General features: G+C 42.1%; 3 protein-coding genes and 1 pseudogene across 4 annotated transcripts; 3 read left to right on the top strand and 1 right to left on the bottom strand.

The window, feature by feature from the left end:
* Positions 1 to 16,666: 16,666 nt before the first annotated feature.
* LOC110525350 (P2X purinoceptor 2-like) lies at positions 16,667 to 22,670 on the bottom strand. Its single transcript, XM_021605385.3, has 12 exons — positions 22,531 to 22,670; positions 21,675 to 21,810; positions 19,913 to 19,984; positions 19,561 to 19,636; positions 19,346 to 19,442; positions 19,132 to 19,212; positions 18,719 to 18,866; positions 18,270 to 18,400; positions 17,874 to 17,964; positions 17,677 to 17,742; positions 17,484 to 17,561; positions 16,667 to 17,238 (listed from the first exon to the last, which is right to left on the bottom strand). Exons 1-12 carry the CDS (start codon positions 22,668 to 22,670, stop codon positions 17,131 to 17,133), a joined length of 1,224 nt encoding a protein of 407 aa, XP_021461060.3. The 3' UTR covers positions 16,667 to 17,130.
* Positions 22,671 to 23,497: 827 nt separating this feature from the next.
* Positions 23,498 to 94,949, top strand: LOC110525348 (pescadillo homolog; annotated as a pseudogene). The gene is made up of 16 exons (XR_016496520.1): positions 23,498 to 23,614; positions 74,070 to 74,100; positions 74,585 to 74,664; positions 74,871 to 75,024; positions 75,129 to 75,238; positions 75,442 to 75,611; positions 76,234 to 76,317; positions 78,698 to 78,814; positions 79,686 to 79,763; positions 79,960 to 80,049; positions 84,505 to 84,626; positions 85,276 to 85,401; positions 86,800 to 86,984; positions 90,700 to 90,821; positions 90,979 to 91,167; positions 93,100 to 94,949. The product of XR_016496520.1 is annotated as a pescadillo homolog (transcript).
* On the top strand, positions 30,105 to 47,409 carry LOC110534944 (uncharacterized). The gene is made up of 12 exons (XM_090239399.1): positions 30,105 to 35,018; positions 35,180 to 35,245; positions 35,365 to 35,499; positions 35,650 to 35,784; positions 35,928 to 35,996; positions 36,114 to 36,211; positions 38,788 to 38,917; positions 39,535 to 39,646; positions 40,241 to 40,296; positions 46,061 to 46,200; positions 46,560 to 46,754; positions 47,202 to 47,409. Exons 1-12 carry the CDS (start codon positions 32,847 to 32,849, stop codon positions 47,407 to 47,409), a joined length of 3,516 nt encoding a protein of 1,171 aa, XP_090095525.1. The 5' UTR covers positions 30,105 to 32,846.
* Positions 94,950 to 98,010: 3,061 nt separating the features above from the next.
* On the top strand, positions 98,011 to 106,130 carry LOC110525349 (galactosylceramide sulfotransferase). The gene is made up of 3 exons (XM_021605383.3): positions 98,011 to 98,500; positions 104,136 to 104,282; positions 104,567 to 106,130. Exons 2-3 carry the CDS (start codon positions 104,155 to 104,157, stop codon positions 105,720 to 105,722), a joined length of 1,284 nt encoding a protein of 427 aa, XP_021461058.2. The 5' UTR covers positions 98,011 to 98,500; positions 104,136 to 104,154; the 3' UTR covers positions 105,723 to 106,130.
* Positions 106,131 to 119,523: the final 13,393 nt, after the last annotated feature.

The following is a 119,523-nucleotide window of genomic DNA, read 5'->3' as shown; positions in this document are numbered from 1 at the left end:
TGTGCAAGTAGCAAGCTTACTTTAATCGTTAGTTTGGGTGCTTATGAGGTCAGAACGCAAGGATCTACCCTAGGTTGCAACCCTACTCCTCGGCCTGAGCGTAAAGTGTGCTGGCTGCATCAGTTGCTATATTTAAAATGGTTCTTGCTATATGGGATCCTTTGGGCATTCCTACCCTATTCAAGTTGTAATTTTAAATGTATATGTTTAGATACGGTTTGGGTAGCGACATCCAATCAGGAGTGTCTTTGGTGGTCTCTGGGTAGAAAAACCTAGCTAGCTCAGCCAGCCATTGGCTAGGCCGTCAGAAGCTGGACAGAAGGCCTCTGCCATTCCACTGCAATTATAGCAGAATTTGAATGGCAGTGGAATGAACCAATCACACTTTGACTTGCAATTGATTGTATTTCTGTGACGTGTCCAGGCCTTCACTACTGAGGTAATTAATTCATAATACAGAATAGTAGGCTGATAAACTGCCAATTCAGTAGGTGGCAGCAATATACTTATACGTATAAAACCTTGAAGAAGAGCGTGCAAGAGAATGGTTACGGTCCAAACACAAGACACACCCTATCCTCTCAGCCCTCAAATGAAGTGGACGCTTCTGATGATGTCTAATGAGTATACACTTGCAGGGCGAGGAAGGAATGATTTTTAAATGGACCACCCTTGGCTGGAAATTCTTCACTCATTCATCCCGCAATGATTGTGTATTAAGCCAGCGGTAGCTTGTGGGTGCTTTATATGTGCTACATTCAATTATGAGGGCATGTCTACTTATGTTAAATATTATTAATATATGCCTGCCGATTAATCGGTATCGGCTTTTTTGGTCCTCCAATAATCGATATCGGTATCAGCGTTGAAAAATCATAATCGGTCGACCTCTAATATCTATCTACATGTACATACTACCTCAATCAGGCCGACTAACCTGTGTCTGTATGTAGCCTCGCTACTTTTATAGCCTCACTACTGTTATTTTTCACTGTCTTTTTACTGTTGTTTTTATTTCTTTACTTACCTATTGTTCACCTAATACCTTTTTTCCACTATTGATGAGAGCCTGTAAGTAAGCATTTCACTTTAAGGTCTACCTACACCTGTTGTATTCGGCGCACGTGACAAACGTTGATTTGATTTTAAATGCTTTTTGGAATAAGCAAACGTATTATTTTGGTGGACATGTTGATCTATCAGGGTGTGTTGGGTGTAAATATGATCAGTCGTGCGATGTTTCGGTATAAATCCAATTTGGCTTTTACTCAAGACATTGTGCTTATTAAGGAAGTTTAGAACGCTTACATTTACAGAAAACCTTCCCCAGGTTACTGTTCACACAAATGCCTCTGTAATTGTTAGGGACAAATTTGTCTCCGTTCTTAAAGATTTGGGTTATGAGTCCTTGATTCCAAATGTCAAGGAAATAACCTACACTCAGGATCAAATTAAACAGTTTTAATATAGCCAATTGAAATTTTGCACTAGTGAGTTTGAGCATCTCATTTAGTATGCTTTTTTAAATTTGAGGGCCTGAAGTTTCTTACAGTGCTCCTGGTCAGTAATTGAGGAGTCCAGTGGATTTTGATTGTCCTTTATAGCTTTTTCCAATCTTTTCAACTCCTCATGATTTTGGCATTATTCTGCATCTGTTTTAAAATGGGTTGTCCATATGTCACCATTTTGTATCGCCAATTCTTCTTGTTTAGATGTTTTATTTTATTTTTTACAAATTTTGCCAGAAGTTGTTTGTGTTTATTGACTCCTCAATTAGTGTCAGCTGCTTGCTGTTGTACTGTGCTGTTGTACTGTGCTGTTGTACTGTGCTGTTGTACTGTGCTGTTGTACTGTGCTGTTGTACTGTGCTTGTTTGGTTCTGAGTGTATGTTTTTATATAGCTTTAAAGTCTCACAGTAATGAAGGCGTAATTCACCATTATTTGGGTCTCTGCGCTTTTGGTTGGATAGTGTTCTAAGCTTTTTCCTTATAATTTTACAATCTGCATCAAACCAGTTGTCATCTGTGGTCTTTAAAAAAATAATAAAAAAATTCACTTTTGCCGCTTGCCTGAATATGTAGTTGATGTTTTTTACTGCTAGATTGATGCCTTCTTTACTGTGAGTGAATGTGCTATCCAGAAAGTTATATGAGTGTTTGGACATTTTGGTTACAGGTTGCTTTCTTGTATTCTTCTGTGCTGTTTTGGGCCCATCTGTATGAATTTCTGATGTTGTACAGCTTACTGGGCTGTGAATGTGTAGTTGTTTCCATGTCTGTTCTTAGGAGGAGCAATGTAATTTGGCTGTGATCAGACGGAGGTGTTAGTGGCTTGACAGTGACTGAGCTGAGAGAGAAAGGATCAATGTCTGTAATCATATAGTCTACTGTGCTGTGGTTTAGAGGTGAGCAATGGGTGAATCTCTCCAAAGAGTCCCCCCGTAACCTACCATTGACAAAGTACAGACCCAGGCTTCAACAGAGCTGAAACAGTTCCCTTCTGTTTTTGTTGATGGAGCTGTCACTGTTGTTTATATGGGGGAGTTAGAAACAGTATGGCCTGTAATAAAGCTGTCCCCTCTTGTGGTCATTAGATCAGGTAGTGTTCCTGTGCACGCATTTGTGTCCCCACAGATGAGCACATTTCTCTGGGCTTATAAATGGCACATCTCTTCCTCAAGGGTGGGGAAGATCTCTGAGTAATATGGGGATTCTGAGGGGGTTGTATATAGTTCAAAGGAACACATATTTTTCTGTCAGTTCAAGTTATTTTTTCAGTTTTAACCAAATGTGATATTTACTCATTTTGAGGGGATCAATTAGATTTCGGGTTTTGTACCAAATGATCAATCATCCAGAGTCTCTGCCTCTATTGACAGAGCTGTATTTCTGTGATTACCTCTCTGTAGCCTGTGGGACAGTAAGTGACAATTTCAGCCTTACACCATGTCTCCTGCAGAATGATGACATCAACATCTTTAAGATTTTTGTTGAACTCCAGTGCTGAACTCTTCAGTCCAAAGGTTGATGAGTTTAGGCCCTGAATGTTCCACATGCTAACTAATAGTGATTTCATGTTGCAAAAAGAAAGAATAACAGTCAGAAATACAGTAACTACTAAGTTGTTAAGATTGAGATAAACAGGATAACAGCCAATTTTTTTCTGTTTCATAGAACAAGTAAACTTTTAGTACAGTGTGTGTGTGTGTGTTTAGTACAGATGTATTGGAGGAGCTGTTTAATCTAACTCAATCCTACAGGGTTCTCCTGTCCTCTGACGACGGTGGTGATGTGGGAGTTGGGGAACCACTCAGAGGCCGTCTCTGCTACTCTGTTGACCAGGCTGCCTATTCTCTTCTGTCTCTCTCTACCTCTGTTTCTGTCTTGCTGTCTCTCTGTCTCTATCTCCCTCCGTCTTTGTAAAATTAGGAGGCAGCAGATTGCACAGAACAAAGTAGCAAGGATTTTTTTAAGGTGGATATTTGGTTATTATGTTGTAGTCATGCACAATGCTCTTGGTTGGTCATCAATCAAAAAGATCATTTTAAAAAACATGCTTATTTTATTTCACAGTGTCCACCATTTAAAACAGTCAAACTCCATTCACAACAATATTCAGTTGGTAAGAGACCAGATATTCAGTCAATACTTGGAATGGATTGTCCACCATTCCTAGCAAAAGAACATTTCGCTTCAGAGCAATAAAGACATTGAGTAATTTATCTGTGCAAACCACAAACCTTTCAATATATGCATTCAAACAGGACTTTAGGACCTTTTAAATATAGTGCATTGGAAGGTTGTGCAGGACTATGGTAGATGAAGGAACCTATCTATCTTTTTAGACTGTTAGAGTATTTATCTGGTCAATATGTTAGCGTATTATGTCTGTTGGTAACAGTGTGTTATATCTGAAAATATGATCCTATTATAAATTGTATTTTAATGTTTAAAGGACTCTTGGAAGATTAGTCCAAATGAGGACTAAAAGAGATCCTAATAAAATCAAATATCTCTCGCAATCTCTGTCAGTCTCTCTCTCCTCTCTTTCACTATTTTCTCTCTTTCTGTTGTCTCTGTCTGGTGTGGTCAATTCAGTTGGACTACCTACCTACCTCGACCGTGGTGTAGGGGGACTTTAACCGCATCCTGCTGCGCACCAAGAAGAGAAGGATAAAGGACGCCATCGATTACGTTGCTCCCCGCCTCATGTACTACTATCCCTCTAGAACGTTGCTGTTTTATAACATATATGCTGGCTATGGAAATATCAAAGCCAATTACTGAACATAAGAAAACAATATTTTTGACTAATAAACAAATATTGCTTATAAATCAGTGATGCGCCTCCCGGGTCGTGCAGTGGTTAAGGGCGCTGTACTGCAGCGCCAGCTGTGCCACCAGAGACCCTGGGTTTGCGCCCAGGCTCTGTTGTAACCGGCCGCGACCCGGAGGTCCGTGCGGCGACGCACAATTGGCCTAGCGTCGTCCGGGTTAGGTAGGGCTTGGCCGGTAGGGATATCCTTGTCTCATCGCGCACCAGCGACTCCTGTGGCGTGCTGGGCACAGTGTGCGCTAACCAAGGTTGCCAGGTGCACGGTGTTTCCTCCGACACATTGGTGCGGCTGGCTTCCGGGTTGGAGCGTTCTGTGTTAAGTTGTGTATCGGGTTGGATGCGGCTTGGGTTGTGTGTCGGACTTTCAACCTTCGTCTCTCCCGAGCCCGTACAGAAGTTGTAGCGATGAGATAAGATAGTAGCTACTAAAAACAATTGGATACCACGAAATTGGGGAGAAAAAGGGGTTAAAATAAATACATGTAAAATAGAAATCAGTGATGCATGGTGGCTGTGTGATGGCAAGCCCTGTGATGGATGCTTGAATTAATAAATAAGGGTTAGAGCTAAATCATCGGCCGCGACCGGGATGTCCGTGGGGTGACGCACAATTGGCCTAGCGTCGTCCGGTAAAGGGAACAAGCACTGACCATAAATTAGTAGGCAAGATTTTGTTTTAATTATTTATTTTTTACTTTATCTGACCAAAACATTCCTCAATCATCTTCCTTGCAGTATTCACTCCTTCTCCCACTGCTGGGAGATCCTTATGTGGATGCATCTGATCAAATTATGGAAGAGTGGAGAGAAAGCTGCCCTCCAGTGTCCTGTATGGAGAGGTACATTCTAGTTCTACTGGACCTGCTTTTAAACAATGTGTGTATGTGTTTCCCATTTCTCATAACCAATGAAAAAGGCTGGGGTAAAAATGACACACCACCTGCATTAACTTTCAGAACGGGACAGCCTAGAAGAAGGGAAATGGGGGTGGAGAGGAAGAGGAGAGCAGTGAGGACGAGGAGGAAGCTGACGATGAGGAGGAGGATGGCGCTGGAGCTGGCGCTGGAGACATGGATGAGGTGGAGGAGCTGATGGAGAGCAGCTGGAACATCATGCAGTGTCTGGCCCAGACTGCCTCCTGTCAGAAATACTTCCTCATGACCGTCTGTTATCATATCATGTGTACAGTGTTTGATCCATAAGGAATTTGGAGGGGGTGCGTGGGCACAGCTCCCTGATTTCCTGCACAAATCCATCCATCCTTTTATCATGTCTCCTCTGTTTCCTCTTAGCCTACATCGCTGCCGTTGACCACGGCATGCGAGTGAAGAAAATAAGTAACGCCCCAGGAACCACACCCATTAAGAGGCGGGGGAGCAGGGCAGGCTTCCCAGCAAGCAGCAGGAGACTCCAGCGCTCTTCCCGGTAAGTAATGAGAGAGCGGTACCACAAAGCCACAAGGTACAGTACCAGTCAAAAGTTTGGACAAACCTACTCATTCAACATTTTTTTTTCTTTTCAAAACTATGAAATAACACATATGGAATCATGTAGTAACCAAAATAGTGTTAAACAAATCTAAATATATTTACAATTTTAGATTCTTCTTCTTTTGCCTTGATGACAGCTTTGCACCTCACAAAGACACTGCCGTTGGAACCAGAAATCTCAACTTTGGTCTCATCAGACCAAAGGACATAGATTTCCACTGGTCAATTGTCCATTGCTCATGTTTCTTGGCCCAAGCAAGTCTCTTCTTCCTATTGGTGTCATTTAGTAGTCGTTTCTTTGCAGCAATTCGACCATGAAAGCCTGATTCACGCAGTCTCCTCTGAACAATTAATGTTGAGATGTCTGTTACTTGAACTCTGTGAATCCCCTCGTGACAAACTCCATTACTGCAGTAATTAAATAATAAAGTTGACTTGTTTTGAAGAAATGTAAAAGTCTCTCCTTTTGATTACAATAATTCCATGACACTCCTCCGACCCCCACAGGTATGATCTCCTTCTCTCAGGAGTATGTGTCAAGCATCCTGACCCAGAACTTCTTCAGCATCACCCAGAAGATCCAGAAGAAGGTGACTGGTAGTGGTGGAAAAGGTACCTAATTGTCATACTTGAGTAAAAGTAAAAATACCTTTAATTTAAAATGACTCAAGTAAAAGAGAGTCACCCAGTAAAATTCTACTTGAGTAAAAGACTAAAAGGATTTCCTTTGAAATATACTTGAATATCAAAAGTAAAAGCATGAATAATTTCAAATTCCTTATATTACGCAAATCAGACGGCACAATTTTCATGTGTTTTTTTTCTTCTTCTATTTGCGGATTGCCAGGGGCACACCAACACTCGGACATCATTTACAAGTGAAGCATTTGTGTTTAGTGAGTCCGTCAAATCAGAGGCAGTGGGGATGACCAGGGTTGTTCTCTTGATAAGTATGTGAATTGGACCATTTTCTGTCCTGCTAAGCATTCAAAATATAATGAGTTTTTACTTTAGTACTTTACGCTACTGGTGACAGGCACCCGGACTGTGACCCAGCCCTCAGAGATGTTCCCAGTCCTTCCCCATAGAGCCATGCACGGGCATGCATTTTAAACCCAACCCATTCCTGTTACATTCAGGCCCTACCCTACCCAGGCCTGATTGCTTCTGCCAAATTTAAAGCCCGGCTCTGCCCGAAATCAAAAATAACTTCCTCGATTAGTAAACCCATTAGCTGCTATTCTCTGTCAGTCACTGACTCCCTGCACCCAGGCAGCTCGCTGTCTCTTTCTTTTGATGTGGTTGAAGCACTTCTGACACCATGTTATGATCTTAGTCAGATATGGCTGTACTGCACAGCAGAGAACGGGCAAATTAGCATGGCTGACGCGTGACCCACATGACTACACAGCTGTGACTCACTGAGGTTGGTGATAACAAGACTACAAGCAAATGGCTCAGCTTCAAAATGTTGGTGATAAATGTAGCCCTAACTTGATGTATAATGTCGGGGCCAGTCGGTGTCTGGTAGCAGAGCTCTACTGCCCGGCTCCCACCTGCCACTCAGAAACCCAGCCCTGGAGTTCATCAAATACGTCTGCCACGTCAGTGACTGGGAACACGAGTCACACCGTAATGTCAAAGTTTTGCAATGAAAATGAGTGTTTGTTATTGGACAAGTTCAGGTAGTCCCGGCCCGTTTGCTTCCGTTATGTGCCTAGTGAATACACCCCAGTGTCATATACACTAGTGTTAGCATTTCAGTTCTGTTTTCTTCTGTTTCATGCCTAATGAATACAACCCTCCCCTATAGGTGCTCTCCCTGGACGCCAACATGGTGAATAAGCTAAAGAGGGACCTGCTGAGCCTGGTGGACGTGTGTGAGTTTTCGGAGGACACCCCTGAAACTCCTACTTCCTGCCCGAGGTCATCTGCCACCACTACAACCTGCTGCGATGTTGACCTTTGCAAGGATCCCTCAGTGGCACAGGTGAGTGAAACGCTACAGCTTACATTTCTACTTATATAATTTCAAGTACCAATTCAGGATAGTAGGCAAAATTAAGAGGTGAAAATAGACAAAATTGTTAGGGTGAGGCACATGGGCTACTAACAGCTTATTACACAACATAAACTTATGTATACTGTAGCTAAGAAAGTAATACTATCTCCCAGGCATATTACATAATTTATGCAGCAGCATACAAGACATTTTTGGACTCTGTACTGTGCTCACTTGAAACAGGAGTGTGACGCAGCGATCCTTCGTCGTGGTCAAATTTTGTCATCAAACTTTTTCATCAAAGTCTGGCATTCTCTGGATTTATGGTGCTTTCAAGACAACTGAGAACTTGAGAAAAAAAAAAAGTTGAATCATGTTGACGTCATGTAGCTTGTTTTTCCCGAGTTCCCAGTTGTCTTGAACTCTCTAAATTCAGATTTTGCAGTTTCGAGTAAACAGTTGTTTTCAGTTGATTCATGATGATGATGACTGCTAAGCTAAGATTTTGAAGTATGATGTTGACGTCAGTTAAATCAAAGCTACTGTAGATATAACGTGATTTGACGTCATTTTATCTGTGACCAATTTGTTTTTTTCTTCTTTTTTTAACCTTTATTTAGCTAGGCAAGTCAGTTAAGAACAAATTCTTATTTTCAATGACGGCCTAGGAACATTGGATTAACTGCCTGTTCAGGGGCAATGACCTTGAGCCTTCTTGGATGGGCACTTCTAATGTCGCTATATGGCAGCACCCAAGGGTCTAGAATTTTCTGTCTACCCTTAGATTTGGCGTGACGTAGTGTCCCCATGAATGACAGAACACTGAGCCAATCACGGCGTAACGCTCCATATTTTTTGCTGGTTCCCCCACCACCACAGAAAGCACTGCGCTAGGCTGAAACACCTGCATTTTGAAGCTGCCTTACTCAAGAAAACAAAAAAGTGACCATGTTTGTATGCGGCTTTATTAACTCAATGATATATAGATATTTTTACATTGTTTTCAAACTGATATGTGACACGAATTAATGCCAAAATACCATGCCTTGAATGACGGGTCGCCGCTGAGGTGAATAATTCTAATAAGTTTAGTTGTAATATAATTAAACAACAACAAATACATGTCAAATGTAATGATGCCATAAAATTGCCTGGATAAAAGACACGCATTGCTGTTGAACCAGCCTTATTGTAGGCCTAAGGGAGGGCTTGGGTTTGGAACATGTGAAACTGGAAAATAAGCAACTTTTACAGGTTACAGATAACTAAATATCATCTCTCGTTGCATAATGGGCATGGACACGTAGCCTACATCATGGAGGGGGTTTTACACACAGCCAAAACGGGACCTGTATAGCTCAAATAATGTGTGCCTGCCTACAATGCATAGATAAAAAGGGAATGTTAGCCCACTGTTTTACTCCTCTCAAACTTGATATTTTAAAAATATTTGGTGATTAAGATTATTTTCAGAGCAGTCTCATGAGCCAAAATCTTGACTACTTCACGATTGCATTGGGCAGACAAAAAAAGCCTTGATTGAAGGCTGAATGGACAGGATGGGCATATTGCTAACTTTGAGACAATCTATCTTTGATGTGACAAGAAATTATGATCATGCATCTTTATTCCTCTATGATTTTCTATACAGTAGCTGTAAAAACAACATATAAACGACATTTCTTGACTACCCATGTACTGTAAACGTAAATGAGTTGCCAATCGCGTCAATCAACTTTCCAGTCTTTACTAGTCTCCAGCCAAAATTGTAGATATGATGTGTTTTGCCTTTGTATAGGAAATCTCATTGATGACAACAAATATAGTACAATTGTCAAGGTTTTTTTTTTGTCTTAATATTTTTGTCAATCAATCTTTTTTGTAAATGACACAACTGACAGTTTCTATTTTCATTGGACATTTTCCAAAGCGAAATCATAGTTTTTTTCTTCTCTGAAACCCTCTCAATTGTATTTATCTGTCCTGTTTATCGTTGACCCAGCCATGGTAAGTAAGTCATTGATTGAGTGCTGAGTGCTGAGATATGGAACCCCCATCAGTCCTAAACATCCTGTGGTACCTCTTCCCTTTGGAATCAGATGCTAATGTGCTTCACAGGAATAGTATTAGCTTTTATTTAATGTTTTTTACGCACTGATTTGGGCCCAGACTACATTCTTCTCACCCATTTATCCTCTCGGTCTGATGGCTTTCAGGGCCATGATCTCCCTGGAGATGAGCTAATGATGAGTCCTGCAAGTCATGTCTCTTTGCCTGTCTGCCATTAGAACAAGATGCATTGTATCAAATCAATATATTTCAAGTGCATTTTAAATCACAACACACTTTACAGTAAAAAAAACATTAAGCTATTTGATTTTGAATTTTAGGACCCCTGTAGGTGTAACAAAAAATGTGTATAAAATATTGAATTTACCCTTTACTACTATAATCCAAAGAATTGCATTCAATAATACATTCATAAATGGCAAAACAGACGGGTACAGTAAAAAAACTATACAAGCTAACATATGGAATTGTTTTAAGATGGTCATACCATGGATTGTTTAGCTATTTGATTTTGCATTTTAGGACCCCTGTAGGTATGAAGAAAGAACATGTTTTTATACATTATTGAATTTGCCCTTTACTACTATAGCCCATAGAAACGCATTCAATAGCATATTCATAAATGGTAAAACAGACAGGCTTTGAAGTGTATTTCCTGTATCTCCTAGATAGAAAGCCAAGAAAATATTGTATTTTTTTCGGACATGTATTTAACCCCTTTTTTTGGGGGGGGGGGCACAAAACTACCTCCATACTTTCATAAAAGTTTCTAAACCTGTACCAGATGACCTTCAAACAGAAGAGTCCTGTGGCGCATTAGTTTGTAGCCCAAACGGTTCCGACGCTGCAGACAAGTTGGCGTTACAGACCTCAGACATGGAGCAAAAGTAGTTTGTTCGGTTGCTACAGAAGTTTTCTTGAGAATACCAATTTTCGAGATGTCTTGTGGTCTGACAAACACCGCTGTAGCTCAACCACCTTCCACCGCAGATATCTCTCATTTAAATTGACAGATGTTTATGGGGATTATTTTATGATGCTACAAGATGCGTCAAATAGACAATTTTATTCAACTTAATTCTAAATTTTAGCTAGACATTTCAACTCTCTATGGCAAGTGTGAGTGTCTGACTGAAAACGTTTATGAGGCAGCTTTGCAGTGGTGTAAAGTACTTAAGTAAAAATACTTTTAAGTACTACTTAAGTAGTTTTTGTGGTATCTGTACTTTACTATTTATATTTTTGACTACTTTTACTTTTACTAAACTACATTCCTAAAGAAAATAATGTACTTTTTACTCCTAACATTTTCCCTGACAGCCAAAATTACATTTTGAATGCTTAGCAGGACAGGAAAATTGTCTAATTCGGGCACTTATCAAGAGAACATCCCTGGTCATCCCTACTGCCTCTGATCTGGCAGACTCACTAAACACAAATGCTTCATTTGTACTGTCTGAGTGTTCAACTGCGACCCTGGCTATCCGTAAATAAAAATAAATAAGAAGAAAATCGTGTTGTTTGGTTTGCTAAATATAAGACATTTTAAATGATTTATACTTTTAATTTTTATACTTGAGTACATTTAAAACCAAATACTTTTAGACTTACTCAAGTAGTGTTTTACTGGGTGACTTTTGCTTTAACTGGAGTCATTTTCTTTTAAGATATCTTTACTTTTAGTATGAAAAAAGTATGAATATTGGGTACTTTTTCCCCCACTGCTGCTTTGAGCCACAGCTTGTTGTATCTACAGTGCCTTGCGAAAGTATTCGGCCCCCTTGAACTTTGCGACCTTTTGCCACATTTCAGGCTTCAAACATAAAGATATAAAACTGTATTTTTTTGTGAAGAATCAACAACAAGTGGGACACAATCATGAAGTGGAACGACATTTATTGGATATTTCAAACTTTTTTAACAAATCAAAAACTGAAAAATTGGGCGTGCAAAATTATTCAGCCCCTTTACTTTCAGTGCAGCAAACTCTCTCCAGAAGTTCAGTGAGGATCTCTGAATGATCCAATGTTGACCTAAATGACTAATGATGATAAATACAATCACCTGTGTGTAATCAAGTCTCCGTATAAATGCACCTGCACTGTGATAGTCTCAGAGGTCCGTTAAAAGCGCAGAGAGCATCATGAAGAACAAGGAACACACCAGGCAGGTCCGAGATACTGTTGTGAAGAAGTTTAAAGCCGGATTTGGATACAAAAATATTTCCCAAGCTTTAAACATCCCAAGGAGCACTGTGCAAGCGATAATATTGAAATGGAAGGAGTATCAGACCACTGCAAATCTACCAAGACCTGGCCGTCCCTCTAAACTTTCAGCTCATACAAGGAGAAGACTGATCAGAGATGCAGCCAAGAGGCCCATGATCACTCTGGATGAACTGCAGAGAGCTACAGCTGAGGTGGGAGACTCTGTCCATAGGACAACAATCAGTTGTATATTGCACAAATCTGGCCTTTATGGAAGAGTGGCAAGAAGAAAGCCATTTCTTAAAGATATCCATAAAAAGTGTTGTTTAAAGTTTGCCAGAAGCCACCTGGGAGACACACCAAACATGTGGAAGAAGGTGCTCTGGTCAGATGAAACCAAAATTTAACTTTTTGGCAACAATGCAAAACGTTGTGTTTGGCGTAAAAGCAACACAGCTGAACACACCATCCCCACTGTCAAACATGGTGGTGGCAGCATCATGGTTTGGGCCTGCTTTTCTTCAGCAGGGACAGGGAAGATGGTTAAAATTGATGGGAAGATGGATGGAGCCAAATACAGGACCATTCTGGAAGAAAACCTGATGGAGTCTACAAAAGACCTGAGACTGGGTCGGAGATTTGTCTTCCAACAAGACAATGATCCAAAACATAAAGCAAAATCTACAATGGAATGGTTCAAAAATAAACATATCCAGGTGTTAGAATGGCCAAGTCAAAGTCCAGACCTGAATCCAATCGAGAATCTGTGGAAAGAACTGAAAACTGCTGTTCACAAATGCTCTCCATCCAACCTCACTGAGCTCGAGCTGTTTTGCAAGGAGGGATGGGAAAAAATGTCAGTCTCTCGATGTGCAAAACTGATAGAGACATACCCCAAGCGACTTACAGCTGTAATCGCAGCAAAAGGTGGCGCTACAAAGTATTAACTTAAGGGGGCTGAATAATTTTGCACGCCCAATTTTTCCGTTTTTGATTTGTTAAAAAAGTTGGAAATATCCAATAAATGTTGTTCCACTTCATGATTGTGTCCCACTTGTTGCTGATTCTTCACAAAAAAATACAGTTTTATATCTTTATGTTTGAAGCCTGAAATGTGGCAAAAGGTCGCAAAGTTCAAGGGGGCCGAATACTTTCGCAAGGCACTGTATGTTAAATCTAACAGCATCATTGTTTTCGCAAGACAGCGTGGTATTGACAATCCTCACGACCAAGTGAAGAATATTATAGTGTGTGACACCCTGTCTGTGACATTTCGTTTAGTGTGTGCACCACTTCATTGGCAAGACAAAAAATACCCTTGTTTAATGTGAGAGTCTCAGCCATGTTAGGATTTTGAAAGTCATGTAGTGTACAGTTATGGCCAAACGTTTTGAGAATGACACAAATATTAATTTCCACAAAGTTTGCTGCTTCAGTGTCTTTAGATATTTTTGTCAGATGTTACTATGGAATACTAAAGTATAATTACAAGCATTTCATAAGTGTCAAGGGCTTTTATTGGCAATTTTACATGAGGTTGATGCAAACAGTCAATATTTCCAGTGTTGACCCTTCTTTTTCAAGACCTCTGCAATCCGCCCTGGCAATGCTGTCAATTAACTTCTGGGCCACATCCTGCCACGCAGCCCATTCTAGCATAATCAATGCTTGGAGTTTGTCAGAATTTGTGGGTTTTTGTTTGTCCCACCCGCCTCTTGAGGATTGACAACAAGTTCTCAATGGGATTAAGGTCTGGGGAGTTTCCTGGCCATGGACCTAAAATATAAATGTTTTGTTCCCCGAGCCACTTAGATATCACTTTTGCCTTATGGCAAGGTGCTCCATCATGCTGGAAAAGGCATTGTTCGTCACCAAACCGTTCTTTGATGGTTGGGAGAAGTTCCTCTCGGAGGATGTTTTGGTACCATTCCTTATTCATGGCTGTGTTCTTAGGCAAAATTGTGAGTGAGCCCACTCCCTTGGCTGAGAAGCAACCCCACACATGAATGGTCTCAGGATGCTTTACTGTTGGCATGACACAGGACTGATGGTAGCGCTCACCTTGTCTTCTCCGGACAAGCTTTTTTCCGGATGTCCCAAACAATCGGAAAGGGGATTCATCAGAGAAAATGACTTTACCCCAGTCCTTAGCAGTCCAATCTCTGTACCTTTTGCTGAATATCAGTCTGTCCCTGATGTTTTTCCTGGAGAGAAGTGGCTTCTTTGCTGCCCTTCTTGACTCCAGGCCATCCTCCAAAAGACTTTGCCTCACTGTGCGTGCAGATGCACTCACAACTGCCTGCTGCCATTCCTGAGCAAGCTCTGTACTGGTGGTGCCCCGATCCCGCAGCTGAATCAACTTTAGGAGATGGTCCTGGCGCTTGCTGGACTTTCTTGGGCGCCCTGAAGCCTTCTTCACAACAATTGAACCAATCTCCTTTAAGTTCTTGATGATCCGATAAATGGTTGATTTAGGTGCAATCTTACTGGCAGCAATATCTTTGCCTGTGAAGCCCTTTTTGTGCAAAGCAATGATGACGGCACGTGTTTCCTTGCAGGTAACCATGGTTGACAGAGGAAGAACAATGATTCCAAGCACCACCCTCCTTTTGAAGCTTCCAGTCTGTTATTCAAACTCAATCAGCATGACAGAGTGATCTCCAGCCTTGTCCTCGTCAACACTCACACCTGTGTTAGCGAGAGAATCACTGACATGATGTCAGCTGGTCTTTTTGTTGCTGGACTGAAATGCAGTGGAAATGTTTTATTGGGATTCAGTTCATTTGCATGGCAAATAGGGACTTTTCAAATTAATTGCAATTCATCTGATCACTCTTCATAACTTTCTGGAGTATATGCAAATTCACATCATACAAACTGGGGCAAACAGCAGACTCGAAAATTAATATTTGTGTCATTCTCAAAACATTTGGCCACGACTGTACACCTGGCTTTAAGGATGCATTTGAGTTTCTGTGGATTCAGCTTTCAACAGTATGTTCTATCAGAGCCTGCTGCTCCAAGACCAGCGTTTTATCATTACTAAACTGCTGATGTTGAGCATGAGTTTCCTGGAATTTAAATTACAGTTTAGTGCAGTGTTGCTTGGCTTTAAAATTTGTTGATTTAGTCTATCTGGAGTGATAATGATGAGGAAGAGTGCACATTCATCCCTAGCTCCCTTTGTTGTGGGCATCTGTAAAAAAAAAAATAATAATAATAATTTTTAAAAACAGCCACTGGTTATGGCTAGACTGGGGGAGTCTAGATCAAAGTGATCTTAACCCACCAACCTCCATCACGATAACCTCATTGTCCCAGAGAACTCACTTTGTGTACTAATGGGCATTTCTCTCTCAGACCAATAATCTGATTTCACATCTACGCTGGAGCTGAGTCTTACAATTAGATTGGTTGCATTGGGTTCCCTGACGACTGATAGCTTGTCTCAAATGATTGAGTGAAGTACTTACTGTACATAGCCCAATATACTTACCATATCCCTTTTTATGCTATATTTTATTATGACATCATGTTACAGAGGGGAAAATGTATTGCAATTTTATCATGTCTTCCAAAATTAAATAAATATAGAACTCTGCATTAAAACAGCATTTAGAGCATTGCCTAGGTTTTTCTAGTTACAGGCATGATATCTGACTTGGTCTGTTCATATCACTTAGTTCCAAAGTGTCATTGTGGTTGTCAACAGACAACAGCGGTCCATCTATTGCATAATACCAGAGGAGGCTGGTGGGAGGAACTATAGGAGGACATGCTAATTTTAATAGCTGGAATGGAGTAAATGGAATGGTATCAAAAACATAAAACATATGGAAACCAACCCACTGAGCACACACTGGTTGAATCAATATTGTTTCCACGTCATTTCAAGGAAATTACGTTGAACCGACATTGAATTGACGTCTTTGCCCAGTGGGACATGTTTGACTCCATTCCATTTATTCTATTCCAGCCATTACAATGAGCCTGTCCTTCTTGAGCTCCTCCCACCAGCCTCCTCTGCACAAGGCAGTCACTGATCCAGTAGACCTCAGAGATGAGTCCTTTTCGATACCGATGTTTCTATTATTCACTACGAGTCCAGATGGATTCACACTTCCCCACAATCTTGTTATAGAAACCATTTTGTGGGAAATGTCATCATTATTTGATTACTCTCTCTGAGAGTAGCTCTCCTCTTAGGCATCTCGCTCAGCATCAGTATTCTACATGAACATTGAAGGGAATCTAGTCCCAGAGACTGTTATCCCTGAACATAATATACTGAAATTGCCCACCATCATCTTTTTGATTCACCCATTGTTTGAAAAGTGTGTTTTCAAACCAGAAAAAAGATCTGCCAAAATATTTTTTCTTTATTTCTTCCAATCTGATCTATGTACAGTATATGATTGACTGGCAGAGATCACAAGTTATAAGTTGATGATGCTAGACATTTATTGTTGTGTTTGCATGTATAGCTTATACAGTTATTGACCTGGTTCAGGGTAGACAGGAAAAGAGGGTTCTCAGCATAATGTACTCCAACATGTTTAGCTGATTGCGATAACTTATGTAGTTTATTTTTCATTGGTTGGATTAAATTCTGATCATTTGCAATTATTTGAGATTCAGTTGGGGTCAGTACCATTTCAGTCCCTGTCAGTTGAACTGGACATGGAATTTCTCCATTGGAGTTTAATTCATTTCCTGAATCAACAGGAATTTTCATAAAAGATTTACACTAATTCATCATAGGAAATTGCTTTTAGTGAAAGAACTGGTGGCACTCTAACTAAGTAGGATGTTTTAGTGGTCTTAGCTGTCTTTCAGTTAAATCCCGCAGGGACAGAGGTTGACCCATCAAGGAGGTCTCTCTGAGGACATCTGAGACTGCTTGGGGGGGAAAGGTCGTCTGTCTGTCCCATCCGCCTGATCAGCAGTCAGGTGTCTGAGGAAGAACATCATCCATGCATGTGGCCAAAGACTGATGTGACCAGAGGGCACTGTGGGGATGGGATGTCACAGGGCCACTCCCTCTGACAGGTCAGAGTGGGTGGAGCCATAGCTGATGATGGTGAATTCTGTGGGAAGTGTGAAGGTCTGGCTGGGTTTGGGAACTTTACTGTCCTGTAGAAATATACGGTCAGAAAAAAAACGTTTCTGGAACCATGCTAACTCACAGATAGGGGCTAAGACAGAAGTATTACATTATATTAATACTTTTACACATTAAACTCCTATATTCTTTGGGAGTTACATTACCTAACTGGGTGTTTAATCAATGATAAGGGCTATGATATAGCAGAAAATGGTTAACAGAAGAAAAAAATATGATCATGAATATGTGTGGAATCAAGTAGTTTTTTTCTTACATCATCAAACTTTCTGCCACTGTAGATATCATTCTTGTCAATGAAAGTGAGCATGATCCAGTCACAGATAATGGAACACTGGAATGAATAAAAGTATCATGTCAATGAATGGATAGGAGTTGGTACAACCATTACTGGAAGCTGGTAGAAACAGACATCAACTCATACCACAAGAGTGCTGAATCAAACTCACTATTCCAACTGAGGTCATGGCTGTCACTGTGTTGATGATAGTTGGGATTATGCTGAATCGTCCAGCCTGGAGAGGAATTATTTAAGAGTATGACTTTGACTGAGTCTATAACCATATGTCACTAAGTAATTGTTCTGATCAACTGGTTATTGATGAATTGAGTACTGATGAAGGCGGTTAAAGTAGGAAATTCTTACATTTCCATGAACTATTACATCAAGACGAATCCCAAAGGCCTTGATAAGTGTCCGGAACTCTTCTCCATCTTTGCTGTAATACTTGGCAAATCTAAACATAATTTTCTAGGTCAAACAACTGTAGAAAAAGGGGGAAAGAGTCCTCCATGCCTTACCAAGATACAGCAGAGATAGTCTAAAATGTTACAATAGGTCATGTCAATGAGATGGGAAGAGTAAATACATGATCCTATTCACTAAGCACCAAACGGAGGAAAGCGGACTAAAACGATGAGGAACCACCTAAACGTGTCCAATAAGAAACACTTGTTTCCTGTTTCTGTTGAAAAACACTTGCTACAGTGTGCACTATTGAATATGACCCAAGCATTCACAAGATGCTATGAAGTGGCTAACCTGAAGTTGTAACCAGAGCTGGGCAGGTTCTTCCGAAGGTCCAGGCGACGGAATGAGTATGTGGGTTTACACTCCGAGGGGTCCAGGTCAAGATCACACTTCCAGTTAATGAAGACACCAATCACTCCCCCCTGACATGATACAATCCATGAGCTCTCTAACTAAACCATTGCAGCGCTCTGTCCAGCTCATCTTCACATTCCTCACTATTGTTGATTGTCTCTTATTTTTTATTTCCATGATCTATTAATTACGTTATCAGTAATCACTGTCAGATTCAGAAATATTAGAAACACACATATTGTTAGAGACATTAGACCTAGATGGAAGATTGTGTCTTTGTGTGTCTTGTGAGCACTGAAATGTAAGGGTTCTCTATAGTTAATATGATTGGTCAAATGGGATATACATTTTGATTGTATGTATGTATATTGCAGGTGTAAACATACAGTCCTGCAAAGCTCGCTGAACTTCTCCCTGGCCTGTTCTGCGATGTAACCCAGCCGGAAGATGGGGCAGTAGGGGTGTTTCTCCTCATTGTAATGACACTTATTCAGATATTTCTGCCCATTTCGTTTGTTTGGTTTGATGTTTCCTCTGCCAAAGAGATAAGAGAAGATTGTTTGCAGAAACAGTTGAGACTGCATATTTGACGGGGATACGGTTTCCTATATCATACAGTTCTTTATATCACCTATGTATGGCTCCTTGTCAGTGTATTGACCATGTATTGCAGCCTGATGTACGTGTGTGTGTGCATGGGTTTTGCAGTCTGCGAGCGCATTCTGTGTGTTGTTGAGGTTGATGTGTGTGTGACTGTGTGTGCATGCATGTGTGTGTGTTATTGAGGTTCATACTATACCTCAACACTTTAAATTTGGGGAAATGGATGGCATTCTTGATGTAAACAGTGAAATTGATGGCCTCTGCTAATGGTGGCTCCCTGGAGGAGACAATAACAGTTTAGACCCTTGTGCCACAATGATTTTACAAGTGATTTATTCCAGACTAGGGAGACAGTAGTTCTGTGTTTGACTACTTCCTATTTAAAATGTCAAATTGATATTGACCCTTACCGTATTGCCGCATAGTCCTCAATAGGACACCAGGTCTGAATCTCACAGGTCTTGAAGGTCTGGTTATAGTAAGGAACACAGCGCCCAGTTCTCTGTCCTACAGGAAACACATCAGTCTAAATGCATTAGGACTAACTGACTGACTGACAGACAGACTCATAGAATGTCTGGCTTAGTGAGACTTTTCACTTCATCCCCTCCTTTATAGTGCGTACCATTGCCATCAAAGTCCACTTTTCCTGAGATGCAGTCCGAGTCCTTTGAGCAGTTGGCATTGGGAACGGTAAAATGCTAAGAAAAAAATTAAACGTAATAGTTCAGATGGCAGCATTCACTGGCTTTCCTTCTCTGTGGTGGTAGACTGGTAATGATACTGATAGATCTTTATCACATTATCTTACAGAGCTTTTCCAGAAGACAGTGCTAATTGCAATATTAGAGTATGGAGAAAAGCACACAACTCAACATGAAGCCCTAGTATTGATTATAGGAAAACGACTGCAGCTTTATTTTGCTCATATTGGTTTCAGGAGAACACGAGTGTGGAGAATGGTTGTGACCTCTCACCTCAGCACACGTGCCTTGCCTCTGGTTGTGTGTGACCACTCGTCTCAGTATTGTGCTGATCACGTCACCGCCCTGCAGGTTCAATGCCATACAGAAGAATGTAAAGTATATGTTGGTAATTACATAGGCTATATGTTAAAAACATACAGTAACTAGCTACACATTGCATCTTCTATGGGAAGCACAGCCGCGAGCTGCCCAGTGACAGGAGCCTATCAGACGAGCTAAATAACTTCTATACTCACTTCGAGGTAAGCAACACTGAAACATGCATGAGAGCATCAGCTGTTCTGGATGACTGTGTGATCACGCTCTCCGCAGCCGATGTAAGACCTTTAAACAGGTCAACATTCACAAGGCCGCAGGGCCAGACAGATTACCAGGACGTGTGCTCCAAGCAAGCGCTGACCAACTGGCAAGTGTCTTTACTGCATTTTCAACCTGTCCCTGACCAAGTCTGTATACCAACATGTTTCAAGCAGACCACCATAGTTCCTGTGCCCAAGAACACCAAGGTAACCTGCCTAAATGAATACCGACCCGTAGCCCTCACGTCTGTAGCCATCAAGGGCTTCTAAAGGCTGGCCATGGCTCACATCAACACCATTATCCCAGAAACCCTAGACCCACTCCACATTGCATACCGCCCCAACAGATCCACAGATTATGCAATCCACACTGCCCTTTCCCAACTGAACAAAAGGAACACCAACGTGAGAATACAATTCATCGACTACAGCTCAGCGTTCAACACCATAGTGCCCTCAAAGCTCATCACCAAGCTAAGGACCCTGGGACTAAACACCTCCCTCTGCAACTGGATCCTGGACTTCCTGACGGGCCTGACCCAGGTGGTAAGGGTAGGCAACAACACATCTGCCACACTGATCCTCAACACTGGGCCCCCACAGGGGTGCGTGCTCAGTCCCCTCCTGTACTCCCTGTTCACCCATGACTGCATGGCCAAGCACGACTCCAACACCACCATTAAGTTTGCTGATGACACAACAGTGGTAGGCCTGATCACCTACAACGATGAGACTGCCAATAGGGAGCTGATTGTAGACTACAGGAAAAAGAGGACCGAGCACGCCCCCGTTCTCATCCACGGGGCTGAAGTGGAGCAGGTTGAGTGCTTCAAGTTCCTTGGTGTCCACATCACCAAGAAACTATCATGTCCAAACACACCAAGACAGTTGTGAAGAGGGCACGACAACGACTATTTCCTTTGCCCCCCCCCCCCCCCCATTTTTACACTGCTGCTACTCTCTGTTTATTATCTATGCATAGTCACTTTACCTCTACCTACATGTTCATATTACCTAAATTACTTTGACTAACCTGTGCCCGCTACATTGACTCTGTACCGGTACCCCCTGTATATAGCCTCAATACTTATTTTCAAGTTGCTCCTAAATGATTTGTTTTTTTCTATTTTCTTCATTATTTTTATTTTTATTTATCTATCAATTGTTTACTTCAGTTTATTTTATTAAATACTTAACCACCATAATTTGCAAAAAAATTCATTAAAAATCCTACAATGTGATTTTCTTCCCTCATTTTGTCTGTCATAGTTGAAGTGTACCTATGATGAAAATTACACGCCTCTCTCATCTTTTTAAGTGGGAGAACTTGTACAATTGGTGGCTGACTAAATACTTTTTTGCCCCACTGTATCTACTATTATTTATAGATCAGTCAGGCTGCTCTGTCAGTGATTATGGGACTGAGCAAAATTGATGTCCTCAAATTGGCTCACCTCTGAGGGTCGGACGTATTCTACCATGTCCAGAACGTGGTCCCCCTGCAGGGCTGTGCCTTTCATCTTAGTGTAGACTGAGTTCTCTGGCCTCGTCTCACTGTCCTGATAGGCTTTCTGACTGATAAAGACATACCTGTAGTAGGGCGACATGACAGATGCAGATTAACTTCTGTTCTGAGGACAAATTCAATGTCAATTCAGATCTCTTACGGGTTATGATATATTGATTTTGAGAGATACTTAAATATGATCAACTTTATTTGAAATATTTGAAAATCTAACGCTGAAATATGATGTTTATCAGTACAGTAGACAGAGAGACATCTTCCTCTAAAGGACCATTAAAAAAAAACGAAATGTATGAAAATTGGCCTATTTGGATCACATTACACAATGACGGTGGTCAGTAATGGCCAATCAAAATACAGCAGTCCCGCTTAATGACAGCAACCTGTATGTGGTTACCATCAATGTATTTAATTGCGAGTGAAAGGCATTTCCTCACCACAAAGTGGCTATTCTCAGCAAATGACTAACTTCACATCACAGTGGCTTGTACAGCTTTTGAAAGCAATGATATGGGTACACTGACAGAACATTCCATCTGAGCTTACAAGCCAACCATTTTTTTTTTTTTACCATTATTTTCTTCCTATGCTTTCCAATACCAGACTTAACGTTGTCTTGATTGGCAAAATATCTGCATTATTTAAGGCAGGTCACAGATAATGCAACAGAAATACTCAATCACAGAAAACGTCAGGATAGTTACACACAAAGACAATACTAATTCAAATCACATCCTTGTCTATCTATTTTTAAATGCATGCATAAACAGGAGGCCAGTACTTACCAGATAAAATAGGTGATCACAAAAAACTGAACCCCTCTATATATGACTCCAAGTTTTTTGTTTTTAACCACCATTACCTTGGGGGTCTCATAGTCCAAGAAACCAATAAAATAATCCTTTATAAACTGAAGCAGTCCCATTGTGATTTCTGAGTTTATCAGCTGTCTGTTCAGATGTGAGGTCCTGAGTGACTTGTTCGCAGATATTTCCAAGCTTGTGTCATGAGTCAGCCAGTCAGTCTCTCTCTCTCTCTCTCTCTCTCTGTATCTCTCTCACTCTCTTTAACATCCCTCCCTCATCCCCTGTTATGCTGTTCTCAAAAACGAATTGCATCGATAAATTCAACATAAAATGTGATTCACTAATTTGGTGGATTGATCATGGTAAGGAGAAAATATAGTGTTTGTTTTCTTTATTCAGACCTACACAGAAAACACACATTTGATTTATGCTGGTAGCAGATAGGAAATGTCTCTCAAATCAACAATTATCTCTGTCTGTCTGTCTCTCTCTCTGTCTGTGTGTCAAATCAAAATCAAATCCAAGTTTATTTGTTATATGCACATTTTTATTGCAGGTCTAAAACTCAATAGTGCATATAATAATGTAGAATATCAAAGCTAATCAATGAACACAAATAAACACAAATCAAAAGAGCACATCAATCAGTAAAAAAAACAAGGCACATAAAATTGATACAAAAGAACACAATTTCCCTTTCTACAAACAATGCAAAACATTGCAAAACAATGTGTGTGTGCTTGAGTGCATCTGTGCGTGTGTGTTTGAATGAATTATGAATTAATCCTTTAGAAATTAAACTAGCTGCTCATGAATAAATATACGGTGTTTAAATAGTGACTGGTTTACATTAAAAATAATAATAATATTCAGGCCTAAAAATTACCGCTTGATGTGTCGGGGTCCTGGGAGCTCATTCCGCGCACGTCAGAAGATATGCTTGTCACACAACACGTGCAACAGCACGCTGTTTTTTTTGTTGGCGCTTGTGTTTGTTTACATGATTGTCTACAGAAGTATACCTACAAATCTAAGTAATTTACAGAATAACACGAACAGATATGGGTGGGTATAATTTGTGGAACGTTCCAACAGGAATCCGTTCCAAAAACTTCGTAAATAACAAGGTTGCCAACAAGCAACGCATACAGAGTCGTATAACAGTAGAATGAGATACCGGGTAGGGAGTGAGCTATGTAACTACGTTTTTCACTCACCACGTTTATTCGGAAAAAATGTCTCTTCGTTCTAGTAGCCTCCACCATTTCTCATTCGTTGGTTTAGTTATTATTTCCGGTGTTCCTGCATTTGCGGGTGAACTCTGATGCGCCTCAATTGGGGAATCGCTGTGGTTGAAATGTAACTAATGACCGCAAGCCCCAGTATTTTATTGGCTAGGTGGCTTGTACACAATTGTTACCGATGATACTGTATATACCTACTCGTACTACAGAAGCATGCATTGTATTTTGCCAAGTTCTCTGTGTTAAATCCTTTTCCCCAAATATAGCAGGTAACTTGTGTCTATGTCGATGTTGTTGAGTTCATCTTGCCTAGTTAAATAAAGATTAAATAAATTAGAACATGTCAAATATATACTTTGACCTATTTCAGGTAACCCCACGATGCTTGATTCACCTGCTTTTGAATAACTTTCCAGTTGTTTGTGTTTTACATTCCGACTTTTGAACGTCTGTTTATTGGACATATATGTTAGTGTCTAATAAACAAAAGAGCAATGTATGTAAAGCATCCCATCTGTGTTAAGGTTATTGTGTGTGTGTGTGTGTGTGTGTGTGTGTGTGTGTGTGTATGGTGTTGTTTCTCTTTATGTCCACTAGGTGTCAGCACAGTTTCAATAATGTCACACCTGGTTCACAACATGTTTTCATGTGTAACAAATCAAATAGTATTTGTCACATGCGCATAATACTACATATGTAGACCTTACAGTGGAATTCAGACTTACAAGTCCTAAACCAACTATTTAGTTGTAAGAAAAATGTGTCAAGTAAAACAAATATATATTTTTAAAATGAACAAATAAATAAAGAGCAGCAGTAAAAAAAATAAAATTGCGAGGCAATATACATGGGATACCTGTGTTCCTTTCAAGTCCAGCGGTGTATATTACTTAACAAAAAATGTATTTAAAGTACTCCACTACATTATGTTTATATCTGGGGGGGGGTTGTATCTGTACTTTTACTCTTTCTGTTTCTTTACAACTTTTAATTTTACTTCACTAAATTTCTAAAGAAACAGTTTCCCTGGCATCAAAAAGTGCTTGTTTCATTTCGAATGCTTATCCGAACAGGAAAATGGTCCAAATCACACACTTATCAAGAGAACATCCCTGGTCATCCCTACTGCATCTGATCTAGCAGACTTACTAAACATGCTTCATTTGTAAATCATGTAAATCATGTCTGAGTGCTCCCATGGCTATTTCTTAAATAAAAAAACAAGAAAGTTGTGCTGTCTGGGAAGGTCAAATCATTTATAGATTTACTACTGATACGTTTTCACAACTCTATTAAAGAACATTCTACACAAGGTGTCAATTCATTTCTTGATATTTGATGGGAACAATCCCCTACCCCTCTACACACCTCAAGTTAGCTCTTTCAAGCCCACAAAAGGCAACATCAAAAATGGCTTTCTAAGAAACTCACTTTTCAAATTTGAACTCTCAAACTCTGGTTTGGTATGCTGTCACCATAACCACTACTCTACCAGACAGACAGAGAAAGAATGTTAAGGGGTACATCAAAATGCACACATCAAGGACAACATTTCAGAGGTTAGAGAATGGTTTGGGGGCTTGTACTTCTTGGGTCCCCCAACCGTTCCTCAATCTTCTTTTGATGACTACAAACAGAGATTATGAATCTTCAAAACCTACACTATAGAATGGATGTGTTTAGGAACAGGGGACGAAATTCGAAAGAGGCGTGTTTCCAATTACTAACAAATAGACCCTAGAAATGTTATTACAAAATCTTAATATTGGAACTTTGTCCCTTCATTTGCCTACTACTGTCTATAAGCTATCATAACATGTGGGTTTTTTCTTGGGGACAAGGTACCTTCCTGTTTGGCCCTGTCCGGGGGTGTCCTCGGAGTGGGCCACAGTGTCTCCTGACCCCTCCTGTCTCAGCCTCCAGTATTTATGCTGCAGTAGTTTATGTGTCGGGGGGCTAGGGTCAGTTTGTTATATCTGGAGTACTTCTCCTGTCCTATTCGGTGTCCTGTGTGAATCTAAGTGTGCGTTCTCTAATTCTCTCCTTCTCTCTTTCTCTCTCTCGGAGGACCTGAGCCCTAGGACCATGCCCCAGGACTACCTGACATGATGACTCCTTGCTGTCCCCAGTCCACCTGGCTGTGCTGCTGCTCCAGTTTCAACTGTTCTGCCTTATTATTATTCGACCATGCTGATCATTTATGAACATTTGAACATCTTGGCCATGTTCTGTTATAATCTCCACCCGGCACAGCCAGAAGAGGACTGGCCATCCCACATATGCTCTCTCTAATTCTCTCTTTCTTTCTCTCTCTCGGAGGACCTGAGCCCTAGGACCATGCCCCAGGAATACCTGACATGATGACTCCTTGCTGTCCCCAGTCCACCTGACTGTGCTGCTGCTCCAGTTTCAACTATTCTGCCTTATTATTATTCGACCATGCTGGTCATTTATGAACATTTGAACATCTTGACCATGTTTTGTTATAATCTCCACCCGGCACAGCCAGAAGAGGACTGGCCACCCCACATAGCCTGGTTCCTCTCTAGGTTTCTTCCTAGGTTTTGGCCTTTCTAGGGAGTTTTTCCTAGCCACCGTGCTTCTTCACCTGCATTGCTTGCTGTTTGGGGTTTTAGGCTGGGTTTCTGTACAGCACTTTGAGATATCAGCTGATGTACGAAGGGCTATATAAAATAAATTTGATTGATTGATTGATTGATCGGAACGCTTTTGAATGGTCTACAAAGCATGCCCCCAGGTCAAAGTTGCCTTTTGCAGACAAGGATAATATATTGTTACTCCACGACATAGTACGTTACCACAACTCTATTAAAAGGACATTCTATACAAGGTGTCACTTCAGTCCTTCTAATTGATGGGAACTACCCCCATCCCCCCAACAAACCTCAAGTTAGTTCTTTCATGCCAACAAAAGGCAACATCAAAAATGTCTCTCTAAAAAATCCTCTCTCCAGATTTGAACTCTCAAACTCTGGTTTGGGATGCTGTCACCATAACCACTACTCTACCAGACAGACAGAGACAAGATGTTAAGGGGGACTTAACAATGCACACATCAAGGACAACATTTCAGAGGTTAGAGAATGGTGTGGGGGCTTGTACTTCTTGGGTCCCCCAACCGTTCCTCAATCTTCTTTTGATGACTACAAACATAGATTATGAATCTTCAAAACCTACACTATAGGATGGATGTGTTTAGGAACAGGGGACGAAATTCGAAAGAGGCGTGTTTCCAATTACTAACAAATAGACCCTAGAAATGTTATTCCAAAATCTTAATATTGGAACTTTGGCCCTTCATTTGCCTACTACTGTCTATAAGCTATCATAACACGTGGGTTTTTTCTTGGGGACAAGGTATCGGAACGCTTTTGAATGGTCTACAAAGCATGCCCCCAGGTCAAAGTTGCCTTTTGCAGACAAGGATAATATATTGTTACTCCACGAGATAGTACGTTACCACAACTCTATTAAAAGGACATTCTATACAAGGTGTCACTTCAGTCCTTGTAATTGATGGGAACTACCCCCATCCCCCCAACAAACCTCAAGTTAGTTCTTTCATGCCAACAAAAGGCAACATCGAAAATGGCTCTCTAAAAAATCCTCTCTCCAGATTTGAACTCTCAAATTCTGGTTTGGGATGCTGTCACCATAAACACTACTCTACCTGACAGACAGAGACAAGATGTCAAGGGGGACTTAACAATGCACACATCAAGGACAACATTTCAGAGGTTAGAGAATGGTGTGGGGGCTTGTACTTCTTGGGTCCACCAACCGTTCCTCAATCTTCTTTTGATGACTACAAACAGAGATTATGAATCTTCAAAACCTACACTATAGGATGGATGTGTTTAGGAACGGGGGACGAAATTCGAAAGAGGCGTGTTTCCAATTACTAACAAATAGACCCTAGAAATGTTATTCCAAAATCTTAATATTGGAACTTTGGCCCTTCATTTGCCTACTACTGTCTATAAGCTATCATAACACGTGGGTTTTTTCTTGGGGACAAGGTATCGGAACGCTTTTGAATGGTCTACAAAGCATGCCCCCAGGTCAAAGTTGCCTTTTGCAGACAAGGATAATATATTGTTACTCCACGACATAGTACGTTACCACAACTCTATTAAAAGGACATTCTATACAAGGTGTCACTTCAGTCCTTCTAATTGATGGGAACTACCCCTACCCCCCAACAAACCTCAAGTTAGTTCTTTCATGCCAACAAAAGGCAGAATCAAAAATGGCTCTCTAAAAAATGCTCTCCTCAGATTTGAACTCTCAAACTCTGGTTTGGGGAGCGAATACCATCACCACTACTCTACCAGAGAGACAGGGAATAGATGTTAAGGGGTACTTTGAAATGCACACATCAAAGACAACATTTCAGAGGTTAGAGAATGGTGTGGGGGCTTGTACTTCTTGGGTCCCCCAACCGTTCCTCAATCTTCTTTTGATGACTACAAACAGAGATTATGAATCTTCAAAACCTACACTATAGGATGGATGTGTTTAGGAACAGGGGACGAAATTCGAAAGAGGCGTATTTCCAATTACCAACAAATAGACCCTAGAAATGTTATTCCAAAATCTTAATATTGGAACTTTGGCCCTTCATTTGCCTACTACTGTCTATAAGCTATCATAACACGTGGGTTTTTTCTTGGGGACAAGGTATCGGAACGCTTTTGAATGGTCTACAAAGCATGCCCCCAGGTCAAAGTTGCCTTTTGCAGACAAGGATAATATATTGTTACTCCACGACATAGTACGTTACCACAACTCTATTAAAGAACATTCTACACAAGGTGTCAATTCATTTCTTGATATTTGATGGGAACAATCCCCTACTCTTCTACACTCCTCAAGTTAGCTCTTTCAAGCCCACAAAAGGCAACATCAAAAATGTCTCTCTAAAAAATCCTCTCTTCAGATTTGAACTCTCAAACTCTGGTTTGGGATGCTGTCACCATAACCACTACTCTACCAGACAGACAGAGACAAGATGTCAAGGGGGACTTAACAATGCACACATCAAGGACAACATTTCAGAGGTTAGAGAATGGTGTGGGGGCTTGTACTTCTTGGGTCCACCAACCGTTCCTCAATCTTCTTTTGATGACTACAAACAGAGATTATGAATCTTCAAAACCTACACTATAGGATGGATGTGTTTAGGAACGGGGGACGAAATTCGAAAGAGGCGTGTTTCCAATTACCAACAAATAGACCCTAGAAATGTTATTCCAAAATCTTAATATTGGAACTTTGGCCCTTCATTTGCCTACTACTGCCTATAAGCTATCATAACACGTGGGTTTTTTCTTGGGGACAAGGTATCGGAACGCTTTTGAATGGTCTACAAAGCATGCCCCCAGGTCAAAGTTGGCTTTTGCAGACAAGGGTTATATTGTTACTCCACGACATAGTACGTTACCACAACTCTGTTAAAGAACATTCTACACAAGGTTTATACACCTTGCAGGTGAGGACAATGGTTAAAAAAATGGGAGAAATGTATAGAAGACTTCCTCATTGTACTGTATATCAGAATATATCACAACTTATTCCAAAAAGCTCAAGACTGTTATTGTTCCCTTCAATAAAAATATTTTTAAACTACTTTCTGCACATTTCTGCTACCGTCTTAGGCTATACAAGTGCTATCTCTTGAAAAACAACATGTTGATACCTTTGCAATACCTTTAGCAGTAATAATAATAATAAACCTCTGCTTTAGTAAAGAAAACAATAATGACAGGTGTGTTGTAATAAAAACGAGTGGTGTCCACTGATTAAATTCAGTATTTCTGGAAAACCCAGATATTCACAAAGTTTGTGATGAATGACAGGTTGTTTATTCATTCAAAATAGATTTGGCCTTTAAAATTCAATTAAGCTGCTTATTTTCAGGGTTCAGTGAAAGCGGGTCATTTTTGACCCTTGGGACAAGGGGGGTAAACAGAATGTTAAGACTACACAAGGATTAAGTAAAGTATTTACAAGGTTTCTAGTCATTTCTTGTCATTAATGTCTAATTGACCACACATTAGTGCAAGTAGAAGTGCAGTCAATGCTACACAGGTGTCTGTCATCTAGGTGCTGATTATAAGTGCTTGAAATCATAGACTGACTCCTTTGCTGAGTTCTAGAGCATCAAGACTGTGATCGATCAAGGGTGAATTGTGACTGAATTACTGAGCTTCAAATAATATTAAGTAGTTTTTTATAAATGAAAAGTCATCTGCAAGCTGGAACGTGACTCCAACAATTCATTGACACAGTTGTGACTGGTAAGGTTTATTTGTTATAGCACCACATTTTACACATGACATGGCAAAATTCATATAAATATATTATTAACATACAGATACCATGTAATTGAAGTGATGTGACCCTACAATCTAAAATGTAAGACTTCACATTTCAAAAGTAGTGTATTGAAAACATTTCACCAAATTATTTTTCAGTTTGTCATTTCCCTTAAATTTCCATGCTATATATCCATGCTATATGAAATGATAGGGTGATGAACACTGTATGGGTGGAGGTCATCCGGAATTTAGAAGGATCAATGGGTCAACGGTCCAATATCTTATCTTTAGGGCCAGAATGGCACTAGTAACACATGCAGGTGAAATACCCTTTAATTTACCAAAATGACTGAATGCATTATCAGACAAACATGCATGCATTACCCTAATAATCTTTAGCCTTTACAGTTATGGAAATATACTGAAATGTTTAAATTGGGTTTTCTGTTACTTTGGTGGTCTGCAGCACCACTAAGGACCATTCTCCTATGCTGTAGGATACCCTATCAGAAAACGTTTAGTAACTTTTTGCTTTTATACAAAAAACTAGCCTTTAGTGGCCCATTAGCTAACCACAAGTTTCCTGTACAAAGACTTTAATGAACTACTAAAACTATCTGACAATTTGGGGTAGAAAAAATCAATATAATGCGTGAAAAATGAACCGGGTCTCTTCTGTGCCGGTCTTTAAGCATAACTGTATACAAATATACTAATTATGCATCCAGTCTCTGATTATTGATGATATTTCCCATTCTGCCCAATTGTGACCTTTGACCCCTTGCATACGCCCTTTAATTTCCACATTCTGGATGACATCCTGCCAAACTTTGGTATGTCACTGTTTGATCTAGCATGTGGCTGTTTTTTCACCAGCACTTGTCCAATGTTGGCTGGCCTACTGTGCAGTTAAATGGAAAGGTTCTACACGATGTAGACATTACACGTGTATTGGGATGAGGGGAAATGCCAATCAATGACAACTGAAATAACAAATATCTGTATATCAGTACTTGTTCTTGTAGACATACTTTGAATCTGTTTAATATGTGGGTGAAGCATTTAATTTGTAGTCTTTATTAATTTCTCGTTTTGAGTGGCCTGTAAATATTTTTACATAATCTGGTCTGATGCCTGTGTAACAAATAACTAATGATCATGATTTCAATTCAGTTTAATGATATCAAACACTCACTTCTCCTGAAGGGCGCACATAATATTATTCGCCATATGTGTAAAAGCATTTAGATTTGCACATGCATGGTCTAAAATGGCTTTGCACCATATTTCCTCTACATACTGAGACTTGAATGGGTGCACTTTGGGAGAACTGAGATGTTTGGTACTAATTACTTGCAAACTCCTTCCTCCCTCAATTAAGTTATCACTGCTTAGACAGGATTGGGCAGGTCAAACCAAGTGCTCCACTACATGGGTTTAACCCTTCTAGTTATTTATAATCAGTGATTACTTTTAGGGAGGAACAAAGGAGGGATATATGTAAAGATTGAGCAAGCCACTATTGTCAGCTCGACATCCCAATCGTGTTATTTGCATATAATAGACTTTTTACCTCTGACCTGTATACTGTCTGTACCATTCCAGATATCTCGTACAGTGGAAACACTTGAGCGTCTGCGTCATCCGCATCAGCAATAACTCATCACTCCTACTCCAGGTAAATTCATTAGCATTAAGTTTGATACCCAAATAACCCCACTCAACCCCAGGGACCAAGTGTCAACATTCAATCTAACCTGGGGTCTTGCGTATCAAGTGTCTCAGAGTAGAAGTGTTCCTCTCGGATCAGTTTTGCAGTTTACAACAAGAATAAGATTAGACACATCCTAGATCAGCACTGACTCTGAGATGATTTGTGGATTAAGTCCCAGGTCCCCCTCTGTCCATGTTCTGATGTTCATTTGGATCTTAACATGCCTTTTTGGGGCCCTAACTGAGATTTTGTTGGGGTGCCCCCCACGCCCCAACAAAATCCAAATTGGGCCATTATTACTAGAAGTTTAACTGGTGCGACTAACTTACCAATCTAAATGTTTGTAGCTGACATGTGACTTACACAACTTGTTCTGATATTTATTACATACTTTAAAAAAAGTGTTTTCTATTGTTAGGTATTGCTGCATTGTGGGAGCTTCAAACAAACTTTTTGTTAGGTATTACTGTGTATGTTACCATTTGATAACGAACTGCTGATTCATAACCAAATCTCAATTTCGCCTTGTGTATTTTACTATTCTAATACAATAGTAAGTGACTGAATTCTTTAAAAAATAAATCCTAATAATGGTAGGTGGCCCCCTAGCTACTGCTTATGTCCCTTATACCTGCAGCCCACTGGTAATGAATGATAGCGTAATTCCATCCTGCCTGGAAGTAATCATTGCTTAGACATGATTTGGCAAGTCATGTATTTAGAAATTATTACAGGGGGGATATGGTTAATTTTTATCAAAGGTTAGAATTCACTTTAAATCCTTTACCTTTAATGTCAAATTCTGCATGCTGATTTGAAATCAAAATTATTTAATTTATGTAGAATGTAAGTGGTCTCAATTTCTTTCTGAATGTACCCCAGTCTGGCTTAGTAAACGATTTGAAGCACTAGAGAGATTTTTCCATATAACATTCCATATAGTTAGTTAACTGTCTTAATATCAATACTTATACCAATGTAATTTTCCTTGTCAGAATGCCAAAGAGAAAGAGGGCCCCAACTTTTGATGACATTGCCTCAGTTGTTGAAAGGCTAGGCCTCTCACCAGAGGAAGTTACAGCAGCTAGCTACCATCAGGAAAATGGATTATTTTCTTTGATAGTCATTGAACTGGAAAGGTCTAATACCTTCAGCTATCGCCGTCAACTCTATGATGTATGGAGTAAGGGAAGGATGGCCAATGCACAACCCCACTCCGTCTCCCAGATTGCCCCATCACCACCCCAGGTCCTCCAATCACTACCACAACAAGTATACACCACACGCCTGCTGCCTTTAACACCAGCACAAGCAGCTGAAATGATTGAAACGGTTGATCCCACTAAGGTATCCCACCTTCCACCACTCCACCCCAAGCCTGGAGACATTTTTCTGTTTGCAGGTAGTTCCTTGTCATGTGAGGACTGGAAAGCGGACCAAAAAAGATGGATTCAGAAGGGATCCCACAGCCTTCCTCGCCGTTCACCAAAACTAAGGGTGCGGTACTATGCAGGAAAGGAAGAACCAGGGTTCCAAAAAAGGGAGTATGAGTTGCTTCACCAGCCTGATACTCCTGTGCTAATTCACTACTTTGGTGAGGAGGCACACTCCAATGTCCCCCACCCCCACGGCAACAGCCAACAGCAGCAAGCAAGGGATTTCATCCGATCGGCTACCTCAATCATAGATGAAATGTCCCGGCGAAAGGCTGAAACACCTGGCAAAGTATACTCAGACATGACCAATAACCCACCACCACCCCCAAATGCATCATTCATGCCAGTTTACCAACCTCGCAACTTGGCACAAGTAAAGAACACTATTCGTCGAGCAAGGGACGTCACTGTTTTGGACCGGGACGAGTTGGTGGCAACACATATGATGGGTGACATTCTCCCCGGATTTGTCACCCATATGGAGACTCGACCCGCAACCCTTCTGGTAGTGGCAGCACCAGAAATGGTTGAAGAGGCCAAGGCAGTTATTAAAAGCAAACACCAAGGTGCGCACATTTTTCACTATGACACTACGTTTGACCTCGGCAATTTTTATGTTTCACCCCTTGTTTTCCGTCATGTTGCATTTCAAGAGGCACCTGTCCTTCCCGTGGCATTCCTCATTCACACCACCAGGCACATGGAAAATCACAAACAGTTCTTTCGCACCATCCTTTCATTCCTTCCCCAACTATCAACAGCAATCTTCTGCACAGACCGTGAGGCGGCTATTGAGGGAGCAATCCAGTCTGTGCTGCCACAAGCCAGGATTGTCAATTGCTGGAACCACATCTCCAACAATGTGAAGCACAAAATGGGGTCAGAGGGTGCCGAAGCTGTGGCCGATTACCAGCAGGCCATCAAAGAGCTCTTGGCAACGAAATCAAGGAGTGACTACGAATGCACCCTGGCGAGGGTGTGTCTTCACTGGAGCCCTGATTTCAAGGCTTATTTCCATCAGTCGCTCTCTGATGCCATGGACAAGAGTGCACAATACGTGCTCAACAGCTTGGGCATCCAGTCAGATGGAATAACCAACAACTGCTCAGAGAGCTTCAATGCTGTCCTCAAGGCATTAGTTGGATGGAAGAAGGTCAGAGTAGATAAATTGGTTTATCTACTCTACCAACTCCAAACCAATGCCTTGAGGGAGGTGCTGCGGGGCTACTGTAATCTAGGGAATTTCCACCTGACCCCTGAGTGCCATGAGCAATTTTCCAGGCGAATGCCCACCACCAGTTTCCCCTACCACATGTCAGAGGAAGACATGGTGTCTTTTGCTGAAGGCATTCAGTCCTGTGTGGCACAAGAAGAGGTTGTCATGGCAGAAACTGGAGCGGAGGCCTTAGCCAGGATGATTGTGGCAAAAGGACGGATTCTCCTGGTGCCAAGCACCAAATCGTTCCTCTACCAGGGCTTCTCAGACAAGCAGCATGTGGTTACTCTGTTGCCAACGGAGACGTGTTCCTGCTCTGCATCTGACAGTGCCCAGAGGTGTGTCCACCGACTGGCAGCTGTACTGGCCATTGGCGGAAGTGTGGACAGTCCTATGCCAATAAAGCTGGGGACAAGGCATCTGGCCGCAAAACGCTCTGGCCATAAGTGTGCCACCAAGGAGCATGTCCAGACGGGCACCAAACAACAGGAAGAGCAATCGACCGTTCATCAACAGGTCGGTCTTATGTGTTGCTATTTAGTTACATTTCTTATTTGGGTATGTTAAAATGGTAAGCATTTTTACGAAGCCATGTGATCCTCATGGGTTTAATGTATATACGTGAAGACAAAATGCAGAATGCTGTCCCAAACTGAACTGTAACCATTATTCAATAGGGTGACCAATTCCAACAGTCTCTGTCTGAGAAACACCCCAGCAGGGATGATGAATTGGAGAATAGAGTAAGTGGAATGTGTCTGTTTTTGTTATATTCTGCATGTTTTCCTACTGCATGTTGATCGCATCTGTACACTCAGGCAGTTTGGACCCCATTTTTGATGGCCAAAATTTGTTTGTGTAGGTGAAGCAACTGTGGGCAATGTCTTCGGATGGAGTGGACAGGGCAACCGCACGATTTTTGTTGGAGGGATCCGTTGCCATCCTGCACCTCCATGACTTCCTTACATTGAAGCCCAATGAGTGGCTTAGTGGGGAGGTATGTTAAGCTCCCCCACATGTTATGGTTGAATTGTATGAAATTTCCATGCGTGCAGTTGGTATAAAGTACAATTAGAGTTGTTGACTGAGGTGACTATTGCCTGAGCATCATGTGAACTTTGACCAACCATATGCCATTCTGCTTTAGGTAATTGACTTCTACCTCCAACTGAAGAGGGTTGACATTCAAGTGGAGAAGGATGTTTTTATTGTGGATCACTTTGTGGCAGGGATTATCCTGCATGGGGATAAGGTGGCGATGCGCAAGAACACCTTGTCAAAGGTAAAGGCATGTCCGCAGAGTTATTTTTGTGTCATGTTTCTAAATAAGAGGCTAGACGGGTCAATGTAGGGAGAGCTGCCACCTGCCTGACAAAAGATTGCCTGGCACACCGTATAGATGCATCTTCACTCCTATTCCTGTAGACCAATCTGGAGCAGCACAGTTGCTTGATTGGTGTTTGCAACGTGGGAAACTACCACTGGATACTCTTGGTAAGCTCTACAAGATTTACCATTTTAGTGAGAGATTAGACAGTATTATTCTTGAATATGTTATGTTTGAGGCCATTTTGATATACTGACTTGGAATTACCACTTGTGTTTGTTTAGTATGTCAATCGCAGGACCCACTCTGCCATTGTTCTGGACCCTACTGGTTCCCCTAACACAGAGAGCCATATGAGCGAGAACCTGGTTAAGCACATCAGGTATGGTCAATCCAGGGGTGTAAAAATAGTTTTTAGGGGTATCTGTACCTTACATTGGTATATACATTTTTTTTACCACTATTACTTTACTACATTCCTAAAGATATGTCGTTTTTACTCCATATACATTTTCCCTGACACCAAAACCGTTACATTTTGAATGCTGAGCAGGACAGAAATTGTCCCATTCAAACTACTGCCTCTGATCTGGCGGACTCACTACACACGTTTTGTTTGTAAATTATGTCTGAGTGTTGGCGTGTGCTTCTTGCACTGTAAATTCTAAAAAAACTAGAATCTTGCCTTCTGGTTTGCTGACATAAGTTATACATAAGTTATACTTAAACTATACTACCGTTCCAAAGTTTGGGATCACTATAAAATGTCATTGTTTTTGAAAGAAAATATTTTGACATAAAATAACATCAAATTTATCAAACACATTGTTAATGTTGGAAATAACTTTTGTTGCTGGAGACAGCAGATTTTGTATGGAATATCTACACAGGCGTACAGAGGCTCTTTATCAGCAACCTTCACTACTGTGTTCCAATGTCAAGTCGTGTTAGCTCATCCAAGTTTATCATTTTAAAAGGCTAATTGATAATTAGAAAACCCTTTTGGAATTATGTTAGCACAACTGAAAACTGTTCTGATTAAAGAAGCAATAAAACTGTCCTCCTTTAGACTAGTTGAGTATCTGGAGCATCAGCCTTTGTGGGTTCGATTACAGGTACAAAAAGGCCAGAAAAAAAGCACTTTCTATTAAAAGTCATCAGTCTATTCTTGTTCTGAGAAATGAAGGCTATTCCATCGAACAAATTGACAAACTTAAGATCTCGTCCAACGCTGTGTACTACTCCCTTCACAAAACAGCGCAAACGGTCTCTAACCAGAATAGAAGAGGAGTGGGAGGCCCCGGTGCACAACTGAGTAAGAGGACAAGTACATTGTTTGTCAAACTAGACGCCTCAAGTCCTCAACTGGCAACTACATTAAATAATAGCCGCAAAACACCAGTCTCAAGGTCAACAGTGAAGAGGCGACTCCGGGATGCTGGCCTTCTAGGCAGAGTTGCAAAGAAAAAGACATATCTCAGACTGGCCAATAAAAATAAAATATTAAGATGGGGAAAAGAACAGACACTGGACAGAGATGGCTTTTTTTTTAACTCTGCCTAGAAGGTCAGCATCCTGGAGACAAGTGATTGGTTTCCCATGACTTAGGCCATCCCTTTACATGGTTAGCAAATTATTATTATTATTTTTTTCACCTTTTATTAACCGGGTATGCTAGCTGAGAAGTTCTCATTTGCAACTGCGACCTGACCAAGAAATCAAAGCAGTTCCACACATACAACAACAGAGTTACACATGGAATAAACAAACATACAGTAGAAAAAGTCCATATACAGTGTGTGCAAATGAGGTAAGATAAGGGAGGTAAGGCAATAAATAGGCCATGGTGGCGAAGTAATTACAATATAGCAATTAAACACTGGAATGGTAGATGTGCAGAAGATGAATGTGCAAGTAGAGATACTGGTGCTTAAAGTTAGAGGGATAGAGGGAGATATGAGTCTCCAGCTTCAGTGATTTATTTTTTGCAGTTCGTTCCAGTCATTGGCAGCAGATAACTGGAAGGAAATGCGGCCAAAGGAATAATTGGCTTTGGGAGTCACTAGTAAGATTTACCTGCTGGAGTGCGTGCTGTGGGTGCTGCTATGGTTACCAGTGAGCTGAGATGAGGCGGGGCTTTACCTAGCAGAGACTTTTAGATGACCTGGAGCCAGTGGGTTTGGCAACGAGTATGAAGCGAGGGCCAGCCAACAAGGGTATACAGGTCACAGTGGTGGGTAGTATATGGGGCTTTGGTGACAAAACAGATGGCACTGTGATAGACTGCATCCAATTTGTGGAGTAGAGGGATGGAGACTATTTTGTAAATGACATCGCTGAAGTCGAGGATCGGTAGGATGGTCAGTTTTACGAGGGTATGTTGGCAGCATGAGGGAAGGATGCAATGTTCACATATGGAAGCAATGTTTCCTTACCTCCTTTTTGCCATATTCCTTGCTGATATTCTGCATTGCAACGGGGACATGTGAAAGACAAGCCTGACTTCTCCCCTCTCTGGGCCAAAGGTGACTGAGGAGCTGCAGTGCAGCTGCCAACACCAGATTCGGAAAGGAGATATTCTAATGATGAGTTCAACAGTTCAATTATATAAGCATGTTCTGCAGATAAGGCATCTTAATGATCTATGTTACTTAGCTAATTCTGATTTCTCCACCCCAGTACTATTCCACAACTGAGTACTTCTATTGTATGGTCAGGCAAAAATTGTTGGACCATTTATCCAATATCCGGCATACAAGTTAAGTTGAGTTGTCAATGTTGAGGCTACTTTTACATTTATGGTCCGGTTGCATATTGACTTAATTAGCCTATGTGTTCATGCTATGAATGTTGTATGCTATGAAGAGAATTATAAAGCATTATTGATTTCAGTTAAGCCATCCCATTTTCATTCATGAGCAGCCATGCAGGTGTATGAATGTTTTTCTCCCCAAACAGATACTGGTTTGATGAACGAACCCGCAGAACTGGGACAGAATCTGTTTTCAGCAATGTTCCCTGGCAGGCGTCGACAATACCGCACACCAAGCAAAGCGACAGCTACAATTGTGGAGTTTATGTGTTGCTGGTGAGTTCATATGCTAAATAGGTCCGAGGATAAATCAGTAGGGAAATTTGTTATGTTAGAAATCTGTGCGCAACCCTTAATGGTAGGCCACCCAAAAGTGAGTCAAAAGCAAATGCACCCACATTAAGAGATCTTTGAGGGTTTAGCCAAAGTCATTCCATTGAAAGGATTAGATTAGCATAACAAATTAGTATACATTGCACACCTGTCATGTGCACGCCTAAGAAAATGGTCTGAAATGGGAAGGGACCCATGTGCATGTGTTCAAGGAGAAACAATTTTCTTCTGTTGCTAACCGATGTGCTATGGTGTCCACTAATGAATATGACCCAGGTCAATAGAGAACTTGGTTGCTATGTGACAAACTCTAAATTAAATGTTGGTGTAATATCATCAAATCAGTGGAGCTTCAACATCACCAGTGTGCTGCCTTGTTTTCATGATTGCAGCCAAGCAACAAAGGTTTTCCAAAGTAAGATTATCACAATGAATAAGATGATTATTGTTAGGATGACAAGGCAGTTGGAGACCTGCTTTCACACGATCTTATATTTCTCAATGGCCCTATAGATGGTAGACATATTTATCCCATTGTCTGTCCTTTATGTACTACCTAGATGGCCAGAGAGTTAATGCAGAGGGAGAAGGCACTAAGTGACCCAACTGTCCCAATGCATGTTAACATCGGTGGTGCCAGAATGGAGGTGGCCAAAGAGATCCTGGACAAAGGTGAGATTGTCTATCACTTTTTTTCAATCTGACAATGTAACGCTGAAGACTTGTAGCCTCGTCTACATCATACACTACTCTTTGTGTCATTACCGTGTGAAATAAGGTGATACAGGCCAGCAGCCCAAGCCCAAGTCAATGCTGCATTATCTCATTTACTGTTGCTACATTGTCCTGGCCCCACTTTAAGAGACTATTAATAATGTTCGATAGCACTATTGTTTTACCTTACATGTTTGAACTTGGCAACATTTAGTTGTAGTTTCAGCCTACATGGATGTCAAAGTAGCTGACCGAGCACATTATAATTCCTCAGTAGCCTATAACCTAACAACCTCCCCATGTTTGATTGTAGGGAGGTTGTTATTTTCTTCTAATTAATTTGGTTGTTGGTAAACAAAGACCCCACTGCTGAAAGACGCAAAGCCCGACAACTTCTCAAATCCACCTAAACATTTTTGTATTTTGTAGAAGAAATTACAAATTTATTTAAGAAAATTGTGAAGGTGACCATATATTTGCCAATAACTGTATATAGTTTTTCATCCTAAGGCATTATGTGATATAGCTGACATGCTTCCTTTATTCTTTCAGAACTTAACAGGAAACTCTACTGCAGTTTCTGTGCAACAGATGAGGGGGGAGACTGGGTGAGTTTGCATTGCAACTCCTCACACAGTTGACATGACAATTCTCTAAGAACTTTTACCTTTCAATGTTTGAAGGGCCCAAAACATTTCCATTGCACTATGAACAATGGCCATAGGCAATTGCTGTGCTTTCTATTACTGTGGTCTAAGGGGGTGTTGAGTTTGGTAGTAAATATATGTTCATAACCTTAAAGGGATGGATAAGTCATTTTAATCATTTAAATGTTTTCTTACATTTAAAGCAGGTAGTGACTTCAATCTTCAGTTTTTTTTAACAAGCCACTGCCAACAAAGGCTAATTGTAATTTCCCCTCTTCGCCACATTCATGGCTGCATCATCTCTTGAATGGATTGTGGGTCAATAATTTAATCTAAAATGAAATGGCAGTGGCTAGTTAAACAAACCAAATTGTGGATTGCTGAGCTATCCTTTCAGCTGTGACATCATATAATGGAATCAATGGCCTGATTGACATGTACTTTCACAGATGGAGTGCTCCACATGCTCCAGTTGGTACCACACCACCTGTGCTGGGGTATCCATCAGCATTTACCATCAACACATGGAGAATCCTGCCTTACAATGGATGTGCCCACCCTGCCACAATTGAAAATCTGCACACCAAGGCTACTATTGGGTTGATACTGTGTCAAATCTATAATGTCCAGAGGTGTAAAAGATTTACAACTACAGCAGATTTTAGGGATGTCCCCGACGGGAAATAAAATCTGGGTTGACTTAGTCTTCCTGCTCTTTCCACCAATCGATTGGTCTAAATGTTAAAATGTATTTTTCCATATATAGACAGACACGCCAGACACGCTTTATAGATGTATAAAGCCAGGTCGAGCAGTTGCCATACAGGGCAGTGATGCAACCCGTCAGGATGCTGACGATGGTAAGGCTGTAAATCCTTTTGAGGATCTGAGTACCCATGCTAAATCTTTTCAGTCTCCTGAGTGGGAATATGTTTTGTCGCACTCTCCACGACTGTCTTGGTGTGTTTGGACCATTCTAGTTTGTTGGTGATGTGGACACCAAAGAACTTGAAGCTCTCAACCTGCTCCACTACAGCCCCATCGATGAGAATGGGTGCATGCTCGGTCATCCTTTTCCTGTAGACAACAATCATGTCCTTTGTCTTGCTCATGTTGAGGGAGACGTTGTCTTCGCCCCACACGGTCAGGTCTCTGACCTCTTCCCTATAGGCTGTCTCATCATTGTCGGTGATCAGGCCTACTACCACTGTTGTCATCAGCAAACTTGATGGTGTTGGAGTCGTGCCTGGCTGTGCAGTCATGAGTGAACAGAGTACAGGGGACTGAACATGCACCCTTGAGGGGACCCAGTGTTAAAGATCAGTGTGGCGGATGTGTTGTTGCCTACCGTCACCACCTGGGGGCTGCCCGTCAGGAAGTCCAGGATCCAGTTACAGAGGGAGGTTTAGTCCCAGGATCCCTAGCTTAGTGATGAGCTTTGAGGGCACTATGGTGTTGAATGCTGAGCTGTAGTCAATGAGTAGCATTCTCACATGGGTGACCCTTTTGTCCAGGTGGGAAAGGGCAGTGTGGAGTGCAATAGAGATTGCATCATCTGTGGATCTGTTGGGGCGGTATGTAAATTGGAGTGGGTGTAGGGTTTCTGGGATAATGGTGTTAATAATGTGAGCCATGACAAGCCTTTCAAAGCATTCCATGGCTACAGACGTGAGCGCTACGGGTGGGTAGTCATTTAGGCAGGTTACCTTAGTGTTTTTGGGCACAGGGACTATGGTTGTCTGCTTGAAACATGTTGATATTATAGACAGGAAGAGGTTGACAGGAAGAGGTTGTAAATGTCAGTGAAGACACTTGCCATTTGGTAAGCGCATGCTCAGAGTAAACGTCCTGGTAATCCGTCTGGACCTGCGGACTTGTGAATGTTGACCTGTTTAAAGGTCTTACTAACATCAGCTGCAGAGAGCGTGATCACACAGTCGTCCGGAACAGCTGATCCCCTCATGAATGTTTCAGTGTTACTTGCTTCGATGCGAGCACAAGTTATTTAGCTTGTCTGGTAGGCTTGTGTCACTGGGCAGCTCTCGGGGGTGCTTCCTTTTTGTAGTCTAATAGTTTGCAAGCCCTGCCACATCCGAAGAGCGTCAGAACTGGTGTAGTATGACTCAAAAAAAATTATAGACGAGTCACTGGTGCTTCATTTTTGCTTGTAAATAGAAAAAAAGGTTGATAGTAGTATCATCACACCCTGATCTATTTCACCTGTCTTTGTGATTTGTCTCCACACCCCTCCAGGTGTCACCCATCTTCCCCATTAGCCCCTGTGAATTTATACCTGTGTTCTCTGTTTCTGCCAGTTTGTCTTGTTTGTCAGGTTAATCAGCGTTTTGTGTCTCAGCCCCAGGCTTTTTCAAAGTCTCTTTTTCTCGACCCACTGGTGTTGACCCTTAGCATGCCCACCTGACCACTCTGCCCACCTGACCACTCTGCCTACCTGACCACTCTGCCTACCTGACCACTCTGCCTGACCCTGTGCCTGACCACTCTGCCTGACCCTGTGCCTGCCTACCTGAACACTCTGTCTGACCCTTTGCCTGACCACTCTGCCTACCTGACCACTCTGCCTGACCCTGTGCCTGACCACTCTGCCTGACCCTGTGCCTGCCTACCTGAACACTCTGTCTGACCACTCTGCCTGACCACTCTGCCTGACCCTGTGCCTGACCACTCTGCCTGCCTCTGTGCCTGACCACTCTGCCTGCCTATGTGCCTGAACACTCTGCCTGCCTCTGTGCCTGACCACTCTGCCTGACCCTGTGCCTGACCACTCTGCCTACCTGAACACTCTGCCTGACCCTGTGCCTGAACACTCTGCCTGACCCTGTGCCTGAACACTCTGCCTGACCCTGTGCCTGACCACTCTGCCTGACCCTGCGCCTGACCACTCTGCATACCTGAACACTGCCTGACCCTGTGCCTGAACACTGCCTGACCCTGTGCCTGAACACTGCCTGACCCTGTGCCTGAACACTCTGCCTGACCCTGTGCCTGACCACTCTGCCTGACCCTGTGCCTGCCTACCTGAACACTCTGTCTGACCCTTTGCCTGACCACTCTGCCTGACCCTGTGCCTGACCACTCTGCCTACCTGAACACTCTGCCTGCCTCTGTGCCTGAACACTCTGCCTGACCCTGTGCCTGAACACTCTGCCTGACCCTGTGCCTGACCACTCTGCCTGACCCTGTGCCTGCCTACCTGACCACTCTGCCTGCCTCTGTGCCTGAACACTCTGCCTGACCCTGTGCCTGACCACTCTGCCTACCTGAACACTCTGCCTGCCTCTGTGCCTGACCACTCTGCCTACCTGACCACTCTGCCTGACCCTGTGCCTGAACACTCTGCCTGACCCTGTGCCTGAACACTCTGCCTGACCCTGTGCCTGACCACTCTGCCTGACCCTGCGCCTGACCACTCTGCATATCTGAACACTGCCTGACCCTGTGCCTGAACACTCTGCCTGACCCTGTGCCTGACCCTGTGCCTGCCTACCTGACCACTCTGCCTGCCTCTGTGCCTGAACACTCTGCCTACCTGAACACTCTGCCTGCCTCTGTGCCTGACCACTCTGCCTACCTGACCACTCTGCCTGACCCTGTGCCTGAACACTCTGCCTGACCCTGTGCCTGAACACTCTGCCTACCTGAACACTCTGCCTGCCTCTTGCTTCCATTTTGATTTCTGATCTCTGCCTACCCTTACCCTGAACCTGCCTGCCATCTGGTACCGTTGACCCACCTATGGTTGCTGACCAGCCATACCCGGGTGTTGGACATGCTGCTAGAGCAAATCTGCGGGTTCTCTGGAGGGCAGCCTGCCACGGGGGTAACCCCACCGCTCCTCAGTAACTCGACGTTTAGCAGCACCGGCCACTCTACCTTCCTGGGAACCCCAGGTTACCTACTCCAGAACGCTTTAATGGAGAGCCGAGCACCTGTCGGACATTTTTAGCCTAGTGTGCCCTCATTTTCGAGCTTCAGCCCTCCTTCCCCCCGGCTCGCTCCAAAATAGCCTACCTCATTACGTTGATGTCTGGAAGGGCTCTCACCTGGGCTACCGCTGTATGGGAACAGCAGCCAGCCATATGCGTGAGCCTGGAGTGGTTTGTGGGAGAGGTGAGGAAGGTTTTTGATGCCCCGTTCTCCAGGAGAGAAGCTGCCTGTAAGCTAATTCAGCTCCGGTAGAATGCCCACAGGGTGGCTGAATATGCAGTGGATTTCTGCATGTTGGCAGCGAAGAGTGCATGGAACCCAGAAGCACTGTTTGACATGTTCCTGCATGGCGTCTCGGAGGAGGTAAAGGACGAGCTTGCTGCTGGGGAGTTACCCACTTGACACTTGATCTTGACTCTCTCTCATCACTTTGACAATGCGCATCGATGGGGGATTGCGGAACGTCAGATGGAGAGGAAGTTTGATTTCATTCACACATTCAGGGATTCGACCTCGCCTCCGAGTCATCCTGGAAGTCCCTGAATATCCCGTGGCCAGCACCCGAGAGTTCCCGAACTTCCTCGAGAGTCATCGAGGGCAAAAACCCTGTTTCCCGAGTCCATACAACTAGGCAGGGCTGGGCTGTTGCCAGTGAAACGTCAACACAGGATCCGCACAAAGAGTTGTCTATATAGAGGGCCTTTTGGTAATTTTGTGTCCTCGTATCCGGTAAAAGACCAGGCTCAGACCAGGAGCGAGTACTCTGGTTGGCCATATGAAGACCTTTTCTGCTCACCTTCCTCGCATCATTTCACTCTGCTGTGGGGAAACCAGTCCACATTTTTTGGGGTCTGTTAAGTGGATCGACACAGGGGAACCCAAGAGCAGACTCAGATGGGGAAACGGGGATGAATAAACCAAAATATTTATTGTTACACAGAAGGATATGGAGTGCAGATTCGGGGAAGCTCGGATGAGTTGCAGAAAAAAATAGATGTGGAGACTGAGGTTGAAGTTGGCTGAGAAAAACAGGGTAACCGGTCCTGAGGGGAATCAAAGGTAGTAGTGGTGAGTAAAATCCAGAACAAGGTAGTTGGGTGGTGAGATGGAAAAGGAGACAGGAGGCAGAGTGCAATGAGAGGATAAACGGTGTCAGGCAGGGAAACAAGCACAGCAGGGTATCTTGAGTAATCATAAATGGCTAGAATCATGCACTGACTGAGCAGAGATCTCGATCTGGCAGAGTGGAAGTGGCAGGACTGAGTATTTGTAGAGGTCTTGATTATGAAACAAGTTGTCGCTGGTAGGGATCTGACTCAGCACACCTCTCTCCAACCACACAATCATACACAGAGAGAGAGAGCGAATGGGAGAGTAACTGCAGTTCAAGAAGAAACCAGATGAACACCAGAGGGCATAGCAGGAGCAGATGTGACAGGGTCCTCATTGTCTCTGGGGTCGATGAGAGCTTTTTGAAGCCCACACTAGCTTCCGAGTTGAACATCCCTACTCAGCCACTATTTATTCCCATTGATGTTTGACCGTTGAACAGGTGCTCTGTAGGTTGGGTCATGATAACACCACTCATCAACCTACGGGTGTCAGGGAATCACAGCGATACCATTCAGTTCCTGCTTTGGGATTCTCCTGGGCCAAACGGCACAATCCACTCATCAACTGGTCTACCGGTGCTATCATGGCCTGGAGTCCGTTCTGCCATGACCATTGTCTGAATTCTGCACAACTTCCCCCGGGAAGGCTTCCTGGGTCCTTGTAGGTGGTTACGGACCTCTCCGCCATTCACGCGGAGTACCAGGATCTCTGGGAGCTTTTGAACAAGTCCCGGCCCACTTCCCTTCCGCAGCACTGCTCCTATGACTACGGGATTGACCTTCTTCCTAGCACCGCACCGGGAACGTCTGTACTCATTGTCGGGACCATAGACGAAGGCTATGAACTACATTAGGGACTCTCTAGCTACAGGATTTATCCATCCCTCTCCCACTGGCGCAGGCTTGTTCTTCGTGGAGAAGAAGGACAAGACCCTGCCCCCGTGCATTGACTACAGGGGACTCAATGACATTACTGTTAAGAACCGATATCTGCCACCACTCATTTCCTCGGACTTCGAGCCTTTCCAGGTGGCAACTGTAAGCTGGATCTACGAAACGCCTACCACCTGGTGGGGATACGAGAGGGGGACGAGAGGGGGACAAGTGGAAGACTGCTTTCAACACGGCCAGCGCCCACTAACAATATCTGTTCATGCACTTTAGCATCACCAACTCCCCTGCTGTGGTCCACATTCTGGTGAATGATGTTATCCGTGACATGCTGAATCGGTTTGTCTTCGTCTACCTTGATAACATCCTTGTCTTCTCCCGCTCCCTCCAAGAACACATGCTCCATGTCCAGCAGGATCTCCAGCGCATTCTGGAGCGATTTCCATCGCTCCACCAACACCTCCTGGGGTTAGCCAACTTTTATCGCCACTTTATCTGGGATTACAGCACCCTTGCCTTCCCCTGTCTGCCCTCACCTCTACCAAGGCTCAGTTCACGTGGTCCACGGCAGCTGACCGGCTATTCCGGGACCTGAAATATCGCTTCACCACAGTTCTGATGTTGGTTGATCCGGACCCTTCCTGTTAGTTTGTGGTGAAGGAAGATGTTTCTGATGTCGGAGTGGGGACTGTTCTGTCGCAATGTTCTGCCCTGGATTGGAAGTTGCATCCCTGCGCCGCCTTCTCCCACCACCTCAACGCCACAGAGGAATTATGATGTGGGGAATCTGGAGCTTCTAGCAGAGAAGATGGCAATGGAGGCACTGGCTTAAAGAGGAGGAGCATCTGTTCATTGTGTGTACAGACAACAAAAAAATCTGTAGTAGCTCCGCTCCGCTAATCGCTTGACCTCCAGGCAAGCGAAATGGGGGCTGTTTACCCAGTTCAACTTTTCCCCCTCCTACCGGCCGGGGTCCAAGAACATCAAGCCGGATGTTTTGTCTCTCCGCTATAACCCCAAGGCTACCACCCCAGAGCCCGAGACAATCCTTCCTTCCTCTTGCCTGGTGACGGCACTCAGCTGGGGTATAGGGGAACAGGTCCGGGAGGCGCAGCAGTCCTAGCCGAAACCTGGGAGGGGGTGTCAAGAACCAGATGTTTGTGTCTAACGCTGTCCAATCCGCGGTCCTGGAGTGGGCCAAATCCTCCAGTTTAGCCTGTCACCCTCACAACCCCTGGTCCAACATATCCCTGGATTTTGTCACGGGTCTCTGACCCCCCCACCCTCCCGTCTGAGGGAAACACTGATCGACCGGTTTTCCAAAGCCGCACACTTCATTCCTCTCCCCAAACTCCCCTTGGCCAAGGAGACGGCCCAGCCCATGGTGTAGCATGTCTTCCGGATTCATGGACTGCCGCTGGACCTGGTCTCCAACCGGAGGCCTCAGTTGTCATCCCAGGTCTGGAAGGCATTCTGCGCCCTCATTGTGTCGTTGGCCAGCCTGTCCTCTGGGTTCCACCCCCAGTCCAATGGCAAGTCGGAGCGAGCAAACCAGGATCAGGAGAGCCCGATTGGCCCTTACAGTAAAATGCTTACTTACGTCCCCTAACCAACTGTGCAGTTAAAACAAATACAGATAAGAATAATAGATACAAGTAATTAAAGAGCAGCATTAAAAAAATTACAATATATATACAGGGGGGTGCTGGTACAGAGTGAATGTGCGGGGTCACCAATTGAGGTAGTATGTTCATGTAGGTAGAGTTAACTAAAGTTACTATTGCTTGCCCCTGTTTGAGTATTAAACTATTGTTTATTCGACGTGGTCTGCATCTGGGTCTTACCTTCATACCTGATAATCATGGTAAGATTTGCCAAGTGTAGGGCTTTGTACGCGTCTGTGTGTGGAGTAAAGGTGGTCTCGAATTTGTTTAACTCTGGTTGTGCATTTAACATGCTGATAGAAATTAGGTTAAAAAAAATGCCCACACAGATGTGCCTTTGTTGCAACCAATTAAATTACTTCCTACAGCACATTTGCTACTTCTCCCTTATATTCAAAGAAAAGGTAATGTGTAAAAACATTAAGGTAACAGAAAATTTTACAAAATATCAAAGGCATATTGGATTTTTCAAACAATTTTTACTCAGTACTTTGTCAATTATATACTTTTACTTGTAGGGTATTTTTTTTATATAGTCAAATCTAATTAAAGTAACAGTACCCCGATAATTTCATACTATTGCAATACTGAACTGTGTAGTATGATCTAGAAATAAAGACGCGCGACCACGAGGTTCTAGCTCCAGCCTGTTTATTGCATGTCCTACATAGGTACGGATGCCCCCAAGGGACATCCTACTACAGCTGTATGGATGGGTTATGGTTAAGCTGGCATAAGCGAATGATAGTGGATTTCAGGTCACTTTTTTTTTTTTTTTTTTTTTTTTCCAGTTTTGACTGAAATGTACCTCCTAGGTTCTTAGAGAAATGCACATGCTCGTTTAATTTTTAATTTAAAAAACAACCTATTGTGTGTTTTTTTTTTTGTGTGTGTGAAAATTGGTAGCCTGCAGGAAGCCTACATAGCTACAGTACGTATTTTCCTTTCTGCAACTTCTACAAAGAACGTTAACCATTATCTTGATGAAAAGGAATTTGGACACACAGTTGGTGTTTACCATCAGTGGCAGTAAAAAGCCTTCACTACCATAATGGTATACAGGCATTGACTCTTGATTAATGTATTGGAAGACTGTACTAAATATCTTGGGTATGATGGGATAAGTTACACTATCCTGACTGTATTAGTCTCAACCTACCATTTCTGATTTTAACTATATGGTTAAAAAGTATATGGTTACTGTGCTTCGGAAAGTATTCAGACCCCTTGACTTGTTTGACATTTTGTTACGTTACAGCCTTCTACAATTGATTACATTGGTTTTCTCTTATCAATCTACACACAATAGCGGACAATGTCAAAGCAAAAGCAGGTTAAGTATAAGAGCAGAAGGTGAGACCCAGATGAAGACATGGGAGGCAGATGGTTTGAGTCTTGATATTTATTCAACAATCCAAAAGGGCAAGAAAATGGTCGTGGACAGGCAAAATGTCAACCAGTTCAGAGTCCAGGAGGTACAGAGTGGCAGCCAGGCTCGAGGTCAGGGCAGGCAGAATGGTCAGGCAGGTGGGTACAGAGTCCAGAAAACAGGCAAGGCAAAAAAAAAGTGAGGACTAGCAAAAGAGAATAGAAGCAGGAGCAAGAGAAAATGCTGGTTGCCTTGAAAAGCATACAAGACAAACTGGCACAGAGACAGGGATATATACACTAGGGATAATAAGTGACACCTGGATGGGGTGGAGACAATCACGAGAAAGGTGAAACCGATCAGGGTGTGACATTTAGAAAGAAACTCCAATTTATTAAATCAAAATGTGATTTCATTTACATAACTATTCAGACCCTTTACTCAATACTTTGCTGAAACAGCTTTGGCAGCTATTACAGCCTTGGGTCTGAGGCTACAAGCTTGCCACAGCTGTATTTGGGGAGTTTCTCCCATTCTTCTCTGTAGATCCTCTCAAGATCTGTGAAGTTCGATGGAGAGTTTTGCTGCACACCTATTTACAGGTCTCTCCAGAAATGTTAGATTGGATTCAAGTCAGGGTTCTGGCTGGCCCACTCAAGGAAATTCAGAGACTTGTCCTGAAGCGTTAATACAGGACTAAGATTGAATCCTACTACACCTGCTCTGATGCTTGTTGGATGTGGAAGGGCTTGGAAAATATTCATGACTACAAAGGGACACCCAGCCACAAGCTGCTCAGTGACGAAAGCCTACTAGAATTGCTAGAAAAATGCTAAAAGCATTTTATGCTCGCTTCGAGCAAAGCAACACTGAAGCATGCACAAGAGCACCAGCTGTTCCAGAAGAATGTGTGATCAGGCTCTCCATAGGCGATGTGCGCAAGACCTTTAAACAGAAACATTCCTAAAGCCGCGGGGCCAGACTGATTATCAGGCAAGTGTCTTCACTGACATTTTCAACCTCTCCCTGACCGAGATTGTAATACCTACATATTTCAAACAGACCAACATATTCCCTGTGCCGAAGAAAGCAAAGGTAACCTGCCTAAATGATTAGCGCCCCGTAGCACTCACATTGATAGCCATGAAGTCCTTTGAAAGGCTGGTAATGGCTCACATCAAGCAATCATGCCGGAAACCCTAGACCCACTCCAATTGGCATACTGCCCCAACAGATCCACAAATGATGCAATCTCTATTGCACTCCACACTACCTATTCACACCTGGAGAAAAGGATAACCTCTGTGAGAATGCTGTTTTTAAAATATATATATATATATATATATGCTTATTTTACCCCTTTTTCTCCCCAATTTCGTAGTAGCTACTGTCTTGTCTCATCGCAACTCCCGTACGGGCTCGGGAGAGAAAAGGTTGAAAGTCATGCGTCCTCCGATACACAACCCAACCTAGCCCGCACTGCTTCTTAACACAGCGCGCAGCAACCCGGAAGCCAGCCGCACCAATGTGTCAGAGGAAACACAGTGCACCTGGCAACCTTGGTCAGCGCGCACTGCGCCCAGCCCGCCACAGGAGTCGCTGGTGTGCGATGAGACAAGGACATCCCTACCAACCAAGCCCTCCCTAACCCAGACGATTATGCGTCGCCCAACAGACGTCCCGGTCGAGGCCAGTTACGACAAAGCCTGGGCACAAACCCAGGGTCTCTGATGGCACAGCTGGCGCTGCAGTACAGCACCCTTAACCACTGCGCCACCTGGGAGGCCCAGAATGCTGTTAATTGACTATAGCGTTCAACACCATAGTGCCAACAATGCTGATCACTAAGCAAAGGATCCTGGTACTAAACACCTGTCTCTGCAACTGGATCCTGGACTTCCTGACGGGCAGCCCCCAGTTGGTAAGGGTAGCCAACAACACATCTGCCACGCTGATGCTTAACACTAAGGCCAATCAGAGGTGGGTGCTTAGTCCCCTCCTGTACTCCCTGTTCACCCATGACTGCATGGCAAAGCACAACTCCAACACCATTACGGTTGCTGATGACAACAGTGTTAGGCATGATCACCGACAACGATGAGACGGCCTATAGGGAGGAGGTAAGAGACCTGGCAGTGTGGTGCAAAGAGAACCTTGCCCTCAACGTGAGCAAGACAAAAGGAGCTGATTGTTGACTATAGGAGAAGGAGGGCAGAATAGAACCCCATTAACATGGACAGGTCTGAAGTGGAGAAGTTGAAAGTTTCAAGTTCCTTGATATCCATATCCCCAACGAACTATCATAGTCAAACACACCAACAGAGTTGTGAAAGAGGGCATGATAACACCTTTTACCCCTCAGGAAACTGAAAACATGGGTCCCCAGATCCTCAGTTATACCGCTGCACCATCAAGAGCATCCTGACCGGTTGCATCCCCTCCTGGTATGGAAACTGCTCGACATCTGACCGTAAGGCGCTACTAAGGGTGTATCGTCGGACGGGGCCACAGTATTTAGGTTGCAATAGTTTGTGTAGGGGGGTTAGGGTCAGTCAGTTAAACCTGGAGTATTTATCCTGTCTTATCTGGTGTCCCGTGTGAATTTAAGTATGCTCCCTGTAATTCACTCTCTCCCTCTCCCTTCTATCCCGGAGGACCTGAGCCCTGGGACCATGCCTCAGGACTATCTGGCATGATCACTCTTTGCTGGCCCCAGTCCACCTGATCGTGCTGCTGCTCCAGTTTGAACTGTTCTGCCTGCAGCTATGGAACCATGACGTATTCACCGGACGTGCTACCTTGTCCCGGACCTGACATTTACTCTTGAGGTGCTGACCTGTTGCACTCTACAACCACTGTGATTATTATTTGAGCCTGCTGGTGATATGAACGTTTGGCCACGTACTGTTATCTCCAACCGGCACAGCCAGAAGAGGACTGGCCACGCCTCATAGCCTGGTTCCTCTCTAGGTTTCTTCCTAGGTTCCTGCCTTTCTAGGGAGTTTTTCCTAGCCACTGTGCATCTGCATTGCTTGCTGTTTTGGGGTTTTAGGCTGGGTTTCAACATCGGCTGATGTTGTAAGGGATTTATGAATAAAATTTGATTGCTGACGGGCGAGTACATCACTGGGTAGAAGCTTCCTACCGTCGAGGACCTACTGTATATACTAGGCAGTGTCAGAGGAAGGGCCAAAAAATAGTCCAACACTCCAGTCACATTGTAAAGAAAGTAATTTCAATAGTATTGTGATATTATGTCATGGAGTAACAAACTTTAATTTGGAGAAATTACTAACCTTGTGTGCAGATGGCAACTTTGACCTGGGGGCATGCTTTGTAGACCATTCAAAAGCGTTCCGATACCTTGTCCCCAAGAAAAAACCCACGTGTTATGATAGCTTATAGGCAGTAGTAGGCAAATGAAGGGCCAAAGTTCCAATATTAAGATTTTGGAATAACATTTCTAGGGTCTATTTGTTGGTAATTGGAAATACGCCTCTTTCGAATTTCGTCCCCTGTTCCTAAACACATCCATCCTATAGTGTAGGTTTTGAAGATTCATAATCTCTGTTTGTAGTCATCAAAAGAAGATTGAGGAACGGTTGGGGGACCCAAGAAGTACAAGCCCCCACACCATTCTCTAACCTCTGAAATGTTGTCTTTGATGTGTGCATTTCAAAGTACCCCTTAACATCTATTCCCTGTCTCTCTGGTAGAGTAGTGGTGATGGTATTCGCTCCCCAAACCAGAGTTTGAGAGTTCAAATCTGAGGAGAGCATTTTTTAGAGAGCCATTTTTGATTCTGCCTTTTGTTGGCATGAAAGAACTAACTTGAGGTTTGTTGGGGGGTAGGGGTAGTTCCCATCAAATAGAAAGACTGAAGTGACACCTTGTACAGAATGTCCTTTTAATAGAGTTGTGATAACATACTATGTCGTGGAGTAACAATATATTATCCTTGTCTGCAAAAGCCAACTTTGACCTGGGGGCATGCTTTGTAGACCATTCAAAAGCGTTCCGATACCTTGTCCCCAAGAAAAAACCCACGTGTTATGATAGCTTATAGGCAGTAGTAGGCAAATGAAGGGCCAAAGTTCCAATATTAAGATTTTGGAATAACATTTCTAGGGTCTATTTGTTGGTAATTGGAAATACGCCTCTTTCGAATTTCGTCCCCTGTTCCTAAACACATCCATCCTATAGTGTAGGTTTTGAAGATTCATAATCTCTGTTTGTAGTCATCAAAAGAAGATTGAGGAACGGTTGGGGGACCCAAGAAGTACAAGCCCCCACACCATTCTCTAACCTCTGAAATGTTGTCTTTGATGTGTGCATTTCAAAGTACCCCTTAACATCTATTCCCTGTCTCTCTGGTAGAGTAGTGGTGATGGTATTCGCTCCCCAAACCAGAGTTTGAGAGTTCAAATCTGAGGAGAGCATTTTTTAGAGAGCCATTTTTGATTCTGCCTTTTGTTGGCATGAAAGAACTAACTTGAGGTTTGTTGGGGGGTAGGGGTAGTTCCCATCAAATAGAAAGACTGAAGTGACACCTTGTACAGAATGTCCTTTTAATAGAGTTGTGATAACATACTATGTCGTGGAGTAACAATATATTATCCTTGTCTGCAAAAGCCAACTTTGACCTGGGGGCATGCTTTGTAGACCATTCAAAAGCGTTCCGATACCTTGTCCCCAAGAAAAAACCCACGTGTTATGATAGCTTATAGGCAGTAGTAGGCAAATGAAGGGCCAAAGTTCCAATATTAAGATTTTGGAATAACATTTCTAGGGTCTATTTGTTGGTAATTGGAAATACGCCTCTTTCGAATTTCGTCCCCTGTTCCTAAACACATCCATCCTATAGTGTAGGTTTTGAAGATTCATAATCTCTGTTTGTAGTCATCAAAAGAAGATTGAGGAACGGTTGGGGGACCCAAGAAGTACAAGCCCCCACACCATTCTCTAACCTCTGAAATGTTGTCTTTGATGTGTGCATTTCAAAGTACCCCTTAACATCTATTCCCTGTCTCTCTGGTAGAGTAGTGGTGATGGTATTCGCTCCCCAAACCAGAGTTTGAGAGTTCAAATCTGAGGAGAGCATTTTTTAGAGAGCCATTTTTGATTCTGCCTTTTGTTGGCATGAAAGAACTAACTTGAGGTTTGTTGGGGGGTAGGGGTAGTTCCCATCAAATAGAAAGACTGAAGTGACACCTTGTACAGAATGTCCTTTTAATAGAGTTGTGATAACATACTATGTCGTGGAGTAACAATATATTATCCTTGTCTGCAAAAGCCAACTTTGACCTGGGGGCATGCTTTGTAGACCATTCAAAAGCGTTCCGATACCTTGTCCCCAAGAAAAAACCCACGTGTTATGATAGCTTATAGGCAGTAGTAGGCAAATGAAGGGCCAAAGTTCCAATATTAAGATTTTGGAATAACATTTCTAGGGTCTATTTGTTGGTAATTGGAAATACGCCTCTTTCGAATTTCGTCCCCTGTTCCTAAACACATCCATCCTATAGTGTAGGTTTTGAAGATTCATAATCTCTGTTTGTAGTCATCAAAAGAAGATTGAGGAACGGTTGGGGGACCCAAGAAGTACAAGCCCCCACACCATTCTCTAACCTCTGAAATGTTGTCTTTGATGTGTGCATTTCAAAGTACCCCTTAACATCTATTCCCTGTCTCTCTGGTAGAGTAGTGGTGATGGTATTCGCTCCCCAAACCAGAGTTTGAGAGTTCAAATCTGAGGAGAGCATTTTTTAGAGAGCCATTTTTGATTCTGCCTTTTGTTGGCATGAAAGAACTAACTTGAGGTTTGTTGGGGGGTAGGGGTAGTTCCCATCAAATAGAAAGACTGAAGTGACACCTTGTACAGAATGTCCTTTTAATAGAGTTGTGATAACATACTATGTCGTGGAGTAACAATATATTATCCTTGTCTGCAAAAGCCAACTTTGACCTGGGGGCATGCTTTGTAGACCATTCAAAAGCGTTCCGATACCTTGTCCCCAAGAAAAAACCCACGTGTTATGATAGCTTATAGGCAGTAGTAGGCAAATGAAGGGCCAAAGTTCCAATATTAAGATTTTGGAATAACATTTCTAGGGTCTATTTGTTGGTAATTGGAAATACGCCTCTTTCGAATTTCGTCCCCTGTTCCTAAACACATCCATCCTATAGTGTAGGTTTTGAAGATTCATAATCTCTGTTTGTAGTCATCAAAAGAAGATTGAGGAACGGTTGGGGGACCCAAGAAGTACAAGCCCCCACACCATTCTCTAACCTCTGAAATGTTGTCTTTGATGTGTGCATTTCAAAGTACCCCTTAACATCTATTCCCTGTCTCTCTGGTAGAGTAGTGGTGATGGTATTCGCTCCCCAAACCAGAGTTTGAGAGTTCAAATCTGAGGAGAGCATTTTTTAGAGAGCCATTTTTGATTCTGCCTTTTGTTGGCATGAAAGAACTAACTTGAGGTTTGTTGGGGGGTAGGGGTAGTTCCCATCAAATAGAAAGACTGAAGTGACACCTTGTACAGAATGTCCTTTTAATAGAGTTGTGATAACATACTATGTCGTGGAGTAACAATATATTATCCTTGTCTGCAAAAGCCAACTTTGACCTGGGGGCATGCTTTGTAGACCATTCAAAAGCGTTCCGATACCTTGTCCCCAAGAAAAAACCCACGTGTTATGATAGCTTATAGGCAGTAGTAGGCAAATGAAGGGCCAAAGTTCCAATATTAAGATTTTGGAATAACATTTCTAGGGTCTATTTGTTGGTAATTGGAAATACGCCTCTTTCGAATTTCGTCCCCTGTTCCTAAACACATCCATCCTATAGTGTAGGTTTTGAAGATTCATAATCTCTGTTTGTAGTCATCAAAAGAAGATTGAGGAACGGTTGGGGGACCCAAGAAGTACAAGCCCCCACACCATTCTCTAACCTCTGAAATGTTGTCTTTGATGTGTGCATTTCAAAGTACCCCTTAACATCTATTCCCTGTCTCTCTGGTAGAGTAGTGGTGATGGTATTCGCTCCCCAAACCAGAGTTTGAGAGTTCAAATCTGAGGAGAGCATTTTTTAGAGAGCCATTTTTGATTCTGCCTTTTGTTGGCATGAAAGAACTAACTTGAGGTTTGTTGGGGGGTAGGGGTAGTTCCCATCAAATAGAAAGACTGAAGTGACACCTTGTACAGAATGTCCTTTTAATAGAGTTGTGATAACATACTATGTCGTGGAGTAACAATATATTATCCTTGTCTGCAAAAGCCAACTTTGACCTGGGGGCATGCTTTGTAGACCATTCAAAAGCGTTCCGATACCTTGTCCCCAAGAAAAAACCCACGTGTTATGATAGCTTATAGGCAGTAGTAGGCAAATGAAGGGCCAAAGTTCCAATATTAAGATTTTGGAATAACATTTCTAGGGTCTATTTGTTGGTAATTGGAAATACGCCTCTTTCGAATTTCGTCCCCTGTTCCTAAACACATCCATCCTATAGTGTAGGTTTTGAAGATTCATAATCTCTGTTTGTAGTCATCAAAAGAAGATTGAGGAACGGTTGGGGGACCCAAGAAGTACAAGCCCCCACACCATTCTCTAACCTCTGAAATGTTGTCTTTGATGTGTGCATTTCAAAGTACCCCTTAACATCTATTCCCTGTCTCTCTGGTAGAGTAGTGGTGATGGTATTCGCTCCCCAAACCAGAGTTTGAGAGTTCAAATCTGAGGAGAGCATTTTTTAGAGAGCCATTTTTGATTCTGCCTTTTGTTGGCATGAAAGAACTAACTTGAGGTTTGTTGGGGGGTAGGGGTAGTTCCCATCAAATAGAAAGACTGAAGTGACACCTTGTACAGAATGTCCTTTTAATAGAGTTGTGATAACATACTATGTCGTGGAGTAACAATATATTATCCTTGTCTGCAAAAGCCAACTTTGACCTGGGGGCATGCTTTGTAGACCATTCAAAAGCGTTCCGATACCTTGTCCCCAAGAAAAAACCCACGTGTTATGATAGCTTATAGGCAGTAGTAGGCAAATGAAGGGCCAAAGTTCCAATATTAAGATTTTGGAATAACATTTCTAGGGTCTATTTGTTGGTAATTGGAAATACGCCTCTTTCGAATTTCGTCCCCTGTTCCTAAACACATCCATCCTATAGTGTAGGTTTTGAAGATTCATAATCTCTGTTTGTAGTCATCAAAAGAAGATTGAGGAACGGTTGGGGGACCCAAGAAGTACAAGCCCCCACACCATTCTCTAACCTCTGAAATGTTGTCTTTGATGTGTGCATTTCAAAGTACCCCTTAACATCTATTCCCTGTCTCTCTGGTAGAGTAGTGGTGATGGTATTCGCTCCCCAAACCAGAGTTTGAGAGTTCAAATCTGAGGAGAGCATTTTTTAGAGAGCCATTTTTGATTCTGCCTTTTGTTGGCATGAAAGAACTAACTTGAGGTTTGTTGGGGGGTAGGGGTAGTTCCCATCAAATAGAAAGACTGAAGTGACACCTTGTACAGAATGTCCTTTTAATAGAGTTGTGATAACATACTATGTCGTGGAGTAACAATATATTATCCTTGTCTGCAAAAGCCAACTTTGACCTGGGGGCATGCTTTGTAGACCATTCAAAAGCGTTCCGATACCTTGTCCCCAAGAAAAAACCCACGTGTTATGATAGCTTATAGGCAGTAGTAGGCAAATGAAGGGCCAAAGTTCCAATATTAAGATTTTGGAATAACATTTCTAGGGTCTATTTGTTGGTAATTGGAAATACGCCTCTTTCGAATTTCGTCCCCTGTTCCTAAACACATCCATCCTATAGTGTAGGTTTTGAAGATTCATAATCTCTGTTTGTAGTCATCAAAAGAAGATTGAGGAACGGTTGGGGGACCCAAGAAGTACAAGCCCCCACACCATTCTCTAACCTCTGAAATGTTGTCTTTGATGTGTGCATTTCAAAGTACCCCTTAACATCTATTCCCTGTCTCTCTGGTAGAGTAGTGGTGATGGTATTCGCTCCCCAAACCAGAGTTTGAGAGTTCAAATCTGAGGAGAGCATTTTTTAGAGAGCCATTTTTGATTCTGCCTTTTGTTGGCATGAAAGAACTAACTTGAGGTTTGTTGGGGGGTAGGGGTAGTTCCCATCAAATAGAAAGACTGAAGTGACACCTTGTACAGAATGTCCTTTTAATAGAGTTGTGATAACATACTATGTCGTGGAGTAACAATATATTATCCTTGTCTGCAAAAGCCAACTTTGACCTGGGGGCATGCTTTGTAGACCATTCAAAAGCGTTCCGATACCTTGTCCCCAAGAAAAAACCCACGTGTTATGATAGCTTATAGGCAGTAGTAGGCAAATGAAGGGCCAAAGTTCCAATATTAAGATTTTGGAATAACATTTCTAGGGTCTATTTGTTGGTAATTGGAAATACGCCTCTTTCGAATTTCGTCCCCTGTTCCTAAACACATCCATCCTATAGTGTAGGTTTTGAAGATTCATAATCTCTGTTTGTAGTCATCAAAAGAAGATTGAGGAACGGTTGGGGGACCCAAGAAGTACAAGCCCCCACACCATTCTCTAACCTCTGAAATGTTGTCTTTGATGTGTGCATTTCAAAGTACCCCTTAACATCTATTCCCTGTCTCTCTGGTAGAGTAGTGGTGATGGTATTCGCTCCCCAAACCAGAGTTTGAGAGTTCAAATCTGAGGAGAGCATTTTTTAGAGAGCCATTTTTGATTCTGCCTTTTGTTGGCATGAAAGAACTAACTTGAGGTTTGTTGGGGGGTAGGGGTAGTTCCCATCAAATAGAAAGACTGAAGTGACACCTTGTACAGAATGTCCTTTTAATAGAGTTGTGATAACATACTATGTCGTGGAGTAACAATATATTATCCTTGTCTGCAAAAGCCAACTTTGACCTGGGGGCATGCTTTGTAGACCATTCAAAAGCGTTCCGATACCTTGTCCCCAAGAAAAAACCCACGTGTTATGATAGCTTATAGGCAGTAGTAGGCAAATGAAGGGCCAAAGTTCCAATATTAAGATTTTGGAATAACATTTCTAGGGTCTATTTGTTGGTAATTGGAAATACGCCTCTTTCGAATTTCGTCCCCTGTTCCTAAACACATCCATCCTATAGTGTAGGTTTTGAAGATTCATAATCTCTGTTTGTAGTCATCAAAAGAAGATTGAGGAACGGTTGGGGGACCCAAGAAGTACAAGCCCCCACACCATTCTCTAACCTCTGAAATGTTGTCTTTGATGTGTGCATTTCAAAGTACCCCTTAACATCTATTCCCTGTCTCTCTGGTAGAGTAGTGGTGATGGTATTCGCTCCCCAAACCAGAGTTTGAGAGTTCAAATCTGAGGAGAGCATTTTTTAGAGAGCCATTTTTGATTCTGCCTTTTGTTGGCATGAAAGAACTAACTTGAGGTTTGTTGGGGGGTAGGGGTAGTTCCCATCAAATAGAAAGACTGAAGTGACACCTTGTACAGAATGTCCTTTTAATAGAGTTGTGATAACATACTATGTCGTGGAGTAACAATATATTATCCTTGTCTGCAAAAGCCAACTTTGACCTGGGGGCATGCTTTGTAGACCATTCAAAAGCGTTCCGATACCTTGTCCCCAAGAAAAAACCCACGTGTTATGATAGCTTATAGGCAGTAGTAGGCAAATGAAGGGCCAAAGTTCCAATATTAAGATTTTGGAATAACATTTCTAGGGTCTATTTGTTGGTAATTGGAAATACGCCTCTTTCGAATTTCGTCCCCTGTTCCTAAACACATCCATCCTATAGTGTAGGTTTTGAAGATTCATAATCTCTGTTTGTAGTCATCAAAAGAAGATTGAGGAACGGTTGGGGGACCCAAGAAGTACAAGCCCCCACACCATTCTCTAACCTCTGAAATGTTGTCTTTGATGTGTGCATTTCAAAGTACCCCTTAACATCTATTCCCTGTCTCTCTGGTAGAGTAGTGGTGATGGTATTCGCTCCCCAAACCAGAGTTTGAGAGTTCAAATCTGAGGAGAGCATTTTTTAGAGAGCCATTTTTGATTCTGCCTTTTGTTGGCATGAAAGAACTAACTTGAGGTTTGTTGGGGGGTAGGGGTAGTTCCCATCAAATAGAAAGACTGAAGTGACACCTTGTACAGAATGTCCTTTTAATAGAGTTGTGATAACATACTATGTCGTGGAGTAACAATATATTATCCTTGTCTGCAAAAGCCAACTTTGACCTGGGGGCATGCTTTGTAGACCATTCAAAAGCGTTCCGATACCTTGTCCCCAAGAAAAAACCCACGTGTTATGATAGCTTATAGGCAGTAGTAGGCAAATGAAGGGCCAAAGTTCCAATATTAAGATTTTGGAATAACATTTCTAGGGTCTATTTGTTGGTAATTGGAAATACGCCTCTTTCGAATTTCGTCCCCTGTTCCTAAACACATCCATCCTATAGTGTAGGTTTTGAAGATTCATAATCTCTGTTTGTAGTCATCAAAAGAAGATTGAGGAACGGTTGGGGGACCCAAGAAGTACAAGCCCCCACACCATTCTCTAACCTCTGAAATGTTGTCTTTGATGTGTGCATTTCAAAGTACCCCTTAACATCTATTCCCTGTCTCTCTGGTAGAGTAGTGGTGATGGTATTCGCTCCCCAAACCAGAGTTTGAGAGTTCAAATCTGAGGAGAGCATTTTTTAGAGAGCCATTTTTGATTCTGCCTTTTGTTGGCATGAAAGAACTAACTTGAGGTTTGTTGGGGGGTAGGGGTAGTTCCCATCAAATAGAAAGACTGAAGTGACACCTTGTACAGAATGTCCTTTTAATAGAGTTGTGATAACATACTATGTCGTGGAGTAACAATATATTATCCTTGTCTGCAAAAGCCAACTTTGACCTGGGGGCATGCTTTGTAGACCATTCAAAAGCGTTCCGATACCTTGTCCCCAAGAAAAAACCCACGTGTTATGATAGCTTATAGGCAGTAGTAGGCAAATGAAGGGCCAAAGTTCCAATATTAAGATTTTGGAATAACATTTCTAGGGTCTATTTGTTGGTAATTGGAAATACGCCTCTTTCGAATTTCGTCCCCTGTTCCTAAACACATCCATCCTATAGTGTAGGTTTTGAAGATTCATAATCTCTGTTTGTAGTCATCAAAAGAAGATTGAGGAACGGTTGGGGGACCCAAGAAGTACAAGCCCCCACACCATTCTCTAACCTCTGAAATGTTGTCTTTGATGTGTGCATTTCAAAGTACCCCTTAACATCTATTCCCTGTCTCTCTGGTAGAGTAGTGGTGATGGTATTCGCTCCCCAAACCAGAGTTTGAGAGTTCAAATCTGAGGAGAGCATTTTTTAGAGAGCCATTTTTGATTCTGCCTTTTGTTGGCATGAAAGAACTAACTTGAGGTTTGTTGGGGGGTAGGGGTAGTTCCCATCAAATAGAAAGACTGAAGTGACACCTTGTACAGAATGTCCTTTTAATAGAGTTGTGATAACATACTATGTCGTGGAGTAACAATATATTATCCTTGTCTGCAAAAGCCAACTTTGACCTGGGGGCATGCTTTGTAGACCATTCAAAAGCGTTCCGATACCTTGTCCCCAAGAAAAAACCCACGTGTTATGATAGCTTATAGGCAGTAGTAGGCAAATGAAGGGCCAAAGTTCCAATATTAAGATTTTGGAATAACATTTCTAGGGTCTATTTGTTGGTAATTGGAAATACGCCTCTTTCGAATTTCGTCCCCTGTTCCTAAACACATCCATCCTATAGTGTAGGTTTTGAAGATTCATAATCTCTGTTTGTAGTCATCAAAAGAAGATTGAGGAACGGTTGGGGGACCCAAGAAGTACAAGCCCCCACACCATTCTCTAACCTCTGAAATGTTGTCTTTGATGTGTGCATTTCAAAGTACCCCTTAACATCTATTCCCTGTCTCTCTGGTAGAGTAGTGGTGATGGTATTCGCTCCCCAAACCAGAGTTTGAGAGTTCAAATCTGAGGAGAGCATTTTTTAGAGAGCCATTTTTGATTCTGCCTTTTGTTGGCATGAAAGAACTAACTTGAGGTTTGTTGGGGGGTAGGGGTAGTTCCCATCAAATAGAAAGACTGAAGTGACACCTTGTACAGAATGTCCTTTTAATAGAGTTGTGATAACATACTATGTCGTGGAGTAACAATATATTATCCTTGTCTGCAAAAGCCAACTTTGACCTGGGGGCATGCTTTGTAGACCATTCAAAAGCGTTCCGATACCTTGTCCCCAAGAAAAAACCCACGTGTTATGATAGCTTATAGGCAGTAGTAGGCAAATGAAGGGCCAAAGTTCCAATATTAAGATTTTGGAATAACATTTCTAGGGTCTATTTGTTGGTAATTGGAAATACGCCTCTTTCGAATTTCGTCCCCTGTTCCTAAACACATCCATCCTATAGTGTAGGTTTTGAAGATTCATAATCTCTGTTTGTAGTCATCAAAAGAAGATTGAGGAACGGTTGGGGGACCCAAGAAGTACAAGCCCCCACACCATTCTCTAACCTCTGAAATGTTGTCTTTGATGTGTGCATTTCAAAGTACCCCTTAACATCTATTCCCTGTCTCTCTGGTAGAGTAGTGGTGATGGTATTCGCTCCCCAAACCAGAGTTTGAGAGTTCAAATCTGAGGAGAGCATTTTTTAGAGAGCCATTTTTGATTCTGCCTTTTGTTGGCATGAAAGAACTAACTTGAGGTTTGTTGGGGGGTAGGGGTAGTTCCCATCAAATAGAAAGACTGAAGTGACACCTTGTACAGAATGTCCTTTTAATAGAGTTGTGATAACATACTATGTCGTGGAGTAACAATATATTATCCTTGTCTGCAAAAGCCAACTTTGACCTGGGGGCATGCTTTGTAGACCATTCAAAAGCGTTCCGATACCTTGTCCCCAAGAAAAAACCCACGTGTTATGATAGCTTATAGGCAGTAGTAGGCAAATGAAGGGCCAAAGTTCCAATATTAAGATTTTGGAATAACATTTCTAGGGTCTATTTGTTGGTAATTGGAAATACGCCTCTTTCGAATTTCGTCCCCTGTTCCTAAACACATCCATCCTATAGTGTAGGTTTTGAAGATTCATAATCTCTGTTTGTAGTCATCAAAAGAAGATTGAGGAACGGTTGGGGGACCCAAGAAGTACAAGCCCCCACACCATTCTCTAACCTCTGAAATGTTGTCTTTGATGTGTGCATTTCAAAGTACCCCTTAACATCTATTCCCTGTCTCTCTGGTAGAGTAGTGGTGATGGTATTCGCTCCCCAAACCAGAGTTTGAGAGTTCAAATCTGAGGAGAGCATTTTTTAGAGAGCCATTTTTGATTCTGCCTTTTGTTGGCATGAAAGAACTAACTTGAGGTTTGTTGGGGGGTAGGGGTAGTTCCCATCAAATAGAAAGACTGAAGTGACACCTTGTACAGAATGTCCTTTTAATAGAGTTGTGATAACATACTATGTCGTGGAGTAACAATATATTATCCTTGTCTGCAAAAGCCAACTTTGACCTGGGGGCATGCTTTGTAGACCATTCAAAAGCGTTCCGATACCTTGTCCCCAAGAAAAAACCCACGTGTTATGATAGCTTATAGGCAGTAGTAGGCAAATGAAGGGCCAAAGTTCCAATATTAAGATTTTGGAATAACATTTCTAGGGTCTATTTGTTGGTAATTGGAAATACGCCTCTTTCGAATTTCGTCCCCTGTTCCTAAACACATCCATCCTATAGTGTAGGTTTTGAAGATTCATAATCTCTGTTTGTAGTCATCAAAAGAAGATTGAGGAACGGTTGGGGGACCCAAGAAGTACAAGCCCCCACACCATTCTCTAACCTCTGAAATGTTGTCTTTGATGTGTGCATTTCAAAGTACCCCTTAACATCTATTCCCTGTCTCTCTGGTAGAGTAGTGGTGATGGTATTCGCTCCCCAAACCAGAGTTTGAGAGTTCAAATCTGAGGAGAGCATTTTTTAGAGAGCCATTTTTGATTCTGCCTTTTGTTGGCATGAAAGAACTAACTTGAGGTTTGTTGGGGGGTAGGGGTAGTTCCCATCAAATAGAAAGACTGAAGTGACACCTTGTACAGAATGTCCTTTTAATAGAGTTGTGATAACATACTATGTCGTGGAGTAACAATATATTATCCTTGTCTGCAAAAGCCAACTTTGACCTGGGGGCATGCTTTGTAGACCATTCAAAAGCGTTCCGATACCTTGTCCCCAAGAAAAAACCCACGTGTTATGATAGCTTATAGGCAGTAGTAGGCAAATGAAGGGCCAAAGTTCCAATATTAAGATTTTGGAATAACATTTCTAGGGTCTATTTGTTGGTAATTGGAAATACGCCTCTTTCGAATTTCGTCCCCTGTTCCTAAACACATCCATCCTATAGTGTAGGTTTTGAAGATTCATAATCTCTGTTTGTAGTCATCAAAAGAAGATTGAGGAACGGTTGGGGGACCCAAGAAGTACAAGCCCCCACACCATTCTCTAACCTCTGAAATGTTGTCTTTGATGTGTGCATTTCAAAGTACCCCTTAACATCTATTCCCTGTCTCTCTGGTAGAGTAGTGGTGATGGTATTCGCTCCCCAAACCAGAGTTTGAGAGTTCAAATCTGAGGAGAGCATTTTTTAGAGAGCCATTTTTGATTCTGCCTTTTGTTGGCATGAAAGAACTAACTTGAGGTTTGTTGGGGGGTAGGGGTAGTTCCCATCAAATAGAAAGACTGAAGTGACACCTTGTACAGAATGTCCTTTTAATAGAGTTGTGATAACATACTATGTCGTGGAGTAACAATATATTATCCTTGTCTGCAAAAGCCAACTTTGACCTGGGGGCATGCTTTGTAGACCATTCAAAAGCGTTCCGATACCTTGTCCCCAAGAAAAAACCCACGTGTTATGATAGCTTATAGGCAGTAGTAGGCAAATGAAGGGCCAAAGTTCCAATATTAAGATTTTGGAATAACATTTCTAGGGTCTATTTGTTGGTAATTGGAAATACGCCTCTTTCGAATTTCGTCCCCTGTTCCTAAACACATCCATCCTATAGTGTAGGTTTTGAAGATTCATAATCTCTGTTTGTAGTCATCAAAAGAAGATTGAGGAACGGTTGGGGGACCCAAGAAGTACAAGCCCCCACACCATTCTCTAACCTCTGAAATGTTGTCTTTGATGTGTGCATTTCAAAGTACCCCTTAACATCTATTCCCTGTCTCTCTGGTAGAGTAGTGGTGATGGTATTCGCTCCCCAAACCAGAGTTTGAGAGTTCAAATCTGAGGAGAGCATTTTTTAGAGAGCCATTTTTGATTCTGCCTTTTGTTGGCATGAAAGAACTAACTTGAGGTTTGTTGGGGGGTAGGGGTAGTTCCCATCAAATAGAAAGACTGAAGTGACACCTTGTACAGAATGTCCTTTTAATAGAGTTGTGATAACATACTATGTCGTGGAGTAACAATATATTATCCTTGTCTGCAAAAGCCAACTTTGACCTGGGGGCATGCTTTGTAGACCATTCAAAAGCGTTCCGATACCTTGTCCCCAAGAAAAAACCCACGTGTTATGATAGCTTATAGGCAGTAGTAGGCAAATGAAGGGCCAAAGTTCCAATATTAAGATTTTGGAATAACATTTCTAGGGTCTATTTGTTGGTAATTGGAAATACGCCTCTTTCGAATTTCGTCCCCTGTTCCTAAACACATCCATCCTATAGTGTAGGTTTTGAAGATTCATAATCTCTGTTTGTAGTCATCAAAAGAAGATTGAGGAACGGTTGGGGGACCCAAGAAGTACAAGCCCCCACACCATTCTCTAACCTCTGAAATGTTGTCTTTGATGTGTGCATTTCAAAGTACCCCTTAACATCTATTCCCTGTCTCTCTGGTAGAGTAGTGGTGATGGTATTCGCTCCCCAAACCAGAGTTTGAGAGTTCAAATCTGAGGAGAGCATTTTTTAGAGAGCCATTTTTGATTCTGCCTTTTGTTGGCATGAAAGAACTAACTTGAGGTTTGTTGGGGGGTAGGGGTAGTTCCCATCAAATAGAAAGACTGAAGTGACACCTTGTACAGAATGTCCTTTTAATAGAGTTGTGATAACATACTATGTCGTGGAGTAACAATATATTATCCTTGTCTGCAAAAGCCAACTTTGACCTGGGGGCATGCTTTGTAGACCATTCAAAAGCGTTCCGATACCTTGTCCCCAAGAAAAAACCCACGTGTTATGATAGCTTATAGGCAGTAGTAGGCAAATGAAGGGCCAAAGTTCCAATATTAAGATTTTGGAATAACATTTCTAGGGTCTATTTGTTGGTAATTGGAAATACGCCTCTTTCGAATTTCGTCCCCTGTTCCTAAACACATCCATCCTATAGTGTAGGTTTTGAAGATTCATAATCTCTGTTTGTAGTCATCAAAAGAAGATTGAGGAACGGTTGGGGGACCCAAGAAGTACAAGCCCCCACACCATTCTCTAACCTCTGAAATGTTGTCTTTGATGTGTGCATTTCAAAGTACCCCTTAACATCTATTCCCTGTCTCTCTGGTAGAGTAGTGGTGATGGTATTCGCTCCCCAAACCAGAGTTTGAGAGTTCAAATCTGAGGAGAGCATTTTTTAGAGAGCCATTTTTGATTCTGCCTTTTGTTGGCATGAAAGAACTAACTTGAGGTTTGTTGGGGGGTAGGGGTAGTTCCCATCAAATAGAAAGACTGAAGTGACACCTTGTACAGAATGTCCTTTTAATAGAGTTGTGATAACATACTATGTCGTGGAGTAACAATATATTATCCTTGTCTGCAAAAGCCAACTTTGACCTGGGGGCATGCTTTGTAGACCATTCAAAAGCGTTCCGATACCTTGTCCCCAAGAAAAAACCCACGTGTTATGATAGCTTATAGGCAGTAGTAGGCAAATGAAGGGCCAAAGTTCCAATATTAAGATTTTGGAATAACATTTCTAGGGTCTATTTGTTGGTAATTGGAAATACGCCTCTTTCGAATTTCGTCCCCTGTTCCTAAACACATCCATCCTATAGTGTAGGTTTTGAAGATTCATAATCTCTGTTTGTAGTCATCAAAAGAAGATTGAGGAACGGTTGGGGGACCCAAGAAGTACAAGCCCCCACACCATTCTCTAACCTCTGAAATGTTGTCTTTGATGTGTGCATTTCAAAGTACCCCTTAACATCTATTCCCTGTCTCTCTGGTAGAGTAGTGGTGATGGTATTCGCTCCCCAAACCAGAGTTTGAGAGTTCAAATCTGAGGAGAGCATTTTTTAGAGAGCCATTTTTGATTCTGCCTTTTGTTGGCATGAAAGAACTAACTTGAGGTTTGTTGGGGGGTAGGGGTAGTTCCCATCAAATAGAAAGACTGAAGTGACACCTTGTACAGAATGTCCTTTTAATAGAGTTGTGATAACATACTATGTCGTGGAGTAACAATATATTATCCTTGTCTGCAAAAGCCAACTTTGACCTGGGGGCATGCTTTGTAGACCATTCAAAAGCGTTCCGATACCTTGTCCCCAAGAAAAAACCCACGTGTTATGATAGCTTATAGGCAGTAGTAGGCAAATGAAGGGCCAAAGTTCCAATATTAAGATTTTGGAATAACATTTCTAGGGTCTATTTGTTGGTAATTGGAAATACGCCTCTTTCGAATTTCGTCCCCTGTTCCTAAACACATCCATCCTATAGTGTAGGTTTTGAAGATTCATAATCTCTGTTTGTAGTCATCAAAAGAAGATTGAGGAACGGTTGGGGGACCCAAGAAGTACAAGCCCCCACACCATTCTCTAACCTCTGAAATGTTGTCTTTGATGTGTGCATTTCAAAGTACCCCTTAACATCTATTCCCTGTCTCTCTGGTAGAGTAGTGGTGATGGTATTCGCTCCCCAAACCAGAGTTTGAGAGTTCAAATCTGAGGAGAGCATTTTTTAGAGAGCCATTTTTGATTCTGCCTTTTGTTGGCATGAAAGAACTAACTTGAGGTTTGTTGGGGGGTAGGGGTAGTTCCCATCAAATAGAAAGACTGAAGTGACACCTTGTACAGAATGTCCTTTTAATAGAGTTGTGATAACATACTATGTCGTGGAGTAACAATATATTATCCTTGTCTGCAAAAGCCAACTTTGACCTGGGGGCATGCTTTGTAGACCATTCAAAAGCGTTCCGATACCTTGTCCCCAAGAAAAAACCCACGTGTTATGATAGCTTATAGGCAGTAGTAGGCAAATGAAGGGCCAAAGTTCCAATATTAAGATTTTGGAATAACATTTCTAGGGTCTATTTGTTGGTAATTGGAAATACGCCTCTTTCGAATTTCGTCCCCTGTTCCTAAACACATCCATCCTATAGTGTAGGTTTTGAAGATTCATAATCTCTGTTTGTAGTCATCAAAAGAAGATTGAGGAACGGTTGGGGGACCCAAGAAGTACAAGCCCCCACACCATTCTCTAACCTCTGAAATGTTGTCTTTGATGTGTGCATTTCAAAGTACCCCTTAACATCTATTCCCTGTCTCTCTGGTAGAGTAGTGGTGATGGTATTCGCTCCCCAAACCAGAGTTTGAGAGTTCAAATCTGAGGAGAGCATTTTTTAGAGAGCCATTTTTGATTCTGCCTTTTGTTGGCATGAAAGAACTAACTTGAGGTTTGTTGGGGGGTAGGGGTAGTTCCCATCAAATAGAAAGACTGAAGTGACACCTTGTACAGAATGTCCTTTTAATAGAGTTGTGATAACATACTATGTCGTGGAGTAACAATATATTATCCTTGTCTGCAAAAGCCAACTTTGACCTGGGGGCATGCTTTGTAGACCATTCAAAAGCGTTCCGATACCTTGTCCCCAAGAAAAAACCCACGTGTTATGATAGCTTATAGGCAGTAGTAGGCAAATGAAGGGCCAAAGTTCCAATATTAAGATTTTGGAATAACATTTCTAGGGTCTATTTGTTGGTAATTGGAAATACGCCTCTTTCGAATTTCGTCCCCTGTTCCTAAACACATCCATCCTATAGTGTAGGTTTTGAAGATTCATAATCTCTGTTTGTAGTCATCAAAAGAAGATTGAGGAACGGTTGGGGGACCCAAGAAGTACAAGCCCCCACACCATTCTCTAACCTCTGAAATGTTGTCTTTGATGTGTGCATTTCAAAGTACCCCTTAACATCTATTCCCTGTCTCTCTGGTAGAGTAGTGGTGATGGTATTCGCTCCCCAAACCAGAGTTTGAGAGTTCAAATCTGAGGAGAGCATTTTTTAGAGAGCCATTTTTGATTCTGCCTTTTGTTGGCATGAAAGAACTAACTTGAGGTTTGTTGGGGGGTAGGGGTAGTTCCCATCAAATAGAAAGACTGAAGTGACACCTTGTACAGAATGTCCTTTTAATAGAGTTGTGATAACATACTATGTCGTGGAGTAACAATATATTATCCTTGTCTGCAAAAGCCAACTTTGACCTGGGGGCATGCTTTGTAGACCATTCAAAAGCGTTCCGATACCTTGTCCCCAAGAAAAAACCCACGTGTTATGATAGCTTATAGGCAGTAGTAGGCAAATGAAGGGCCAAAGTTCCAATATTAAGATTTTGGAATAACATTTCTAGGGTCTATTTGTTGGTAATTGGAAATACGCCTCTTTCGAATTTCGTCCCCTGTTCCTAAACACATCCATCCTATAGTGTAGGTTTTGAAGATTCATAATCTCTGTTTGTAGTCATCAAAAGAAGATTGAGGAACGGTTGGGGGACCCAAGAAGTACAAGCCCCCACACCATTCTCTAACCTCTGAAATGTTGTCTTTGATGTGTGCATTTCAAAGTACCCCTTAACATCTATTCCCTGTCTCTCTGGTAGAGTAGTGGTGATGGTATTCGCTCCCCAAACCAGAGTTTGAGAGTTCAAATCTGAGGAGAGCATTTTTTAGAGAGCCATTTTTGATTCTGCCTTTTGTTGGCATGAAAGAACTAACTTGAGGTTTGTTGGGGGGTAGGGGTAGTTCCCATCAAATAGAAAGACTGAAGTGACACCTTGTACAGAATGTCCTTTTAATAGAGTTGTGATAACATACTATGTCGTGGAGTAACAATATATTATCCTTGTCTGCAAAAGCCAACTTTGACCTGGGGGCATGCTTTGTAGACCATTCAAAAGCGTTCCGATACCTTGTCCCCAAGAAAAAACCCACGTGTTATGATAGCTTATAGGCAGTAGTAGGCAAATGAAGGGCCAAAGTTCCAATATTAAGATTTTGGAATAACATTTCTAGGGTCTATTTGTTGGTAATTGGAAATACGCCTCTTTCGAATTTCGTCCCCTGTTCCTAAACACATCCATCCTATAGTGTAGGTTTTGAAGATTCATAATCTCTGTTTGTAGTCATCAAAAGAAGATTGAGGAACGGTTGGGGGACCCAAGAAGTACAAGCCCCCACACCATTCTCTAACCTCTGAAATGTTGTCTTTGATGTGTGCATTTCAAAGTACCCCTTAACATCTATTCCCTGTCTCTCTGGTAGAGTAGTGGTGATGGTATTCGCTCCCCAAACCAGAGTTTGAGAGTTCAAATCTGAGGAGAGCATTTTTTAGAGAGCCATTTTTGATTCTGCCTTTTGTTGGCATGAAAGAACTAACTTGAGGTTTGTTGGGGGGTAGGGGTAGTTCCCATCAAATAGAAAGACTGAAGTGACACCTTGTACAGAATGTCCTTTTAATAGAGTTGTGATAACATACTATGTCGTGGAGTAACAATATATTATCCTTGTCTGCAAAAGCCAACTTTGACCTGGGGGCATGCTTTGTAGACCATTCAAAAGCGTTCCGATACCTTGTCCCCAAGAAAAAACCCACGTGTTATGATAGCTTATAGGCAGTAGTAGGCAAATGAAGGGCCAAAGTTCCAATATTAAGATTTTGGAATAACATTTCTAGGGTCTATTTGTTGGTAATTGGAAATACGCCTCTTTCGAATTTCGTCCCCTGTTCCTAAACACATCCATCCTATAGTGTAGGTTTTGAAGATTCATAATCTCTGTTTGTAGTCATCAAAAGAAGATTGAGGAACGGTTGGGGGACCCAAGAAGTACAAGCCCCCACACCATTCTCTAACCTCTGAAATGTTGTCTTTGATGTGTGCATTTTGAAGTACCCCTTAACATCGAGTGTCTGTCTCTCTGGTAGAGTAGTGGTTATGGCGTTTGCTTCCCAAACCAGACTTTGAGAGTTCAAATCTGAGGAGAGCATTTTTTAGAGAGCCATTTTTGATGTTGCCTTTTGTTGTCATGAAAGAGCTAACTTGAGGTATGTACCCCCTAGTTCAAATCCCAGAGAAACAGTTAATGTAGCAACTTCTTTCTTGTTGCCTTTGTGGGTCTGAAAGAGCAAACCAGAGGTATGTAGGGGAAAAGGGGCTAGGTTCCCATCAAAAAGCAAGAATGAAGTGACACCTTGTTTCAAATGTCATTTCAGTAGAGTTGTGATAACATACTATGCTGTGGAGTAACAATACAAACATACTCTGTAAAAGCCAACTTTTACCTGGGGCCATTCTTTGTAGACCATTCAAAAGTGTTCCTAGTCTTGGTCCGCCTGAAGAAAGCCACATGTTAAGATAGTTTAAAAATAGTTGTAGATATGGTGGTGAATTCCCAAAGGAGAGGTTGTGAGTTAAATTCATTTCAAGAGCATGCCAACTTGCTTTTGTTGCCTTGACAGAACAATGTTGAGGTGGGTTTCCGGAAGGACATAGACATTAAGGGAAATTGGATAATAAAATGTTAGGGTACAGCAACTGGTGTTGAGAAGGAGTGCTGATCTACAAACAAACCCACCGCTGTCCATATAAAGTTATTCCAGAGACAACTGATTCAGAATGATCTAGGCAAAGCTGATCGTAGAAAAGTGCTCCTCTGTACGCATTTATGAAATGTCTCAGGCTAAGAATGCTGAACTGGAATCAGTACCCCCCACACCCCCGTCAAAGTAATGTTATTCATTCTACTCACAAATGCTAAACAGATCCTAGTTCAGCACTCCTACTTCAAGCCACCAAGTGAATGTTGGGTATTGGGTGCTAAACTTCTTGAACAGTGGTTGAAAAAGTACCCAATTGTCATTCTTGAGTAAAAGTAAAGATATGTTAATAGAAAATGTCTCAAGTAAAAGTGAACCAGTAAAATACTAAGGAAACCTCATTGCTAAAAGATACTTAAGTGTCAGTGGTAAAAGTATAAATTATTTGACCTTCCATATATTAAGCAAACCAGACAGCACAATTCTCTTGTATTTTTAATTATGAAATAGCCATGGGAACACTCAGACATAATTTACAAACGAAGCATGTGTTTAGTGAGTCCGCTAGATCAGAGGCAGTAGGGATGTTCTCTTGATAAGTGTGTGAATTGGACCATTTTCCTGTCCGGTTTAGCATTCAAATGCATAAAGTACTTTTGGGTGCCAGGGAAACTGTATGGAGTAAAAAATATATGAATTTGTTTAAAAATGTGGCAAAGTAAAATTGAATGTTGTAAAGAAACAGAGTGTAAAAGTACAGATACAAAAAAAACAGATATTAACAAAATGTAGTGGAGTAGTTTAAATACATTTTTGTTAAGTAATTTACACCACTGGACTTGAAAGGAACACCGGTACCCCATGTATATAGCCTTGCTATTTTTTATTTTACTGCTGATCTTTAATTATTTGTTACTTTTATTTCTTATTTAACACATTTTTATTACAACTACATTGTTGGTTAAGGGCTTCATTTCAGCATTTCACTGTAAGGTAGTCAGTCACATGTAGTATTCGGCGCATGTGACAAATACAATTTGATTTGTTACACATGAAAAACATGTTGTGAACCAGGTGTGACATTATTGAAGCTGTGCTGACACCTAGTGGACATCAAGAAGACCTACACTACACACACACACATATATATATATATATATATATATATATATATACATATATATATACACACACTTTAACCTTAACACAGATGGGATGCTTTACATAAGTTGCTATTTTTTATTAGACACTAATATATATGTCCAATAAACAGACGTTCAAAAGTCGGAATGTAAAGCAAAAACGACTGGAAAGTTATTCAAAAGCAAGTGTAGTGAATCAAGCATCTTGGGATTACCTGAAATAGGTCAAAGTATATATTTGACATGTTCTAATTTATTATATCTATATTTAACTAGGCAAGATGAACTCAAAAACATCGACATAGACACAAGTTACCTGCTATATTTGGGGGAAAGGATTAACACAGAACTTGGCAAAATACAATGCATGCTTCTGTAGTACGAGTAGGTATATACAGTATCATCGGTAACAATTGTGTACAAGCCACCTAGCTAATAAAATACTGGGGCTTGCGGTCATTAGTTACATTTCAACCACAGCGATTCCCCAATTGAGGCGCATCAGAGTTCACCCGCAAATGCAGGAACACCGGAAATAATAACTAAACCAATGAATGAGAAATGGTGGAGGCTACTAGAACGAAGAGACATTTTTTCCGAATAAACGTGGTGAGTGAAAAACGTAATTACATAGCTCACTCCCTACCCGGTATCTCATTCTACTGTTATACGACTCTGTATGCGTTGCTTGTTGGCAACCTTGTTATTTACGAAGTTTTTGGAACGGATTCCTGTTGGAACGTTCCACAAATTATACCCACCCAACAGATATTTTGTAAATGGGGGGTCTACAGAAAAAGAAGGTAAGGATGTCACTGTTTGTTAGATTAATTATCCAACCATTTGGTTAGCTACGTACTGAAGTTAGAAAGCTCGCTCAGGCTGTTTCTCTGAGCACGGAATTATGAGTTCAGGCCGAAATGGTTTAGCTAGCTAGCTATAACATATCGCTAGCTAGTGTGAGACACTTTTATGTAACGTTAGCTAGATACAATAGGTGAGTAAGTTATTTCAATTTCCGTCTAGTCTTGGAATCTTGTGCAGTTGATGCGTGTTTTCAACCCAGCTAGCTAGTTAACGTTAGCTGTTACATATTCACCTGTTTAGTGCATAAAAAAAGCTGTAAAGGGTACTAAATAGTCAATTGTTTTGCAGAACATTGCCAGCATCAAGCTTTTTACTCTTAAGTCTAGTTACACGTGTTCTAGTAATACGTTCCTCCAATACCTCACACATGTCTGTCTAAATGTTTTGTGAGTAACTGTAAACCTATGTGTCTTGTTTCAGTATGAGAGGGGCTCTGCCACCAACTATATCACAAGGAACAAAGCCCGCAAGAAGCTGCAGCTGAGCCTGGCAGATTTCAGGTACTAAGTACTACTGACCCACCACAACCTGGGTCGTATTTATTAGTGTTATTGTTGCTCCCTGTTTCAGTCTGTTTTCTTCCCTATGGTGCCTATTGAATAAGGCCCTGTGTTCTGGCTGTGGATATAATAGCATGGTTGCCTCTGGTGTCAGTTTCTGCAATGCCAAATTCACCGTCTGCATGTTCATCCACTGTTCCACACAGACGCCTGTGCATTCTGAAGGGCATCTACCCTCATGAACCCAAGCACAAGAAGAAGGTGAACAAAGGTTCCACAGCTCCCCGCACATTCTATCTGCTTAAAGACATCCGGTTCCTCCTGCACGAGCCCATCGTTAGGAAATTTAGAGAGTACAAGGTAATGTTTTAGACTATTGTTTTGACTGAGATACAGATATTGTTCCATTTTGTGTTTTTTACTGTTTACATTTTTCAGTCAAACACTTGTTCCATCTCTGGTAGGTGTTTGTGCGTAAACTTAGGAAGGCCTATGGAAAGGCAGAATGGACAGCGGTGGAGAGACTGCGAGATAACAAGCCTGGCTACAAACTGGACCACATCATCAAAGAGAGGTGAGGTCTCAATCCACCGCAGCGCCAACTGCAAACAGCAGATGGCATTATTGAACATATAAATTACCTGTAGAAAATAATACCGTAATCGAATAGGATCTTGTGTTGTGCCCTGTTTATGGTTCATGTCAGTATAACATTTGTAAAGGATGTCCTACATGTGTTTATATCTGAGTGTTGTGTTGGCTCTATTTGTGTGCCAGGTACCCCACATTCATCGATGCCCTCCGTGATATAGATGACGCCCTCTCCTTGCTTCCTCTTCTCCACCTTTGCCCGCACGAGAAAGTGCTACGTCCAGACCATCACGCTATGCCGACGTCTCACCGTGGAGTGGATGAACTATGTAGTCACATCTCGCTCTCTCCGGAAGGTAGGAAGGACAATAGTACAGACGTGTCCTCACTAACATAAAGAGTTGGTCCTCAATGAAAATCTCCATGTTGTGGATAGACAAAGTGCAGGCATGATTTATTAAGTAATGATACGGACTGTTACAGGTACAATAGCATCTGAAATTGAATTGTCATTTTAACTTCATATACACGTACAGTACCAGTCAAAAGATTGGACACACCTACTCATTCCAGGGTTTTTATAGATTTTTACCATTTTCTACATTGTAGAATAATAGTGAAGACATCAAAACTATGAAATAACACATATGGAATCATGTAGTAACCAAAACAGTATATTTCAGAATTTTCAATGTTGCCACCCTTTCCCTTGACAGCTTTAACACTTTTTTTGGTGATTCCATGTGTTATTTCATAGTTTTGATGTCTTCACTATTATTTTACAATATAGAAAATAGTAATTATAAAGTAAAACCTTTCAATGAGTTGGTGTCTAAACTTTTGACTGGTACTGTACTGATTTTTGTTGTTGTGGTTACTAGTCCACATTGGATATGTCTGAATGAGATGCATGCTATTTGGCAAGAGAATAACTGGTAGTCCGCAGCACCCTTGACCTTGTTTTGCTTTCCCTGGCAGGTTTTCATCTCCATCAAGGTGATTTACTATCAGGCAGAGGTTCTTGGACAGCTCATAACCTGATCCTACCAGTTTGCCCATGATGTAAGTGCTGAGTGACTTCACATCAGCTCAAAGAGCCATTTCAAATGTATTCAGTCCCTGTGTTAAAAGCCTCTTTTTTTTTATTTCTACATTATTTTATCAGGCAGTCATACTGAGACCAATGTCTCTTTCGTAGATGATCCCTGAATTACAGAAAATACACACGTCAATATAAATACAAAATGCAAGCAGAAACAACATGGTCTTTCAACACACATTCACAAGACCCTCAATCAGCTTTCTGAATTACCCTGGAGACATCAGAACATCACATTTTAAGAACATTTTGAAGATTGTTCCACAAATAAGATGCAAGAACTAAAACCTGATTTACCAAACTCCGTAGAGACCAAAGGAATTTCCAGAGTTAACCATCCCCGAAACCGGGTGTGTGAACTCGTACGTCTAAAGTTTAGTCATGATGTTGGGTACAGTGGGATTTTTTTGTAAAGGGGCTTTATAAATGAAAACATAGCAATGAATCAACCTACATTACATCAGATCGCTAATCAACTTTCTGGTAGAGAATGCAGTGATGAGTACTGAAATTTTCACCATAATTAAGCGCAGTGCGCTATGATGAACTGCATCTAGCGGCTTTAATGAAGTGGCAGTTGCATTCATATAGATGTTGCCATAGTCTCGGACCGATAGGAACGTGGCTGAATCTGTTTTCTACTGTTTGGTGAGAGGCAACATCTATTTCTATAGAAGCCCATTTTTATTATTCGCTTATCTAACTCATCAAATGCTTTTTGAAATATAGCTTTTCATCTATCCAGATGCCCAGATATTTGTAAGCAGGGACACAATCAATGTGGACATCATCCAAAGTGCATATTTTTTAAATCATCAGTTTATTCTTATGTGCTCTAGAGAACAACATGTACTTAGTTTTACCTGCATTCAATGCTTATTTCAGGTCAAAGTTTTTCTGTAATACAATGAAGGCAGACTGTAGTTCAGAGAGCCTGGTCAACTGTGGTGGCAATATTATACACAACAGTATCTTCTTACAAGTGCAGGTTCGTTTTTTTACAGAGGTCGATATTGTTAAGGTAAAAAGTACAGGATCCAGAATCGACCCAATGCAGCTGTTTTTATGTTAGATCATTTCTGGGTAACAATTTAAGTACTTTACTGTTATAGATTTCCTTTTTATTGGGCAAAATGTATTTTTTAGCAAAATACTATTTCACAAGCAACAATTTTGCTAGGACTGTGAGTGAGGGCAAAACTAGCTGTTATTGGCAGAGAGGTTTAGAACACTCTTTGTTATTGGTTTATTAACCAATTTACAGCATTGTGAGCCAGATGTTTCACTGGATGTATAAATCTGAAGCATCCGTTTGGCATTTCTACTCACCGCCAAATGTGGTGATGAGAGGAAGCCCAGTGGGAGAAGATGGAGCCAGATGGCTGTTGGCCAACATTCTGGGAATTTTCTCATCGATGAAACGTTTGATTTCAATACACTTTTCTGTTCCAAAAACTAGAATCTGTTACAGCGTGGACTTAGTTTTGTAGACTACCTTTTGCCAAAGTTTCAAGACATTTTGTTTGAGTGCAGGGGCAAATTTTGTTATTGCGCACTTCATAGAGTTGGCGTTCCCTAACATAAATATGCTAATACATGATAGAACGGTGGTATCCGATTTTAAGTACCATGGCATCATACTTTGATTCCAACCTCTTTCAAAAAGCTGGTGAAGAAAGTAACTCATAACCATATTCAACCTAGATAATTTCTGATCCATATGAAATAGTTTGATTACAAAGGTAGCAGAACTGTACAGCAGTGCTATGATACTTCCTCTCTTAACATCCTGCTTGACTAGCAGGGCCCAAGCTTACTGTACAACATTAAAACCCATTCGGTGTGTGTGTACAATAGGCTCTCAAAGTGCTTGATAGAATAGACATCACTGTTACATCCTCAGAAAGCATGAGCTCTGGAGTTGGGGAAGTATTGTGCAATACACCAACGTTTGCAGATCAGCTGTACCGACTTCAGACGAGTCACAAGTCGCTTCTGGGAGATCACCACAAAACGGAGAACACCATTGTGTTCGTGCGAGTCCTCTTCCATAGAGGAGTCAAAATAGTTTATAGGCCAAATCGTTTGGACGTTACATACAATTTTGTGCTAAAAAAATATTTCTAGCTTAAACTGAGATTTTTATGGGGAATTTTTTAAGTTATGCTAGTTCTATTTCCACCGGGCGCAGACATCGACCATGGGGGGTTAAATACTTTACGTTGATGCTGTTAATTGTCTTTAAATTAAATTAGCTTGACATGTGGTTGATGGGGCCTCAACATTGACTTTACAATACAAGCGTTCAGACTAATAATAATCTGTCTGTCCTATGTCCCCCAGCACCCAACAGATGTGGACTATAGAGTAATGGCTACCTTCACGGAGATGTACACCACCCTCTTTGGCTTCATCAACTTCCGCCTCTACCAGACACTTAACCTGGTCTACCCACCCAAGGTAACCCAGCACCTGGCCTAAACCTGGGTTGTGTTCACTAGGCACCAAGGGAAGAAAACAGACTGAAACAAGGAGTAACCTGTCCAATGACAAATGCTTGTTTTTGTTATCCTGTTGCAAAACGTTTTGCTACAGTGTGCACTAATAAATACAATCCCGGAGAACCACTTCAGCCATCCAACATCATAAGCAGTGCTTTTTTTATCACGATGTTCCTTCTGTTGATGAACGTACAGTTGAAGTCGGAAGTTGACATACTTAGGTTGGGGTCATTAACTCGTTTTTCTACCACTCCACAAATTTCTTGTTAACAAACTATAGTTTTGGCAAGTCGGTTAGGACATCTACTTTGTGCATGACACAAGTAATTTTTCCAACAATTGTTTACAGACAGATGAATTCACGTATAATTCACTGTATTACAATTCCAGTGAGTCAGAAGTTTACATACACTAAGTTGACTGCAAATCAATCCCAGAACAACAGCAAAGGACCATGTGAAGATGCTGGAGGAAACAGGCACAAAAGTATCTATATCCACAGTAAAACGAGTCCTATATCGACATAACCTGAAAGGTCGCTCGGCAAGAAAGAAGCCACTGCTCCAAAACCGCCATGAAAAAGCCAGACTACGGTTTGCAACTGCCGTAGCAACTGCACTTTAAATAAAGTGTTGATTCTAACTGACCTAAGACTGGCATTTTTACTAGGATAAATGTCAGGAATTGTGACAAACTGAGTTCAAATGCATTTGTCTAAGGTGTATGTAAACCTCCGACTTCAACTGTATATAGTCTAGTAATATACAGAGATCATTGGCCTGCTAATTGTTGTGTGTCGGAGCTGTTGCTAACCACAACCCTCCCTCCAGCTGGACAGCAAAGCTGAGTCGGAGCTGAAGGCCGAACACGAGGAGGACTACGCCATGGACTCTGAGAGCTACTTGGAGGTGGGCCTTTCATCACCTTATGTATTGATACAAATAAATGGATAGAAGTTATATTTGCTTGATGAGGGACAGCCAGCCCTCTCTTCATTGTTGTGGGCTACCTGCCCTACCTTGATGCTACTCTGTCAGTAGAGATGTGTAGTTTTGAAGCGGTGTGTGAGGAAAACTGATCCGGTGGGTTTCATGCTCTCTACAGAAACTGTCTGCCCTGAGTGCCAGCTTGGCGCGCGTGGTTGCCACCGCGGAGGAGGAGGAGAACCAGCTCGACCAGTTCCCTGCTGACGGGGTAAGGTGACACACTGAATAAACTGGCTACCAGGTGGTCAGGGGTGTGTTAGAACCAATGCGTCCCACGGTCACATTTCATTGTTTCCATTTAGAAATCACTTTCTTTGCAAAATCTTCAGGATGTAGGTGGAGGAAGTATTTGTAGCCTCCACTCATCTTGAATGGATAGTTATACAAAAGTCATCCTCTATTTGATGTTGATGTCCTTAAAAATGTTGCCGGTCAAATGTTCGGTCTACAGAGAAGGGCTCATTCCTGCCAATTGTATACTAGGCATTTAAATGATTGCTAAAGAGCTGATTGGAAAAGCTCTACCAAGGATTCACCTTATTATGGTGCATTTTCTTTGAAGATTTAGCTTGGTGTTTTTCAGTTTCCATCTACGCGGACTGTCACGTGTGTCTCTCTGGGCCATGGCTCCTGCGGACCTGCTCTAACCTGGAGCCAAGACAAGGGCCTGGGTACTTTTCAGTTTAATTTACATAACAATGGCTGTGAACCAGGGTTTCTGTTCGAAATTTGTCACCGGACATTTGACCGGCAACATTTTTAATTTCCCAGACATTTGAGAAGTCTGCCGGACCCGTATGCATTGGGTGAGTAACCTGATTAGGGTGTCCACCCACAGTGCTCAGAATGACAATCTCATTTTGATTATGGTAATTCATATTTACAGAACATGCAAGTTGAGGATGCCTTAACTTCTGATGTGCACTTTGAAAACGTTAAAACAACTGTCCACATTTAATTTTCCTTAGGCAACAAGGTGAGTAATGAACAGCAAAATCAATAGCCTATGTCAATCAACTCTCCCCCATTGTTGAAAAGTTGACCTATTATGTTGGTCAGCTTCTCGAGAAAGAAATAGCCTATTCCAAACCGACTCTCTTAACTTGAGACTTGACTTAATGTCTGATGACTTAAAATGATCTGGCCAGGGTTTGTAATCTTTTGTCACTCGTTTTCTGGGTGTTCGTGGATTTGGCTACACTCAGCAAGAGACAGTAGCTGCAGCATTGCCTTTGCAAAAAAAAAACACACAAAAAAAACCCAGCTGCAACAGATTGGCTAGTGAAACACACACTTGGCACTCTGGACCAGCAAACTTGTCAATCAACACAGGTCGGGTGTGCTAGCGAACAGATTGATTTGCTGTACAGCTATAGGATTGGGTGCAGTGCAAATGTCAAATTGTAGGGAGAGAGGCTTACCATGGTGTGTGTGTGTGTCTCCAAAAAAGTTTCATCACCAACCTTAACGGTTACTTTGCTAGCTCACAAGCAATGGGGCAACAATTACTAGCATAGGCCTATTGGTCTTTTGGTATGTAACAATTGCTTGACATTGATAACTTACTAATGAAGCTTGCATTTGGAATTTGTTAAAATGAATTATTACTGTGGCGAAGACCCACCATAAGCGCTGCTCATCACCTATGCTCTCCAATGTGGAAATTGCGTTGTAGAACCAGTTTTGTAATTGCCAATTGGATAATTGTATGGTACTGGGGGCCAAGTGCTTGTATTATGTATGTCTACCTGTTTGAGCTCCTGTTGGACAGATTTTATTTGGTTTCTCAAGATGAGGGTGTACAGTAGGGCTGGGCGATAAATCATTATCAATAATTATCGAGAATTACTTCCCTCAATAACGATATAAAACATATTTAGATAAATTTTCGATAATGTCAATTTCACCTCTGGCGTAGCAGGAACATGCGGCGAATTGACAATATGCACGTGGAGAGGTATACGCCCTCTAAAAACCACTTAGCACCTCGAGTGAGAGAGTAGCCACTTAACCACAAAATGAGTGATGTAGGTGAAAACAGTGGCAGTGATAGCCATGGAGAAGGATAAGTTTCCAACGAAGAAATGATTGATAAAAAGGGTTCACTTATTTGGTAGTGGTTTGACTTTTTGACGTCGGACAAAGAGCTGAGCAACGTCCGGTGCAAATTGTGCCGTAGACAGGTGGCTATCAAATCTGGTAATACGGCAACTTTTTCACCATCTGAAGCAAAATCACCCTTTGGAAGTTTGAGTTTGCGCCACGGTATTGCTAAACGCCAATCTAGGCATGTTCGCCCGAAGCAGTAAACGCTGACCGTTTTTAGCACAGGTGGAAACATGGTGACCTGCCATAGGGCAGCTTTAAAGCCAGAGACCGTAGACAGACTTGTCTTTCTTGCTTTTAACTTGTAAGACAACTACCCCAACATAAACTGATGTGCCATTAGGCTAACAGTTCTAATGCATATTGACTTACACTATTTATTTGTATTGCTTGTTCATTACTTGTAAGGAAGGGTTTACAGCTTAAATAAAATAAAAAGTGGAGTTAAAATGTTATTTGAGTTCTACTTCTGACAATAAATAAGAAACATTAAATCCTTTGGCTTGTTCAGGCATTCTTGAGTGTAAAGCAGATATGCACCTTTTTAAACATTATTTGATTAAAATCGTGATAATTATCATTATCAAATGAAAAAAATTAAATTATCACTATATTTGCCTTTTCGCCCAGCCCTGGTGTACAGCCTTGCCTGCTACCGGAGTCCGTTCAGATAGGACAGGTTAAACCTGATAGAGGCTATTTATTTTGGGCTATTGTCCATGTGTATTTTGTATGATATGGTGCTTGCACCATTTGGATCATCAACCTGCTTTGCCTTTAGCTGATTTCAAATCAAAATCTAATTTTATTTGTCACATGCGTCGAACAGGTGTAGACCTTTACAGTAAAATGCTTACTTACGAGTCCCTAACCAACAACGCAGTTTAAAAAATGTGGATAAGAAATAAAAGTAACAAGTAATTAAAGAGCAGCAGTAAAATAACAATAGCGAGACTATATACAGAGGGATACCGGAACAATGTGCAGGGGCACCAGTTGAGGTAATATGTACGTGAAGGTAGACTTATTAAAGTGACTGCATAGATGATGATAAGAGTAGCAGTGGCATAAAAGGGGGGCAATGCAAATAGTCCGGGTTGCCATTTGATTAGGTGTTCAGGAGTCTTATGGCTTGGGGGTAAGAGCTGTTTAGAAGCCTCTTGGACCTAGACTTGGGGCTCGTGGTACTGCTTGCCGTGTGGTAGCAGAGAGAACAGTCTCTGACTAGGGTGGCTGGAGTCTGACAATTTTTTGGGCCTTCTGACATCGCTTGATATAGAGGTCCTGGATGGCAGGAAGCTTGGCCCAAGTGATGTACTGAGCCGTTCGCACTACCCTCTGTAGCGCCATGCAGTCGGAGGCCGAGCAGTTGTCATACCAGGTAGTGATGTAGCCAGTCAGATGGTGCAGCTGTAAAACCTTTTGAGGATCTGAGGACCCATGCCAAACCTTTTCAGTCTCCTGAGGGGGAATAGGTTTTTGTTGTGCCCTCTTCACGACTGTCTTGGTGTGCTTGGACTATGTTAGTTTGTTGATGTGGACACCAAGGAACTTGAAGCTCTCAACCTGCTCCACTGCAGCCCTGTCGATGAGAGTGGGGGTGTGCTCGGTCCTCTTTTTCATGTAGTCCACAATCATCTCATTTCATGGCCTTAAGACAGCTACAAGGTCCATATTTTACAATTACATAGGCTAATTACAGGCTAATAAAGATATGTTGTAGACAAAACAATGAAAAGAGCTGTCAGGGCCTCCCAAGTGGCGCAGTGGTCTAAGGCACTGCATTGCAGTGCTTGAGTTGTCACTACAGCCCCAGGTTCGATACCAGACTGTGTTACAGCGGGCCGTGACCGGGAGACCCATGAGGCGGCGCACAATTGGCCAAGTGTCGTCCAGGTTAGGGGAGGGTTTGGCCGGCTGAGATTTTCTTGTCCCATTTAAGCTCTAACGACTCCTTGTGGCGGGCCCTGTGCCTGCAAGCTGATTTCGGTCACCATCCAAAACAGTTTGGAACAGTTTGTGCATATATTCTTCGGCAAGGGTTTTTTCGGGTGTTCGTGCACAAATTTTTCCTTGAGGCAAGCCGAATTTCAGAAGCCGAAATGTACACCCCTTTATCTGTGATTGGCAAACAGTAGGGATTCTTCAGTAAAGTGTTTGTCATACAACGAGAGACGAATCCTTTTCATCCACAATTTTTTACTTGAGAAATACTCCACCAAACGTCTTAGATGTAAAATTGCGCGACAAACATTTAATTACTGATTTCTTGACTATTTTAATGTCTCAAGATGGACAAATGGTACAATTGCTGCTTATTTTCTAATTTTTCAAGCAAAGATATTAAGGGAGTATGCAAGCACACTTGTTCAGTTCACCTAGCTGAGTTCGGCTAGGCGTAAACTGAAGCACACGGAAGGCTTAAGACTGGGGAGCACACCTATGTTTTTAAGGGATGAGGTTTGTAGACAACATGAAGAAACCAATCCCATCCCACCAACTGCTTTCCCCATCTCCGTTCACCATCCCCCCCCCCCCCCCCCCCCCCTCTCTTCAGGAGGACCTAGAGAACATGGAGGCCAGACAGAAAGAGCAGGAGGCCCAGAATAGGCTTTTTGAGGGGCTCAAGTTCTTCCTGAACAGGGAAGTGCCCAGAGAGTCACTGGCTTTTATCCTGAGGTGAGAACCAGCCCACCACCACACACACCCAATGATGTCTATAAACCCTGGATTGGTGATGCTATGTATTGCCCATTGAGAGGCTTTGAAGCCACCGGTAGGCCGTATTGGCACTCCCCAGTAGGAGCAGTCCTCCAGAGGAATGAGTGGAATTCTACAATATTTCAAATATTTATTTTTTGTTGTTGTCGTGGGACAGTAACATTGTTAATCTCAAAAAAAGTATACTTTAAGGAGAATGTTATATATTTTAATGTTTAGCTCACATACTATAATGTAAAAGTATGCATTAAGATGTCTAATAGAATAAATGTTGCAAATTCGAATGTAGACATTAATAAATGCATTTCTATAGCTTAAAATAAATAGTTTACAATGATGGGGGAGTGCCAAGAGAGATGCACAGTGGCTTCAACACGGTGCCCCCTATCAGTCATCTAGTGTGTATCTATAAATCATTGCACACACCCCAGCCAGTCTGGGCTGCTCAATAATGTTATTGCACCTTGTGAAGTAAAAGCAGGCCAAACGCAAGCTGAAGGTTTTAGGGACTGGTTCCATGCTACACCGCACCTCAAAGAAGAGCTTTGATGCAGAGTGAAGTGATCCATCGTTTATTTTTATTGATCTCTCTCTCTCTGTCTGACAGGTGTTTTGGTGCTGAGGTGTCATGGGACAAGTCCCTCTGCATCGGTGGTACCTACGACGTGACTGATGAGACCATTACCCATCAGATTGTGGACAGGCCCGACATAGACAAGCAGTACATCAACAGGTGAACAGGCCTGCTGGATCTACCAATATTTGCAGTCGTTACAGCCGTTGCAAATGTCTTGCAATTCACACAAATCTAGGAATGATCTTTATGAAGAAACAAAACTGGATACAACCCAGATCCAGCGCCAGAACGAATCAGTTGTACGGGCATTTTCTTTCGGGGGCGTGTTTTTTTTTCAAGGGACATTTTATGTGCGCATTTGTGCATTTTACAATTTTTTATTTTTTTAAAAATAAATGTAATAGGGGAGAACATAGGCAGCTTGTGTGTTTCAAGTTTGGGGGAGTTTACCATTTTTCCTACAATTTCTACCGATCTGGGTGCCAGTTGATACATTTTTTTATGCGTATTTCATGGAACAGTTAATTTCAATAATGTTTTCATTTCTCAAAATAATCTGCACGTGGTTAATCATAAATATCTGAAGTAAAATGATAAACATATTAAAGTTAAAATTCAACTATGGCGAGAGCACTAACCTCTGCCATATGGACATTGATACACTGATCCAGAAATGAGTGTAGAACTCAGATGCAGCAGTAGGCCTATCTTCCACCGTCAACTAGGTAAAATACATAGGCCTAAAGCCGACAAATTCAAACGGTAGAAAATATATTGATTCCGCTCGCTCGGATGCTTTAACTGAGATTAATACGTCTCCGTTTCCTGGCCAATATTTTATTTGGACGGTCAAGGAGGTACGGTAGGATGGGCCCCCTAAGGGCTGCCCATAATGTCGGCCCTGATACAACCCAACCCCTCTTTCAAATCAACAAATGTATTTTCAGCCAAGCTATTTTCCAAGGCTACTTTCATACCCAAGGGACCAGAGGCTTTCTGTTTGCATTCTCTTTCAGCCCCCCCCAGAGATGGGCTCAGCTCATCCCCACAATGCCCCCTTTGAGAGGGCTCTTCCTGCTCTGGTCACTCAAAAGACCCCTGTTATCAAGGGGGGGGGGGGGGGGGGGGGTTCAGAGTCACGCGTGACAGACCATGTCCTCTTCCTTTATGTCACTTCATAGAGCTTAGCTGTACATAGAGTACATAATGCCTCTATTATGGGCCTGCTAACTCCTGCCCACATTCATTCATTTGGCTGTTGTGATTATATTCGACTGTAGTGTGATGTACATACAACACATCCACAACTTGCTAATGTGTAAATGGTCTCCAATCTTCATGGAACTTTGAAATGTTACATTCAAAGGTGGGTTGACTCGACTGACTGGGCATAAATATCCCAAAGGTGCAAACCACACCCATCTGGTACTCCAGAAAAGTATCTGAAAGAAGACAACTATTATTTGAACCAAGTTTGATATGTCTATGTAGAAACCTTGTCCGTAAAGGAGACCGGCTGGTGTGTAACTAACTGGTGGTCGTCTTCTGTTCCAGGTACTACATCCAGCCCCAGTGGGTGTTTGACTCGGTCAACGCCAAGATGCGCCTGCCCGTGGAGGACTACTTCCTGGGGGTGACGCTGCCGCCCCACTTGTCACCCTTTGTGGAGGAGAAGGACGGTGACTATGTGCCCCCGGAGAAGCTGAAGCTCATGGCCCTGCAGCGTGGCGAGAAGCACGGTAAGAGCTGAGCCTCTCCATGGCTTCACATGTTTATGTTGGGCCTGCATGATGAATGTTCACATTAGAGGTCGACCGATTATGATTTTTCAACACCGATACCGATTAATCTGCCGATTTAAAAAAATAATAATAATGTATTTGTAATAATGACAATTACAACAATACTGAATGAACACCTATTTGAACTTAATATAATACATCAATAAAATCAATTTAGCCTCAAATAAATAATGGTACATGTTCAATTTGATTTAAATAATGCAAAAACAAAGTGTTGGAGAAGAAAGTAAAAGTGAAATATGTGCCATGTAAGAAAGCTAACATTTAAGTTCCTTGCTCAGAACATGAGAACATATGAAAGCTGGTGGTTCCTTTTAACCTCTTACAGCTCCCCCCTACTTTGTGCAATTTCTGCCTGAAGACATACTCAAATCTAACAGCCTGTAGGTCAGGCACAGAACCAAGGATATGCATATTCTTGGTAGCATTTGAAAGAAAACACTCTGAAGTTTGTGTACATGTCAATTGAATGTAGGAGAATATAGCACAATAGATCTGGTTTAAAACAATGAAACTTTTTTTATTTTTGTATCATCTTTAAAATGAACAAGATATAACAAACATTAAGATAGGATGATGGGGACAATTTCAGTGAAAAATATAAGAGGGCAACAGTACTTGTGCAAAGTTTCAGAATGATAACTTCCAAAATGAGTGTGCTACATGACATTTATCATGAAGTCACCCAGGTGTCCCACACAAGTAAGCCAAAATGTACCCATGTGGCCAAATTGGTGAAGGCATACATTTTGAAACAAATAACTATATACAAAATACCAAAATGGTATTCTAACACACACCACCACCCCCCCTCCCCCAAAGAATTGAGGGGGAAAAATGAAAAAATAATTATTATTGATTAAAAAATATACACTGCTCCAAAAAATAAAGGGAACACTAAAATAACACATCCTAGATCTAAATGAATGAAATATTCTTATTAAATACTTTTTTCTTTACATAGTTGAATGTGCTGACAACAAAATCACACAAAAATTATCAATGGAAATCAAATTTATCAACCCATGGAGGTCTGGATTTGGAGTCACACTCAAAATTAAAGTGGAAAACCACACTACAGGCTGATCCAACTTTGATGTAATGTCCTTAAAACAAGTCAAAATGAGGCTCAGTAGTGTGTGTGGCCTCCACGTGCCTGTATGACCTCCCTACAACGCCTGGGCATGCTCCTGATGAGGTGGCGGATGGTCTCCTCCTGTCATTCACTAGGTTCCCCTGTGTGGTTCTGGGATTTTTGCTCACCGTTCTTGTGATCATTTTGACCCCACGGGGTGAGATCTTGCGTGGGGCCACAGATCGAGGGAGATTATCAGTGGTCTTGTATGTCTTCCATTTCCTAATAATTGCTCCCACAGTTGATTTCTTCAAACCAAGCTGCTTACCTATTGCAGATTCAGTCTTCCCAGCCTGGTGAAGGTCTACAATTTTGTTTCTGATGTCCTTTGACAGCTCTTTGGTCTTGGCCATAGTGGAGTTTGGAGTGTGACTGTTTGAGGTTGTGGACAGGTGTCTTTTATACTGATAACAAGTTCAAACAGGTGCCATTAATACAGGTAACGAGTGGAGGACAGAGGAGCCTCTTAAAGGTCTGTGAGAGCCAGAAATCTTGCTTGTTTGTAGGTGACCAAATACTTATTTTCCACCATAATTTGCAAGTAAATTCATTAAAAATCCTACAATGTGATTTTCTGGATTTTTTTTCTCATTTTGTCTGTCATAGTTGAAGTGTACCTATGATGAAAACTAAGTGGGAGAACTTGCACAATTGGTGGCTGACTAAATACTTTTTTGTCCCACTGTAGCTTCCGTTCTTCTCCTCGCTCCTACCTGTGCTCGAACCAGGAACACATCGACAAAAGCCACACTCGAAGCAAGGGGAACAACTACTCCAAGTCTCAGAGCGAGTGACGTTTGAAACACTATTAGCGCGCACCCCGCTAACTAGCTAGCCATTTCACATCGGTTACACCAGCCTAATCTCAGGAGTTGATAGGCTTGAAGTCATAAACAGCTCAATGCTTGAAGCATTGTGAAGAGCTGCTGGCAAAACGCACAAAATTGCTGTTTGAATGAATTCTTACGAGCCTGCTGGTGCCTACCGTCGCTCAGTTAGATTGCTCTATCAAGTCATATACTTAAAAAAATATATATATATACCCCTTTTTCTCCCCAATTTTGTGGTATCCAATTGTTTTGTCTCATCGATACAACTCCCGTACGGGCTCGGAGAGACGAAGGTTGAAAGCCATGCGTCCTCCGATACACAACCCAACCGAGCCGCACTGCTTTATAACACAGCGCGCATCCAACCCAGAAGCTTGCTGCACCAATGTCTCGGAGGAAACACCGTGCACCTGGCAACCTTGGTTAGTGCGCACTACACCCGGCCTGCCACAGGAGTTGCTGGTGCGTGATGAGACAAAGACATCCCTACTGGCCAAGCCCTCCCTAACTCGGACGACGCTAGGCCAATTGTGCAACGCCCCACGGACCTCCCGGTTACGACAGAGACTGGGCACGAACCCAGAGTCTCTGATGGCACAGCTGGCGCTGCAGTACAGCTCCCTTAACCACTACGCCATATCATATAGTATAACATAATAACATAATAACACACAGAAATACGAGCCTTGGTTCATTAATATGGTCAAATCCGGAAACTTTCATCTCGAAAACAAAACATTTATTCTTTCAGTGAAATACGGAACCGGATTTCTTTTAGCTAAATATGCAGGTTTAAAAATATATACTTCTGTGTATTGATTTTCAGAAAGGCATTGATGTTTATTGTTAGGTACAGTCGTGCAGCGATTGTGCTTTTTTCACAAATGCGCTTTTGTTAAATCATCCCCCAGTTGGCTGTCTTTGTTAGGAATAAATAGTCTTCACACAGTTTGCAATGAGCCAGGCGGCCCAAGCTGCTGCATATACCCTGACTCTGTTGCACAGAACGCAAGAGAAGTGACATAATTTCCCTAGTTAAAAAAAATTCATGATAGCAGGCAATATTAACTAAATATGCAGGTTTAAAAATATCGTTGGAGCAACGACAGTCCTTTTTGGCGAATGCCACCGCATCGATTATAAGCAACGCAGGACACGCGAGAAACTAGTAATATCATCAACCCTGTGTAGTTAACTAGTGATTATGATTGATTGTTTTTTATAAGAAGTTTAATGCTAGCTAGCAACTTACCTTGGCTTCTTACTGCATTCGCGTAACAGGCAGGCTCCCCGTGGAGTGCAATATAATCAGGTGGTTAGAGCATTGGACTAATTAACCGTAAGGTTGCAGGTTGAATAAGGTTGAAGGTTGAATCCCCGAGCGGACAAGGTAAAAATCTGTCGTTCTGCCCCTGGACAAGGCAGTTAACCCACCGTCATTGTAAATAAGAATTTGTTCTTAACTGACTTGCCTAGTTAAATAAAGGTATTAATTATTAATTTTTTAAAATCGGTGTCCAAAAATAACGATTTCCGATTGTTATGAAAACTTGAAAGCGGCCCTAATTAATCGGCCATTCCGATTTAATCGGTCAACATCTAGTTCACATGTTTCTGTTGGGCCTGCATGATGAATGTTGTGTATAACTCAAATATTCAACATTCTTTTTGTTTTTGTTACAATCAGTACAAGAGGAGGAGGAGGAGTGGAATTATGATGATGAAGAGGACAACGATGAGGTGGACGATGAAGATTTGACTGAGGAGAAGAATCTGAAAAAGATGGAGGATCAGCGATCCCAGGGCAAGGTGAGAGAATCCTAGCAGTATCTACACGATTGACCATCTGAATGGCCTGTTTCATCCAACATAAAATAACATCGTTATCTTTAAGCATAGTGCACTATAGGGAATAGGGTGCCATTTTGGGGACACTCTAAGATGTATCTCTCCTGTCCTGCCCCAGCAGACTCTGGTGGTGAAGGTGACCCCCGGCAAAGTGAAACCCTGGGAAACTGGTTCCGTGGGGAACAAGGTTCGACTGGAGAAGGAGGAGAAGGCAGAGGAGAAGCGTCTGGCAATCATGATGATGAAGAAAAAGGAGAAGTACCTGTACGACAAGATCATGTTTGGCAAGAAGAGGACGACACGAGAGGTGAGTACCCTCCACTCCACACCTGCCTAACTGACATTGCAACTCACCAGCCTCCCTCGCTGCGTTCCATCTCCAGTCTGTACGTGGGTGTAGATGAATAGATAGACACGACATGTAACTGTCGGACCCATCAGTACTGTCGCCTTGGGAACAGCCAGTCTCACAGCCATATTAACCTCTCTAGGGTAGGGGGCAGCATTCGGAATTTTGGATGAAAAGCATGCCCAAATGAAACGGCCTGGTAGATTTGGATAGAAAACACTCTAAAGTTTCAATGAGCCTGGCTCATTGTGAACTAAATTGCCAGAATTGTACATAATTATGACATAACATTGACGGTTGTGCAACAGCAATATTTAGACTTAGGGTTGCCGCCCGTTCGATAAGATTCCTAATGGTTCCGTATTTCACTGAAAGAATAAACATTTTGTTTTCGAAATGATAGTTTACAGATTTGACCATATTAATTACCAACGGCTCGTATTTCTGTGTTTATTATAATTAATTCTATGATTTGATAGAGCAGTCTAACTGAGCGGTGGTAGGCAGCAGCCGGCTCGTAAGCATTCATTCAAACTTTACTGCGTTTGCCAGCAGCTCTTAGCAATGCTTGACTCAGTGCTGTTTATGACTTCAAGCCCATCAACTCCTGAGATAAGGCTGGCAATACTAAAGTGCCTATTAGAACATCCAATAGTCAAAGGTATATGAAATACAAATGGTATAGAGAGAAATAGTCGTTGCGTCATAATTCCTATAATAACTACAATGTTAAACTTCTTAACTGGGAATATTGAACCACCAGCTTTCATATCTTCTGCGCAAGGAACTTAAATGTTAGCTTTTTTACATGGCACATATTGAGCTTTTATTTTCTTCTCCAACACTGTGTTTTTGCATTATTTAAAACCAAATTGAGCATGTTTCATTATTTATGAGACTAAATAGATTTTATTTATTTATTATGTTAAGTGTTCATTGTTCATTCAGTATTGTTGTAGTTGTCATTATATATATTAAATAAATATATACAGTGCCTTGCGAAAGTATTCGGCCCCCTTGAACTTTGCGACCTTTTGCCACATTTCAGGCTTCAAACATAAAGATATAAAACTGTATTTTTTTGTGAAGAATCAACAACAAGTGGGAGACTATCACAGTGCAGGTGCATTTGTACGGAGACTTGATTACACACAGGTGGATTGTATTTATCATCATTAGTCATTTAGGTCAACATTGGATCATTCAGAGATCCTCACTGAACTTCTGGAGAGAGTTTGCTGCACTGAAAGTAAAGGGGCTGAATAATTTTGCACGCCCAATTTTTCAGTTTTTGAATTGTTAAAAAAGTTTGAAATATCCAATAAATGTCGTTCCACTTCATGATTGTGTCCCACTTGTTGTTGATTCTTCACAAAAAAATACAGTTTTATATCTTTATGTTTGAAGCCTGAAATGTGTCAAAAGGTCGCAAAGTTCAAGGGGGCTGAATACTTTCGCAAGGCACTGTATGTACGGTAGGACCAAATCAGAGAGATAGGTAGGAGCAAGCCCATGCAGTGCCGTGTCACTGGCCTACACACAATACCCCATAAAGTGGAATTACATTTGTAGACATTTTTACAAATTCCAAAATGTCTTAAGTCAATAAGTATTCAACCCCTTTTCTTATGGCAAGCATAAATACGTTCAGGAGTAAAAATGTGCTTAAAAAGTCACAAAAAGCCTGAAATGTGGGAAAAGGTCGCAAAGTTCAAGGGGGCCGAATACTTTCGCAAGGCACTGTACATACTACACAGTACACACAGAAGAAGTGAATCAGTCAGTGTACTGTGGCTAGGGCTGCATGCGTGGCTTTTGGAATACTTTGCATTGATGGACATTGCACGCTGCTTCATATTTAAATGATGTCACCTTCTTCTCCCCCTCCAGTCCTCCTGCTCTGCCTCCAAAGAAGCGCCAGTCTGCCCCCTCCCCCACCCGGGTGGCAGTAGTGGTTAACGTTGATAGTGTTTTGCTGTTCTGTGGGAATTGTGCTAGAATCAATGCAATATTAGCCACTTTCAATGTAATCTACCGAAACAAAATGAACTATGCAAGACTTAGTATGCAAAACTAACTGTGCGAGAGATTTTCTTGTAGGCAGAGCGCATTGGCGTAGGATTCTATTGCATTGACAGGCATGGCTCCGGTCCGTACTCTACACAAACCGGTGCGCCATATTCAATCAGAGCTGCAGTAGGGCCATATGCAAATTGCCATATATGGATCTGTACCATTTACATTGAACTGGACTGTGTTTATAGCATGAGCAGTCATGAGTAGATGTGTTTCTTTTGAGATCAAAGTGAGAGCTACATGTAGCCACGTGTGCACCATTGTTCATATGTTTTCAGTGAGTTATTAGCCCATTTATAGATACTTTGTTGTCAACGATGGGGGAGTGGTTGCTTCCTACAAGAGCACAAAACGTGTGCGTTTCTAGCCGTCTTTGTCAGGTAAGTCAAATTAATAGCTTTTTTCCCTCAAAGGGGCAGTGTTGTATTTTGAGACCAGCTTGAATACTCTAAGTAGGCAGGGGTTAGCTTAATTTGTCTGATTCTCAGTAATAATGGTATGGGAATAATTATGCATTTTTATTTTGTAACATTGTTTTTTTGCATCAAACAACACAACAGCATCTTTAGTTACCTTGTCTGAAGAACAACTGGATTAACAGGTTAATGTCAAGCCCTGCATGTTTTGTTTTTTTTAAGTCTCATGGACTGTAGGCCTTACATTGAACACCACCCATTGGCTGCTACTGTAGGCTGCATGATAGAACAGTTATTTTCTCCATTGTTTCAACATTATGATCAAATAGCCACAGTAGCCTACTTGACCACTGTTAACTGTAACTTGAAGTGGGTACTGCCTCTGTTCAGAGTAAATGTGCGGCGGAAGTTTTCACAATGTTCAAGTTTGCGCCCAGCAGACCTTCAATTTGCTCAGTGCCCCAAAACAATTGAGGCAACATTTCCCAACAGTACTTTTAATCTCTTAGGATATAAAACTATCTATTCATACTAAAAATATATAATGCTATAAAACTCTAATATAAAACAGTCATTTACAATCTATCAAATCCCTTAAAGAGCATGTGACCTTGGTTGCACACCCATGAATTCTTCAGTCACTCCACTGTTCATTAACTCAATCTGATTTCCCTTCGCATGCAAACAAACTGGCTGCCAAGAGAAAGGCTCACGAAGACACCAGATGGCAGAGAAGAAGCAGAAAAAGACCAAGAAACAGTAGCCACCTAACAGTGGAAATTCATCAAGGACTGGTTTTGATTTGTATGGTTGTCATTCATACAAGGTTAACGTCTCATGAAACTTACGGGTTTATTATGGAAAATGGTCCCATGGAGATTGAGATTTATGTTAGTGTCATTTGTCAAGTATGTTGGCAGGAAGGAATACTGGAGCAGTCACATTGTTGCAAAATATTATCCACCCTGCCTCGTCAAACGTTGAGGTGAATGTCTGCTTTGTTCTTATTTGTGTGAACTCTGGATATTCTGGTCAGTACTCTAAAAAGATTTTACCACTGATTAACCTTATTTTAATCTATTAAATGGGGTTCTGTGTACTCCATTTACTGTTAATGACTAACATAAACAACAAGCCCTCCTGTCATCAGAGAAATTAACTTAACAAAAAAACAACACTTTTTGTATACTTTAAAAAAAAGTAGGACACTGCTTGATGTGTAATTACAATAAATAGTTTTTGTTTAAAGTAACCCACTTCTTTGAACTTGAGGACAGGGAGCGATGCATAGGGTAACGCTAAGTTACAGTTGAAGTCGGAAGTTTACATACACCGTAGCCAAATAAATTTAAGTTTCACAATTCCTGACATTAATCCAAGTAACAATTCCCTGTCTTAGGTCAGTTAGGATCACCACTTTTATTTTAAGAATGTGAAATGTCAGAATAATAGTGATTTCAGCTTTTATTTATTTCATCACATTCCCAGTGAGTCAGAAGTTTACATACACTCAATTAGTATATGGTAGCATTGCCTTTAAATGGATTAACTTGGGTCAAATGTTTCGGGTAGCCTTCCACAATCATTTTCCTCTCTCATGAAGCCATCTATTTTGTGAAGTGCTCCAGTCTCTCCTGCCGCAAAGTACCCCACAAAATTATGCTGCCACCCCCGTGCTTCATGGTTGGGATGGTGTTCTTCGGCTTGCAAGCCTCCCCCTTTTTCCTCCAAACATAGCAATGGTCATTATGGCCAAACAGTTCTATTTTTGTTTCATCAGACCAGAGTACATTTCTCCAAAAAGTATGATCTTTGTCCCCGATGTTCAGTTGCAATCCGTAGTCTGGCTTTTTTATGGCTGATTTTTGAGCAGTCGCTTCTTCCATGCTGAGCGGCCTTTCAGGTTATGTCGAAATAGGACTTGTTTTACTGTGGATATAGATACTTTTGTACCTGTTTCCTCGAGCATCTTCACAAGGTCCTTTGCTGTTCTGGGATTGATTTGCGCTTTTCGCACCAAAGTACGTTCATCTCTAGGAGACAGAACGCATCTCCTTCCTGAGCGGTATGACGGCTGCGTGGTCCCATGGTGTTTATACTTATGTACTATTGTTTGTACAGATGAATGTGATACCTTCAGGCGTTTGGAAATTGCTCCCAATGATGAACCAGACTTTGTGGAGGTCTACAATTTTTTTTTCTGAGGTCTTTGCTGAGTTCTTTTGATTTTTCCCATGACGTCAAGCAAAGATGTACTGAGTTTAAAGGTAGGCCTTGAAATACATCCACAGGTACACCGCCAATTGACTCAAATGATGTCAATTAGCCTATCAGAAGCTTATAAAGCCATTACATTTTCTGGAATTTTCCAAGCTGTTTAAAGGCACAGTACATGCACTAAGTTGAAACTTCTGACCCACTGGAATTGTGATACAGTGAATGATAAGTGAAATAAACCATTTTTAGAAAAATCACTTGTCATGTGCGAAGTAGATGTCCTAACCGACTTGCCAAAACTATAGTTTGTTAACAAGACATTTGTGGAGTGGTTGAAAAACTAGTTTTAATGTCTCCAACCTGAGTGTATGTAAACTTCCGACTTCAACTGTACCCATGTCAACTTAATGTCTTTTCACCGTTTTTGTCACATAACCTTTTCAAGACTCCATTATGAAGATTTAAGTTGTGCTGATCCTTTGGATTAAGATACCTGTGTCAGTGTCCTATTGTAATGCATTACTGACTATTCCTTCTATTCACTGTACCACTCACTGGGAGCCAAATCATTTATTGGTGCCGGTTGTGTCGGTCTGTGCATGACAGAAGGCAGCCTTCTGGGTTCCATATATGCTGGTGGTGGCACCGTCGGACCAACTCTGATACCAAATAGGTGGAATCTGATGCCACATCATTAGGACTGTGGCGGGGACAGAGGCTGAGGATGCCTTGTTATCAAAGTGGCCTTTTCCACAGTGCTGAGCTGGCCTGATTATGCATCCCCTTCATTGCTGTAGGCCACTGTTCATAGGGTGGCGCACAATTGGCCCAGTGTCGTCTGGGTTTGGTCGTGGTAGGCCATCATTGTAAAAAAAGATTTGTTCTTAACTTAAGGTTCAATTTTAAAAGTCCTGAAACCATGACGTGAAAGCACAGTACATTTGGCTTGGCCTGCTTTGGGTAAATCAGGCATGTGGTGGGGGCTGAGTTTGGTCCACTATCCTGACCTGTGGGTGGTAATGACGAGGGACTGCCCTCTGATGCTGTGATCTCAGTGGGTTAGGGGCCAGTCCCTCCTGCTACTCAATCTCCTTATTCACTGACTGACCCTCCCACTCACCAGCATGCCTCAACTACATTCCACACATGCCAGCCCGAGTCTCAGCCTGGCACTTGGAGCGTGTGCCCGCCAGGGTGCTCCACGCTCAACAAAAGGTTGTGTGTTCAGACTGGGGGGGGACTATCGGTATGGTCCCTCTGGTTTGAAGGGCTACAGTGTGCTGAAAGGGTAGGACAGTGCCCACCTCCCTTACTGTAATGGTCAGTGCTGTATGACCACATATTGTCACATCCCGTCTCCCAGAGCCAAATGGACTCCTCAATCCCTGGCTCGTATGGTCGTTCTCTATTGACATCTTACTGCTGTTGAATGGCCGGTAGTGGTACAAAATACAGTGTTCCATATTCTCACGAGTACAAAAGACTAGCTAGGCAAATTTCCATTGAAATTGTTTTTAAGTCCAGGAGTAGGTTGAGTCTGAGTCAGGTAATCGGGCCTCAATTTGAAACCAAATGCAGAATTAATAAAAAAAGCTTATAGAAGCATAATCAATCTATAGCTTCAAAATATAAATAGGCTGTTGGTCCTTTAATTTGAGAACGGTAACAGTTCTCCAGCCCGTCCCTCCGAGTGAATTTAATTTAGGATTGTTTCTAGAATGTATTCTGTACTGTAACTGGGTTCACCACAAAACAAAGACTACATGAAATGCAATACCCATTTATTTTCAGTTTATTTGGACAATAATCTATTGTCTGTCATTCCTAATAACAGCCCTTGGTTGTGTGTTATTTACAATAATCCATGTGTTTGCATGCCTTAACTTTATTTGTATATTCTATTCATCCAATTTTTGTAACAGTATATGCAAAGCTTGCTAAAACAATTTTTGAGCAATACTGTAGTGAGACAGCAAGCTTGGAGAAGATGGCACAATCGAGCTCTTTGTGCCTTGGCTCTCTGCAATTGTTCTTTTTATACTATTTGCTACCACTCCTATCAGCTTTCAGCTCAGACTAGTGTCTGCTCTCAATAGCCTTCTGTATGCAGCCAGAGAATAGAGCCCATGCCCTCTTCCTCTCCATCTCTCGTTCCCTCTTTCTTTTTCCCTTTGTGTCTCTCCCTCCCCTCTCGTTCTCTTTTAAACACAAACAAGTGCAAGTCCTGACAGGGAGCCTGATGTCACAGTTGGCTGTATTCAGCTGGATCTCGTTCAGAGTCGAAAGTGGAGCAGAAGAATCAGGTGTGCATAATATACAAAGAGAGAGAGAGAGCGCACCTGCCAGATGAATTGGCTATGGAGCGTTGGGCATAACATATGTAATGAAAAGGAAAGCACTTGACCATGTGGTGGGGTTGTGACACTGTGTGTGACCCGACGAGCAGGCACAAGCAACCAGTGGACCGGACAGCTCTTCTTGAGATGCACTGCTATGCACTCTGAGGAGAAACAACAGTCTTAGGTTTTAACTTCAGTTGCATTTTTCATCTAACTGCAGTTGCGGGATTTATGCACAACAGGGTAAGTGTTATGTTTTACGAAGAGAATTATATGAGGATCATTTGAAAATTAAATGTATATTGTTTTTTGGTCGTATTCTTTGACAAACGGTTTAATGGAATGATCAGACTGCAACTATAATATATTTTTATCTCAAGTTTATGAGCTCTGAAATGTGAGCTGAAGAAAATTGTTTCTGCCATGCGATAGAGCAGCCCATTTAGTTTCATTCAGACGAGTTCTTTGGGCATTGCCAATGAGATGGAGTGCATAGTAACTTTGCCCTCATATTGAATGCTTTCCTGAATGTCTCTTTTTGGGGTTCATTGTCCCGTATGTCGTCATGCATCGTATGTCATTATGTGCTTCTGTGACTGAAGGTTATGACATCATTAGATAATGGATACATTGTTGCGTATGTAATTTGTGGAGAGCGTGACTTTTGCCTTTGACCTTCACCTTACGATTCGATTTGAATGGTATTGTATGCATAACGTCTTAGCACCTACTTATATCAGACCATACTCAGACAGTAGATGCAAGAAAACGGGACACATTAACAGACACCTGCCCAACAAACAATACAATGCCATTACAGTATAAAGTGGGGTCCGAAATTATTGCGAGCCTTTATAAAGAGCAAAAATGACACTAAAATAAACTGTTCAAATACTGGGCTACAGGTAACTTCCAAAATAATGGAAACGCTTGAGTAAACGAGGGGTACACCTGTCAAGTGGGTGGATTATCTTGGTAATGGAGAAATGCTAGCTAAAAGGGAAGTAAACAAATTTGTGCACAACATTTGAGATAAAAAATATTTTTGTGCATTTGGTAAATTCCTGGGATCTTTTATTTCAGCTCATGAAACATGGAACCAACACTACCTGATGCGTTTATATTTGTGTTCAGTATATTATAAAATAATATAATTTCAAAACAATTTTGAGCATACAAAATAGCTCAGTATTTGAATTATTTATTTTACACAGTCATTTTTGCTCATCTTTATCAAGGTTGTCAATATCTTCAGACCCCACTCTATATTTCTATATCACAGCCATCATTATCTGAAATGATGACTCCATTCGGGTTCAGAAATTGCCAGCAGGTGTTAAACGCAGGCCCCTGGTGGCCCCTCAGGTTTAATTCCAGGTGCATCCCTCCCAGAGGCAGAGGAAGCACTCAGCCTAACGAAGCACACATCTATCTATACCAAGGTCCATTTTCAGGTTAAACAGCTCCATGCAAAGTCCCCTGTTCAGGAGGACTAGTGCTCAAATGTCTCCCATATATCCCAATGCCTGGGCTGGTTTGAGGGCAGGGAGAATGGCCCCTCATGTGCCTCCATAATGGCCCCTTCATGAAGCTCCCTGACAAAAGAGCAAAAGACACTATCTACTTTATCTACTTCATCACAGCAATTATCAGTAACAAAACATATATTTTTTTTCCATCAGACAAAAAATGTATCACACAAGTGTCTGCAAAATTGGAACAGTGATTCTAGCTGATGTTAGACCCAAATGTTTCCAAGAGATTTCAAAATTATGGAAACTAGTTTTTGATCTTTTCAAGGAGCTGTTTTGAGGAGAAACCTCAAACATAAACAAAGATTTGGGAGCTTTCTGTGAAGTCAAGAGTATTTTGATATAGGTTTCTTGATTTGGTTTGTCTTTAGTATAGTTTCTCCACACTGCTACAGGTGGAAACCGGGTGACCCATGTTACCTACTGAATGCTGACTTAGCCTCTGGGTCACTGTGTTTGCGTTTACACAGGTAGCCCAATTTGTATATTTTTTTCACTAATTCGTCTTTTGACCAATAAGATCTGAAAAAGATCTGATGTGAAAAGATCTGTTGTGATTGGTCAAAAGACCAATTAGTGGGGGGAAAAAATATCAGAATTGGGCTGCCTGTGTAAACGCAGCCTGTGTGCAGTCCGATCGGATTCCAGGCTACAGGGTGAATAGCTGCAGACTCAGACTGGATCACTTTCCAGCCCAATGCATTATTCATCTAAAGGATAGATGACACAGAAACACAGGGTATATCCGGCCTTGCTGTAGTGTAGCTTCACTGTGCACTGTTCCGATTAAAGGCACAGTGGTAACACTTTTCTTAAAGAATGCAGGTGTAATGCTTATAACTTGTTATAGGAATGTTTAAGCCTTTATATTGTCTTGCAATTTTAAGTCTCTATGTATAACATTTCAAATTAAATGATCATAAACTCTTGAGTATATAACTTTCATGATTAGGTGCTGGGACATATACCTTCTTTGGACAATATGCCATTGGGCAGTTTTCTAGGAATTGTATAAAGGATGCAGTATCAATCAATCAATCAAATATATTTATAAAGCCCTTCTTACATCAGCCGATGTCACAATGTGCTGTATAGAAACCCAGCCTAAAACCCCAAACAGCAAGCAATGCAGATGTAGAAGCACGGTGGCTAGGAACAACTCCCGAGAAAGCCCAGAACCTAGAGAGGAACCAGGCTCTGAGGGGTGGCCAGTCCTCTTCTGGCTGTGCCGGGTGGAGATTATAACAGAACATGGCCAAGATATTCAAACGTTCATAGATGACCAGCAGGGTCAGATAATAATAATCACAGTGGTTGTAGAGGGTGCAACAGCACCTCAGGAGTAAATGTCAGTTGGCTTTTCATAGCCGATCATTCAGAGTTAGAGACAGCAGGTGCGGTGAAGAGAGAGTACAAAACAGCAGGTCCGGGACAAGGTAGCACGTCCAGTGAACATTATGTGGGTTGAAACGATCAAGGAATGCACTTTTTATTTTATTTTTTACATTTGCTCAACGTTAACCTAGTAGTTGATGTGAAGTTACAGTGGGGAGAATAAGTAAAATCCAGAAAATCACATTGTATGATTTTTAAGTAATTCATTTGCATTTTTTTAGGAAGACATAAGTATTTGATACATCACAAAAGCAGAACTTAATATTTGGTACAGAAACCTTTGTTTGCAATTACAGAGATCATACGTTTCCTGTAGTTCTTGACCAAGTTTGCACACACTGCAGCAGTGATTTTGGCCCACTCCTCTATACAGACCTTCTCCAGATCCTTCAGGTTTCGGGGCTGTCGCTGGGCAATATGGACTTTCGGCTCCCTCCAAAGATTTTCTATTGGGTTCAGGTCTGGAGACTGGCTAGGCCTCTCCAGGACCTTGAGATGCTTCTTACGGAGCCACTCCTTAGTTGCCCTGGCTGTGTGTTCGGGTCGTTGTCATGCTGGAAGACCCAGCCACGACCCATCTTCAATGTTCTTACTGAGGGAAGGAGGTTGTTGGCCAAGATCTCGCGATACATGGCCCCATCCATCCTCCCCTCAATACGGGGGGACCTTGCGTGCGCTGCAGGATTTTAATCCATGACGGCGTAGTGTGTTGCTAATGGTTTTCTTTGAGACTGTGGTCCCAGCTCTCTTCAGGTCATTGACCAGGTCCTGCCGTGTAGTTCTGGGCTGATCCCTCACCTTCCTCATGATCAATGATGCCCCACAAGGTGAGATCTTGCATGGAGCCCCAGACCGAGGGAGATTGACCGTCATCTTGAACTTCTTCCATTTTCTAATAATTGCGCCAACAGTTGTTGCCTTCTCACCAAGCTGCTTGCCTATTGTCCTGTAGCCCATCCCAGCCTTGTGCAGGTCTACAATTTTATCCCTGATGTCCTTACACCCTCTCTGGTCTTGGCCATTGTGGAGAGGTTGGAGTCTGTTTGATTGAGTGTGTGGACAGGTGTCTTTTATACAGGTAACGAGTTCAAACAGGTGCAGTAAATACAGGTAATGAGTGGAGAACAGGAGGGATTCTTAAAGAAAAACTAACAGGTATGGGAGAGCCGGAATTCTTACTGGTTGGTAGGCGATCAAATACTTATGTCATGCAATAAAATGCAAATGAATTACTTAAAAATCATACGTGATTTTCTGGATTTTTGTTTTAGATTCTGTCTCTCACAGTTGAAGTGTACCTATGATTAAAAATTACAGACCTCTACATGCTTTGTAAGTAGGAAACACTGCCGATTTTGCAGGTTATCAAATACGTGTTCTCCCCACTGTATGCTTTAAGTGAATGCTTTGGAAAAACAACAATATTGCGTAAAAAATGTATATGTCATTGAAAGATAGTGATCTAATAATAGCACATAACATGAGACATTTCTGTAACATTTGTCATAACCTGCCATAATATGGTCATAACACTGTCATTACACATATATTTAGACCTGTTGTGACATACTTTATTTTATGGCCGGTAATGACCCCTACATAAGAGTGTCAAAACCCACGAAACCTACCACACAAGGCAAAACATTCCATTACACCATAGCCTACATGTCAACAGTATGTTTATGCTGTATATTTTTGTATGAAATTGACCATATTAAATTATCATTGTAGTTATGCTTACATTGATGTCATACATGCACCTACCCCAGTGCTCTGTTGCTGATGACTGGGATGAACACAGGAGCAGGACTAGACACCCTCTTTTTGATTGATGACTGACATAAGGGCATGTACGTGACAGGCCTATCTGGCTTATATGATTATGGTGGTCATAATGCTTCTTGACAGAGTCACAAAGTGTATTTTGTTAGTACAAGTAAAGTGACACAGGATGGTCCTAATTCTTCTTGACAGAGTCATAAAGTGTATTTTCTTAGTCCAAGTAAAGTGACACAGGATGGTCCTAATTCTTCTTGACAGAGTCATAAAGTGTATTTTCTTAGTCCAAGTAAAGTGACACAGGATGGTCATAATGCTTCTTGGCATAATCATAAAGTGTATTTTGTTAGTCCAAGTAAAGTGACAAAGGATGGTCATAATGCTTCTTGACAGAGTCATAAAGTGTATTTTCTTAGTCCAAGTAAAGTGACAAAGGATGGTCATAATGCTTCTTGACAGAGTCATAAAGTGTATTTTGTTAGTCCAAGTAAAGTGACACAGGATGGTCATAATGCTTCTTGACAGAGTCATAAAGTGTATTTTCTACATGTTTTTTTTAAATGAAAAAAAAAACCATGACTGTGAAGAATTCATTACAACAACAAAGGAATTAAGAAACAAACTTTCAAACAAAAGGAAACTTATTTGCAGGGAAAAAACACATTTGAATAAATGTGGGTTTGACACTCTTATGTAGGTGTCATAACCAGCCATAAAAAAACACAATATTTATCACAACAGGTGTAAATATATGGGTCATGACAGTGTTATGACCATATTATGACAGATTGTGACAAGTCATGTCAACTATTGTGACATGGTTATGACCGTGTCATAATGTGTTAGGACGCTGGGTGTCAAGTAAAGTGTTACCGAAATTTCAATTATGCCTAGAGATAACCTCAACAGATTGAACAGAGTGGATTTCTAAGAGTTGTTCCATTACCAGAGGCACACAATGTCCTAATTGGAAACAGCCATTTGACTGAGCTGCTGTGTGTGTTCCCAAATAATTGGCCACAGGAGACAGTGGATCCAAGGGACTTGCACAATCCATGTCAATTAAAAAGTTGAGGTCATCGATGAACCATAACCATAGAAGATTTCAGGACTGCCAGTCCATTGTTTTGGTACACTGGATAACTTCAACTTAACTTACATTTTTGCTTCAGATAACTTCTATTTGGGACCATGGTTGGCAAGCAGGGGAGGCAATGGAGGTCGATGTGCAAAGGCCTTGTCCTGGGTACCCTACTCACTAGCTGTATGATCCTGCTCTACTGCCTTTCTGCTCCACAGGCCCACTTCAATCTGCCTGAGTAAGCCTCATCCATACTCTTCTTACTGGGGGGGGGGATGTTGGTGCAATGGTTGGGCATCCTTTGAAGTATATATTGCATCAACAAAATTCAGTAGCAATATACATGTATATGATATAGCCCACAGATGATACAGATACTTTTATTTGCCATATGAATGATGGTAGTACGCTACTGAACTATGAGAGGCAAAAGGAGTTTTCTATAACATTGCATGATGGTAAATCAGTCTATAACATTGGTAATTTGATAATGTGTTGTATTTGTACGCGTGCTCTCCATAGGGGTCCAGTGCCTTACTCCTGTTCCCATCGACCTGCTCAAGCCCACACCAGACTTTTCAAAAACAGCTCACACCATTCACCGGGGCAGACAGGCATCTGCACTCCCAAAGTGGACATCATGTTCATGAAAACCCACAAGACAGCTAGCAGCACACTCCTCAACATCCTCTTCCGATTCGGAGAGAAGCACCGGCTCAAGTTTGCCTTCCCAAACAGCCGTAATGACTTCTTCTACCCCTACCCATTCCAGCGCTCCCAGGTCAAGGACTACAGGCCTGGCATGTGCTTCAATATCATCTGCAACCACATGCGCTTCAACGCACCTGAGGTGGCCAAGGTGCTTCCTACAGACACCTCCTATATCACCATCCTCAGAGACCCGGCTGAGCTCTTTGAATCCTCCTTCCACTACTTTGGCCGCCTGGTGCCCATGACCTGGAAAATACCAGGCGAGGACAAGTTGGGGGAGTTCCTGCGCGACCCCCGCCACTACTTTGACCCCAATGGCTTCAACTCCTTCTACCTCAAGAATCTGCTGTTCTTCGACTTTGGGCAGGAAAACACTCTGGAGCTGGGCGACCCGCGGGTAGAGGAGGGCATCCGGGCCATCGCAGGCCGCTTCCAGCTGGTCATGCTGGTGGAGCACTTTGATGAGTCCCTCATGCTGCTCAAGGACGCCCTCTGCTGGGAGATGGACGACCTGCTCTTCTTCAAGCTCAACGCCCGGAAGGACTCCACCGTGTCTAAACTGACCCCGGAGCTGAGGGTCAAGGCCCTGCAGTGGAATGCCGTGGACTGGAGGCTTTACCAACACTTTAACGTCACCTTCTGGAGGAAGGTGGATGCATACGGACGCCAGCGAATGGCTGACGATGTGGCGGAGCTCCAGAGGAGGAACGCAGTGATGGCGGCAGTCTGTATCGAGGGAGGCCATGCTGTGGACGCAGGGAGCATCCAGGAGACAGCCATGCAGCCCTGGCAGCCCATCGGGGAGAAGTCAATCATGGGCTACAACCTGAAAAAGAATGTGGACAAGGCCCACCGCAAGCTATGCCTTAAGATGCTCACCCCAGAGCTGCAGTACCTGACAGAGCTGGGGGTCAACCTTTGGATCACTAAACTGTGGGGTCATGTGAGAGACGTGATCAACTGGTGACTAGAGGGTGATTAGAGAGACACGAGCCATGGGCCAAGAGAGTGCGGCTGTGGGTGTGTGCCTGCTTGTGTGAGAGCCCCTATTGGATTGCATAGCCTCCAAGGCCTGAATGCCTGCAGAAGATCATAAGGGGTTTGGTTTTGCATAGCCTTCTCAATCATGGTATGATGAACTCTTCCTCTGTGTCAGCAGTATTGACTTGTTTGCCTTAAATACAGTACATGTTTGCAGTATGTAATGTACCTGATAGGTGCTTGAGAACCGCAATGTTTGCGTTAGAATCTGAAGATAAGCATAAGCATCCCTCTTTAAAATGTACGTGTTTATAGGTATAGTATACTGAATACCCTTTATACCCTCAGCCCTGCCAATCTTAGAGTATTTTTGAAATAAAGACTAAATTAAAAAGATGTCTGTTGATTTGACTTATCAAGGTTGTTCGCAAAGTTAATAGTTAAAAAATGATGTCTTGATGTGCGTTTTGCTTTACTTTTCAAGACGTATATCTAGAAATCACATCATCTCAATTTTACACCCACTTTAGACGTCATGTTTGTAACAACATAATTGTAATAACACCAGGTCATGTAATAACTTATAATATTGTACTACTTTACTCCCACTTTAGAAGTCATGTTTGTAACAACATAATTGTAATAACACCAGGTCATGTAATAACTTATAATATCGTACTACTTTACTCACACTTTAGAAGTCATGTTTGTAACAACATAATTGTAATAACACCAGGTCATATAATAACTTATAATATCGTACTACTTTACTCCCACTTTAGAAGTCATGTTTGTAACAACATAATTGTAATAACACCAGGTCATATAATAACTTATAATATCGTACTACTTTACTCCCACTTTAGAAGTCATGTTTGTAACAACATAATTGTAATAACACCAGGTCATATAATAACTTATAATATCGTACTACTTTACTCCCACTTTAGAAGTCATGCTTGTAACAACATAATTGTAATAACACCAGGTCATGTAATAACTTTTAATAATGTACTACTCTTTCTGGATTATGTTATAAATCGCCAGATAACGTAATTGTTTAACAGATAACATAATACCCTTTTCTTGATAACGTAATAATATTAAATTGTTCTGTGATTATTCTGTGAATAAAAAAGTAGTAGACCAATTAGTAGAACATCTGTAGAAAAAAAGATCCGAAATAGGCTGCCTGTGTTAACGCAGCCCATGTGATTCAGTTGAACTGGCAGCATGCCGACCTTACCCTGTCTCTGTCTCCCAAACAGGAGTATGCAGCTGGATGGGATATCTCAGCGCATCGCCTCTTTTCTATCCATTGCTTCTGTCTTTGATTGGTCAGCTTCTGGGAGGAGGAGGAGTGTGGTTGGCAAGGGAAATAGGTGTGGGTAATAAGTAACTAAAAGACATACAACATTATTGTAGATAGAAGAGTATAGAATAAGATGAAAGGTAGAAATATGGATGTTTTTTCTTTATTTTCTTCATTTATTTAAAGGTTTTGGGCTACTATCCCATTGGGTGTGATTTGTCTTGCTTCTTGTTTTGTGAATTGTTTTGCTTCTTTTCTTCTTGATGGGTATCATCTGGCTTTCCATGTGTTGAGTTTAAGGCTGAGTGTTTAGATCTGAGCCTGGGTCCGGGAAGGGGTCAGGTGGGGGCTTGGATAGGAACCTTGTTTTGGGTACGGGGGTTTGGGTACGGACTCGATTTAGGGTAACTAAGGGGTACAATTGTGTAGTTTTCTTTTAGGACAGGTGTCCAGTAGGGTGGAGAGAGGAGTGTCCTTGTAATGGATGCTTCTTCAATTGACATCGGGTGGTGTAGGTGTCCTGGAGGGCAGGTAGTTTGCCCCCGGTGATGCGTTGTGCAGACCTCACTACCCTCTGGAGAGCCTTACGGTTGTGGGCGGAGCAGTTGCCGTACCAGGCGGTGATACAGCCCGACAGGATGCTCTCGATTGTGCATCTGTAGAAGTTTGTGAGTGCTTTTGGTGACAAGCCAAATTTCTTCAGCCTCCTGAGGTTGAAGAGGCGCTGCTGCGCCTTCTTCACGATGCTGTCTGTGTGGGTGGACCAATTCAGTTTGTCTGTGATGTGTACGCCGAGGAACTTAAAACTTACTACCCTCTCCACTACTGTTCCATCGATGTGGATAGGGGGGTGTCCCCTCTGCTGTTTCTTGAAGTCCACAATCATCTCCTTAGTTTTGTTGACGTTGAGTGTGAGGTTATTTTCCTGACACCACACTCCGAGGGCCCTCACCTCCTCCCTGTAGGCCGTCTCGTCGTTGTTGGTAATCAAGCCTACCACTGTTGTGTCGTCCGCAAACTTGATGATTGAGTTGTAGGCGTGCGTGGCCACGCAGTCGTGGGTGAACAGGGAGTACAGGAGAGGGCTCAGAACGCACCCTTGTGGGGCCCCAGTGTTGAGGATCAGCGGAGTGGAAATGTTGTTGCCTACCCTCACCACCTGGGGGCGGCCCGTCAGGAAGTCCAGTACCCAGTTGCACAGGGCGGGGTCGAGACCCAGGGTCTCGAGCTTGATGACGAGCTTGGAGGGCACTATGGTGTTAAATGCCGAGCTGTAGTCGATGAACAGCATTCTCACATAGGTATTCCTCTTGTCCAGATGGGTTAGGGCAGTGTGCAGTGTGGTTGAGATTGCATCGTCTGTGGACCTATTTGGGCGGTAAGCAAATTGGAGTGGGTCTAGGGTGTCAGGTAGGGTGGAGGTGATATGGTCCTTGATTAGTCTCTCAAAGCACTTCATGATGACGGAAGTGAGTGCTACGGGGCGGTAGTCGTTTAGCTCAGTTACCTTAGCTTTCTTGGGAACAGGAACAATGGTGGCCCTCTTGAAGCATGTGGGAACAACATACTGGGATAGGGATTGATTGAATATGTCCGTAAACACACCAGCTTTTCCGAAAGGAGGGCGGGGCAGGGCCTTATATGCGTCGCGGAAGTTAGAATAGCAGTGATCCAAGGTTTTTCCAGCCCTGGTTGCGCAATCGATCTACTGATAAAATTTAGGGAGTCTTATCTACTGCTTTGGTCCAAAAACAAATTTTGAGAAATTACTTCAACACATACTGGAAGAGTTACTGGCTAAGCTAACAAGTGGCTAGCTATGTTTGTTGCGGCGTGCATGACCAGAATGACACATCAATGAACCACCAAAAGCACACCCCATTTATGTTAGAAAATTTAGAAAAAGGTGTTGGACAGTTTTTTGTGCGAATAGTAGACCTAGTCCAGGTAGCAGATATAGTAGTCCAGGTAGCAGATAATGGACACTAAGGGTGGGTTGCATCAACATGGATTAACTCAGTTATATGATGGTTTAAAATGGCAGCATATCTACTGTGGAGAGACGAAAATGAGTTCCTCTGTCACGTCGGTATAAAGTGTCGGGAGACAGGCGCAGTAATGCGTAATAGTTTTTTTTATTATACCCAAATTACAGCATGCCGTGTAAAGGCAAGGGGACGAAGACCAAACAAACACTATACAAAACACAGGGTAGAAACCCAAACAAAAGAGCGAGGAGTACCTCGAATAAATAACACGCACGCACAATGATTAACACACGGGATGAAACCCGTAATCATCTGCGCAATCCACAATACATACATACATGTGATACATTGGCACATGAGAATCAGTGGCATGTATTCAAAAAATGTACCAAGAAAAAAACATAAAATAATGTAGCTTTTGTCTCTCTGTGTTTCATCATTTTCCTTCAATTCGCAAGAGGCTGAATGTATCTCATCAGAGAAAGCATCCAAGCGAGTGAAAAAGCGCCCCTCTGTCTTTGTATGTAGCCCATCTATCTGATGCTGTCTGGTCAAAAATACATTGTTGCCACCCGTGACATTGAATGCAAGGGATGCCAATTTGGCCTCCCTTGACAAAATAGTATACAATAATAGCCATTCAGCATTGAGCTTAACTGAGTGCGCTCAACTGTGAATGGTCCTGGTGCATCAAAAAAAGGTGTCAAGGGAAGCCAGTTTGGATTTGGCTTCACACCAATCATATCGAGAGCAAAACGTAAAATGGCAGAAAAATCTTGAATTGTTGCATCTTGTTGTGTTGTTGTCCTCCGGTGGCTAGCTAGCTAGTTAAAATGGTCCCTTTCCTAAATTAGCCATTGTTGGAGATAGGGATTTGGATTTGTGGATTTACTTAATTCTCCGTACTATCCAATGATTATAACGGCGATTATGATCCAACCATAAAAGGATGGAAGTTCAATATGTAGCTAGCTGTAGTAGGCTAATGTTAACTACCTGGCCTGGCGCATTGTTGCCCATGAAAGTAAGTTAGGCTAGCGAGCAAGCATTTTAGCCAGGTAGCCTAGGACAACAACAACTAAAAGCATGTACTGTATGACAGAGTCTAAGCATAGATGATTTGATGATGTTGAAATGGTGCTTGAATAATGGAGGCAGACCCTGTTTTCTTTGCGACTCGCAGTAACTCTCCGTGGTTCTAAATTAATAGTTGTTTAGTAGTCCAAAAATGTCAGAAACATTAACTTGCTTGACCGTGCTGTAGGCCAAGTAACTGTTTGCTACATGCAATATGCTTTGTGGACTTCACTGGACAGAGGTTGCGCTCCGGTTTTGTGATGAAACAACAGTTTGTCTATATATCATGATGGCAAGGTATATGAACTAACAGGTTATAGAGCAAACAACACAATTATCACAACACATACTGTAGTTTGTAATATGACTTTTTTTCTGGCTTGGCTTTCCCAGTGATTTTTACCCAATACTGATGAGAATTATTAGGATATGGCAAATATTTGTCAGTTATTGCATTCTACCCATGTTGCCTTTCGGATACTACCTGAGACATGAAACAGATAGGTGGAAGGGTATACAGCCTGTTGCCAATTTATTAATGTGCAATTTGCCTAAATGGATAATGGAAACACTTCAACCACAACATTTTTATTCATCACTAGTAATTTGCGGAAAAATAAAAAATATTGGTGTGACGTCGTTACTTCCAGCTGTTTCAATCGACAGAAGACAGTTAAATGGAAACGTACCCTAGCAGGCAATTGTCACTGTCACGCCCTGACCTTAGAGAGCCTTTTTATTTCTCTATTTGGTTAGGTCGGGTGTGATTTGGGTGGGCATTCTAGTTTTTCTATTTATTTGCTGGTATGGTTCCCAATCAGAGGCAGCTGTCTATCGTTGTCTCTGATTGGGGATCATACTTAGGCAGCCTTTTTTCCACCTTTAGTTTGTGGAATCTTGTCTTTGTATAGTTGCTGTTTAGCACTACAGCTATTTAGACATTGTTAGCCACTAGCCACTTTTGCCCGGATAGCCCAGAAAATATCTGCCAGTCTGCACAGCGCGATATCAGCCCTGAGCATATCGGACTGCTTTTTTCCGCCCACTACTACAACATCACTTGATTCCTGTCGCAAACTCTGGACCATTACACGGGATCATCACAGCTAGCTAGTTGCTACCGAGTGGCTATCGTGTCTAATACCCTTGTCCAGCAGTAAGCACCATTTAGCCCCAGGCTAGCAAACAAAGTACACCAACTACAATACCTCTCCTGCCAATTGGCCTGGACACTTTGTCGACATGGAGCCCCGCCTATCCATCACGACTGGTCTGCTGATGTATTTTGGCCGATGTGCTCTCAACTGGCTTCTGCATTGTTGATGTCAGTGAGGACCCAGCTACTAGCCCCGGCCCGCTAACTCTCTAAGCACCGTGTCTCCCGCTCGCCCAGCCTGTTTCGTCCATTGCTACTTATTGGATCCATTGATCACTCGGCTACACAGCTGATGCCTACTGGACTGTTCATTAACACGGTACTTCATTTTGTTTATCTGTCGGCCCCAGCCTCGAACTCAGGCCCTGTGTGTAGCTTACTCACCCTCTCTGCCCATTCATTGCCATTTACCTGTTGTTGTTGTCTTAGCTGTTTACCCATTGTTGTCTTAGCCCTACCAATCAACACCTGCGATTGCTTCAACCACAACATTTTTATTCATCACTAGTTTTTTGCGAAAAATAAATAAAAATTGGTGTGACGTCGTTACTTCCAGCTGTATACTGTTATTTAGGGTAGCTCTCATTGTTTTGTTTTACTGCAGAGCCCCTAGTCCCGCTCTACATGCCTCGGTTAGCTCCCTTGCCTCCCTTGCAACTGGCCCAAACCCCCTACGCTTCTCCTTCACCCAAATCCAGACAGCTGACATCCTGAAAGAGCTGCAGAATATGGATCGCTACAAATCAGCTGGGCTAGACAATCTGGACCCTCTCCTAAAATTATCCGCCACCATTGTCGCAACCCATTACATTCCTAAAGATTGAAAAGCGGCCTCGGTCATCCCCCTCTTCCAAAGGGGAGACACTTGACCCAAACTGTGACAGACCTATATCCATTCTGCCCTGCCTTTCTAAAGTCTTCGAATGCCAAGTGAACAAACATATCACCGACCATCTTGAATCCCACTGTATTCTCCGCTATGCAATCCGGTTTCTGAGCTGGTTACGGGTGCACCTCATCCACGCTCAAGGTCCTAAACGATACCATAACCACCATCGATAAAAAACAGTACTGTGCAGCTGTATTCATCTACCTGGCCATGGCTTTCGACTCTGTCAATCACCGTATTCTTATCGGCAGACTCAACAGCTTTGGTTTCTCTAATGACTGCCTCGCCTGGTTCACTAACTTCTTCTCAGATAGAGTTCAGTATGTGAAATCGAAGGGCCTGTTGTCCGGACCTCTGGCAGTCTCTATGGGAATGCCACAGGGTTCCATTCTCGGGCTGACTCTTTTCTCTGTATATATCAATGATGTCGCTCTTGCGGCTGGTGATTCTTCGATCCACCTCTATGCAGACGACTCCATTCTGTATCCATCCGGCCCTTCTTTGGACACTGTGTTAACAAACTTCCAAACAAGCTTCAATGCCATACAACACTCCTTACGTGGCCTCCAACTGCTCTTAAACGCTAGTAAAACTAAATGCATGCTCTTCAACCGATTGCTGCCCGCACCCACCCGCCCGCCTAGCATCACTACTCTGGACGGTTCTGACTTAGAATATGTGGACAACTACCAATGCCTAGGTGTCTGGCTAGCCTGTAAACTCTCCTCCCAGACTCATATTAAGCATCTCCAATCCAAAATTAAATCTAGAATTGGCTTCCTTTTTTGCAACAAAGCCTCATGCTGCCAAACATACCCTCGTAAAACTGACTATCCTGACGATCTTTGACTTCGGCGATGTCATTTACAAAATAGCCTCCAACACTCAGGAAATTGGATACAGTCAATCACAGTGCCACCCGTTTAGTCACCAAAACACCATATACTACCCACCATTGCGTCCTGTATGCTCTCATTGGCTGGTCCTCACTACATATTCGTTGCCGTACCCACTGGCTCCAGGTCATCTATAAGTCTTTGCTAGGTTAAACTCCGCCTTATCTCAGCTCACTGGTCACCATAGCAACACCCACCTGTAGCACACGCTCCAGCAGGTATATCTCACTGGTAATCCCCAAAGCCAACATCTCTTTGGCCGCCTTTCCTTCCAGTTCTCTGCTGCCAATGACTGGAACGAATTACAAAAATGACTGAAGTTGGAGACTTCCTCACTAAATTCAAGCATCGGCTGTCGGAGCAGCTTACCGATCGCTGCAGCTGTACACAGCCCATCTGTAAATAGCCCATCCAACCAACCAACCTCATCCCCATATTTGTTTTTTGTTTTTTTCTGCTCTTTTGCACACCAGTATTTTTGCTTGCACATCCTCATCTGCACATCTATAAACTCCAGTGTCAATTGCTAAATTGTAATTATTTTGCCACTATGGTCTATTTATTGCCTTACCTCCTTGCTTCATTTGCACACACTGTATATAGATTTTCTATTGTGTTTTTGACTGTACGTTTGTTTATCCCATGTGTAACTCTGTGTTGTTGTTTTTGTCACACTGCTTTGCTTTATCTTGGCCAGGTCGCAGTTGTAAATGAGAATTTAACCAGGCCTACCTGGTTAAATAAAGGTGAAAAAATAAATGCAGTGTGATACATCTCCTTCGCATAGAGTTGATCAGGCTGTTGATTGTGGCCTGTGCAACGTTGTCCCACTTCTCTTCAATGGCTGTGGGAAGTTGCTGTATATTGGTGGGAACTGGAACATGCTGTCGTACACATTGATCCAGAGCATCCCAAACATGCTCAATGGGTGACATATGTCTGGTGAGTATGCAGGCCATGAAAGAACAGGGACATTTTCAGCTTCCAGGAATTGTGTACAGATCCTTGCGACAAAGGGCCTTGCATTATCATACTGGAACATGAGCTTGTCATGACTGTCCATGAGAATCCAAATAGATCAGATCAGGTTTGCAATGAATAACTTCAATCAGACCCCCTTTCACCCATAGAGGGTGGAGAAAATAACTAGTGGGGATTGACACTCACGTCCTGTTGTAAATCAAGGGAGAAGATCCAGGCCTGTGCTCTCCAAATTGTCTCAAAATACCTTTTTGCCGCTGAAACTCTTAACACATTCAAAAGCGAATACTGGAACAATATTTCTAACGTAGAACGTGGGGAATGGTCAGAGGCGATTTATAGAACACTGTCATTTTGTTTGTTATTTTGGGATATCATTCAAAATGTTATAAAGGATATACTGTAACTTGGAGAGTATACCCACTACATGGATGAAGTTTCCATACTATGGGTTGTGCATGTAATATAGAAAATTATGAGTGTTTTTGTTAAGAAAGGGATGTGATTTGAGAAGTTACAAGATATCATTTTCCCCCATAACTTTTCACAGTGAGTAATCACCGCCCCAGAGTGAGGTCAGGGAGCATGCCAGCCTTCCGGAACCACTCCATTATTGCGAAAGGCATAAATGATGGGTTGAACCAGAAAAAATGTCAAGCGCCAGCTACACGTTTAAAATGGTTTGAACTTTGAAGCACCTCCCGGTAAAATCACCTCCAGGACAATCACTGTTATGGCTGATTAGCTGTCCTAAGTAAAGTATATGTACGAAAGCAAATTTAAGTAAGACCATCCTGTTACTCTGCTCAAACAATCATATCACACTACTTTCATCACCCCATTGGGAAACGATCGATACAGCTGGCTAGCCTATCTTCAAATCAAATCCAATTTTATTTGTCACATACACATGGTTAGCAGATGTTAACGGGAGTGTAGCGAAATACTTGTGCTTCTAGTCCCGAAAATGCAGTAATAACCAACGAGTAACCTATCCTAACAATTTGACAACAACTACCTTAGACACACAAGTGTAAAGAAATGAAGAATATGTACATATGTTCAAAAAAGCATCTACAAGAGCGAATGGAAGGAAAATCAACTCTGTAGTTCTGTTCAGGACTACACGACATGTCACCGGATACCGGACAACTCCGAAGAAGGACAACAGCAGAAAAGTTGTTGGAAACATTTCGGACAATCAAAGACTTACAAGCCTGCCATGAAAAGGCCCACCCCCTTTCCAAGGCTGCCCCGTTGACCAAGAGATCCAAAGCAAAGCATTTCACGTAAAAACATCAATGATTTATTGCTCAAACTGGGTGGCGGTTCGAGTGTAAGATGTTGCAAAAGAACATGGCTGACGTTTTACATTCTCCCAACCAATTGTGCTATTTTGTTCGTTTTTTTGCGTTTTGTGTAACTTATTTATGACCAGAAAGAACTTCTGGACATCAGAACAGCGATTACTCACCGTGGACTGGAAGAAACTTTCTCCTTTAACGAGTTCGAGGAGAAGGATATACTGCTTTCACTGGAACAGGCCCAGATCCCCGCCTTTTGCGTGAAGAAAAGACGCAGGAAAAGGGGCCTCAGATCGGGCAGCCTTCTGAGAATCCTCTAGGCTAGTGTGTAAACTCCCACTGCCATCCGTTCTTCTCGCTAACATGCAATCATTGGAAAATAAAATTGATGACCTACGACTAAGATTATCCTACCAACGGGACATTAAAAACTGTAGTAACTTATGTTTCACCGAGACATGGTTGAATGACGATACGGACAATATAGAGCTAGCAGGATTTTCCATGCACCGGCAGAACAGAGACACTACCTCTGGTAGAACGAGGGGTGGGGGTGTGTGTCTATTTGTCAATAACAGCTGGTGCGCAGTGTCTAATGTTAAAGAAGCTTTGAGGGTTTGCTCGCCTGAGGTAGAGTACCTTATGATAAGCTGTAGACCACACTATCTACCAAGAGAGTTGTCATCTATATTATTTGTAGCCGTCTATTTACCACCACTGAACGAAGCTTGCACTAAGACCGCTCTCAACCAACTCTATAAGGCCATAAGCAAAGAAGAAAATGCTCACCCAGAAAAGGCGCTCCTAGTGGCCGGGGACTTTAATGCAGGGAAACTTAAATCAGTTTTACAAAATTTTTACCAGCATGTCACATGTGCAACCAGGGAGGAAAAAATCCTAGACCACCTTTACTCCACACACAGAGATGCATACAAAGCTCTCCCCCGCCCTCCATTTGGCAAATCTGACCATAATTCAATCCTCCTGATTCCTACTTACAAGCAAAAACTAAAGCAGGAAGTACCAGTGACTCACTCAATACGGAAGTGGTCAGATAACGGGGATGCTACACTACAGGACTGTTTTGCTAGCACAGACTGGAATATGTTTCGGGATTCATCCAATGGCATTGAGGAGTACAACACCTCAGTCATTTTCTTCATCAATAAGTGCATCGACGACGTCGTCCCCACACGTCCTGACAGGCAACATCCACATCGAGCTAAAGGCCAGAGCTGCCGCTTTCAAGGACCAGGAGACTAATCTGGACGCTTATAAGAAATCCCGGAATGCCCTCATAAGATCAAACAAGCAAAGCTTCAATACAGTATTAAGATTGAATACTACTACACCAGCTCTGACACACATCGGACGTGGCAGGGCTTGAAAACTATTACGGACTCCAAAGGGAAACCCAGACGCGAGCTGCCCAGTGATGTGAGCCTACCAGACGAGCTAAATGCCTTTTATGCTCGCTTCGAGGCAAGCAACACTGAAGTAGCCACGAGACCACCAGCTGATCTGGATGACTGTGTTATAACGATCTCTGTAGCCATTGTTAACAAAACGATTAAACAGGTCAACAATAACAAATCCGCTGGGCCTCAAAGCATGCGCAGACCAACTGTCAAGTGTCTTCACTGACATTTTCAACCTCTCCCCGACCGAGTCTGTAATACCTACATGTTTCAAGCAGACCACCATTGTCCTTGTGCTCAAGGAAGCAAAGGTAAACTGACTAAATGATTACCGCCCCGTAGCACTCAGGTCGGTAGCCATGAAGTGCTTTGAAAGGCTGGTCATGGCTCACATCAACAGCATCCTTCCTCCCAGACACCCTAGACCCACTCCAATTCGCATACCTCCCCAAAAGATTGTCAAGAGCTTATATAGTGGAGGGAGAAGGGTGTGTTTCACAGTCTACAGCCCATGTCTCTTCACAGGGCCGGGCCACTGATTGAGCAGAGCCCTAAACTTATGAAACCCCAAATCTCTCATTTGGAAGCTAAAATTACATTTCATCTCTTCACCAATAATGTTATATTCAAACATTTAAATTGAACAACAATTCCATGTGAATCCGATAACTACAATGTGCAGACTTTCCACTGTAGAGTTTATGTCATCTTATCATTGATGAGAATGTCTCAGATGACAACCAAACTGACATCATATTCATTAAGTACCATCGCATATGTTCAATTGGTCAGATTACCAGAATATAGTTCATTTCCCCCCACCTTCTGATGTTCCCAGAATCTCTATGTTAACCAAGGGGTTTTCAAATTTCACATCAGTAGGGTAGAGAGAGGAAAAAGGGGGGAAGAGGTATTTATGACTGTCATAAACCTACCCCCAGGCCAACGTCATGACACTTGCCTAGTTAAATAAATGAAATAAAAATACGTCTCAAAAAGTCTCATGGACTGTAGACCTACATTGAACACCACACATTGGCTGCTATGGTAGGCTGAATGATATAACAGCTATTTCCATGTTAGAATGTTATTGGATGCATTTTCTCCATTGTTTTTGATGGTAGGCCACTCTGGTAGGCCTACATTATGACCAAATAGCCACAGTAAACTACTTGGCCACTGTCAAAACTGTAACTTAAAGCGGGTACAGCCTCAGTGCTCACAGTAAACGTATGTTGGAAGTTTTAACAACATTCAAGTTTGCGCTCAGTGCCGAAAAAAAATAGAGGGAACATTGTCACCACCTATCATTGGCTATTATCAATGCATGTTTACTGTTTTGGGTGAATGACTATTTAGAGCTTAAATACATATTTATCCTTACATCATTACAATCAAATTATATAGGCCTACATGTGATCCAAATTTATAACAAAAATAAATGAAATATCCTACTTGTGACAATATAGCTAATGTATTTATCTAGATGTTACTGTAATGTTGTGGCCCATGTTATAGTCTACAATTAGTCTTGTCTGTAATATTGTTGCCACCAAACAAATACAAATTTGTTGATTGTCTAAGTGTGAAAAAAAAGCTGTACATATTGTAGGCTACACATGGGTTATTGAAAGGAACTGGCAATTTTAGAGGCTCAATCTGTGTCCGGGAAACCGGCCCTTAAACCTCTACAGGATCGGAAGGTCCCCCACAGGACGGTTGAGCTAACGTAGGGTAATGCGATTAGCATGAGGTTTTAAGTAACAAGAACATTTCCCAGGACATAGACATATCTGATATTGGCAGAAAGCTTATGTAACCGGAGTGAAATGGCTACCTAGTTAGCGAGGTGCACGCTAATAGCGTTTCAATTAGTGACGTCACTCGCTCTGAGACCTTGAAGTAGTTGTTCCCCTTGCAGAGGGCTGCTGCCTTTGTGGAGCAATGGGTAACGATGCTTCGAGGGTGATTGTTGTCTATGTGTGCAGAGGGTCCCTGGTTCGATCCCAGTTAGGGGCGAGGAGAGGGACAGAAGCAATACTGTTACTTAAATTCTAGTTAATCTAACTGCACTGTCTAATTTACAGTATCTATTACAGTGAAAGAATATCATGCTATTGTTGGAGGAGAGTGCACAGTTACGAACTTGAGAAGTTATTAATAAACCAATTAGGCACATTTGGGATGTCTTGATTCAACATTTTGAACAGAAATGCAATGGCTCATTGGATCGGCCTAAAACTTTGCACATACACTGTTGCCATCTAGTGGCCAAAATCTAAATTGCGCCTGGCTGAAATAATTAATTATGTCCTTTCTCTTGCATTTCAAAGATGATGATACAAAATAAATTAAATAAAAGAAGCATTGGTTTGTTATTTGTATTATCTTTTACCAGATCTAAAGTGTTATATTCTCCTACATTCATTTCACATTTCCACAAATGGTATCAAGAATATGCATATCCTTGCTTCAGGTCCTGAGCTACAGGCAGTTAGATTTGGGTGTGTCATTTTAGGCGAAAATTGAAAAAAAGGGGCGGATCCTTGAGCAAGTACTGTGAGTACATGAGAAAATAGCTACAAATGCACAGGAAAGCAAATGCTGATGTCATTTCTGTTGTTGAGGTGTGTCTTAGATTGAACAGAGCGGTGAGATCCCTCCCTCCTGCTGCAACTCCCCGTAGCCCTGTGCAGGGGCAAGATGTGTTCTCTGGCCAGAGTGGTGCCAAGATCACCAACAACCTCTTCCAGTTAAAGTTCAAGG

This window comes from Oncorhynchus mykiss, chromosome 6 (genome assembly GCF_057628025.1).
Source record: "Oncorhynchus mykiss isolate SJ-2025 chromosome 6, ASM5762802v1, whole genome shotgun sequence".
In the NCBI taxonomy this organism is placed as follows: Eukaryota; Metazoa; Chordata; class Actinopteri; order Salmoniformes; family Salmonidae; genus Oncorhynchus; species Oncorhynchus mykiss.
This window is presented reverse-complemented; position numbering and strand designations above follow the sequence as displayed.

What these genes read in the sequence shown, in the direction of transcription:
- LOC110525350 (XM_021605385.3), bottom strand. Translation starts at nt 22,670, where the DNA reads ATGGGACTGCTTCAGTTTATAAAGGATTATTTTATTGGTTTCTTGGAC. An exon ending in GGCAAGGCACGTGTGCTGAG is followed by an intron (nt 19,637 to 19,912) that starts GTGAGAGGTCAC and finishes TTTTTTTCTTAG; the next exon opens with CATTTTACCGTTCCCAATGC. An exon ending in ATGTAATAGTTCATGGAAAT is followed by an intron (nt 17,743 to 17,873) that starts GTAAGAATTTCC and finishes ATTCCTCTCCAG; the next exon opens with GCTGGACGATTCAGCATAAT.
- LOC110534944 (XM_090239399.1), top strand. Translation starts at nt 32,847, where the DNA reads ATGCCAAAGAGAAAGAGGGCCCCAACTTTTGATGACATTGCCTCAGTT. An exon ending in ACTACCACTGGATACTCTTG is followed by an intron (nt 35,997 to 36,113) that starts GTAAGCTCTACA and finishes GTGTTTGTTTAG; the next exon opens with TATGTCAATCGCAGGACCCA. An exon ending in CCTAGCACCGCACCGGGAAC is followed by an intron (nt 46,201 to 46,559) that starts GTCTGTACTCAT and finishes CATGCACTTTAG; the next exon opens with CATCACCAACTCCCCTGCTG.
- LOC110525349 (XM_021605383.3), top strand. Translation starts at nt 104,155, where the DNA reads ATGGTTGGCAAGCAGGGGAGGCAATGGAGGTCGATGTGCAAAGGCCTT. An exon ending in GCCCACTTCAATCTGCCTGA is followed by an intron (nt 104,283 to 104,566) that starts GTAAGCCTCATC and finishes TGCTCTCCATAG; the next exon opens with GGGTCCAGTGCCTTACTCCT.